This window comes from Oncorhynchus tshawytscha, linkage group LG25, assembly GCF_018296145.1.
Source record: "Oncorhynchus tshawytscha isolate Ot180627B linkage group LG25, Otsh_v2.0, whole genome shotgun sequence".
In the NCBI taxonomy this organism is placed as follows: domain Eukaryota; kingdom Metazoa; phylum Chordata; class Actinopteri; order Salmoniformes; family Salmonidae; genus Oncorhynchus; species Oncorhynchus tshawytscha.
The window spans coordinates 6677209-6784753 of record NC_056453.1 but is presented as its reverse complement, the minus strand read 5'-3'; the positions used below and the strand labels follow the sequence as shown (position 1 = coordinate 6784753).

At 41.3% G+C, this 107545-nt stretch overlaps 4 protein-coding genes across 8 annotated transcripts in view; all 4 read left to right on the top strand.

Annotated features, from left to right (window-relative positions):
- Nucleotides 1–3130, top strand: part of LOC112224119 (histone H3.3A) — a 5142-nt gene extending 2012 nt beyond the window's left edge. The window contains exon 4 of the mRNA XM_024387434.2: nt 2038–3130. Coding sequence (XP_024243202.1) covers nt 2038–2166 — 129 coding nt within the window. The 3' untranslated portion in view covers nt 2167–3130. The remainder of the gene's footprint in view (nt 1–2037) is intronic.
- Nucleotides 3131–15536: 12406 nt separating this feature from the next.
- Nucleotides 15537–25245, top strand: LOC112224117 (3-phosphoinositide-dependent protein kinase 1). Its single transcript, XM_024387433.2, has 14 exons — nt 15537–15748; nt 17910–18188; nt 19892–19934; nt 20081–20218; nt 20368–20512; nt 20709–20806; nt 20960–21035; nt 21164–21232; nt 21405–21501; nt 21665–21838; nt 22021–22244; nt 22416–22473; nt 22718–22870; nt 23025–25245. The coding sequence occupies exons 1-14, from the start codon at nt 15725–15727 to the stop codon at nt 23136–23138; spliced, it is 1692 nt and encodes a 563-aa protein (XP_024243201.1). The 5' UTR covers nt 15537–15724; the 3' UTR covers nt 23139–25245.
- A 400-nt stretch (nt 25246–25645) lies between these two features.
- LOC112224116 (BTB/POZ domain-containing protein KCTD5) lies at nt 25646–72020 on the top strand. The gene is made up of 6 exons (XM_024387432.2): nt 25646–25915; nt 58164–58272; nt 58424–58515; nt 61348–61443; nt 64115–64240; nt 69753–72020. The coding sequence occupies exons 1-6, from the start codon at nt 25694–25696 to the stop codon at nt 69780–69782; spliced, it is 675 nt and encodes a 224-aa protein (XP_024243200.1). The 5' UTR covers nt 25646–25693; the 3' UTR covers nt 69783–72020.
- Nucleotides 72021–72715: 695 nt separating this feature from the next.
- On the top strand, nt 72716–95385 carry LOC112219536 (SUMO-conjugating enzyme UBC9-B). 5 transcript variants are annotated; one of them, XM_024380863.2, is made up of 8 exons: nt 72723–72865; nt 77019–77077; nt 90148–90226; nt 93374–93457; nt 93769–93841; nt 93988–94097; nt 94190–94269; nt 94564–95385. In XM_024380863.2, exons 3-8 carry the CDS (start codon nt 90161–90163, stop codon nt 94625–94627), a joined length of 477 nt encoding a protein of 158 aa, XP_024236631.1. In that variant the 5' UTR covers nt 72723–72865; nt 77019–77077; nt 90148–90160; the 3' UTR covers nt 94628–95385. The 5 variants fall into 5 exon arrangements, with proteins under 5 accessions (XP_024236630.1, XP_024236631.1, XP_042161831.1 ...); XM_042305897.1 differs by having other exon boundaries at nt 72724–72865; nt 76898–77077; XM_042305898.1 differs by having other exon boundaries at nt 72727–72865; nt 76844–77077.
- The last annotated feature ends 12160 nt before the right edge of the window (nt 95386–107545 follow it).

Genomic DNA, 107545 nt, shown 5'->3' with positions numbered 1-107545 from the left:
GTTTCATTTTCTTTCTCAATCAGTCATGCTTCAAGCATTGCTTAGAGCTGTTGGTAAACGCAGGAAAGTGCTGTTTGAATGCTTACGATTCCGTCTGCTGCCTACCACCGCTCAGTCAGACTGCTCTATCAAATCATAGCCTTAATTATAATATGATATACACAAATACGAGCCTTAGGTCATTTAATATGGTCAAATCCGGAAACTATCATTTCAAAAACAAAAAGTTTATTCTTTCAGTGAAATATGGAACCGTTCTGTATTTTATCGAACGGGTGGCATCCTTAAGTCTAAATATTGCTGTTACATTGCACAACCTTCAATGTTATGTCATAATTATGTAAAATTGTGGCACATTAATTACTGCGTTAGGAAGAAATGGTTTTCACACAGTTCGCAACGAGCCAGGTGGCCCAAACTGCTGCATATACCCTGACTCTGCTTGCACAGAACGCAAGAGAAGTGACACAATTTCCCTAGTTAATATTGCCTGCTGACATGCATTTCTTAACTAAATATGCAGGTTTAAAACAATATGTACTTGTGTATTAATTATAAGATGGGCATTGATGTTTATGGTTAGGTACATTTGTGCAACTGCAATGCTTTTTTCATGACTGCGCTAGTTAAATCATCACCCCTTTGGCGAAGTACGCTGTGATTCGATGATAAATTAACAGGCATTGCATTGATTATTTGCAACACAGGACAATCTAGTTCAACTAGTAATCTCATCAAATAATTGATCCGTTGGCAGCTAAATAAATGAGTGCACGGAACTCGTAGCCTCTAACTTCTATTGCGCTTTCATGCTGAGGACTGATTATTGATGGCGGTTGTTGGAAATATTTTCCTGTGAGGAACAAGTTTTAATAAAATATAGTTCTCAGTGGATGTTCCTCTTTCCTACATTTCCACACAGCAGGCTAGGCACTTCTATGCATGCTCAGGCACACACGCTCCCTCAACATTATCAGGACTGAGAAACCAGACATGCTCATTGCTCACATGGAGCACTCCAAACAAAAGACAATGAGAAATTGACAAATCTCATAAATGGTTATGAAATAAACCAAAACTCACAAGTGTAGAAGGTTGTAAACCATGCAAACCGTCTCTACTCAATGAGAACAGTAAAATGACTAATGCATACATTAACAGAAATTGTAACCAAATGACAGCTTAACGGTACATTTACTAAAATCAAAGGGCAAACAATTTACACTGAATTGGTGGGAGGCAGCTGAGCAATTCTGTAGACTCGACCATCTTCGCCACACACCCCTCCCCTTGTCCCAACATTTAAAAATTCTACTCCAGACAGCTTCACACATTTAACACAGCCGTAACTCAATCAGCTAGGTCTTATTGCCCTGCGTTTACCAAATTGCAGATGTTCCAAATAGGCATCGGCCTATGTGCTTGTGATTTTGAAACGATCCACAGCAACAACAAAACATTTAAGATGCCAATGATCCTCAGTTCCTCTGGCCAAGTCATGCTTCCTGGTGACGTGTCGAATGGTCTTAGTCCTCTAAGTACTTTTGACATTTATTACCATTCCCTATTGGGCCCACCCCTATGCCAATAATCCGTTCTATTGGTTTTCATATTTACTTCCATTGTCCAGAAGCAAAAGGTACAATCCTAGTCATATTAGCAACCCATCCAAGTTGAATCTTTAGATTCCCCTGCTTTCTAACTTGACAATGCAGTATTATTGGTTGCTGTGATAAATTAGTTGGTTTTCTGGTAAGATGCATTGCTATATTCTGAGCACTGTGGGTGGATGCCCTAATGGGTTATGAATGTGTCCGGTAAATTTCTCTTTCTCGAACACGTTGTCGGGAAACTTAGTTCAGTCCCATTGGCTGTTGATCTAACATGGGTAGACAACCCAGGCAGTGGTGTGCCAGAGTAGCCTTAGTCCTAATTATGCAACAGGTAAATGATGACTTGGTTAGCTGCTGCTGCACTTAAGTAAATATGTACTGATGCCAATAGATTCTGATTATGGGCTTTTCTCTCCCCATACAGGAAGCCAGTGAGGCATACCTTGTTGGCCTGTTTGAGGACACCAACCTATGTGCCATCCATGCCAAGAGGGTCACCATCATGCCCAAAGACATCCAGCTGGCCAGGCGAATCCGAGGCGAGCGTGCATAATATGAACACTTTGAACTCTTGAAGGGAAGGTGGGTGGGATTGGCTGGGGTGTTCAACCATAAATTACTATGCTGGACAAAAATGTATAAATGCAACAATTTCATTGCTTTTACGAGTTCATAAGGCAATCAGTCAATTTAAATAAATTCATTAGGCCCTAATCTATAGATTTCACATGACTGGGTACAGGTATGCATCTGTTGGTCACAAATACCTTAATGGGACTCAGGATCTCATCAGTTGAGCATTCAAATTGCCATCAATAAAATGCAATTGTTTCTATTGTCTGTAGCTTATGCCTGCCCATACATAACCCCACCATGGCGCACTCTGTTCACAACATGGACATCAGCAATGGTTGAAGCCGGTTGGATGTGCTGCCAAATTCTCTTAAATAATGTTGGATGAGGCTTATCGTAGAGAAATCTACATTCAATTCTCTGGCAATAGCTCTGGTCGACATTCCTGCAGTCAGAATGCCATTTTCATGCTCGCCCAACCTGCAACATCTGGCATTGACCACTGCGTATTTTATATTGGCCTTTGTCCCCAGCACAAGGTGCCCCTGTGTAATGATCATGCTGTTTAATCGGCTTCTTGAGATGCCACACCTGTCAGGTGCATGGATTACATTGGAAGATGAGAAATGCTCACTAATGGGGATGTAAAACAATTTGTGCACAGTTTAAGATTTTTGTGTAAAATATCTGGGTTATTTTATTTCAGCTCAAACTTGGGACCAAATTGTTATTTTTGTTCAGTGTATGTAGTTTTTGTATGGTTTCATTAGTAGAATAAAAGCTTGGTTTATAGTATGAGTAGCAAGTTTCATGCAAAAACATTTCTAATCTTTTCTCTCAGGTTTTGAAACTTTTTTTAATTGTTAGTTTATACTTTTAGGTCATAATGTAGTATGCATATCACATTATGGACATTTGTTGTAAATAAACTTTCCACTACCTCACTTGGAATACCTTGTTTTTGGTTTATAACCCTCATTTATGCTAATTCTGGGCTGAGCTATACTTTCTTAGCCATGGCTGAGGCAAAATTGACTATGCCCAGGATTGGCATTTGTTGATTAGTGAGACAATATGTTAAGTACAAGGCTCTGCATTAACATTTTTAAAACTAAGTCTACAAGGCATTGCTTCAAATACACATCCAAAGACTACATCTTCTGCAAAATTACATCTATAATTCATATTGTACACATTGGTTTCCATCCTCTAGGTACATTGACTTTAATAGGAAACCTAGTAGGCTCATGGTTCTCACCCCTTCCCAAACTTACAAAGTAATTATGATGGGTTGGAGGACATCTTCCAACCTAACAGAGCAGATTGTCTACCCAATCAAAGGATCAGAGAATGAATCTAGTACTGAAAGCTTAAGCTACAGCTAGCTAGCACTGCAGTACATAAAATGTGAGTAGTTGACTCGGAGGGACAATAGTTGAACAGTTTTGAAAAAATGTATTTCTTCAAAAATGAATGATGAGAGACTGTTGGCTAGCTACATTTCTTGGTATAGTGCCTTTGGAAAGTATTTAGACGTTGACTTTTTCCACATTTTGTTACGTTACAGCCTTATTTGAATATGTATTAATTTTTTACAAATGTATTGTAAATAAGGTAAGTATTACGACCTCTTGCAACTCGAACTTGAGCTCCGATGCATCCTGATTTCATTGATCATCCTTCAATGTTTTGACAACTTGGAATCCACCTCTGGTAAATTCAATTGATTGAACATGATTTGGAAAGGTCTAAGGTCCCACAGTTGACAGTGCATGTCAGAGCAAAAACCAAGCCATGAAGACGAAGGAATTGTCTGTAGAGCTCTGAGACAGGACTGTGTCGAGGCGCAGATCTGGGGAAGGCTACCAAAACATCGGCAACATTGAAGAACACAGTGGCCTCATTCTTAAATGGAAGAAGTTTGGAACAACCAAGACTCTTCCTAATGCTGTCCGTCTGGCCAAACTAAGCAATTGGGGGAGAAGGGCCTTGGTCAGGGAGGTGACCAAGAACCCGATGGTCACTCTGACAGAGCTCAAGTTCCTCTGGAGATGGCTGTCCTTCTGGAAGGTTCTCCCATCTCTGCAGCACTCCTCCATTCAGGCCTTTATGGTAGAGCGGCCAGACAGTAGCCGCCACTCAGAAAAAGGCACATGACAGCCCGCTTGGAGTTTGCCAAAAGGCACCTAAAGACACTCAGACCATGAGAAACAAGAATCTGGTTTGATGAAACCAAGATTGAACTCTTTGGCCTGAATGCTAAGCGTCACATCCGGAGGAAAACTGTCACCATCCCTATAGTGAAGCACGATGGTGGCAGCATCATGCTGTGGGGATGTTTTTCAGTGGCAGGGACTGGGAAACTAGTCAGGATCGAGGTAAAGATGAACGGTACAAACCTGCTCCAGAGTGCTCAGGACCCCCGACTGGAGTGAAGGTTTACCTTCCCACAGGACAAGGACCCTAAGCAAGCAGCCAAGTCAACGCAGGTGTGGCTTCGGGACAAGTCTCAATGTCCTTGAGTCGCCCGGACTTGAACCCGATCGAACTCTGGAGAGACCTGAAAATATCTGTGCAGCAACGCTCCCCATCCAACCTGACAGAGCTGGAGAGGATCTGCAAAGAAGAATGGGAGGAACTCTGTGCCAAGCTGTAATCGCTGCCAAAATGCTTCAACAAAGTACTGCGTAAAGGGTCTGAATACTTATGTAAATGTGATCAGTTTTCTATTTAATACGTTCGCAAAAATATCTAAACCTGTTTTTGCTTTGCCATTATGGGGTATTGTCTATTGGTGAGATTTAATAATACATTTAAAAAAAAAAATACATATTAGAATAAGGCTGTAATGTAAAAAATTTGAAAAAAGTCGAGGGGTCTGAATACTTTATGAATGCACTGTATATAATTGTTTCCACCGACACTTCAATAATTAATTTTACCGACAAGATCCCACCTTGTCTAGCATATTGTGTTTTCAACATTTCGAAGGTTGAACAAAAAATGTTTCCATCAGTCCTGTCATGACATTTTTATCTGACATGTACTTTAGGGACATATCAACATTTACTGGGTGGGAGGGGCTGGTCCAACTCAAGGTGGCATAAAAAATGCACTGCCCTTCCAAAGTAAAACGTTTTGACATGACACTCCCCTTATACTGTAAAAGAATTTGAACAAATTGCAATTTTTTTTCATAACCATTGTTGTAGGCCAATTTTGAACGAAGAGCCATTTGGGAGCCAAATATCCACAGTCTATTCCAGTGTTTCTCAATTCTGCTCCTGGGGATCCAAAGTGCGCATTTTTGTTCTTTGCCCAAGCAATCACACATTCCACTCAACTAATCAACTCCTATTTTACATACTTTGGGAAAGGTGTGGAGAATTTGGACCAGTGGAGTCTGCTGAGGGGAGGACTGCTCATAAATGGCTGGAACGGAGCAAATGGAATCAAACAGATGGAAACCATGTATTTGATACCATTCCATTTATTCTGCTCCAGCCATTACGACAAGCCTGTCTTTGTCAATTTAGGTGCCACCAACCACCTGTGATCTGGACATATCCTACAATTGCAACTCTGTAGTTAAGTAGCTCTGCTTATGGCATTACAAAATATACACCTACATTTTACAATATCACTGATTTCCAGTGGAAGAACTCAAGAGATGGGACTCACTCCAAACTCAATATACAAGATATACAAATAATACATAATCTGAAGAAAAGACTAAGAGACAAAAATGGTTCCTGGACAAGCTGCAGTTTTTATACCCCCACACAACACACAGCATCAAGGTACAGTAATTGGCTACAGTTTACACATATATTAGCTAAAAATGCCGACATCGGTATCGGTCCGATGTCTAGTTTAACGGCGATGTGCAAAACCAATGTGCATACTTATATAAGGTAATGAGGCCAAGTGTAACACAGCATTCCTAACCTAGCCGACAATGTCTGCTGTGTGGATTGAGCAGTCAACAAGTCAAGCAGTCATTTGAAAGAGTAAGAGATTTTCAGCGAGACAACTAAAAGGCGTAATCCATTAATGCCAAAATAATGGAATTCACTGCCCTTGACAATCAATCGTTCTCTGTCGTAGGTGATGTTGGCTGTCGCCGACTGACCGAGCACCAGTACCCACTACAAAGTGCGCTAGTTTTCAAACGTTGCCCTACCGGAGTTACACAATAATTACAGTCACTGCTATTAGCTTCACCACTGACATTTGGACCAGTGATATCAGCCCCATGAGCAGCTGAGTCTGACAGCACAGTGGGTCGTCGAGGATTTCGTACTGAGCAAAGTCGTATTGCATGCTAATGAATATGATGGTTGTCATACCGCTGCTGCCATTTCAATGGCATTTGAGAACATGTCTGAAGCTTGAACATACTAGCAAGCTCCATTCGAACAACTGACTCGAGACATAAGCTCATCAGCTGTGCCTGCAGCAGACGTGATACCCTTTGTCATGGCATTGAAACGCCTGCTCAACAAAACTGCCGACACAGGCTGTGAACAAGTGATTCGGTGGCATTCTCTCTTTACTGTGTTGCCACCATGCTCGATGCTAGGTACAAGGACCGCTACTACATTTTTCAACCAGGCAGGTGCGCCACGAAAGTCAGAAATAAAGATATAATAAAAGCCTTACCTTTGAAGATCTTCTTCTGTTGGCACTCCAAAAGGTCCCAGCTACATCACAAATGGTCTTTTTGTTTGATAAAGTCCTTCTTTATAACCCCAAAAACTCAGTTTAGCTGGCACGCTTCATTCAATAATCCACCGGTTTCCCTCCTTCAAAATGAATACAAAATGAATCCCAAACGTTACCAATAAACTTCTGCAAACAAGTCAAACAACGTTTATAATCAAACCTCAGGTACCCTAATATGTAAATGATAAAATTTAAGACAGAGAATCATTTTTGTCTTTACCGGAGATAAACAACAAAGAACGCGCTCTCATCCATTATATTCATGAAATCACAAGTGCAATATAGGAAAACACATCTTAGCCTTTTGTTAATCCACCTGTCGTGTCAGATTTTGAAATTATGCTTTACAGCGAAAGCAATCCAAGCATTTGTATAAGTTTATCGATCGCACGATAAAACGTTAAGTACACTTAGCATCAGGTAGCTTGGTCACGAAAATCAGAAAAGCAATCAAATTAATCGTTTACCTTTGATGATCTTCAGATGTTTTCACTCACGAGATTCCCAGTTACACAACAAATGTTCCGTTTGTTCCATAAAGATGATTTTTATATCCAAAATACCTGTTTGTTTGTCGCGTTATGTTCAGAAATCCACAGGAAAGACAATGCAGACGAAAATTCCAAATAGTTCCCATTATGTCCGCAGAAACATGTCAAACGTTTTTATAATCAATCCTCAGGTTGTTTTTAAAATATATAATCGATAATATATCAACCGCAAATGTCTTTCACAGTAGGAGAGGGGAAAACAATGGCTGTCCAAATTCTGTTGCGCAAGCAAAACTCATGTGACCACTTGACGCGATGTTATCGTTCTGGCTCATTTTTCTAAATAAAAACCTGAAACTATGTCTGAAGACTGTTGACACCTTGAGGAAGCGATAGGAAAAGGAATCTGGTTCATATCCCTTTAAATGGAGCAAAGGGAGGCTATGGAACATGGAGTTTTCAAAATAGAAGCCACTTCCTGCTTTGATTTTCTTCAGGGTTTCGCCTGCAATATCAGTTCTGTTATACTCACAGACAATATTTTGACAGTTTTGGAAACTTTAGAGTGTTTTCTATCCAATACTAATAATAATATGCATATATTAGCAACTGAGACTGAGGAGCTGGCCGTTTACAATGGGCACCTTTTCATCCAAGCTACTCAATACTGCCCCTGCAGCCATATAAAGTTAATGAACTTATCCTCTGCAGCAGAGGTAACTCTGGGTCTTCCATTCCTGTGGTGGTCCTCATGAGAGCCAGTTTCATCATAGCGCATGATGGCTTTTGCGATTGCACTTGAAGAAACTTTAAAAGTTCCGTATTGACTGACATGTCTTAAAGTAATGATGGACTGTCATGTTTCTTTGCCTATTTTTTTAACCTTTATTTAACTAGGCAAGTCAGTTAAGAACAAATTCTTATTTTCAATGACGGCCTAGGAACAGTGGGTTAACTGCCTAGTTAAAAAGGATAAATAAAAAACACACTCACTTAATAAGGCTAACAGACCTCTGACCTCTGTTCTGACTTCCTGGTGAGGCCTGATCACCCTTACTAATTAAGAAGTTTATACTTGTGTGATTCGGACCATGAGAAGGACAGAAAGAGAGAGCTGTCTCTAGTCTATTTTTCCATTACCTGACAGGATACAATTATTTCCTTATGGGGTTATCAATAGATAATTCGATTTGATTTATTCTAATTTGTTTCTTTTTTTTATTTAACAGGCAGTGTTGTTGTTTTTTAGGATGCATGAATCAAGATGTGAGTCATGTGTCCAAAGGGGAATTACTGTTCCCCTGGGGCCCTTTGGTAAATATGCAACTCCCTGACCTGTAACGCCACAGTGAGATCGCCAAGATGATAGGAGAGTATAAGCTAATTGGGGTGGGGGAAATGGTTTCAAATGTGTGTTGTTATTCTAAACTAAACTTTTGTTCTGGTCAGTGCTCTCTCGAGGTTATGGCGAAGGTGACCACAGATGGCATCTAGATGCATGTAAGATAATTTGGCCGATGAACAGTGTGAACCTCAACACCCCCTTTAACCGTCTGAAAATGACATTCAGTATGGTCCTTTACCACTTCTACCATGAGACCTGAGTCCAAGCCAGTAATCTGTACACTGCATCCAGAAGCTATCAACTTCCTTTTCTCTCATGCTTTTTCTCTCAGGAGTGCGACATGGGTGCATGTGGAGTGAGCACAGTCCAAACTTCTCTCATACTGCTGGTGTACTGGTGGGAAAATGGACAAAGACATAATGGACTGAGACATTATCAAGGGCCATACACTTTGAACATGTGCCATTAAAAGGACGAACTGAAACACCATCTGAAGAAGAACACGAAGAAACGCCAGGAAAGGAAGAATGAGTGCCACGAACGGGGGGTGGTCAACCATGCCCGTAATTGATTTAGGCTTGTCCAAAATTGTTTATTTTGGGGGTATCAAGCTGATTGTGGAGGTCTGCACTGCAAAGTGTATATTAATTTAGATTGAGAATGCATTGAGATAACAATCTGTCATTACCATAAGTGATGAGAAAAGGGAGGGTCTTAAATTGATAGAACCAACGTGAAGCACTAAGGAATGTCATTCTAAATTTGGGATGGATAATATACAGTTGAAGTCAGAAGTTTACATACACTTAGGTTGGAGTCATTAAAACTTGTTTTTCAACCACTCCACAAATTTCTTGTTAACAAACTATAAGTCAGTTAGGAGATCAACTTTGTGCATGACACAAGTAATTTTTCCAATTTTCCAACAATTATTTTACTTATAATTCACTGTATCGCAATTCCAGTGGGTAAGAAGTTTACATACACTAAGTTGACTGTGCCTTTAAACAGCTTGGAAAATTCCAGAAAATTATGTCATGGCTTAAGAATCTTCTGATAGGCTAATTGACATCATTTGAGTCAATTGGAGGTGTACCTGTGGATGTATTTCAAGGCCTACCTTCAAACTCAGTGCCTCTTTGCTTGACATCATGGGAAAATCAAAAGAAATCAGCCAAGACCTCAGAAAACTATTGTAGACCTCCAGAAGTCTGGTTCATCCTTGGGAGCAATTTCCAAACGCCTGAAGGTACCACGTTCATCTGTACAAACAATAGTACGCGAGTATAAACACCATGGGACCACACAGCCGTCATACCGCTCAGGAAGGAGATGCGTAATTTGGTGCGAAAAGTGCAAATCAATCCCAGAACAACAGCAAAGGACCTTGTGAAGATGCTGGAGGAAACAGGTACAAAGTATCTATATCCACAGTAAAACGAGTCCTATATCGACATAACCTGAAAGGCCGCTCAGCAAGGAAGAAGCCACTGCTCCAAAACCACCATAAAAAAGCCTGACTACGGTTTGCAACTGCACATTGGGACAAAGATTGTACTTTTTGGAGAAATGTCCTCTGGTCTGATGAAACAAAAATAGAACTGTTTGGCCATAATGACCATTGTTATGTTTGGAGATAAAAGGGGGAGGCTTGCAAGCCGAAGAACACCATCCCAACCAGACTTAGTAGCCACGGTTTTTCGGATGACTGCCTTGCCTGGTTCACCAATTACTTTGCAGACAGAGTTCAGTGTGTCAAATCGGAGGGCATGCTGTCCGGTCCTCTGGCAGTCTCTATGGGGGTGCCACAGGGTTCAATCCTCGGGCCGACTCTTTTCTCTGTATATATCAATGATGTTGCTCTTGCTGCGGGCGATTCCCTGATCCACCTCTACGCAGACGACACCATTCTATATACTTCCGGCCCGTCCTTGGACACTGTGCTATCTAACCTCCAAATGAGCTTCAATGCCATACAACACTCCTTCCGTGGCCTCCAACTGCTCTTAAACGCTAGTAAAACCAAATGCATGCTTTTCAACCGTTCGCTGCCTGCACCCGCACGCCTGACCAGCATCACCACCCTGGATGGTTCCGACCTTGAATATGTGGACATCTATAAGTACCTAGGTGTCTGGCTAGACTGTAAACTCTCCTTCCAGACTCATATCAAACATCTCCAATCGAAAATCAAATCAAGAGTTGGCTTTCTATTCCGCAACAAAGCCTCCTTCACTCACGCTGCCAAACTTACCCTAGTAAAACTGACTATCCTACCGATCCTCGACTTCGGCGATGTCATCTACAAAATTGCTTCCAACACTCTACTCAGCAAACTGGAAGCAGTTTATCACAGTGCCATCCGTTTTGTCACTAAAGCACCTTATACCACCCACCACTGCGACTTGTATGCTCTAGTCGGCTGGCCCTCGCTACATATTCGTCGCCAGACCCACTGGCTCCAGGTCATCTACAAGTCCATGCTAGGTAAAGCTCCGCCTTATCTCAGTTCACTGGTCACGATGGCAACACCCATCCGTAGCACGCGCTCCAGCAGGTGTATCTCACTGATTATCCCTAAAGCCAACACCTCATTTGGCCGCCTTTCGTTCCAGTTCTCTGGTGTCTGTGACTGGAACGAATTGCAAAAATCGCTGAAGTTGGAGACTTTTATCTCCCTCACCAACTTCAAACATCTGCTATCTGAGCAGCTAACCGATCGCTGCAGCTGTACATAGTCTATCGGTAAATAGCCCACCCATTTTTACCTACCTCATCCCCATACTGTTTTTATTTATTTACTTTTCTGCTCTTTTGCACACCAATATCTCTACCTGTACATGACCATCTGATCATGTATCACTCCAGTGTTAATCTGCAAAATTGTAATTATTCGCCTACCTCCTCATGCCTTTTGCACACAATGTATATAGACTCCCCTTTTTTTTCTCTACTGTGTTATTGACTTGTTAATTGTTTACTCCATGTGTAACTCTGTGTTGTCTGTTCACACTGCTATGCTTTATCTTGGCCAGGTCACAGTTGCAAATGAGAACTTGTTCTCAACTAGCCTACCTGGTTAAATAAAGGTGAAATAAAAAAATAAAAAAGCGCTGGGGTGGCAGCATCATTTGTGGGGGTGCTTTGCGGCAGGAGGGACTGGTGCAGTTCACAAAATAGATGGCATCATGAGTTAGGAAAATTATGTGGATATATTGAAGCAACATCTCAAGACATCAGTCAGGAACTTAAAGCTTGGTTGCAAATGGGTCTTCCAAATGGACAATAACCCCAAGCATACTTCCAAAGTTGTGGCAAAATGGCTTAAGGACAACAAAGTCAAGGTATTGGAGTGGCCATCACAAAGCCATGACCTCAATCCCATAGTAAATTTGTGGGCAGAACTGAAAAAGTGTGTGAGAGTAATGAGGCCTACAAACCTGACTCAGTTACACCAGCTCTGTCAGGAGGAATGGGCCAAAATTCACCCAATTTACCGTGGGAAGCTTGTGGAAGGCTACCCAAAACCTTTGACCCAAATTAAACAATTTAAAGGCAATGCTACCAAACACTAATTGAGTGTATATAAACTTCTGACCCACTGGGAATGTGATGAAAGAAATAAAAGCTGAAATAAATAATTCTCTCAACTATTATTCCGACATTTCACATTCATAAAATAAAGTGGTGATCCTAACTGACCTAAGACTGGGAATTTTTACTCAAATTAAATGTCAGTAATTGTGAGAAACTGAGTTTAAATGTATTTGGCTAACAAGGAACCCAAACTGGCTGTGCGCGTGAGCCATCGTGCATACATTTATTTTGCCCCCCCCCCACACCAAACGTGATCACGACACGCAGGTTAAAATATCAAAACAAACTCTGAACCAATTACATTAATTTGGGGATAGGTCAAAAATAATTAAATGTTTATGGCAGTTTAGCAAGCTAGCTTGCACTTGCTAGCTAATTTGTCCTATTTAGCTAGCTTGCTGTTGCTAGCTAATTTGTCGTGAGATATAAACATTGAGTTGTTATTTTATCTTAAATTCACAAGTTCCTCTACTCCGACAATTAATCCACACATAAAACGGTCAACCGAATCGTTTCAAGCTACTCCTGTAGACTTCCAGTCATAACGCTAGTTAGCAATGGCTCCAGAAGCTCCCTTCAAACTGCACACAGAAATGGTATACATGAGTTCATCTGACTCCGAGTAAGTTGCAAAAAATACTTCATTGCTAAAATGTCATCCCTTTTAAGGTAAACATTTGAAAGAGAAGATCCTGACATGGAGTATGTACAGTGTGAATAGTATACAGTATTGGCCTATTATTCTTGAAACAAAGTTTTTTTGTATCCTGCTGATACTCAATGATAATGAATGTACACTGAGTGTAGAAAACACTAAGGACACCTGCTCTTTCCATGACGGACTGACCACATGAATCCAGGTGAAAGCTATGATCCCTTATTGATGTTACTTGTTAAATCCACTTAAACCAGTGCAGATGAAAGGAAGGAGACCGCCTTGAGACCATTGCGTCATGGATTGTGTATGTGTGTGTGGCATTCTGAGAGTGATGGGCAAGAAAAAAGATTGAAGTGCCTTTGAACAGGGTATCACAGTAGGTGTCAGAAGCACCGGTTTGTCAAGAACTGCAACACTGCTGGGTTTTTCTACCCTCAACAGTTTCCTGTGTGTATCAAGACTGTATCAAAATAAAAGTTATGCAATGCAAAGGCACTTTGAAACAGGGTTTGTACGACATTGATGACCTTTCCTAAAACAACCGGCACGGTCTACATTTTTATAAACTTCTGTTGAGACGCAAAGAAGGGTGGATACACGAAGTAGACCCTCTCCTTCTTCTGAGGTTTAACAGCAGTTGGCATCCAATTTGCTGCATTACCGCCAACTACTAGACTGGAGTACAACTCCCTCACACTTTGCTTGAAAAATAAAAATGTACTAAATAAATACCCTACTACCCATCTAATTAAATATTTATTCCTACCTCATGCCATCATCCTGAAAGGATGGGACATCACCACTTGACACACCCTGTAACTCTTCTGATGTCTAGTCTCGCACACCCAAATACCTCCCTGCAGCTACCACCACAATCTCAATTTTCTGCGACTTCCGTTCCATCCCTGCAGTGCAGCTGATAACCGTTGCTATAAATGCAAAAAATCCAATCTTACTGAAACTTACATCACTTTTTGGCCTATCCCTCTATACTGGTATAGCGCAACTACTCTCACCACTCATCCCCCTTAACCCATCTTCCTCTACTTTCTTCACTGCCTCAGCATATGACAACTTCTGCACTACTCTAACCCTGGAAACCTCAACCTGCCTCTCTCGCACAGGACATTTCTGATCCCCAGCCCCATGGGCACCCCTACAATTAACACATTCCGCTACTTTCCCCAATACTACACATTTCTTTGTCTCATGCCCTTCTGCACACTTCTCACACCTTGGACCCTCCCTCCTACACACTGCTGCCACATGCCCATGAGCTTGACACCTGTAAAATCATAATGTATTCGGCACATATGCTCTTACAGGATAACTTATATATCCTAACTTCACTTTGTCAGGCAAAGACTCAACTTCAAAACTCAAAAGAACAGACAATGACTCTTCTGTTTCTCCACTCTCGTCACCCTGTCTGCGTGATGCGACGAGCATCACATACACCGGGAATCTTTCCCCTCAGCTGGTCAACTTTTATATTTGCTGCTACCCCAGTTTTCACTTCTTTCATTGGTGCCTTTTTCTTGAGAGTGAAACAATACACTTTTCTTACCCCATTTGTTTTACTCCAAGTGCATTCTTCCTCTGACCAACAGAAACACAAACAATTATCACTGGACCCCTTCTGGTTACCTTCACTGAATCCACATTACCCAACTCTATTTCCACCCACCTTGAAACCACAAATGGATCAGACAAAGGCAAGAGTCCACTTTTTCTATTAACTTCACTCATACTGTCACACACTCATCTTTATCCTGACCCTCTGTGCATTCCTCGATCTCCATACTTTCCCCTCAGTCACTTCCATTTCTCCTCCTGTCTTCATCTCCCTCTGCTTACACTTTCTACCATTCTTCTTTAACAAACCATCTCTTTTCCCCCACTATTTTTATCAGACTCAAACTCACCCTCGTCTTCCCTTTCTCTCTTAGACCTCCTCCTCCCTCTCTTTTCCCTCCATATCACATGTTCTTATGATAATACTGTACTACTCCTGACAACCATCTTGTTCTTGCTTTCTCTAGAGACTCCATTTCCGCTGAGTTGTCCTCGCTCTCCGTCCAACCCAATTTCTACCTCTGTCCCGTTAGCGGTTTTGAGGACAACCGACCTCTCCGATCCTCTCCCTTCTTTGCGGGATTAGTTATAAACATCTTGAGGAACTTCACATACTTTTCAAACTCAGGCGAAACATCGCGATATTTACAGTAACGCGTCCGAAAGCAGACTCAACAGACCAGACTCGGGTTTTGCAATGCAAAGGGAGAAGTGAAAAGTCGTTCTCAAATTCTAAAGGCAAAACCTAGATTAGAGAAAATATCTTAAACAGTTGAACCGGTCATCACTACAACCTCGTGAAAGTAACAAACTGACACGTTTGAATTATTCACGAAAAATACACTTTATATCCAAGGAGCACCTTTCGGACGGCCTGCAGATGCGCAGTTAGGCGCGACACGACCGTTAGCCCCGGTGACGTTTTATTGCGCATGAGCTATGCTAGCTAACGTCGCAATGACATCGCCTACACGTTTGATGAGGGATTTCTATTGGAGAAGCAGTTTCTGCATATCTTCATACTGGATTGTCTTTGGTAACATTGTTGTGGAACGACGTCACAGTTGGAAAATGAAGGCGCAGAGGCAGCCATTATTGGAGGTTCAGTAATTATTTTATTCCAAATAAATAATCGAGGGAAACTTCCATGGCAAGGGCCACAAGTCAAATTGTGAGTATTGCAACGTTCATCTAAATGTCAATGTGAAGCCGTTGCCCAATATGTATTGTATGGCGGCAGTTAGACAACATTTTAGATGTGTTACTGTTGGGCCCTCATTTCCAAACAGCGGTAAGAGGACCTCTGACTAACGCATTAGCTGCCTAGCTTAACGTTAGCAACGCACAAAGTCTGTCGATTAAGTTATCTAGCAACCAGGTAGCATGTTAGCTCGCTAACGTGAGTTGAAATTCCTGGTAATTAATTAACGTTAACTAGCTAATGTAACGTCAACTGGCTAGCCAGCAAGCCAACTTGGCGGTTACTCCTAACGTAGTTAAAGTTTCTAGCTAGCGTCGACGTTACGTTAACTAGCTAATAATATTCGTCGCTACCCTGTGATAATGGATTGCGAACAAATTAATGTATTCATTAACGTTATTTACATTATACACTATCTAGGTATTTGGCTAGTAACTTCATATCTAGGTAGGTACTGTTAGTACTTGTCTATTGTACTAAATTACTACTATTATGACTTGTAAGTTAGCTGTGTCAACTTACAATCATCATTAGCTACTTTTAGCAAGCTAACTTGTTTAATAATACAGTACCTGACGCTTCAGCTATAGAATTAGCCGAGGATGCTAACAAGACAACGTTAGTTGCTAGCAGACTGCTGATACTTTCCCGTGAAGTTGCATCCCCAGCTAGCTACATGTCCTAATCAACATGATGTCACTTAAGCAAGCTAACGTTAGCTAGTTTACCGATAACAATTACTCGTGGATGACTACCTTTGGCTAACTCGAGATTTCACCTGACCTTGTTTGACAAACAATCCCGTTTCCCAAAACTGTCTAGATACAGACCTACGCTAGGTAGCTACCTAGCTTCTAATTTCCCAGGCCTATGACGTTAGCCAGCTAACGTTAGTTAACTAATTCAGTTTAATATTTTGGCAGTGGATTCAGAATCGAAAGCTTTTCCTTTGGCCGGTGGTTGGTGTTTTAAATCGTACTTGTATGTTTTAATGTAATTTTTAAGAGGGACTGGCTTGCTAACAATTCGTGACGCTTGCTGCCCACTAAAAGAAACCACCTATTTTTGCGTTGGCGTCCTTACTCACATTCACAAGTTTTTAGCATTAGTTAGTTAACGATGTCGTTACTTGCTAGCGAAAATGCACCACATATTTTATTTTTTGTTTACCAGTCAATCAACTTTGTTAATATTGTCTAATTTATTTTTCAAAAATGCATCGTCAAAACTTGAGTATTTGGTGTCTGATTGGAGGACTTAAATTGGATTTTTCATCCAGGGAAATGTTTGGGTTCTGCATTTAAAAAAAAAATCTACTATACGTTTTTTTTGTCCACAAGAGTCATCTCCACACTGAGTTGTTAAATTGCTCAATAATGAACATTTGCCTCATCCTCAAATAATAATATATTGTCTGGAGGTTGTACATAGAATATAATATAATATTCAGTCAGCTTAAAGATCTGCCCAAGCCCCCCACAACTATTCTTTCACCTCAACTTCCCATCTGAATTCTCCAAACATGTGCTGCTCTTACTTGGGCTGGGAGCCCTGCCAGTTATTGGCAAGAGAGAGGCAGTGATTTGTTTTCAAACACCTACCAGACATAAAATTGGAAACGACATGAAGGATGACTCAAAGGTGCTATGGGAATTGTATCCCCTGGCAGTGGGGATTAAAGTAGTTTAGACTATGCGAGAGAACATGTCTTTATTATATTCCCTCATGCACATGTTGACGGTTTGGTAGGGGGGAAAGGGGATACCTAGTCAGTTACACAACTGAATGCATTCAAACAAAATGTGTTCTGCATTTCCTGCACATGTGTAGCTTGACTTAGCCTGCCTCCTCATGGGGCCCTCAGTCCCTCCAGAGAGCAGAGCTTGAACTTTTTGTTCACACCTACATTCTTAAAGGACTGTCTGTGACTGAACATGGCATAAGCCTAGATGTTTCCTCAATGTTTTTTCAAAGTACCCAGAGTTTAGGGACAGGATAATGCCAGAATGACAACCTAACGTTAAATGAAGACAAGACAAGTCTAGACAAATGTGCCCAGTACGTTCCTCAACATGTTCACCCTCATCTTTTAGTAGTAATGTCACCTAATGCCCCCACCTCTCCCATACAGTATGATGTTGTGCCCATTCAATCCAGCGTGGTCATCTGTTCCTGTCCACATCCATCAATGGTAAGAAATCAGCCTGACTCCTGCTCGCCACTTGCCATCCCAGGCGCAAGTAGCAGCCACTGTACCAGCATGGAGGGCCCCACCTCAGAGTCCCGGGCCCCGGGAAAACCTGCCAGCCTGGGCGCCGAGCTCCGGGCACAGCAGGCCCCTCAGCCGCGCAAGAAGAGGCCAGAGGACTTCAAATTCGGGAAGATACTGGGAGAGGGCTCCTTCTCAACCGTAAGCAGACCAGCATTCCATTTCAGTTATGAATTAGCCCTAGATAGGTGTTGTTACATGTAAGCATTCTTGTGGTCATATACTCCAGTGACTCATCTTCAATTCTTGCTAGTTGATCAGGAATGACTGAGTAGTTTCAATGGAATTTAAGTTAACCTGGCACATAATTTACTCTGGGGATGAAGTGGTCTACTGAGTGAGTTGTAGAAATATATTTTCTAATAACAATGTACAGTGCATTCGAAAGTATTCAGACCCCTTGACTTTTTCCACATTTTGTTACAGCCTAATTCTATAATAATTGACTTAAAATATCATCAATCTACACACAATAGAAATTTTGTAATTTTTGCAAATGTATAATTTAATACAAATGCTTTATTTACATACCTATTCGCACCCTTTGCTATGAGACATGAAATTGAGCTCAGGTGCATCCTGTTTCAATTGATCATCCTTGATGTTTCTTCAACTTGATTGGAGTCCACCTGTGGTAAATTCAATTGATTGTATATGATTTGGAAAGGCACACACCTTTCTATATAAGGTCCCACAGTTGAACGTGCATGTCAGAGCAAAAGCCAAGCCGTGAGGTCGAAGGAATAGATCTGGGGAAGGGTACCAAAACATTTATGCAACATTGAAGGTCCCCAAGAACACAGTGGCCTCCATAATTCTTAAGTTGAAGAAGTTCGGAACCACCAAGACTCTTCCTGGAGCTGGCCGCCCGGCTAAACTGAGCAATCGGAGGAGAAGGGCCTTGGTCAGGGAGGGGACCAAGAACCCAATGGTCAATCTGACAAAGCTCTAGAGTTCCTCTGAGGAGATGGTTGTCCTTCTGGAAGGTACTCATCTCTGCAGCACTCCACCTTTCAGGCCTTTATGTTAGTGGCCAGACGGAAGCCACTCCTCAGTAAAAGGCGCATGACAGCCTGCTTGGAGTTTGCCAAAAGGACTCTGACCATGAGAAAGATTCTCTGGCCCAATGAAACCAAGCATCACATCTGGAAGAAACCTGCCACAATCCCCACAGTGAAGCACGGTGGTGGCAGCATCATGCTGTGGGGATGTTTTTCAGTGGAAGGACTGGGAGACTAGCCAGGATCAAGGGAAAGATAAACTGCGCAAAGTACAGAGATCCTTGTTGAAAACCTGCTCCGGACCTCAGACTGGGGTGAAGGTTGATCTTCCAACAGGACAATATCCCTAAGCAAACAGCCAAGACAATGCAGCAGTGGCTTTGGGAAAAGTCTCAATGTCCTTGACTGGCCAGCCAGAGCCCGGACTTGAACCCGATCGAACATCTCTGGAGAGACCTGAAAATAGCTGTGCAGCGACGCTCCCCATCCAACCTGACAGCGCTTGAGAAGAATGGAAGAAACTCCCCAAATACAGTTGTGCCAAGCTTGTAGCGTCATACCTAAGAAGACTTGGCTGTAATCGCTGCCTAAGGTGATTCAACAAAGTACTGAGTAAACGGTCTGAATACTTATGTAAGTGTCATATTTCTGTTTGTTTTTTTTGTTATACATTTGCAAAGACTTCTAAACTTGTTGCTTTGTCTTTATGGGTTATTATGTATAGATTGGGGCGGGGAACATTTGAATCAATTTTACAGTACGGCTGTAACATAACAAAATGTGGGAAAATTCAAGGTCTGGATACTTTCTGAATGAAGTCTATTAAAAAAATATGTTTTATAGGTTGTCCTTGCAAGAGAACGTGCAACGGCAAAAGAATATGCAAGTAAGTTGTAATTTCGCTATTAAAAGAACTTGGCTTCCATGTGTCACTTGTTTTTACGGATTGTCATAAGTGTGAAGTTGCTGTTGATCCCTTTGTGTTTTGTGCGGTATTTACCCTCAACTTTACTTGTAATTTTTCTCTTCCAGTAAAAATTTTGGAGAAGCGGTATATTATGAAGGAGAACAAGGCGCAGTACGTGAAAAGAGAACGGGATGTGATGTCGAACCTAGATCATCCGTTCTTCGTCAAACTGTACTTTACATTTCAAGATGATGAAAAGTTGTGTATCCTTTAAAAGCAGACCATGATGACTTGGAGCCTGACTGCATCACCAACTTGTTTAGCAACGTATCTTGTCTTAGTTTTATGGTGAACATGTTTTCTTGTTTATTAATTCCTTTGAGATGAGTAGTTTTCCTTAACTTACTATTAGATTTTGGCCTTAGCTATGCTAAGAATGGAGAGCTTTTGAAATATATTCGCAAAATCGGTTCTTTTGATGAGACTTGCACTAGATTCTACTCGGCTGAAATTGTTTGTGCACTAGAATATTTGCACGAGAAAGGAATAATTCACAGGTAAGTAATGTCAGAACTGGTGTATCTGTAATGATATATGTTACAAGTTATCATAGTTGAATTTATATCCTGATTATCAATTTTTTTATAAATTTACATTTGTATAATTAAAGTGACTTAAACTTGCTGACACTTTTTACACAAATTATCCCTTTTTGAAAATGTAGGTTGACTACGTTCCTTTTTTGTCTTTCAGAGACCTTAAACCTGAGAATATTTTACTGAGCGAAGACATGCACATCCAAATAACAGACTTTGGAACAGCAAAGCAGTTATCTTCAGATGGCAAACAAGGTACATGTATAGACTTATCAACATGAAGCATTCATTGCGATTTATTTCTACCTGAACATTCCACAATTCTATGATGTTCTTACCTTTAATACACACATTTGATCAGTCTCAAGTTGAGTGTGTTGTCATGTTAATACCCTTGTTGTTTTGCAGCAAGAGCAAACTCCTTTGTAGGAACTGCGCAGTACGTGTCTCCAGAGCTGCTGACAGAGAAATCGGCCTGCAAGAGGTAACTGGGACTCTACAATTGAGAACCTTTGAGTGTTGTGCCAATGCATTATTTGCCCATGCACTAAGTGAATGTCTATCGTTCTCAGATAGGATATTATATTGATATCAACTGGTTGTGTGTTTCAGCTCTGACCTCTGGGCATTGGGATGCATAATTTATCAGCTAGTGGCTGGGCTACCACCCTTCAGAGCTGGGTAAGTAGAGCACGATGGCCGCTCTTGGTCTCTTTCACCTTTTTGTTTTAGCTTCTGTGATAGGCTTATCTGGATATTATGTTTTATGGGGTAGCTCTTACCTCTACTTCACTCACTGTCCTTTCTCTGGATTCCTTCCCCCCTCATGACTTCTGTGCTTACTTTGGACCAGAAACGAGTACCTAATATTCCAGAAGATAATCAAGCTGGAGTATGAATTCCCTGAGAAGTTCTTTCCCAAAGCTAAGGATCTCGTTGAACAGCTTTTGGTAAGTCATGTTTTCATCAATAAACTCAGTGTAATTCTGTAATATCAGCACTGCAGACGAGGATACATATTATGGTGTATCTCTCAATCATCCACACACTGGTTTAGTTAGTTGTAGTAAGAGTTGAGGGCTTTGGGTCAGTGAACGTGATTCTGTTTCTCAGTCGCTGGACCCCTCCAAGAGAATTGGTTGCGAGGATATGGGAGGGTACGAACCCCTGAGGGGACACCCGTTCTTCGAGACCATCTCTTGGGGAGACCTCCATGTGCAGACGCCCCCCAAGCTCACTCCATACCTGCCAGCCATGTCCGAGGATGACGAGGACTGCTATGGAAACGTGAGACACTTCCACACATACATTGAACATGGCAAAATGAAACAGGCCTCCATGTCATTGTGGTTTGTGATGATTTTTCAAGAATGCTGTTCATCAAGGGATCCATATCTTTGTGCCATGCAAAAGCCCATGCTTTGAACCAACTTTACTACCTTCTGCCCACATCTCCTGTATTTTCCCAGTACGATGACCTCCTGAGCCAGTTTAGCAGCATGCAGGTGGCCCAGTCCAGCTCGTCCCACTCGCTCTCCACGCCCGAGACCATTCCCCCAGCGCCACAGAGGTCCAGCAGCAACATCGAGCAGTACATCCATGACCTGGACAACAACTCGTTTGAGCTGGACCTGCTGTTCTCTGAGGAGGAGAAGCAGCTGCTGCTGGAAAAACAGACCAGTAGGAACCCCTGGTAAGCCCCACTCTGAAACACTCTCTCCTATTCACATTTGTTTAATTTGCATTGACAATGAGAATTTGATGTTGAATTGGTATTTTGAGCATTTTGTAAAGACTGTTTACATCACTTTGCTTTTATTTGCTTGGAAGTACTTGCTCGTAACCCTTACACTGACTTACACAGGCACCAGTTTGTTGAGAATAATTTGATCCTGAAAATGGGCCCAGTGGATAAACGGAAGGTGAGTGGAAGCCAAACCAGTGGTATTGAATATTTTACACCACATTTTAGTTTTTAACTCAAAGTAAACAAGTTCATAAAAGTAGTCTCTTTCGGAGCAATGTTTGTATATAGTTTCACTTGTTAGAGTTGAAGAAAGCTGATCCTAGGTCAGCAGCTAATTCCACCTCTGGTGTGGAACATTACGCCTGGCACTAGCTCCCTCTGGTGCTCATCTCATGCCACGTCTCATGACTCCATTGCAGGGTCTGTTTGCTCGGCGGAGGCAGCTGCTCCTTACTGAAGGGCCACACCTGTACTACGTGGACCCTGTCAACAAGGTCCTGAAGGGGGAGATCCCCTGGTCCCCCGAGCTGCGCCCAGAGGCCAAGAACTTCAAGACCTTCTTTGTCCACACGGTAATTGTGAACTGCAATTAACGCTTTTTGATGACACTAATGGCTGAATCATATTTCAAACTTAACATTATTACACAGGTTTCTTGTCAAACAATATTGACTTTGTCTCAGCTTTGGATGTTTTTATTTCATCTTTGTTGTGATTTGTTTACAGCCCAATCGAACATACTATCTGATGGATCCCAGTGGAAACGCTGACAAGTGGTGTAAGAAAATCCAGGAAGTGTGGAGAAAGATCTACCACAAGCACCAGAATCCTGGCCTATAGGAGAGCAGTTACTCCTGTGGCCACTCCTTCCTCCAAGCTCTGAGGCCAATCGCAGAGTAACATCCTCTTTAGGGCCCTTCATCACCGCAATGTAAACAAACTCTTTTAGAGACGCTGGCATCTAGACCTTGTTTATTTTCCTTTTCTGAAATGAGCAGAACCAATAGGAAAAAAAGACCATGGGATTCAGGGTTGCTTTGCTTGTTCTTTGTGCTCTGTGTGGCTTTTAATTATTATTATTTTTTTCATGTGGATGATTACTGCTTCCATGCACATCGGCATTTTATACATTCTGCAGGGGTAAGAGAGAGGATAGGCTTTGTAGAATTTCACTGGTGTAGGTACCATTAAGACCATCTCAGTGCAAGGGCTGGTTTCCTTCAACCATAACAAAACACAATCCAGCATTGCTCGTACACTAGAGTTTATCCCAATACAGTATGATACTCAATCCAGATCCTAATCCAACATTGTATCCCTCTGTAATTTTACCTGAACTCGACACGTACTATAGACTAGTGCCTGGTTCAGTATCACACTGCAACTAGGCGCTTACCCAATAAAGTATATTTTTGTCAGACCCCCATTGTCCACATAGTGTGTGTATATATGAATTGGTTCTCAACGCTCTTGGTACTTACTGTTTGCAGTCCGGTTTGGGTCTGTATGTTAATGTTTCAGGGCAGAGCGCTGGTCCCCAAAGTGAAGCATAGATATGAACAGCACTCAATTGCTTCAGCGTTGTCCTCCATACACTGAGACTGAGGACAGTCCCTAATAGTAAACCATTACATTGCAAATAGGGGGGGGGGGGTGAACATGCCACTAGCGTGTACTCTTATCATAAGACTCGCTTAGCTTTCCTGCACGGACATTTTTTAGCATAGCATTGTCTGCTTCTCTCCCAGGGCACTGGAGATATAGTTTTATTAAAGCTAAGGTGGGTATTTTGATTGCATTGGCAACCATAGATAATAATATTTAATTATTTGGCTGTTCTTTACCATTCACTGGCTATTTCTTTGTGGTTTGAATACTTTTTGTTTTATTTGGTTGGATTGATGGTTAATCTTCAGTGTGTCCTGTTTAAAACAACAGAATGCTGACCACCCCATTATGAACATCTTTGGCGATAATGAAAGCTTCAAGAGTTACATCCACAATACTATCATTTCTTGGAAGCAATCATAGTACAGCTGTAGTCCCAGGGAAAGTTGTCAGCTTTGCCTTGTTGGGTTATCAAGGTTCATTAGGAATGTCCGTGTCATTTTTTACAACATGACACCTGGCCCAATATGTATCGATCGATTTGACTTATGCTCTTTTTTTCTTTTCTTTTTTAGAGAGATGTATAATAGTAATACTTTAAATTCTGACATTACCTTAAGGTCCTCTCGAGAGATAGTCCTCCAGCTCTTAGTCTGTGTGTGCGACTGGAGCAGGTGAATAATAGCCTCTGGCTTGGCTGAACTTGCTTGAACATCAACTAAAGGGTATCTGATCCAAATAAGATGAAATTGCTGTATCTGTCTCTAAAGTAAGGAAACACTATAGAAAGTGTTTGCTTCTCTTGTTAGAATTTTTTTTAAATCAAGTTGGGCGGCAAGTCGGTTACATTGTGTATGTAATACTCTACCTGGTTTGTAACCGACTAGAACTGTGATGTACAGACGATGTATTATTGAAATCTGAAGCAAGTAATGCAATGATATTAGGATACAGTTTTTGTATTTTTATTCTTGTATAAGGTTATTTGATGGCTATTGTTTAGCCTCTAGTTCATTCTGTGTTATTTAAATTCTAATATATGAATCATATTTGGATTGAAGTCATGTTCAGGGGCCATGTTGTGTATGTATTGAGATGTAAAGCCTTTGAATGTGAATAATTATTGTAAACTATAATATTTTACAGCTTTTTTCTTACTATATCATATACATTTTCTATTTGCTCAGTGATTTAATCATATTTCTGATAATTTAATGATTCTGTTCATTCTCTCTGATTGTTTGTGCGCTAGGTCAGTAGTTGTTGAATGATGAATTTTCCACGTAATGCTTGGTAGTCCAGTAATTAAAGCATGTAGGGATTTAGGCATACAATAATACCATGCCTCATGTCTTCTGTTACAACCTGACATAATACATGACTGCTGAAACATTACAAATGTATATTTCCATCAGTTTTCTGCATAGTGTTACATTTATACAATATAAAAGGCTTGTAAGATAGCGTATATTACCATTCCAACAGGGCTAGCTGGTCAATCATAGTTTATACTGTATCCACCTGATTTTAATGTGTAAACTTTTTTTTTTAACAATATAAATATGATAGGGATTTTATGCGTTACGTCATTTTATATTTCTGAAATAATTCTGCTTTTGGCCCAATGCATATTCTGTTATTGTTGATAAAGTGGAGTGGTAGACAGCTAGTAGGTGGAGGGAAAGGAGTGGTATCGCCTGTGGATGGAGTGGAGACAGCCTACTTAACTGGAGAGGAGAGGCTTCCTGTCAACAGCCTCAGTCATACCGGAGGGCAGAGAAGAGGGGATGGCAGAAAACAGCGCCGATACTTGTGCTTCCGTTTATCGGAGCTGTTTGACTCATTCTCCCTGGGAAAAACCCCAGTCACCCAGTAACGGGGCTTCCAAATGGGTTCGCTTGAACGTGGGGGGAACCTATTTCTTAACAACACGACAGACGCTGTGCCGAGATCCGAAATCATTTCTGTACCGACTGAGCCAGGCTGACCCCGAACTCGACTCTGATAAGGTAGCTAAGTTAATGTTAGCCGTGCTAGCCTTCTCCCGTTCTCGTGTGTGAATATGTCATTGTGGGTTCGCATAGGGTGTCTTCAAAGCAAATGTAAGTAGCTATATAATGCGATAAAAAGTTAAATTTTAAGACCAACTATAAAACTGCTAGTTAGTTTACTAATCACCGATGCCGACACGACAGATGTCAAACGACGTACTGCTAGCTAGTTACTGTAGTAGCCTGTTAGGTAACCAGCAACAGATCTGGGCCCGTTTACACAAAAGCATTTTTAAAGCTAAGATCTTACCCGTAATATGTTTGTGGGTAACCGGGCCCAGATACCCCGGTCCACTAGTAAGTACGGTTGGCTACGTTAGCTAGCTAGTGCAGATAGCACCACATTGTAAAGAATTGGTTGCTACTAGCGTTATACAACGACGTAGCTCACAGGGAAACGTAAATATCACATTTTCAACTCCAAATAGGTAAATAACGTAAACTTCTTGCACTATGTATTTTCTGTGCCAACATTAAATGTGTCCCTTTTTTCTCTGTGACCATGATCAGTTTGTATTGGGGATTCAGACCAAGTCTGGTAATAGGTGGTGGCCCATAGCAAGCTATCTCTGCTTTAGTTTGAGATCGACCTTTCGAGGAACTGTTTATTTTTTTTACATATTGTGTATATTTATGTCTGCTGAACACATTCTCCGTTTGATGGCAATGTCAATTCCTGCTAATGTTTTCTAAATAATTGTATGTTAGCTAGCTATACCGGCAAACGCTGCCAAGTAATACACTTTTACAGTGGTATGTAAATTCGCTCTGGCTAACTGCTCCGATTTCAGAGCACTCTCGTCTGAGTGTCAGAGCGCAGAATAACTGATTAATTTATGAAGGCTCAACACTCGTTGAATATAGCGGGTGTCAGTAAACGTAGGCAAAAATAGCGTAATATAATTGTTGCCAGCAGCACAGTTAGTCACCAACGCTCTGGATATGAAAACAGCCTAACCAGCTCTGCTATGGGTGTTCTCATTTTGTCTGGAAGTAGCTAGCCGATGTTAGCCAGTTAGCTTGAGTGCTTGACTGCAGTTGTGAGGTCAGAACGCTCGGATAAACCCTACTTCTCGGCTAGAGCGTCCAGTGTGCGTTCTGAGTACCACGGCTTTGTTGAATACTTGTTTCTGATTTGATTGAAGTGCATTATTTCCCTTTATAAACTGGGTGGTTTAAGCCCCGACTGCGGATTGGCTGAAAGCTGTGGTATATCAGACCGTATACTGCACGTATGACAAGTTATTGTTACTGGTCTAATTACATTGGTAATCAGTTTATAATAACAATAAGGCACCTCCGGGTTTGTGGTATATTGCCAATTGACCACTGCTAAAGGCTGTATCCAGGCACTATTTGATGTGTCATATAAGAACAGCCATTAGCTGTGGTATATTGGCCCTATAGGGTGCTCCCGAGTGGCGCAGCGGGCTAAGGCACTGCATCTTGACGACTACAGACTCCCTGGTTCAATTCCAGGCTGTGTCACAACCAGCCGTGATTGGGAGTTCCATAGGGCAGCGCACAATTGGCTCAGCGTCGTCTGGGTTTGGCCGGTGTAGGCAGTCATTGTAAATAAGAATTTCTTCTTAACTGACTTGCCCAGTTAGATTAAAAAAATATATTGCTAAATAACACACAGTATATCATAAGGGTAGAATTCAATGTCTAAAATAGATTTTCTATTGCGCTGCTTTTGAATTGAAAATGTTATTGGCTGTTGATTTCGATTTTCATAATGGCAAGCTTGGACTGATGATTAGCTAAATTAGCAAGTCTGTTTGTTTGGTTACAAAGGCAACTACTTTTATTTATTTTATTTAACTAGGCAAGCCAGTTAAAAACAACTTAACGGCCTACCAAAAGGCCTGTGGGGACGAGGGGCCTGGGACTAAAAATAAATACAAATAAATATAGGACAAAACACATAACACAACGAGAGGCAACACTACATAGAGACCGACGACAACATAGCAACGCATGACAACAAAGCATAACAACATGGTACAAACAACTGCACAAAGGGCAAGAAGGTAGACACAACAATACATCATACAAAGCAGCGTGTCCATGATTGATTCTTTGAATGAAGAGATTGAGATACAATGGTCCGGTTTGTTGCAGTTCATTCCAGTCGCTAGCTGTAGCGACCTGAAAAGATGAGCGACCCAGAGATGTGTGCGCTTTGGGGACCTTTAACAGAATGTGACTGACAGGACGGGTGGAGGATGAGGGCAGCAGTAGATATCTCCGATAGGGGGGAGTGAGGCATGAGGGTTTTATAAATAAGCATCAACCGTGGGTCTACAGAGATGACCAGTTTACAGAGTAGTATAGAGTGCAGTGATGTATCCTATAAGGAGCATTGGTGGCAAATCTGATGGCCGACTGGTAAAGAACATCTAGCTGCTCGAGAGTAATCGAGCATGGGTAGGATGGTCATCTGAATCAGGGTTAGTTTGGCAGCTGGGGTGAAAGAGGAGTGATTACGATAGAGGAAATAAAGGATAGATGTAACTTTAGCCTGCTGCTTTGATATGTGCTGAGAGAAGGATAGTGTACCGTCTAGCCATACTCCCAAGTACTTGTATGAGGTGACTACTTCAAGCTCTAAACCCACCGAGGTAGTAATCACACATGTGGGGAGAGGGGCATTCTTCTTACTAAACCACATGACCTTTGTTTTGGAGGTGTTCAGAACAAGGTTAAGGGTAGCGAAAGCTTGTTGGAGACTAAGAAAGCTTTGTTGTAGCGCATTTAACACAAAATCCAGGGAGGGGCCAGCTGAGTAGAAGACTGTATCATCTGCATATAAATGGATGAGAGGGCTTCCTACTGCCTGAGCTATGTTGTTGATGTAAATCGAGAAGACCGTGGGGGCTAGGATTAAGCCTTGGGGCACTCCCTTCATGACAGGCAGTGGCTGAGACAGCAGATTTCCTTTATACTTTATACACTGCTCTCTTTGAGGGGTAGTTAGCAAACCAGGCCAAAGACACCTCAGAGACACCAATACTCCTTTTCCGGCCCACAAGAATGGAATGGTCTACTGTATCGAAAGCTTTGGCCAAGTCAAAAATGGCAGCACAATATTGCTTAGAATCATGGGCAATGGTGACATCATTTTGGACCTTTAAGGTTGCACTGACACATCCATAACCTGAGCGGAAACCAGATTGCATACCAGAGAATACTATAGACATCAAGAAAGCCAGTCAGTTTATTATTGACAAGTTTTCCAACACTTTTGATAAACGGGGCAAAATTGAAATAGGCCTATAAAAGTTAGGATTAGCTTGATCTCCCCCTTTAAGTAAAGGATGAACGGCGGCTGCCTTCCAAGCAATGGGAACCTCCCCAGAAAGGAGAGACAGGCTTGGTGATGATGGGGCAGCAACGTTAAAGAAGAACGGGTCTAAACCATCTGACCCAGATGTTTTTTTTGGGGGGGTCAAGTTTAAGGAGCTCCTTCAGCATGGATTCAGTGACTGCCTGCAGGGAGAAACTTTGTAGGGGAAAAAGAGGGAGAAACATTGGGGATAGTCGCAATCGAAGGGGTGGGAGATTAGGAAATGTTGGACGGCCAAGGAGGAATGGTTGAGTCAAATAGGAATCCTGACTTCATGAAGTGGTGATTGAACTGCTCAGCCATGTGCTTCTTGACAGTAACAACCACATCAACATTAAGGGACATGGGCAGCTGTGAGGAGGAGGGTTTATTCTCCAGGTCTTTAACTGTTTTCCAGAACTTTTTTGGGTTAGCTGATCAAGCTGATTCTATACCAATTTACAGCGGCCGGGGTCATGAAGGAAGGCTTGCTCATTCAAGTATTTTAGCAAGCGTCTATGACAAATCAGGACGGGTCGTTTCACTGATCAGCCATTTCGAACACAGGCTGTAAAACTGTGATCTCTAAGGTCATTACAGAAAGGTACTAGTCTGGTGTTATCAGCATTATTTGTGAGGCTACTCTCCTTGATATGCTTTTCTGGGTGTTTCGTAGTCATACCTTGTGGGATTGGTGATAATCTGAGAAATATTTAGGAAGTCCCATTGCTTTAGGACTTGGTCAGATGGTTTAAGCATGGCCCAATTTAGGTCACCAAGCAGGACAAATTGACCTTGTGTAAGGGGCTAGGAGAGCGCTTAGGGCAGGTAGGGTACAGGCTCTTGCTGATGGAGGACGGTAGCACCCTGCAACAGTCAATGAAGAGCTATTTGATAGTTTAATGCTTAAAACCAGCAAATCAAATTGTTTGGGGACAGACTTGGTGGAGACAACCGAGCACTGAAGGTGATCCTTGGTAAAGATTGCCACTCCCCCACCTTTGGAAGATCTGTCTTGCTGAAAAAGGTTATAGCCAGAAAGGTTAACATCAGTATTCAAAACAATCTTCCTTAACTTCTTGCGTCGAGCCATCCCGGATCCGAGATCGTGAATACAGCCTCAAGCTCATTACCATAACGCAACATTAACTATTTATGAAAATTGCAAATGAAATGAAATTAATATGCTAGCTCTCAAGCTTAGCCTTTTGTTAACAACACTGTCATCTCAGATTTTCAAAATATGCTTCTCAACCATAGCAAAACAAGCATTTGTGTAACAGCTAGCGCAGCTAGCGTAGCATTTAGCGTTAGCATCAGCAGGCAACATTTTCACAAAAACCAGAAAATCATTCAAATAAAATCATTTACCTTTGAAGAACTTCAGATGTTTTCAATGAGGAGACTCAGTTAGATAGCAAATGCTCAGTTTTTCCTGAAAGATGATTTGTTTAGGAGAAATCGCTCCGTTTGGTGCGTCACGTTTGGCTACCAAAAAAAAAAGAATTCAGTCATCAAAACGAATCCAAATTAACTCCATAATATCGACTGAAACATGGTAAACGTTGTTTAGAATCAATCCTCAAGGTGTTTTTCACATATCTCTTCATGATATATCGTTCGTTGAAAGCCTCCTCTCTCCTCTCAATCACTGGATGACTGCGTGCAGCTCGTAGATTACGCACCAATTTAGACAAAGGACACCGGGCGGACCCCTGGTAAATGTAGTCTCTTATGGCCAATCTTCCAATGATATGCCTACAAATACGTCACAATGCTGCAGACACCTTGGAGAAACGATAGAAAGGGCAGGCTCATTCCCGGTGCATTCACAGCCATATAAGGAGACAATGGAAAACAGAGCCTCAAAAATTCTGCCCATTTCCTGGTTGAAGTTTCATCTTGGTTTCGCCTGTAGCATGAGTTCTGTGGCACTCACAGATAATATCTTTGCAGTTTTGGAAACCTTAGTGTTTTCTTTCCAAAGCTGCCAATTATATGCATAGTCGAGCATCTTTTCGTGACCAAATATTGCGCTTAAAACGGGCACGTTTTTTTTAGCCATAAATTAAGAGCGCCCCCTATATCCAAGAAGTTAACCACATCTCAGTAATGACCAACACATTTGGATTGGCGCTGTGATCCCACACTTTCAATTTATCCATTTTAAGTTGTAAGCTTCTAGTGTTTAACGTGCAGAAAACCCAGCCTTTTACAAGAGCAGAAATCAGAGCACAAGTGGGTCTAGAATTGGGTCTAGCGACAGTAGATGGGCCAGGGTGTACATGCACATTTCCAGATATCATTAACAGTAATACAATCAAGGCACAGCATAGGACAGGGAGAGTTCTGCAGTGCTGATTTGACATTTGAATGTGCATCAGATGGCAACAACATCATATTGTACAGCAATTTCATCAGGTAACATGGACGTCAGCATGTTAAATGTGCAACCAGAGGGAAAAGAACTCCGGACCACCTATACTCCACACAGAGATGCATACAAAGCTCTCCCTTGCCCTCCCTTTGGCAAATCTGACTATAATTCCATCCTCCTGCTTACAAGCGCAAATTAAAGCAGGAAGCACCAGTGACTAGATCAATAAAGTGGTCAGATGAAGCAGATGCTAAGCTACAGGACTGTTTTCCTAGCACCGACTAGAATGTTTCGGATTCCTCCAATGGCACTGAGGAGTAAACCACATCTGTCATTGGCTTCATCAATAAGTGCGTTGACGATGTCGTCCCCACAGTGACTGTACGTACATACCCCAACTAGAAGCCATGGATTACAGGCAACATTCGCACTTAGCTAAAGGGTAGAGCTGCTGCTTTCAAGCAACGGGACTCTAACCCGGAAGCTTGTAAGAAATCCCGCTATGCCCTCCAACAAACCATCAAACAGGCAAAGTGTCAATACAGGACTAAGATCGAGTCATACTACACTGGCTCTGATGTGGCAGGGCCTGGAAACCATTACAGACTACAAAGGGAAGCACAGGCAAGAGCTGCCCAGTGACACGAGCCTACCAGACGAGCTAAACTACTTCTATGCTTGCTTCGAGGCAAATAACACTGAAACATGCATGAGGGTACCAGCTGTACCGGATGATTGCGTGATCACACTCTCCGCAGCCGATGTAAGACCTTTAGACAGGTCGACATTCACAAGGCCGCAGGGCCAGCCGGATTACCAGGACGTGTACTGCGAGCATGCGCTGACCAACTAGCAAGTGTCTTCAGTAACATTTTCAACTTCTCCCTGTCAGTCTGTAATACCAACATGTTTTAAGCAGACCACCATAGTGCCTGTGCCCAAGAACACTAAGGTAACCTGCCTAAATGACTACCGACTTGTAGCACTCACGTCTGTAGCCATGAAGTGCTTTGAAAGGCTGGTCATGGCTCACATCAACACCATCATCCCAGAAACCCTAAACCCGCTCCAATTTGCATTCCGCCCCAACAGATCCACAGATGATGCAGTCTCTCTTGCACGCCACACTGCCCTTTCCCACCTGGACAAAAGGAACACCTATGTGACAATGCTATTTATTGACTTCAGCTCAGCATTCAACACCATAATGCCCTCAAAGCTCATCAATAAGCTAAGGACCCTGGGTCTAAACACCTCCCTCTGCAACTGGATCCTGGACTTCCTGATGGGCCGGCCCCCAGGTGGTAAGGGTAGGTAAGACATCCGCCACGCTGATCCTCAACTCAGGGGTGCTTGCTCAGCCCCCTCCTGTACACCCTGTTCACTCATGACTGCACGACTCCAACACCATCATTAAATTTGCCGATGACACCAACAATGATGAGACGGCCTATAGGGAGGAGGTCAGAGACCTGGCCGTGTGGTGCCAAGTCAACAAACTCTCCCTCAATGTGATCAAGACAAAGGAGATGACTGGACTACAGGAAAGGGAGGACCGAGCACCCCCCCATCGACGGGGCTACTGTGGAGGAGGTTGAGCGCTTCAAGCTCCTTGGTATCCAGATCACCATCAAACTAACATGGTCCAAGCACACCATGACAGTTGTGAAGCGGGCACAACAAAACCTATTCCCCCTCAGGAGACTGAAAAGATTTTGCATGGGTCCTCAGATCCTCAATGTTCTACAGCTGCACCATCGAGAGCATCCTGACTGGCGAGGGGTAGTGCAAACGGCCCAGTACATCACTGGGGCCAAGCTTCCTGCCGTCCAGGACCTCTATATAAGGTGGTGTCAGAGGAAGGCCCTAAAAAGACCCCAGCCACCCTAGTCATAGACTGTTTGCTCTGCTACCGCACGGCAAGCGGTACCAAGTCTAGATCCAAGAGACTTCTAAACCACTTCTAACCCCAAGCCATAAGACTCCTGAACATCTAGTGAAATGGCTATCTAGACTATTTGCATTGCCCCCCTCACCACTGCCACACCATGTCATCTATGCATAGTAGAGGTCGGCCAATTTATGATTTTTCAACGCCGATACTGATTTATTGGAGGACCAAAAAAGCCGATACTGATTAATCGGCCGATTTTTATTTATTTGTAATAATGACAATTACAACAATACTGAATTAACACTTATTTTAACATAATACCTCAATAAAATCAATTTAGCCTAAGTAAATAATGAAACATGTTCAATTTGGTTTAAACAAAAACAAAGTATTGGAAGAAAGTAAAAGTGCAATATGTGCTATGTAAGAAAGCTAACGTTTCAGGTTCCTTGCTCAGAACATGAGAACATATGAAAGCTGGTGGTTCCTTTTAACACGAGTCTTCAATATTCCCTGGTAAGAAGTTTTAGGTTGTAGTTATTTATTATAGGACTATTTCTCTCTATACCATTTGTATTTCATTAACCTTTGACTATTGGATGTTCTTATAGGCACTTTTGTATTGCCAGTGTCACAGTATAGATTCTGTCCCTATCCTCACTCCTCCCTGGGTTCGAACCAGGAACACAACGACAACAGCCACCCTCGAAGCAGCGTTACCCAAGCAGAGCACAATGAAGAGTTGCAGGCAAAATGCAAAGAAAGTGTTGTTTGAATGAATGTTTACGGCCTGCTTCTGCTTACCACCGCTCAGTCAGATTGAGCGAGTGCGGTGGGGTTACCTGTACGAGACAGGCCAGGGCAGATAGTGAACAGATCGCCAGGTGTAATCCAAGCAGCACTGCAGCAGGCAACGGGACTAGGCGTCACACCCACTTGGGAGAAACTTTTATTTCTGGAGACAGATTTCTTGTAGAAAATGCCAGTGAATGGTCTTTGAACAGCAGGAGGGGGCTTCAGAGGATGCTTCAGCCCCCTGCCACTTGTTTGGTCCAAAGGCCTCAACACTGTTTACTTCACACCTTAGTGCTAATCTAATTTGTATTTTGTCTGTCCTTGCAAGCCTGGGAGCCTTAACTCTGCATTCAGTCCACATTTAAAATATATAATTGTAATGTACTTTATTTTTCTTCTAGGCTTTCAAAATAGCATGAGACCAAACACTACTCACTCAGTTGCATGGTGTCCTCAAGTTTGTTTGTTTGCTAGAGCACCCTCCGTATAGCTTGGAAAAAGAAGCATGACCACAATCTCTCTGGTCAATTTTTTTTGTCAAAATTAGGTTGTAGGTTTAGAGTTTTGATCTGGAGCGTTCATACTACTACTACTACTGTAGTGATCTAGTAAACGTGCTAGCTACTTCAGTGGATGTTGAACACATTTCCATTGGTAAATGTGTTCAATTATAGTCATGGCATGAAAGGGATAATCAACTCTGGGCTCTGCGTTCTCTGAAAAATAATGCAACTCAGTGGAAGGTTAGTTCCACTCCGCTAGCGGCTCGTGGAATGCACCTTCCATGTCGTTCATCAGCAACCACAGCTAATGAAGTCACTGAAACCCTTAAAGAGTTGTAATAAAAAAAAAAAAATGGGTGGCCAGTCATAAACTGGTCCTGAACATCTCTAAAACTAAGAGCATTGTATTTTGGTGCAAATAATTCCGTAAGCGCTTGACCTCAGCTGACTCTGTTAATGAATGGGGTGGCGGTTGAACAAGTTGAGGAGACTAAATTACTTGGCTTTACCTTAGATTGTAAACTGTCACAGTCAAAACATATAGATTCAATGGTTACAAAGATGGGAAGAGGTCTAGCCATAATAGATACTCTGCTTTTTTGACTCCACACTCCAAAAAGCAAGTTCAGCAGGCTCTAGTCCAGTGCTGCAAGGAAAGACCTAGTTAAGCTGCAGAATAGGCCCAGAATAGTGCGGCACATTCTGCTCTTAATTGTAATCAGAGGGCTGATAAATACTATGCATGCCAGTCTCTTGGCTAAGAGTTGAGGAGCGACTGACTGCATCACAACTTTAAAAAAAAAAAGAAACATTGTGTTAAATCCTAAATTGTTTGCATAGTCAGCTTATACACAGCTCTGACACACACACTTATCCCACCAGACATGCCACCAGAGGTCTTTTCACATCCCCAAATCCAGAACAAATTCAAGAAAATGTGCAGAATTATTTAGAGCCCTTATTGCATTGAACTTCCTTCAATCTCATTTTGCTCAAATAAACAGAAACCTGGTGTCAAAAAAACAGATAAAGCAACACCTCGTGGCACAACACCTCTCTCCTATTTGACCTAGATAGTTTGTGTATGCATTGATATGTAGGCTACTTGTGCCTTTTTAAGAAGGTATGTCGTTCTGGCCTTGAGCTGTTCTTGTCTAATGATATTATGTTTTGTGTGGACCCCAGGAACAGTAGCTGCTGCTTTTGCAACAGCTAATGGGGATCCTAATAAAATATCAAGTTGGATGAGTTCCACTGGTGTACAGAAATCCTTAAGTCATACCACAGATTCTCGTGTTGTTTTAGCAGTCCTGCTGGAAGGTGAACCTCTGTCCCATCCTCAAATCTCTGGAAGACTGAAACAGGTTTCCCTCAAGAAATCCCGTTTTTAGCGCCATCCATCATTCCTTCAATTCTGACCAGTTTCCCAGTTCCTCCCGATGGATACACATCCCCACAGCATGATGCTGCACCCACCATGCTTTACTGTGGGGATGGTGTTCGAGGTGATGAGAGCTGTTGGGTTTGCACCAGACGGTGTTTTCTTTGATGGTCAAAAGCTACATTTTAGTCTCATCTGACCAGAGTACCTTCTTCAAAATGTTTGGGGAGTCTCCCACAAGCCTTTTGGCGAACACCAAACATGTTTGCTTATTTTCTTCTGGCCACTCTTCCGTAAATCCCAGCTCTGTGAAGTGTATGGCTTAGTGGTCCCCATGGACAGATACTCCAATCTCCGCTGTGGAGCTTTGCAGCTACTTTAGGGTTATCTTTGGTCTCTTTGTTGCCTCTGATTAATACCCAAGAGCTCCCTGTTCTTCATGGTGTTGCTTGCTTGGTGGTGTTGCAGACTCTGGGGCCTTTCAGAACAGGTGTGTGTATAGTGAGATTATGTGACAGATCATGTGACACTTAGATTGCACACAGGTGTACTTTAACTAATTATGTGACCTCGGAAGGTAATTGGTTGCACCAGATCTTATTTAGGTAGCTAATAGCAAAGGGGTGAATACATATGCACGCACCACTTTTCCTTTTTTAATTTTTTTAAACATTTTTTAATTTTAATTTTATTTCTTGAAACAGGTTTATTTTTTTTCACTTCACCAATTTGGACTATTTTGTTTATGTCTAATCAATGAAATCCAAATAAATTACAGGTTGTAATGCAACAAAATAGGAAAAATGCCAAGGGGGATGAATAATTTTGCAAGGCACTGTAAAAAGCAATGGGTCTCATAACAGATATGAACATTTAGCTTAACATTTTCATATAAGCGCACAAGGCAGTAGGCTATGTGCATATGTTAGTTTCTGAATGCAATTAGTGGGGAAATACCATTGAGATATTTAATTGTGACCGTGATGAAATGTAAAAAGCAGGGTTATCTAAATATGCTACAACGAGCATGGGCTGCTAATATGTGACTCACCACCTGGATTCGGTCTTATGTAGGAAAATTAGAAATTGTGTTTTTTTTTTTATATATACATTGGATAAAAGTAGAGACTTAGAGCTACAAAATTGTATATAATACACTGCATATGAGGAACAATGGGAAAGTAATTCTGCTTTGAAATATCAACTTGTAAACTCACTTTTGAGAAAATTCCCTTTGTGTTTTGGTATCTAGTGAAGAGCTCTTTGTCTACACCCATTCAGCGTCATTCACACCCTCTTAAGCTTTAGCCCAACCCATCTCGTTTCGCTCTCGGAATGCACACTTGACGCTCTGACTGATGATTTGTTTACCTCTGGATAACATGGAAACAATTTCATTACGCTTTTTTACAGATGTTTACTGACACCGGCCATATTCAACGGGTGTTACTCACGTAACATTAGCTAACCAGCCTGTCAACATTAGCCAGTTAAACAACAATGAACAAAGTGCCAACACTGCCTAACATTAGGCTCTAACTAGAAAAGCAAACAGCTCTGGGAAACAAATAATAATGTCCGCTAGGGAGCCAGCAAGCTAACACTAGCTAGCTAACAGTAAACCCAGCTAGCTATATGTCTTAAGCTAAAGTGAACACTGTTAAGACCACACACATAACGTTAGCTAACGAGCCAGCCAGCTAACGTTAGCTAGTTAATCAACAATGAACAAAGTGGCAACAATACCACAGTGCTGGGAGCTAACCAACCAGGTTCCGATGTTAGCTCGCAAACATTACTCTAACTAGAAAAGCAAACGGCTCTGGGAAACTAATGCCAGCCAGCTAACACTAGCTAGCTAACAGTACACTTTAGCTTGAAATTAAACCACTCTCTGTTAAAATTAGAAAAATGTGATATATGATAGTCTAGCGATAGCTAGCTCACATTACATTATCTTACCTGCATATGTCGTCATGGACGCGTCTCCGTCAGGAATGCCATACCACTGTTGTCCTTAGTTTGAAGATGTAATCCAGAGATTAGAGATCGACCGATTTTAAAAAAAAAAGTTTTTTTTTTTTTTTTTTTAATGATTTTTCAATGACGATCCCGTTGTTTAAAAAAATAAAAATAATAATTATTGGAGGACTATATAAAACCAATAGCGATTTTTAAAAAATAAAGAAATTGTGTATGGGTAATAATAATTACAACAATACTGAATGAACACTTATTTTAACTTTATACATAACATCAATTTAGTCTCAAATAAATAATGAAACATGTTCAATTTGGTTTAAATAATGCAAAAAGTGTTGGAGAAAGTAAGTGCAATATGTGCCATGTAAAAAATAATAATAGTAAAAGCACATTTTTAAATTTCTTGCTCAGAACATGAACATGTGAAAACTGGTGGTTCCTTTTTAATATGAGTCTTCAATATTCCCAGTTATTGTAGTTATTATAGGAATTATGACGCGTCAACTATTTCTCTACCATTTGACAGAAAAGTGCTGTTTGTTTGAATGCTTACGAGCCTGCTGCTGCCGCCTATCACCGCTCAGTCAGACTGCTCTATAAAATATCAAATCATACACTTAATATAATAAACACACAGAAATACGAGCCTTAGGTCATTAATATGGTCAAATCCAGAAACTATCATTTCGAAAACAAAACGTTTTCTTTTCGTGAAATATGGAACCGTTCCGTATTTTATTGAAAGGGTGGTAACCCGAAGTCGAAATACTGCTGTTACATTGCACAACCTTCAATGTTATGTCATAATTATGATTCTGGAAAATTAATTACGCCTTTTGTTAGGAAGAAATGGTCTTAACACAGTTCGCAACGAGCCAGGTGGCCCAAACTGCTGCATATACCCTGACTCTTCTTGCACTGAACGCAAGAGAAGTGACACAATTTCCCTAGTTAATATTGCCTGCTAACATGAATATCTTAACTAAATATGCAGGTTTAAAAATATATACTTCTGTGTATTGATTTTAAGACATACATTGATGTTTATGGTTATGTACATTTGTGCAACGATTATGCTTTTTTCGCAAATGCGCTTTTAAGTCATCACTTGTTTGGTGAAGTTGAAGTAAGCTGTGAATCGATGATAAATGAACAGGCACCTCATTGATTATGTGCAACGCAGGACAAGCTAGGTAACCTCACATGGTTCATGCTATTTCTAGCTTAACTAGTGATTATGTGAAGATTGATTTAAAAAAATATATATATATTAAGTTGCTAGCTAGCATTAAAACTTAAGGTCCTTTTTGATGCTGCACTCGTGTATAGGTGGTCAGCCTGCCACGCAGTCTCCTCGTGGATTGCAATATAATTGCCGTCCAAAAAGGCTGATTACTTATTGTAAAATCGGCCATGCCAAGATTTTGGCAATGTCAACTTTATATAAGGTTAGTAGGAAAGTTAATCATGTAAGCCACCTAAATATACTCATTCCTTGAACATTTTTTAAATTGAAACTCAAACACACATTTTTCACAGTTGAAACCCTCAAAAGCTTATACCCCCAATATTTTGCATGCATTTCATTGAACTCAAAAGCTCCCATTATTTCTTTGGTTTGTCAAATTGAGAGACCTACTCGGTGACCTACCTCTGAACAGGTTCCTAGAGTGGACCACACAAGAACTCAATTACTATAGGTAAGAACTCAGTTTATCGTCCTAACAAGCGGCCGCTTGTGTTTTGTGCTGTCCGTCCAGGAAGCACATTCACAGCTCTAGATTTTCACCGTCTTTGGTCCCTTTTCGCCACTCCTGGCAAGCTCGCCATTTATGTCGTGGAAATATTTGGCCAATCATATTTCACAAATACCGGTGCATGTTACTTCAAATATACTTTTTATTACTTCATAATAAAAGCAGAGCTGGATCATGAATACAACTGCCTTCCAGTCTTGGCACAGACTTCTTATACATTTGTCCTCACGTCATACTCATAGTAACTCCTCTTAATGGCTCATCACCTCTGGCATTTAGCCACCGTTATCATATTGCCTTCATATGGAACCTGTAGAGTCACAGAAATAGTTTCATGCATGTAGGACCCTAGCAACAGACCATGGCACTCTACAGGAATAACCAATACATGTCCTCCTGCTAACTCCTCTGAAAGGGACAGCCCTGTTCTGGAAAAGACCCAAGAGGTGTAACCATATCAACAGAAAATAGTTGGCCTGAACATTTACAAGAATAACCAGCCATGCATGTCTAATGGTGTCAAACAAAGCACATAACTAGTTTTGCTGGCTCATTCTGTAATAAATAATTGCCACTTACAGTTGAAGTTTACATACACTTCGGTTGGAGTCATTAAAACTTGTTTTTCAACCACTCCACAAATTTCTTGTTAAGAAACTATCATTTTGACAAGTCGGATAGGACATCTACTTTGTGCATGACACAAGTAATTTTTCCAACAATTGTTTAGACAGATTATTTCACTTAATTCACAATCTCAATTCCAGTGGGTCAGACGTTTACATACACTAAGTTGACTGTGCCTTTAAACAGCTTGTAAAATTCCAGAAAATGATGTCAATTAGCCTCAGAAGCCATAACATCATTTGAGTCAATTTGAGGTGTACCTGTGGCTGTCTTTCAAGGCCTACCTTCAAACTCAGTGCCTCTTTGCTTGACATCATGGGAAAATCAAAAGAAATCAGCCAAGACCTCCAGAAAAACAACTGTAGACCTCCACAAATCTGGTTCATCCCTGAGAGCGATTTCCAAACGTCTGAAGGTACCACATTCATCTGTACAAACAATAGTACGCAAGTATAAACACCATGGGACCACGCAGCTGTCATACCGCTCAGGAAGGAGACATGTACTGTCTCCTAGAGATGAACATACCTTGGTGCAAATCCCAGAACAACAGCAAAGGACCTTGTGAAGATTCTGGAGGAAACGGGTACAAAAGCATCTGTCCTACATTGACGTAACCTGAAAGGCCGCTCAGCAAGGAAGAAACCACTGCTCCAAAACTGCTATTAAAAAGCCAGACTACGGTTTGCAACTGCACATGGGGACAAAGATCATACCTTTTGGAGAAATGTCCTCTGGTCTGATGAAACAAAAATAGAACTGTTCAGCCATAATGTCCATTGTTATGTTTGGAGGAAAAAGGGGGAGGCTTGCAAGAACACCATCCCAACCGTGAATCACGGGGGTGGCAGCATCATTTTGTGGGGATGCTTTGCTGCAGGAGGGACTGGTGCACTTCACAAAATAGATGGCTTCATGAGGAAGGAAATGTATGTGGATATATGGAAGCAGCATCTCAAGACCTCAGTCAGGAAGTTAAAGCTTGGTCACAAATCGGTCTTCCAAATGTACAATGACCACAAGCATACTTCTGAAGTTGTGGCAAAATGGCTTAAGGACAACATAGTCAATCCCATAGAAAATTTGTAGGCAGAACTGAAAAAGCATGTGCGAGCAAGGAGGCCTACAAACATGACTCGGTTACACCAGCTCTGTCAGGAGGAATGGGCCAAACTTATTGTGGGAAGCTTGTGGAAGGCTACCCGAACGTTTGACCCAAGTTTAAAAAAATGCTACCAAATACTAATTGAGTGTATTTAAACTTCTGACCCACTGGGAATGTGATGAGCAAAATAAAAGCTGAAATAAATCATTCTCTTAAAATAAAGTGGTGATCCTAACTGACCCAAGACGGAATTTTTACTTGGATTAAATGTCAGGAATTGTGAGAAACTGATTTTAAATGTATTTGGCTAAGGTGTATGTAAACTTCCGTCTTCAACTGTATTTACTGAAAAATCCACTATAGGATATATCAACGTCATTCTTTTTTTGTTTCTGCTTAAACCTGCCACCTGTATGTTGAGGAATGAACCATTAGTGCCCGATGATGCGCTGCCTGACTGTTTTATAAGATGGGTTGGTTGTTTAGCCCTGTAGCAACTATGGGGCAAAACAGATGGTTGTCTTTGATTCTTAACAACATGATTGTAAACAATATTTTGTCTCAATGTTTTATTGAAAACGAATACATTTATACAATGAGCACTTGTCTCAAGTCCATTGTTAGCTAGCGACTTTGACGTATAAGTGTAGAGATGACGAGTCAAAACAAGACGTGTTATCAATAACAAAACAACGAGATGAAACTAGCCACCTACATTTCCCCACATGGCAGCTTCTTGTCATTGTTAGCTATAGATGCGATTTAAAGAGGTCAATGGAATGCAAACTGCGGGGGATAGAAGGACACCAGATTGGCGCACATTCTACTAATCTGATCTAACAAAGTGGATATTTGTTAAATCCATCAAGATTTATGTATTTTACAGGGATGCAAACTAGTCAACTTTCGGGGGAAATTTGTCATTTTGTATCCAAAATAGGTGACCAATGTGATTTGTGTAGATCCGCTGAGGAAAGTTTGGGAGGGGGCTTTGGATCACTACTAGCTGTAGTAAGTGAACGAGTGATGCTCGTTTGAAGCAATACTGGCTATATCCAAGGTTCAACCAATCGTTCATAACAGAATGCAGCACCGCACGCGACTGAAGAGAGAAGAGACAACAAACTTGCTAATTACAACATCAGCGTGCGTTCTGGAAAGACAGCGGAGAGTAGAAAGGCAGCTTGCCAGTTACAGCAGCGAGTCCCCTGAACGATAATGAGGCAGTAATTTTAGGTGAGAAGCCTGACCACTGAGACGGGGGTGAGAAAGTGATGAAGCCTACTTCATGAGCTGTAACCGAAAAACAACTGGCATTTGTAAAGTTTGAGGTGAGGGAGAAAGTGTGGTGGACCAAGTATTGTTAGCATTGTTAAATATCTTGCTAGCTGGTTTGAATTATCTGTTAGCTAGCCAGAGAAATGTTGAGCAACATTAGCCAACTAATCTAATCAAATTATTCAGTTAATGATAAAGTCACACAGCTAAAGTTAGCTAACATTAAAACATCAGAGGAGCTAGCATTAGTAACCTAACCAATTCGCTATAGTATTAACTGGTATACGACTCCTTGCTGTTCCTCAAGTTATAACGTGTTAGTTGCTTACTGGACCCTGGCAGTCTGTGTGAAATGTTAACTGTTTGCCCTCTACAGTATGTGGTTAACTTTCAGAATGAGAGAATTAGGTGAAAATGAGGCGTTGCTTGTTAATTAAACAAGTGGATTCAGGGATCAAGTGTACTGGAGCTGAAGCTGGGTCTGGCTTAAGCTGGATGCCACTATAGAGGTGAAAGAAACACCACACACTTTCCCTCTTTCTCAATACAGTGCATTAAAAGGAGTATGCTAGGTGTACTCTGCCTGAAAAAGATCAATTATGCCAACAAATGGTATCCTGCTCTGCTGGCACATTGTAGAGCAGATGTCCACAGGCAGAAAGTGTACAATGTAATAATGTGCAGTGTAGCCCAAAGATACTGCTTTTGTTGTGTTGAATTTGACAGTAACACGTGTGTGTGATTGAGGGGGATTATAAAATTTAAAATTTAACTCGGTGAACTTGATCGTCAACTATAGTGGCCACAATTAATAGAATGCCTGTTAGTTTAATTCTATTTCTACTTTTAATGTTTTTTTCCCCCCCAAGTGCAATATTTAGGTGTGTGTGTGTCTGTGGTCACACGCGCTCTATTATAAAGGCTCTCATGGCTAACTGCAATATTAGTCTATTGTTTTTTCCTCAAGACTTTGAGTCTCATTTGCAGTAAAGTCTCGGCAACAAATAACATTGGATTGCTTTCTTTACATTTTTTTTTAGCTGTAAGTTAGGTTCACATTAACCACTTTATTTTACACAGAGACTGATCATGTAGATCATTCTTTGTTTAATTAATTAACCTGCATTTCCCCCTAGCAGGGATTTTTTTGTTGCATGTTTCAGTACAAAAAAGTTTCCCCTTTTTGTGCCCTCACCAGTTGCAACACCTTTTTTTGGGGGGTATATTTGGCTGTTTTTGGTGAAGTGACCGCTTAACTCCCATCCGTATACAGTGCATTCAGAAACTATTCAGACCCTTTACTTTTTTAACTTACAGCCTTATCCCCCCCACTCAATCTACACTAAAGCCTACAACGACAAAGCGAACACAGGTTTTTAGATGTTTTTGCAAATTTCTGAAATAAAGTTACCTTATTTACATAAATATACAGACTCTTTGCTATGAGACTTGAAGTTTAGCTCAGGTGTGTTCTGTTTCCATTGATCATCCTTGAGATGTTTCTACAACTTGATTGGAGTCCACCTGTGGTAAATTTAATTTGATTGGACATGATTTGGAAAAGTACACACCTGTCTATATAAGGTCTCACAGTTGACCGTGCATGTCAGCTAAAACCAAGTCCTGAAGTCGAAGGAGTTGTCCGTAGAGCTCCGAGACAGGATTCTGTCGAGGCACAGATCTGGTGAAGAGTACCAAAACATTTAAGGTGCCCAAGAACACAGTGGGTGCCATCATTCTTAAATGGAAGAAGTTTTGAACCACCAAGACTCTTCCTAGAGCTGGCTGCCCGGCCAAAGTGAGCAATCGGGAGAGAAGGGCCTTGGTCAGGGAGGTGACCAAGAACCAGAGTTCCTCTGGAGATGGGGGAAACTTCCAGAAGGACAACCACCTCTGCAGAACACTATCAATCAGGCCTTTATGGTAGAGTGGCCAGACGGAAACCACTCCTCAGTAAAAGGCACATGACAGCCCGCTTGGTTTTCCGAAAGGCACCTAATGGACTCTGACCATTAGAAACAAGATTGTCTCATCTGAAACCAAGATTGAACTCTTTGGCCTGAATGCTAAGCGTCACATCTGGAGGAAAAGCTGGCACCATCCCTACAGTGAAGCGTGGTGGTGGCAGCATCATGCTGTGGGGATATTTTTCAGCGGCAGGGCCTGGGAGACTAGTCAAGGGAAAGATGAACTGAGTGTACATGCCCTCTGACTATGGCGAAGGTTCACCTTACAACAGGACAATGACCAAGCAAACCGCCAAGACAACGCAGGAGTGGCTTTGGGACCATGAATGTCCTTGAGTGGCCCAGCCTGGAGAGACCTGAAAATAGCTGTGTAGCGACGATCCCCATCCAACCTAACAGTGCTTGAGAAGAATGGGAGAAACTCTCCAAATACAGGTGTGCCAAGCTTGTAGCGTCATACCCAAGAAGACCTGAGGCTGTATTCACTGCCAAAGGTATTTCATCAAAGTACTGAGTAAAGGGGCTGAAATACTTATGTAAATGTGATATTTAAGTGTTTTGTGTAGATTGATGAGGGGGGGGGGGACAATTTTAATCAATTTTAGAATAAGGCTGTAATGTAAACAAATGTGGAAAAAGTCTAGGTCTGAATACTTTCTGAATGCACTGTAAGCTGGTAGCATAGCTAGCGTACAGAAATCTGTGGTAGTAGTCAGTCGTTTTAACTGCTGTTGATTGGTGACGATGGCATGAACATGTATTGGGGGTTGACATCCATACAAGCGTTACTCTCATTTTTGTCTCAACATAAAAACAGCCTAAATATAGCCTAATTTTGCTGGGCCACAGCATCTTGTTTCAGTTGTTGGTTGAGTTCCATGTACTTTTTTATTGCCTCTGACGGTTCAGAACCATAACGCTATAAGGCCATCTGCCTCATCGAGTGTGCATCATTTTCGTGACCTTGTCAGCCAACCTGTTGATAGACTTTAGTTTTTGAGAGCTTACATTAATGAAAATTCTGGGCAAGTGTGGTGAGTTTCCTATTAATCCGTTGGGCAATTGTGTACATGGGCAGCACCAGTTAGTGTGATGCTATTTATGATGATGATGATTAACTGTTTTTCGAGGTTAACTTGAGTTAAATGTCCAATGCTGCTATTTTTATCTCAATAAAATAATTTCCTGGTAACAATTGGTACCCTGCTGTGATAGTTTTCAATTACAGTGGTCAAAAAGAAACAGCTTATTACCTGTTGGTCTGTCTGAGTGGGGAGGGGAAAACTAGCTGTTCTCTAAATTCTTTTTCTTATTTGTCTATTAATGTCACCAGTCAGGTCAGAACTCCATCTCACCAAAACAGGCTGAAATTTCAGTCTTTTCAAACAGCCGGTACACTAAAAGGGCTTTAATCTTCACAGTAGTGGGGGAGGGAAATCACAGGAAAATCATGTTTTTGCCTGCACTGGGCCACCATATCTATGTGACTGTCTTTTATCCTTTCTCCCACGTTAGCTCTCGTACGCACACAAACGTATACAATTACCACCATCCTCAGTCCCTTTTACCCTCTGGCTGTGTGTCTGGTCTGTAAGGAGCAGCCTGTAAAAACTGGCTTAGTCCTGCTGGCTTAGTGTTCCAGCCTTTTACCATGTGTGTTTCACTTCTCCCGGCACTGCTTCGTCTGTTTTTAAAAGCATCCTTGTGTTTCTCTTCCTGCTCCATCACAGTCCACTGCTCTCATCTAGCCTACTAGCACTGTTCATCTCTATCATTACCCTACATTCGCTGTTGTCTCAGTTCCTTTCATATTTATATGTATTCATCCAAATCTCCTAATCTCAATAGCCTAAATCGGTGTGGTTTACCCAAACGTGAACAGCTGATCATAAAGGGAGCTTCCCAGCCCAATCCCCTGCCTAAATGCAGATTGGGCTCTTACGCTAATGCTCTAGATATCTGTCTGGCGGCAGGTTTGACTAATTGTCGCCTTCGATATAAAAATATATATTCCGGACAACCATAGTCAGCCTATAGCCAACACCTTTTAAAAAATGTTAATATATGAATTAGTGTGAGGCATGTGTTTCTGTCACGTTACACAACCCAACCCTGAATAGGAAGTGCCAAAGATTGATGGCTAATTCAAGTGCTCTGTTTTTTGGCCGACGCAGTAGTGTTTCCCACCTCAGGAAATGAGTTGCTTGGTCTTCAGTCACGCAGGCTCACTTGCTTCAGGATGAGATCTGCATTATTCATGTTGTTGGCGAGACTGTTTTGCACATTGGGGTAAACCAGGGACAGATTGCTTGGAGGGGCGAGTTGTACACTCATGCAGTCAGGACAACTGACAGATACTCCAAGATTCTTGTTTCCAGAGGGATTGAGCTAGCAAAGTGTGTGTTACAGTACCAGTCAAAAGTTTGGACAGTTTGACTCATTCAAGGGTTTTTCTTTATTTTTTCTATTTTCTACATTGTAGAATAATAGTGACGACATCACAACTATGAAATGACACACATGGAATCATGTAGAAACCCAAAAAGTTTTAAACAAATCAATATATTTTACCTTCTTCAAATAGCCACCTCTGCCTTGATTACAGCTTTGCACACTCTTGGCAGACCATGTCAAATTCCCAGATGGCCTGGTCAACGTCCAGAAATAATCCCAATCAAGATGTTGTGACAGGACTTGAAATGAGCAGTTCATGCTTAAAACCCCACAAATTTCGCTCCGTTAAAATAGTTCTGCATGCATTAGTGAGCCAAAATTCCTCCACCGCGACGTGAGAGACTACAGGAAGCATTTGGTGGCAGTATTTATTTATTTAACCTTTTATTTAACTAGGTATGTTAGTTAACAAATTCTTATTACAATGACTGTCTACCAAAAGGCCTCCTGCGAGGGCCGGGAATTAAAAAATAAATGCAATATAAATATAGGACAAAACACACATCACAACGAGCGACCCAACACTACATAAAGAGAGACCTAAGACGAGAACAGCAAAACATGACAACACAGCATGGTAGCAACACGTCAACATAAACAGCAAAGGTCGAGAAGGTAGAGACGACAATACATCATACAAAGCAGCCACAGCTGACAGTAAGTGTCCATGATTGAGTCATTGAATGAAGAGAGTGAGATAAAAACGGTCCGGTTTGAGTGTTTTTGTTGCAGCTCGTTCCAGTCGCTAGCTGCAGCGAACTGAAAAGAGGAGCGACCCAGGGATGTGCGCGCTTTGGGGACCTTTAACAGAATGTGACTGGCAGGACGGGTGGAGGATGAGGGCAGCAGTAGATATCTCCGATAGGGGGGAGTGAGGCATAAGAGGGTTTTATAAATAAGCATCAACCAGTGGGTCTTGCGACGGGTGTACAGAGATGACCAGTTTACAGAGTAGTATAGAGTGCAGTGATGTATCCTATAAGGAGCATTGATGGCAAATCTGATGGCCGACTGGTAAAGAACATCTAGCTGCTCGAGAGTAATCAAGCATGGGTAGGATGGTCATCTGAATCAGGGTTAGTTTGGCAGCTGGGGTGAAAGAAGAGCGACTATGATAAATCTAGCCTTGGTTTCCTCTAACTTTAGCATGCTGCTTTGATATGTGCTGAGAGAAGGACAGTGTACCGTCTACCATACCCCCAAGTACTTGTATGAGGTGACTACCTCAAGCTCTAAACCCGCCGAGGTAGTAATCGCACCTGTGGGGAGAGGGGCATTCTTCTTACCAAACCACATGACCTTTTGTTTTGGAGGTGTTCAGAACAAGGTTAAGGGTAGAGAAAGCTTGTTGGACACTAAGAAAGCTTTGTTGTAGAGCATTTAACACAAAATCCAGGGAGGGGCCAGCTGAGTAGAAGACTGTATCATCTGCATATAAATGGATGAGAGGGCTTCCTACTGCCTGAGCTATGTTGATGTAAATCAAGAAGAGTGTGGGAGCTAGGATTAAGCCTTGGGGTACTCCCTTTGTGACAGGCAGTGGCTGAGACAGCAGATTTCCTGACTTTATACACTGCACTCTTTGAGGGGTAGTTAGCAAACCAGGCTAAAGACCCCTCAGACACCAATACACGTTAGCTGGCCTACAAGAATGGAATGGTCTACTTTCCAGCTCATTGCAGCTAAACGTGACACAACCAATTATTCAGTGTAAGGGGGCAATTACTTTTTCACACAGGGGGTGTTGCATAACTTTGTTAATTAAATAAGCATCCTTTTTAATTTGAAAACTCTGTTTCCTTTATCTAATATTTAGGTTTTGGTTGAAGAGCTGATAACATTCAGTATAAAAAAAAACATGCAGAAAGGGGCCAAATATTTGCGTGTGTAATATGCTATTTTTTATTTGTGTGACATTTATTCCTGTTTATTTCTCTGAAAGTAATGTTATTACACCTACATACATCTCTTGAGATTTGTGCACCCGATCTGTGGATGGTCTGCTGTCTAATGACTTTAGGACCATAACAAGCTTACAGGACCTTATCACTTCTGCCTTTTATTAATGTAAGAACAGGCTACTCCTTTGATCGCAACATCAATATTTAAAGAATTACATGGCATAAAATTATTGTTCTTTTCACATCTAATTATTTTCATATTCCTCTCCATTTGCTGGCTGAGAAGGCCCTCGTCACAGTGTGTGAGAAGCATGGTGCGCATTTAGTGCTGGGTTCATGCTTTTTCCACACCTGAGCACACTGCGTGAGGGAAGCAGGGTAAATATTTAACATTATCTCCCTATTCCTCCACTTCTGCCTTCAAACTGCCACCGCTCAACACAATGCCACAGTGCTGCTGTCACTGACAGAACGAGTTAAAAGTCAGCACCACTTCTGTGGTGATGGCACACTACACACTGGCAACTTACAAAAAAAGAATAATTATGGATGACTGAACATGCCATGTTGGCCCGGTGATGTAACGCTCCGAAAGTTATCCAGCTCAGTTGGTCACGTGATAGAGAAGCAGTGTCAGCTGTTACCGTCTCCCTGTCGACTGATGGTAAATATTTTACATTGTGCTGCTTTCTCTTCCTCGATACAGTACTCTTCCCCACCTAGAGTGCTCTGGACAGCAGTGATTTCCCCTTTGCCAGCCCAGCAGTGATGAAACTCTAACGGCCTCTTATGATGGGAAAGCTTTCAGGGGTTTCTAAAAGGAGCTGTTAATTTGAAACATTTATCTGTCATAAATTGTTCAGCTAAATGCACCGGCTGTGAACCTGGTGAATGATCTGTACCTTGAAAATGGTCAAGGAAAGCAGAGGGGGAAAAAACCCAGAGGAAAGGTCAGACCCAAAAAAAAAAAAAAAACAGTTTAATGTTTTTGAAAATTGAGATGGTTCCACATAGTTTTAATGTCACTTGCACAAGTACAGTGATTTCTTTCTTGCAAGCTCTAAACCTAATGTTGCTTTGATCAATATCAATGTAGTAAAACAAAAATAAGATGGGTGTGGATTATTTAGCAGTTATATTTGACAGTGTGTTCTTAGGTGTACAACTAAGGGGCATCTGCTCCAACCCTACAATGATCAGACTTCCACTAAGTGCTAGTTTCAGTCTTGTGACTTCTGGAAGGTCTATTCCTCTGTTCAATTCTGTTATCTGTAGCTGCTTACTCTGATTCAAGTTCCCTAGCTACCCTTTATTTTTTTATTATTTTTTTTTTTTTTACAACTGATGCTTAAAATGTTGGAGTGAAATTTGAACCTCTACTTTGAGCTTTCAAGTGCTAGGCATTTTCAAGCTCCAGCAAACGTTTGACTTTCATGTCGTTGAAGGGTGGGCCACCGTGGTATTTCCTGCAGGAGGATTTGTATTGTGTATGGGAGAACGATTAGGGAACGCTTTAAGGCTTTCCCCTCTCAGATGTGTATTCCCCCTTCTAATTACACCCTGTTTACCCTCATGTCTTTGGGTTTTTGTTAAGCACTTTGGTCTACTACACAGAACAAAAATATAAATGCAACAGTTTTAAAACATTTTGCTGCGTTACAGTTCATATAAGGAAATGCATTAATTAGGCACTAATCTATGGATTTCACATGACTGGGAATATAGATATGCACCTGTTGGTCACAGAACCTTTTTTTTAAAAGTAGAGGCATGGATCAGAACCAGTCTGACCACTATTTGCCTCATGCAGTGCTATACATCTTCGCATAGAGTTGATCATGCTGTTGATTGTGGAATGTTGTCCCACTGGCTGTGCGAAGTTGCTAGATACTGGAGGGAACTGGAACACTATCTCTCGTACACGTTGATCCAGAGCATCCCTAACATGCTCAATGGATGACAGGTATGTTGAGTATGCAGGCCATGGAAGAACTGGGACATTTTTAGCTTCCAGGAATTGTCTACAGAACCTTAATGCACAGCCCTATGTCATATCACACTGAAACAGGAGGTGATGGAGGTGGATGAATAGTGCAATAATGTGCTTCCAGGATCTCGTCATGGTATCTCTGTGCATTCAAATTGCCATTGATGAAATGTGATTGTGTTAGTTTTCTGTAGCTTATGTTGACATCAGCAAACCGCTCACCCACACGACTCCATACACTGTCAGTCACCTGCCCGGTTAATTTTTTAAAACCGGGATTCATCCGTGACAAGCACACTTCTCCAGTGTGCCAGTGGCCATTTGAAGGTGGGCATTTTCCCACTGAAGTCGGTTATGACTGCAAACTGCAGTCAGGCCAAGAGCCTGGTGAGGACGACAAGCACCCAGATGAGCTTCCCCGAGACTTTCTGACAGTTTGTGTGAAAATTCTTTGGGTGTGCAAACCCAGTTTCAGCAGATGTGCAAGGGGTGGCTGGTCTCAGATGATTATGCAGGTGAAGAAGCTGGATGTGGAGGTCCTGGGCTGGTGTGGTTACATGTGGTCTTCAGTTGAGGCCGGTTGAGCTTACTGACAAATTCTCTAGAACAACGTTGGATGTGGCTTACGGTAGAACTGAACATTCAATCCTCTGGCAACAGCTCTGGTGGACATTCATGCAGTCGGCATGCCAAATGCATGCTCCCTCAATTTAAGACATCTGTGGCATTGTGTTGTGACAAAACTGCACATTGTAGTAGTCTTTTTGTGTGTCCCCAGCACAAGGTGCCCCTGTGTAATGATCCTGCTGTTTAATCAGCTTCTTGATTATTATACACCTGTCAGGTGGATGGATTATCTGGGAAAGGAGAAATGCTCACTATCAGGGATGTAAACAAGTTTGTGCACAACATTTTAGAGAAATAAGCTTAATGTGCTTATGGAACATTTCTGGGATCTTTTTATTTTAGCTCATGAAACATGGGACCAACACTTTTACATGTTGCGTTTTTATATTTTTGTTCAATACAGTTCATCCACTCTATGATGCAATGGAAGTTGGTCCAACAGTTGTTGAAGAGACTTTCAGTGCTTGGCCGTATAGTTCTATGGGTAGGCCTGTTGCGGTGACTATATTACCGCCACACCGGCAGTCGTGAGTCATGACCGCAGTAAAATTCCACTTGACTGAGCCACTAATCTGCTTTTTTGGACTCTGGACTAGAGGTCGACCGATTTATGATTTATCAACACCGATACCCATTATTGGAGGACCAAAAAAAAGCAATACCGATTAATCAAGACTATTTGTGTGTGTGTGTGTGTGTGTGTGTGTGTATATTAATGACAATTACAACAATACTGAATGAACACTTATTTTAACTTAATATAATACACCAATAAAATTAATTTAGTCTCAAATAAAAAATTAAACATGTTCAATTTGGTTTAAATAATGCAAAAAATGTTAAATAAAAGTACAATTTTTGCCATGTTTAAGTTCCTTTCTCAGAACATGAGAACATATGAAAGTTGGTGGTTCCTTTTAACATGAGTCTTCAATATTCCAAGGTAAGAAGTTGTAGGTTGTAGTTATTCTAGAACTATTTCTCTCTATACCATTTGTATTTCGTATACCTTTTGACTATTGGCTGTTCTTATAGGCACTATAGTATTACCAGCCTAATCTCGGGAGTTGATAGGCTTGATGTCATGGACAGCGCTGTGCTTGAAGCATTGTGAAGAGCTGCTGGCAAACGCAGGAAAGTGCTGTTTGAATGCTTACGAGCCTGCTGCTGCCTACCACCTCTGTCAGACTGCTCTATCAAATCATAGACTTAATTATAATATAATAAAACACAGAAAAAAGAGCCTTGGGTCATTAATAGTTTCCAGATTTGACCATATCATTTCGAAAACAAAACATTTATTATTTCAGTGAAATATGGAACCGTTCTGTATTTTATCTAACGGGTGGCATCCATAAGTCTAAATATTGTTACATTGCACAACCTTCAATGTAATGTCATAATTATGTAAAATTCTGGCAAATTAGTTCTCAACGAGCCAGGCAGCCCAAAATGTTGCATATACCCTGACTCTGCGTGCAATGAACGCAAGAGAAGTGACACAATTTCCCTAGTTTAATATTGCCTGCTAACATGAATTTCTTAACTAAATATGCAGGTTAAAAAAAGACCTCTGTATTGATTTTAAGAAAGACATTGATGTTTATGGTTACGTACACATTGGTGCAACGACGGTGCTTTTTTCGCGAATGCGCTTTTTAAATCACCCGTTTGGCAAAGTAGGCTGTGATTCAATGATAATTTTATTATAAATTATGTATTTTGGTACATAATTGAACAAGCCTTTACTCCAACATTAATTTAAATTTGCGCAATCGCCTTTGAGCGTGGACTTTTATTATGCATACTGGATGGACTGGTTACCTTATGCTACGCTCCAAAATGTATATCCATGAGTCTGGGAGAGAACGTATAGCCTGGGCAATGATGTTGGTTGTTTTGCAGGGAGGCTTACAATTAGCCTACATTTAGTGATTTATTTTATTTTATTTTGAATAGCATAATAATAAGAGGATTTATATTTTTATTAATTGGGTGATACATTACCTTCAGTTATACAAAATATTTCCACACCTTGCGTTTCCATCTCTCTTTTAGAACTTTCTCGAGCACGCAGAAAGGCTGTCAACAGTTTAGTGAAATATGTTTAGTTGCGAATACATGTTACTATCGATGTTCCCGAACAGATTTCACTTGGTTCCCAAATTTAAGCACGGGGTAGCTGCAGGAACAAGGTTGGAAAGCCCATGGCGTTCAGAGTTTGGGCGGAGTATCACATGTCTGGCAGCAAGAGCATGCATCTCAAACAGTGGTTGATATGTGGAGAGAAATAAGTGTCATATTTATTTATCAGCTGCTCATTAAGCACATGCTCTGCTATAAACCCGAAGTAGCCTAAAAAACGGGCCGGCTGGGAACGCATGGCCTCCAGATGTCATGTATATCCCCCCCCCCCGCCTCTGTTCCTGCCCATTTGATAATAGTCCATTCTAAATCTTAACAAATAGTACATATTCAGGAAAGAGAATAGTATGATGGGTGAAAATATGATCACTGATGAGTGCAGCCTGAGGCAAGGAACAGAGCCCATGCTTTTTTCTCTCTACTTTCTCTAATCAATAGCCTGTAGTCGCACCATGCTGCTCATGTTTGGATATTTGTTAAGACGAGATTTGTATCGTCACATCTAAAGTTGCCAAATAACTCCTAAAACTAGCATATAGGACCAGTTTTTATCGATTTTATTATTGTTTTAATGTTCACATAAGCTCAAAATAGCCACTTAATATGCTCACTTGCACAGTAGGCCTAATGGGGAAAAATATCCTTTTATTCAACCTGACAAGTTCAATTCTACCTACTACTAAATGTCAAGGGACAAATGGCTTATCTTGTCAGCTAAATTAACAAGCCTATAACATAGGCCAGCTCATTCTGTTCTTCTGAAATGTTCTTCATTTCAATGTTTCTTTAGATATGACTAATGGATATACTGTGATAGTGTACAATATATTAAATCAAATGTATTCATAAAAAAAAAAATGTAGATGTTTCAAAGGCATGCATCAGAGGCTTGTAGGTGTGGAGGCCTGAAGATTCTAAATGTGTTTGTTAATTAACGGGCACTTACTGTGAGACTGACAGTCTTTTTCATGACAATAACCGGCTGACAAATTTCATGACTGCCACAGCCCCAGCTAATGTATCTGGCAACAGACCGTATATCTTGCTGCCAATATCTTGCTCATGAACTAAGAGCAATTTTTCCATCTTCGGTGTAGGGTTTGGCATTTTCCATCCACTGTCGATTTTATATTCACCACTGTCATGTGTGCTCCCTCTCCGGCCTCTAGGTCACCAGGCTGCTCGTTATGGCGCACACCTGTCACCATCGTTACGCGCAGCTGCGCGTCATCAGACTCACCTGGACTCCATCACCTCCTTGATTACCTTCCCTAAATATGTCACTCCCTTTGGTTTCTTCCCCAGGCATTATTGTTTCAGTTTCCTGTCTGTGCGTCCGTGTTTCTTGCTTTGGATTTGTTTATTTTATTAAAACACTCACTCCTTGAACTTGCTTCCCGACTCTCAGCGCATATCGTTACAACCACAGTATGTTCACTTTGCTGATCTAGCTGCTGTAGGCTTTACCTAGCTATCCCTGTGGTTCTAGCTTTATATCTGGCCTTAGATGACAGTGCAGCCATTGGGGACCTCAAATGGACTGGGTATAAATTAATGATGTTTTCTGTCCTTCAAGAAGGTTTGATGGGAGTTTTAAGTTACTCCCACAATGGCATGTTGCATTATTCATTGGACTTGTCAGTCTTTCTTTGAATATCCTTGTGTGTCTTCCACTTGAGCTCATTCAAATGTCATAAGTGACTTTTATGGTATCACTCCCGATCATTCTTGGATGCTCCCCATCAGCATCTTAGTCTTACAACAACCTCCACTTGAGATCACTTAATTTAGCTGATTCAATTTTTCCCCTTTCTTACTCCTATCCCATTCTATATCACTACTTGTCTACGCTGTTACTGCTTCTCTCGATTTCCCTATGGTTTTCTCCCTTGTCCTTTCGTCCACTTCCCTGTGTTTTGTTGACCGGTGCTCCCCCAGAGGGAGGCTCTTATTTTTCATTTAAAACACTGTGCCCTTTGTGTGTTGGTCCACATCAATCACGAGCCACTGCTCCTCTCATCACCACTCTCCCAAAAACAGGGTTACTTCAAGTGGGGACTCAACCACAGGGCCATGAGCACCCAGAGATCCCAGCCCAAATGAATCAACTCAAGGGGGTCCCGGCAAAGGATTAGACAGAAAGAGGACTGTGGAGCTCACCTCATTTGCAGATGTGCAGCTTAGAGCTGACACACCGACAAGAGACAATGTACAGATATGGCATCATTGAGGCATGCTTCTACATCTAGGTGGCATGTCTGTACTGAAACTTTATATGGCCCCTCATTGTTGAACATTGACAAAGTACAAACATGGCAATAGATGTATTCACTATGGACCTGGCTCAGCACTTTAGTCAGTAAGTGTTGTGGAGGTGCCGCTACGCCAGAAGATGGAAGTCTTAACTGACCTATTTCTGTTCTCCTGTACTCTCCACATATACGCTACCATTAATAAGTTTGGTCATTTAGAAAAGTCCCCATTTTTAACTTAAAGAAAACAACACTACAATTCTTGTCCATTTAAAATAACATCAAATTGATCAGAAATTTGATCAGAAATGCAGTGTAGACATTGTTAATGTTGTAAATACTATTGTAGCTGGAAATGGCTGATTTATGGAATATCTACATAGGTGTACAGAGGCCCATTATCAGCAGCCATCTCTCCTGTGTTCCAATGGCACGTTGTGTTAGCTAATCCAAGTTTATCATTAGAAACCCCTTTTGCAATTATGTTAGCACATCTGAACACTGTTGTGCTGATTTAAAGAAGCAATAAAACGCCTTTAGACTAGTTGAGTGTCTGGAGCATCAGCAGGTTCGATTACAGGCTCAAAATGGCCAGAAATTAAGCACTTTCTTCTGAAACTCGGCAGTCTATTCTTCTGAGAAGTGAAGGCTAGTCTTAAGAAGGCCAGTTTTATTGCTTTAAAAAAATGAGGCCATTTCTAAGTGACACCTAGCTTTTGAACGGTAGTGTACCTGTGGTTAAACTTTAGTGTCTGCAGAAGAGTAAGAAACTGACTCTGAGCATTTAGGCTAGTTCATAACCCATGGGCTCCATTGGGGTATTTTTGCCATGGAAAGGAGGCCAGTCAGCCAAAAAGGTTCCGGTTCAGCACCATAGAGAATGCTTTGAGACAGTTTCTCATTATAGGAAAGACTAATTGGGTTTCACAATATTTGGTGACCGTCTATCTGGTGAAGGTAGCTGTGAATAGATGTATGTGTGTCCGTTGGAGTTTGCCTAGGTTTGTTAGGCTGTGACCAAGGCCTGGAAAGTATGAAAATGAAGCGTGTGTTCTAGTGCCTCAGACAATTTGTCTAGATCACTCCTGAAGTCAAATACTCAACTTCATGCAAACTCACACATCCTGTTGTATTAAGTGGATTTGCACAACATTTGTTTTGTGTTTCACCCCACCCCCCACCCACACGTTTTGTTTTTTTGTAAATGACATCCACACACCATTTCCATTTAATCCTTACTTGAATGATCTTTTTATTCTCTTCTCAGGGGACAGGTGTTACTTGCAGGTTGCTGACAAACTGTCTCAATGACTTCTGTGTTTTAATGGATGAAGAGGGTGGTTGTGTAATTTGTTACGTCTTGTAGGCCTACAGTATGTAAGATTGTGTTGCATTCTGCAGTCGTAATTGTTTTGCATTGAAGAGGGTGCAGTCGTGTTTTCCTCTTGGTCCCCTCTGGATTCGGCCTCCTGTTCCAAATCTCATTCTGTTCTGCTCTAATTGTTTTAACCTCCTATTCCCCAAGGAGATAATGCTGTTCTAATCACAGTACTTACAGGAATATGGGATTGCTTGCTGTGGGAGTCCTTATGGGAATATAGGCTAGAATCGACTGTGGAAGGCCACAGCGTTTGTGACAAGTTCAACCCATGCAGGGATTATGATCCCAGGCGCTTTCTTCATTTATATGGGCTGATGTTAGGGCTTCTGTTTCCTGATATACTTGATGTGGTTTTATGTATTCTATTAACAGCTGGCCAGTGGATTTCCTTTCTTTACTCAACTTGGTCTTCATCATCCAACAACGGTGAATTGTAAGTCTTTTTCTTTCTGTTCCATTTTCAGGATGACACTGGTGCATATCTTATAGACCGAGACCCCACATACTTTGGGCCGGTGCTGAACTACCTGAGGCATGGCAAGCTGGTGCTCAACAGGGACCTGGCTGAGGAAGGTAAGACTGGGCATGTGATATGCATATTACTGCCAAGGTGCACAGTGAAGCAGTTGGTTTCCAATATCAGCTTTCAAGTATTCTCTGTAGCAGTCCATTCAGTATGTTGATCATTCTTGCCAGGATAGATTCTAAATGTGTGTTTTTGAAGGTGTCTTGGAGGAAGCCGAATTCTACAATATCACATCATTAATAAAGCTCCTCAAGGACAAGATCAGGGAACGTGACTGCAAAACATTACAGGTAGGTGAACTTCTCAATTGACACATTGTGCTCTATTGATTTTATTTTCATTTATTTTAAACCTGTATCAATTTTATTTGTCACATACACATGTTTTGCGGGTGTAGTGAAATGCTTGTGCACAAAAAAACTAAATCTTGCAAAGTTGCTTAGGGCAGTTCTGCTTCTAGCTCCTATCTTTCGGTGCCATCTTGTGATTTTTATCACTTTGGGGGTTCCTGGCCTTGGCTGAGTCCACTGTTAGAGTAAATGCACCTGCTCTATCCCATGCTTCAGTATCTCTCTGTCTCTGTGCCTCTGTCTCTGTGCCTCTGTCTCTGTGCACATGTCTGTCTGTTGACTTTCCGTTGACTTTCAATTGCTAGCAACAAAAAAAAGCCGATAAATAAAACTGTTGGCCAAAAGGGCCGGGAGAAAATAAATCCCATTGCTAAATAATGCTTTTTATTAATTGATGGCAATACCAGTCGATGGAAATACATTTGACCATCATGCTTATTGGTTTATAGGTTAATTTGCATCATTAGTTGAATTAATTTGGCCTGTGTATTTTCATGTGTACCTTATTTATCCAACACAACTGTCACACCCACACAGCATACCAAGCCTATTTTGAGCAGGATTTCTCCTGCAGTGCCTCAGCTGGTTGCTGGAGTAAAACGTGTGCTTTTATAAGTACATTCATTGCGCAACAATTTAATGAAATCGTGTTAAACGTTTTGGTGCGTGATTAAGAAGAGCTACTGTTTTTAATTCTCAACTGGTAATTGAAGCGCGCCTCCCATTCAATTGCAGGAAGCAGCCTACCAGCGTGTCACCCACCACTTTACAATGTGAGTTGGAGGCAGTGTGCGTTTTGAAAAATACTTAGACCTGAATGTTTTATTTCATATTATGAGTAGCCTATAGGCAAAAACTTCATAGGCGGCTCATGAGTCTCAAGTTTGGGGAAGCTTACAATTTATCCTACCGTTATGTGTGCCAGTTATGATTTTCATGTTTTTGGGGAACAGTTTCATTTCAATAACGTTTTCATTTCGCAAATTCATTGTCATGTAGTTTATCATAGAAATCAGAATTCAAATACCAAAAAGCTCAGTTAACATTGATACACTAATCCATTGGTGGCTAAAGAAATGAGCGCATGGAACTCAGACTGTAGGCCAATGCAGTAGTAGGCCTATAACTATCATTGCTCTTTCACACTGAGGACTGGTGATTATCAAGGGGGAGATTGTTGGACAGATTTTTCAAACTAAAATAAAGACATATACAGTTGAAGTCAGAAGTTTACATACAACTTAGCCAAATACATTTAAACGTATTTTTCACAATTCCTGACATTTAATCCTAGTGAAAATTCCTTGTCTTAGGTCAGTTAGGATCACCGCTTTATTTTAAGAATGTGAAATGTCAGGATAATAGTAGAGATTTGATTTATTTCAGCTTTTATTTCTTTCACCACATTCCCAGTGGGTCAGAAGTTTACATATGCTCAATTAGTATTTGATAGCATTGCCTTTAAATTGTTTAATTTGGGTCAAAGGTTTCGGGTAGCCTTCTACAAGCTTCCCACAATAAGTTGGGTGAATTTTGGCCCATTCCTCCTGACAGAGCTGGTGTAACTGAGTCAGGTTTGTAGGCCTCCTTGCTCGCACACGCTGTTTCAGTTCTGCCCACAAATTTTCTATGGGATTTAGGTCGGGGCTTTGTGATGGCCACTCCAATACCTTGACTTTGTTGTTCTTAAGCCAGTTTGCCACAACTTTGGAAGTATGCTTGTGGTCATTGTCCATTTGGAAGACCCATTTGCGACCAAGCTTTCACTTCCTGACTGATGTCTTGATGTTGCTTCAATATATTCACATCATTTTCCTACCGCATTGTCAGGACATAGAAAGCAGACATGCTCATTGCTCACAAACAAAAGACAAATCTGGTAAATGGTTATGAACTAAACCAAAACTTGTTTCTCTCACAAGTGTAGCAGGTTGTGAACTCTGCAAATAATTTTTTCACTCCAAAAATGGTAAATCATCCAAGAGTATACGAGTCGCCCAATGAATGTGCAAGAATTGGTGGGAGACAGCTGACCCATTCTGGAGAGCGACTCGTCTATATCTTCAACACACCCCTCCCCTTTTTCTCTCAACACTTTAAATTAGAATCAAGACGCATCTTAGATGCTTTTCACTGACAGCTGCAACTGAATAATCAGCTAGGTCTATTGTGATTTGAAACAATCCACAGCTGTTTTTTTGTGGCAGTCATGCTTTCTGTTAAGTATTTTGAATGATTCTATTTCTGTGTAGACAATGTACCTTTACTTCCCTATTGGACTCACCGCTATGCCATTTATATCCTGTTCTATTGGTTTTCATATCAACTTTATTTCATTGTCTAGAAGCCAAAGGCACAATCCTAGTCATATTAGCAACCCATCCTAGTTGTTGCATATGGAACCGATATCCAGTTGCCTGTTTAGAATGGTGTTTTCAAATCAAAATCAAATGTTATTTGTCACATGCACCGAATAAAAAGAAAAACAAAAGAGTAAGTGATAAGAGTAACAAATAATTAAAGAGCAGCAGTAAATAACAATAGCAGGGGGTACCCGGTCAGAGTCAATGTGCGGGGGCACCAGTGTCGAGGTGCATGTTGGCAAATTTTTGAATATAACTTTTTATTGGCTGCTTCGTTACTTAATGCATCGAAACAGAACATGCAACTTATCTAAATGTTTCTTTTGTCATTTTGAGCAACGTGAGTGGACGTCCTAATGGGTTATACACCCAATGCATATGGGTCAGGTAAAGCTCTCTCTCTCCCCAGGCTCCAGTGAAGCATGTGTACCGGGTGCTGCAGTGCCAAGAGGAGGAGCTCACCCAGATGGTGTCCACAATGTCAGACGGCTGGAAGTTTGAGCAGGTAACGCTGACTCCCACCACAAGGAGAAAAATGTTCTTTTATTTGTACTTTCCTCACCCAAACCAATATAATCCATTAATTTGAAATATTCTTTTTTTTCTTCAGTGTCTATGTAATCTGGGCATCCCTCTGCTCTGATTGGTTGTTGCAGCTTGTCAGTATAGGTTATGGGTGGGCCCAGAAGTCAGTTTCTGCTGAATTGTGAAAGGGGAGGTGTCTACTTTCCTAAACCACAGTGGAAAGGTGTCCCATAATGTTCTGTCCTTGGGCTGGTGACTCCATGTCTCCTATGTACCCATTCATAACCCTTTTGGCCTCTGTATCCCAGCTTTATGCACACAAGGTGGCCATTTTGAGTTGATTTTAAGATGTGTACTGTTTGTCCAACAAAGACCCAAATGAACACTGCACCCTTTGTGTCTGTTTGACTATGTTGTCAGTTTTCTGGTAATACTCGTTATTTACATGTTTTTCTTGACGATGTATTGTCTTAAGAGGACATTTTTGGGACCACCATCTTTAACATACAATGCATTCAAAGTATTCAGACCCCCTTGATTTGTCTACATTTTGTTACGTTACAGCCGTATTCTAAAATGGATTAAGTAAAAATAAATTAATAATAAATCCTCAATCTACACACACTACCCCATAATGACAAAGCAAAATGTTTTTTTCATTCATAAAAAATGGACATACCTTATTTACCTTAGTATTCAAACACTTTGCTATGAGACTTGAAATTGAGCTCAGGCTAATCCTATTTCCATTGATCATCCTTGATGTTTCTACAACTTGGAGTCCACCTGTGGTAAATTCATCAAAACATTTCTGCTGCATTGTAGATCCCAAGAGTATTGAGTCTCCCCTGGCCCCACTGTCCCTGTGTTGAGAGGATCACTGGATCTCCCAGACAGCTGGAATGTCACTAATAGTCTTACAAGGGTCAGACGGGAAACACCTTAAAACACATACTTGACCTAAGCTTAAGGCTCAGCAGCAGTGAGCCTAGTCGTCTGGGGATATGTAACCAATTACTCCTCATTCAGAGCCACTCAGTCCTGGGATGTTCATTAGGACACGTTTTCCAACAGAAAATGTAGACGTTTGTTTTTATTGGAAAAGTTGAGTACCACCCAGTTTCACACCTTTTTCTGATCTTTTTCTTCAATTTGTGCTACTGAACCCGATCCTGGGCTGCCTTCAAGTTTCTAAATACTCTTGCTATGTCCACGGATCATCCATGCTAGATTGGTTGAGAAAGGTTCTTGAATCACGTTTTTTAAACGTACTTTATTTAAACTAGGCAAGTCAGTTAAGTACAAATGATTATTTACAATGACGGCCTACCCCGAGCAAACCCAAACGACGCTGGGCCAATTGTGTGCCGCCCTATGAGACTCCCAATCACGGCCAGTTGCAATTCCGCCTTTATTCGAACCAGGATCTGTAATGACGCCTCTAGTACTGAGATGCAGTGCCTTAGGCTGCCGAGTGGTGCAGCGGGGTGTGGTGTATGAATGCTTATTCAGAGTTACCTCAGAAAACAAGTGAACTGCAAGTTGACTGCACTTTAAGACGCATTTGGTTTCAGTTGAGGTTTTGACCATATCGTTGGACTTGAATGGGTATCGATGGGTGAGAACTGACACTGGTTGTACAGTAGCTGGTAGCTATAACATTTAGCATCTTTATAGAGTAGCGTCTCACACAGGAGGCAAGAGTATTACATCTCTTGGGAACAACACGGCTCCTGCAGAAGTGGCTAATGAGGCCGGGCATGTCGAGACATGAACACCCACAGAGTACACTGTACTGTACACATGACTGGCTGAACACAAATTAAACGCATTTGACTAAGAGGAGGAACAGGTGTTTGTCTGACATTGTCACATGTATTTTGTAGGCCGAAGTACTCAGTGTTGATTTGCATGACATCACCTCACCGTCCGCATGTTTGTTTAACAATCTGTTATCCCTGTCTAAGTTTTGTCCTTAAAAAGTTAACCCTTTAAAGACCCACTCCAGCTATTTGTGAACATTTCCTGTTAAACTGATATTCCAGGTATAAATACAGTACTCACTTAATAGTAAATAAATTTAGGTGACGTTGGTCTGATGGGTGCACTCTGACATTTTAGTTGTGCATTCCATACTGTAACTAGATCACCTGGCTGAACAGCAGTGAGTGACTCACAAGGCTCTGGTCTCGTCGTGGTGTGCTTGTAAACAAACTCCATGTGATTGGGGACTACCAGTAAGCTTCATAATGAAAAGTTGTGAATGGGGAAATGAGGAACGCAATCTTTATCTCCTTACGTATCGCACAAGTTGACTGCAGGTATTTACTTGAATGTAGCTATAAATATGAACTTTTATTATTATAAATAAACGTAATAGTTTTGACGGTATTGGAAAACCATTTAAGTGCCTAATTTCATATACCCCGGTGTACGGTATATTACCGACGCCTATAGCCAATTCACATTGTGTTCTGAACTGTTTCAAGCTCTCATGTTTTCTACCTATTATCTAATGCTTTTTATTACTGTTCAAAGTCATCACATTTCTGTTATCTAAGTACACTGTAACCTACTTTCTGTCCTCATTTTGTCTCTGAAGCTAATTATTTCTGTGCTCGCTCTCTCTCTCTCTCCTCTCACCCCCCCAGCTGGTCAGCATTGGCTCCTCTTATAACTACGGAAATGAAGACCAATCTGAGTTCCTTTGTGTGGTCTCCAAGGAGCTGCACAACCAATCATACGGCACAAACAGTGAGCCCAGTGAGAAAGCCAAGGTGAGTGTGAACACCGGCAGTCAGGCAAGTGAGAATTCCATGACAAGCTTGTCTGAATAGTGGCTTGTTCTGGATGTCTAAATGTACCACATTTACTAACCTTGCTTTTATGGGACAGTGATAAATGGCCCTGGTTTGCTGATGTAAATGCTCAGGAGTCCATTTTAAAGAAGATGGGTTTGGACTGCTGCACAGAGTAATTAATAAATGCGAATTTTGTATTTTCTGAAAAGTATAAAACATTGGTCAATTAGTTAAGTTAGCGATTGAATCAAGCCAAGTCCTTTTTCATAGCAGTTAACATTTACTTTCAACAATTGTGTCTAAATCAAAATGACAGTTATGTTAGTGTAAAGCTATCAGTCAGACTACACTCAGGCCTACGTGCATTTTTACAAGATTGATGAAATGTTAGATTTGACCTTAGACCGAACCACCTCCCCCAAAATCAAATATCCATTGTTACGAATCCCTTTTGGCCCGACAGTCTAGGGGGGATGGTAATGAGACCCGTAACATAACTCATGCAAATTATTATTGTGACAAAGTAAAAGTGTGAACGAAATAACCACGACAACAGAAATCTACCGTCAAACTCCAGGTTTATTTATAAACACACGGTAATGGGGGGGAAGCAGGAAAATGGGCTGAGCTGGACCCAAGGAAAGAAATAATAAATATACAAAAACACCCCTAAGCTAGACTAGCCTACTTTAACAACAGCTAACTAACCAAAAATACAGTGGGTGGTCCGCCCAGTTCTAACTAGTGTATTTAACCAAGTTCACCTACGGGTAGTGTATGCCCATGGGCGACTTGTCTTGGTTTCCCCCTTTTCCCACCAGCAACAAACAAACACCATAACCAAAAACAATACTCACAGGTGATGACAAAGTGCTATGGAGGTGCTCAAACAAAAGAGAGGTTAAGACACAAAGCAAGAGTGAAACACAGAGACCTACAGACATGGCATTTACAGAGAGATTGCGCTCTAGAGCAAACAAATGATGGGGTTTTTAAACCATGGGGAAGGAACTGTGATAGGGTAGGAAATAGGAGGAGGTGTGTCTTCTGATTGATGATTGATTGTTGACTGATTGGGGAGTGATGATTTTCACCTGTGAGGGGAGAAGGAGAGAAAAGAAACACACACACAGGATACACACACACACACACACAGGATAACTGTATCCGTAACATCCATGTTCGTAGGACCTTGAACATGGGCTTGAGGATTACTGGGACTATTAGTGGGGAAGTTCATTCTCTGAGGGCTTTTGGATCAAATTAGCAGGCCTAGCTGTGGGAATTTCTAGTCTCATCTGCAGGTGCCCAGTCCTCCAGGGCATGCTTCACTCACTTATTTTCATCAGGCTCCTTCTAGTCCCAGATTTGGTAATTCTATTGAATTGTTGCAAATAGGCTGCGATTTAAGGGTGTTTTCACACACAGTTTTGAGCTATAGTTTGAATCAGTTGGATTATTTGTTGTGTTGTATTTTTTTCATTTTGGTTAATTTGGTTTCATATTGCCAAATGTCAAACAAACTAAAATGCCCCACCAAAAAACACGTGTTCATGCAAGTAATTTGTTTTTTGGAGAAAAATTCTAACGTTAAATCCATCTGACTATCAAGAAGCATAACTTGTGTGTCCCAAACTTCATATGTCTTTCGCTTTGGTCTTCCAACAACATGTGGGAGATAATGGCACAATAGCCTCAGAGGTAAATGGGAGGTGGGCAGGCAGGCAATGAGAGAAGGCATATCAGCTTGATTGGAGCTATAGCCTTCAAGTAAGATTCACTTGCAGTCTTCCCTAATCTGCATCAGATGCGTCCATAAATGCAGTGCTACTTACAATGTTTCAGAAATATTAAGTTATGATAGGCTTCTGCTTGCATTTCATCAAAAGCTTACAGTCAAACAACCAATAATCGGCCTACTGCACGCCTCTGGTTATTTTCCTCTGTTTGGTCCGGACTGCATTCACACCTGCAGCTAACCGTACCATGGTGCAAATGGAATCTGACCAAGACCGCCATTTTTGTATGAACCACGGTGCATTGTTTAGTGCGCTCCGGATAGTGTTCACACCAGTCCAAACGAACCAAACTAAGGGGGAAATTGCTCCAAAACAATTTGGTGTGAAAGCCCCCAAGAAGTCTTAGATTAAATCAGATTTAAATGTCACTTTGGGACAGAGCAAAGCAATCACAGAGACCGCTTAAGAGAGGGCATATCAGCTCGATTGCAAGTGAATCTTACTAGATGTGAAAGTAGCCTTCCCTCCGACCCGTCAATGTCCAAATGTTGCGATTAAAAAATATTTTTAAATGTAAAAAAAAAAATATATATATATATTTATTTTTTTTAAATATATTTGCTAAGTTTTTATTTCACCTTTTATTTAACCATGTAGGCTAGTTGAGAACAAGTTCTTATTTGCAACTGCGACCTGGCCAAGATGAAGCATAGCAATTCGACACACACCAACACAGAGTTACACATGGAATAAACAAAACATACAGTCAATAATACAGTAGAAAAAAAAAAAAAGTCTATATACAGTGTGTGCAAATGAGGTAAGATAAGGGAGTTAAGGCAATAAATAGGCCATGGCGAAGTAATTACAATATAGCAATAAAACACTGGAATGGTAGATGTGCAGAAGATTAATGTGCAAGTAGAGATACTGGGGTGCAAAGGAGCAAGATAGATAAATAAATACAGTATGGGGATGAGGTAGATAGATGGGCTGTTTACAGATGGGCTATGTGCAGTGATCTGTGAGATGCTCTGACAGCTGGTGCTTAAAGCTGGTGAGGGAGACATGAGTCTCCAGCTTCAGTGATTTTTGCAGTTCGTTCCAGTCATTGGCAGCAGAGAACTGGAAGAAAAGGCAACCAAAGGGGGAATTGGCTTTGGGGGTGCCCAGGTGAGATACACCTGCTGGAGCGCATGCTACGAGTGGGTGCTGCTATGGTGACCAGTGAGCTGAGATAAGGCGGGGCTTTACCTAGCAGAGACTTGTAGATAACCTGAAGCCAGTGGGTTTAGCGACGAGTATGAAGCAAGGGCCAACCAACGAGAGCGTACAGGTCGCAGTGGTGGGTAGTGTATGGGGCTTTGGTGACAAAACAGATGGCACTGTGATAGACTGCATCCAATTTGTTGAGTAGAGTGATGGAGGCTAGAACTTTTGAGAATCAAGTCCAAGAGGTGTAATAGTAGTCAGCTAGGTTTCTATCCAATTGGTGACAGATTTTAGTGCAAGTTTTTTTAAATTTGCATTAAAAAAATTGGTGTATGCGCTCTTGACAACAGTTCAACTGAAAAAGTGGACAGGATAGGTTATATAATGAGGGATGGATAAGAGCAGTATCATTTGTAATTGGCAGCCAAACAGATCATGTCACCAGCATTCAAATAATACCCTCCAATATTTATTAGAAAATTTGCATCAAGCTCATCACTGTCCATCATTTAACCACCATGAAGTTCATCAAACCTTATTTAATCTGCATATGAACTCTTAATGCTTTTCCATGTGGTATTGGTAGTACAACCTAACATATCATTGCGTGACTCCAAGTTTGTCACAAAAAAATTCACCAACCAAAAAATGATCCCACTTTGTCTAGAATGTTTTGTCGGCAATGGGACATTTTTACACACATCTGCTGTTTCCCTCAGTCCTGTTGTGAGTTTTTATGCATCAGGTAATTCATTTGCATGGAATGGTTTGATGGAAACCTGGTTAGTGATGCATCCCCAGTCAGAGAGTCTTCATTGGACTGATGTTAGTTAGAAGGTGAATGTTTTTTGTAACATTTACACAATCCCATATGTTGTCCCCCCTCCCCACCCCACTTTACCCTTGACATTTTCTCCCCATTCATTTTCAATCTTGTAAAGACTTGTCTTCTTCCTGTGCCATTTGCATGCTGCATGTTGCTCAGAGTGAAGATGAAGAGACGGATTATGAAATGAATGACTCTGATTAGGGTTGAGCACTTATGACTCAACGGTGAGAGCTCAGCTCTGCTGCCCTCCTAACTCCTGCCCCTCCTTTCTTTCGACTCTCGTATTCTTACGTTTTTCTTTCCATAACTCCACCATGTGTCTTCGCCCTGGTGCTTGTAACCCTGGTCCATGAGAGGATTGTGTCTGGGATTTTGGTCCTGTCAGGCTTTCAGTCACTTCGTCTTTCAAATCAAATGTTATTTGTCACCTGCTCCGAATACAACAACCTTACAGTGAAATGTTTACTTACAAGCCCTTAACCAACAATGCAGTTAAGAAAATACCAACAAAAAAGTAAGAAGAATTGCAAATCATTAAAGAGCAGTAGTAAATAACAATAGCGGGGCTATATACAGGGAGTACAAAGTCGATGTGTGGGGCACTGGTGTCGAGGTAATATGTACATGTAGGTAGAGCTATTAAAGTGACTATGCATAGATAATAACAGAGTAGAAGGGGGGGGGGCAATGCAAATAGTCTGGTTAGCCATTTCATTAACTGTTCAGGAGTCTTATAGCTTGGGGGTAGAAGCTGTTTAGAAGCCTCTTGGACCTCGACTTGGCACTCCGGTACCGCTTGCCGTGCGGTAGCAGAGAGAACAGTCTATGACTAGGGTGGCTGTAGTCTGACAATTTTTAGGGCCTTCCTCTGACATCATCTGGTTCAACACACTCTTTAGGACCAAGGTTGACTACACCTGTCAAGCTTTTCATTTAGCATGTGCAAATACACTGATCATACCGAACGCTAGGACCACCTTCCTAATATTGAGTTGCAGCCCTTTTTGCCCTCAGAACGGCCTCAATTCGTCGGGGCATTGACTCTACAAGGTGTCTAAAGTGTTCCACAGGGATGCTGGCCCGTGTTGACTCCAATGCTTCCCACAGTTGGCTGGATGTCCTTTGGGTGGTGGACTATTCTTGAGACACACGGGAAACTGTTGAGTGTGAAATCCAGCAGCGTTGCCGTTCTTGACACAAACCGGTGCACCTGGCACATACTACCATACCCAGTTCAAAGGCACTTAAATCTTTTGTCACCCTCTGTATGGCACACAATCCATGTCTCCAGTCTTTAAAATCCTTCTTTAACTTGTCTTTTACTCCCCTTCAACTACTTTGATTTGAAGTGGATTTAACAAGTGACATAAATAAGGGATCATAGCTTTCACCTGGTCAGTCATGGAAAGAGCAGGTATCCTTAATGTTTTGTACACTCAGTGTATTTGCTTTATATTGCTGGCCTGGATGGTGTGGTTATCTTAGAAAACCCCTAAACATATCCTTTCCCTCTACTCCTGTGTGTGACCCATTCGCAGATACCAGACTTAATGATCAAACTCATTACTTCTAACATACTGTATGCCCGTCATATTTAGATATGAGCCTGCTGTAGGATAGTTTCTAATTTACAGTTAGGTAATTGCAGGAATATGTTTTTACATTTCATTTTAACATTAACTGATTTGAATGCCTTTTGCCTTTGCAGATTCTTCAGGAGAGGGGATCCCGAATGTGACGGATCAGTATTACGAGCTCCAGGTATAAAGATGCAAACATATCATTGACGAGGAAGAACCTTTCACTCAACAGAGAAGACATTAGTCGAGAGGGACTTACATTTGTTTGTTTTTACTCCATTTTATATTTTATTATGTAAATAAGTCTGTTTACAGACTTTTTGTGCCTGTACAGTTAAACTGGATTTTTTTTAAATTAGTGACAAGTTTTCCAACAAATGATGAATTATAATCATTTAAATATTTTATGCTATAAAACATGGTCATACACGGCCAATGATTCACTCAGGGGCTACTTTTGAGTTTCTTACACATTCTAACTCAAGGGAATCTTGTAAGGGATCATGATGGTCTATCTATATTATCAAGCTTAAACCTGTACTGTCAGTAGATTAAAATATTTTTTAGAGAAATTCATTTAGGTTTCAAACACTTAATACTTCCTTAACTGGTTTATCCTTTGTATTTTTAGAGGGTACATTTTGAAAGGTTGGGGTGTGCTAATATTTTTTGGGGACTAACGGTGAAGGAATATCTTTTAATATCCTTAGGTTTTTTGATGTACATAATCTAAAAATTCCAATATTCATATTTAACTCGAACTGCACGTTTTGTACATTGTATAGTTAAACACAACTACAAATGTACGTTGTTGTACTGGATCTTACAGGCTAGAAAGTCTTGACAATTAAATTATGTTGACTCGAGTTTTGCGGCGTTTGTACAGAGGTCTCTGCATATTAAGATTTGTAAATCAGGATTTCAATTATTGATGCTCAATATCTGCTTTAGTTAGAACAGACCTGGAACGTCTTTTGATATCCAATAAGAGGAGATATACCTTGGCTCAGACGTTGACTGTTAAGTTGTACAAAGATGTATTTGTCTTGGAAATCTACACCTTCTTTGAGGCATTTTGTATTGTGGAGACTTCATACACAGCATTTCAAGCTCTACAATAGGAGGAACACTGTGCACAATGCTTTCCTTATACTGCAACACTGTTAAGGGGAAATACTGCAGGACTTTTTAATTTTTAAAATATATATATATATACACACACACACTGAGTTGTTTCTGGCCTGAGATGTGGCATTGTGCTGTTCGATATTTCATTAACGTCTAACTTTTGATAGTGTTGCCTTTTCCCATGCAGTGATGACCAAATACAATGTCTTATGTGCAGCTTACACATTAACTTTTAGTGTCGAGATGATAAGAAAACAACATTTCTGGCTGCAGGCACACTGTGCAGCAGGACACAGACACAACTCCTTTCTCACACACACCCACACTCTCTTTTCATGTAATAATTCTATATAATTAAAGGTTATTGGATGGATGCATGTTTTTTTTTTTTTTATACACACAAGGGCTTATAAAGTGAACTTCTTTGCAGATTTCATAATTTCTAATCAAATAAGAGCGGGTGTTTTGCCGGCGCTTGGCTATGTTTACATTTGCTATAGTATTCTGAAGCCTTCCAGAGATCTTGCACACCCTCACATACCTTAACAGATCCTGACTTGTTTTGACTGGCACAAAGAAAACAAGCACTCCCCACTCCAGATTAATTTTAAACACATGTTGATAGTTACTGTTAATTTATGTTTACATATCATATACATTTCAAAGTGCAAGTAATCTCTTGAGGACAGACTATGTAAAATTTAAATGGTACTGCCCAAATTCTGTGAGATTTTAAATTTGAAACTTTTTTTTGTGATCGTGATTATAAGTGGAATGGTGACACGTTCAGGCAGCTCGATGAGACTAGTTTTGGTCTAATGAGTTTTGTTGCAGTGAGATTCTTTTTTGGTTTAGTTTACTTGGTTCCATCTTAACCTTAGCAGTCTGTACTTTGGTCTGGCTTGTATAAGCTGGCTGCCCTACTTCCTCAGCAGCATCCTTCTCCTCACTGCTAGACTACATGCCTTGGAGAAATAACAATTATATTTTGTGCACCAAAGTATCCAGTCAAGTTCCCAGTATATTATGAGTCAGCTGGTTACTTCATCACAGAATACTGCGATGCATGATTGAAGATGGTCACATTTAGGCCTATTATTCCTTAATCAGAATGATGATGCTGTTGATATCAAAGATTATCATGTCATCACTACATCAGTCACTTCTGACTAGTACCATGTTTTATGCAATGTTTAAAATAACTAATGTTACAGGGATAGATTTATGGTCTTGCATAGGGTAAGTCCAATAAAATGGTTTGTCTTTCACATTTGGTATGTGTGTGTGTATTTTAATGCAGTTTGTAGCAGTGCACTCAGATTTTTTTGTTTGATTGTCTGAATTACACATCAGCAGACATCAATTCTTCAATAAAATGATCAATTGTAACTTAAAGCTACACAGTTGAATATGAGATGAGGTATAAAAAGACAAGTCCAAAAACTTGTTTGAGGCATTTTGACACTCACTCGTGACAAAAGACTGTCTTAAATGGAGAAGGAAACAAGGTAACCTACAAACTTCATAGCACCCTGTGTGGTAGACTAAACATAAGCAATGGATTCGAAATAACATTTTGTTTTCTCAAGCGTCAATTTATGGAACTGATAAACGTAAACAATAGCGCCCTCTAGTGTTATTTATTAAAAAAATGCTCGTACTGCACCTTTAAATCTTTAGTGGTCTACGAAATTGCCGGTTTGAGCTTATTTGTTATTGCATTTTTGGGACTAAATCTAAAATTATCTAATTGATATGCACATATTGCATAACATAGTAATAAGGCCATCTTCATCAGCTGTCACTTACGAATGCAAATTGTGCCCAAATCAATGCAGACCACATTATGAACGTTGTACCACTTAATTGTTAGTTATTTCAATTAACACAAACTAGTAACGTACCATAATCACATCGATCCCTGCAGAACACCCACTTCATTTAGAATTATTTTCAGGCGGTTGGGAGATTGCCTATGTTACTGGTCCTGTTATTTGGCTTGGGCAGGAACGGGTGTTTTTTCAGGAGGGAAACTTCACCGGGCTTTATCCCGATTTAAACACGACTAATTCATCCAGTTAAAAAATACGAGTCATTATAGCCATATTGAAAGGTAAGAGAATGTCGCCCGTGTCCTTACAATTATGTATTTATGTAATACGAGGTTATATAATCTGCCTGAGTTTGCGCCATTTTCGTTAGTTGGTTGATGCGTAAATGTGCGCCAGTTTGGGAAGCCCTCGGTCCTTTGTCCTGCTCAGTCATGGGTGATATTATTGCACATTTGTGAGTTTCTGTTGTAAACTAAAGAAAGCGGACAAACATAGCATCACCTATTTATGTGATTCAGATGATAAGAACGAGTCTCGTTGCCACAACAATATGCGAAAAAACAACGACAAGTGCTCAAGCAGACTCCGTTCGCCAACCGCGCTCCACATATGGCCAGGGTAGTCGAACATGTTGTTGACCAGTTTCTGACCTGGAATTTGCACCATGAGTCATTTCTTTCGTACGTAATTTGTATTGTCGCTGGCATAGCTACCACCAGCTAACGAGCAGACAGTAGACCAGAATTTTGCGCAAAAATGTTGGGAGTTTCTGGCGCAGATTAACAGCCCAATGTTATGATGCGAGCTAGCTATGATGATTGCTGTGTGCTCAGTCTATGACAATATCATAGTGGCAAACCCAAAAGTGGCAAATTATCAGGAAAATCGCGTCAATTTGGCTGGATTCTGTGCAATAATTAAGTCTGCTGGCTACCTGACTGGCTCATTTTCCTGTTGAACTCATCTTCTCGAATAAAGCAATATAGAGGTTAGAGGGATATCGAGTTTGCGATATTTTAATATACGATTTTAATATTAATTCAAAATCCCTGTTCTTTTTGTAAGCTTTCTCAAAAAATCTCATGTCAACGGAGAAATTAGTCAATACCAAGCTTTTGATTTTCAAAGCCTTTACATTTGAATTCAGCTCGTGTCATGATCATTTAGCTTTTTGCGATCCGCGAAAACCACTTTTGAAGACAATGACCACAAAATGTAAAATTATCAAAAGTTATGAGAAACCTGCACCGATACGTCAACAGAGTTAGGTGCTTATTATGGATGTATTAGGTTACGAAATAACACTTTTTGGATATAATCTTGATATGTTAGAGACCACTGAACGTTTCAGAACATGAAAAATCATATTTGTCTTGGTAAAATGTATTTTTTTTATAACATAAGGAAGTTTATATTTCATCACCATAGCGCGTTTTTACCCACTCTAGGCAGAGTTGGTGGACACCCTAAATTTTGGATACATAACCTACAGTACACACCAGGACATTTCTAGGGAAGTCAACATGGTAGATATCATTAATAGAAGTTGCTATCTATGAATGTAAAACTCTAGTCTTTGAGGGCCACTGTTTATACATGGTTTTTGTCTTTTGACTAATATAGGCAAGACTTTGTAAACCAGGTATTTACCCCGGTGTACAGGATCAAATAAAATGCTATTTGTCACATGCGTGTAATACAACAAGTGTAGACGTTACTGTGAAATGCTTTCTTACAGCCCTTAACCAACAATGCAGTTAAAGAAAAAGAGTTATGAAAATATTTACTGCTATGTACAGCGGGTACCGAGTCAATATGCGGCGGTACAGGTTAGTCAAGATGATTGTACATGAATGTAGTAAAGTGACTATGCATAGATAATAAACAGCCAGTAGCAGCAGTGTAAAAACAAAGGGGGGTGAATGCAAATAGTCCAGTGACCATTTGATTAATTGTTCAGTGGTCTTGTGGCTTGGTGGGTAGAACCTGTTAAGGAGCCTTTTGGACCTGGACTTGGCGCTCTGGTACTGCTTGCCTTGCGGTAGCAGGAAAAACAGTCAGACTTGGGTGACTTGAGTCTTTGACAATTTTTTGGGGCCTTCCCCTGACACCGCCTAGTATATAGGTCCTGAATGGCAGGAAGCTTGGCCCTAATGATGCACTGGGATGCCGAGCAGTTGCCATACCAGGCGGTGACGCAACTGATCAGGATGCTCTCGATGGTGCAGCTGTAGAACTTTGAGGATCTGGGCACCCATGCCAAATCTTTTTCAGTCTCCTAAGGGAGGAAGGGTGTTGTCGTGCCTTCTTCACGACTGTCTTGGTGTGTTTGGCCCATGATAGTTCATTGGTGATGTGAACACCAAGGAACCTGAAACTCTCAACCCGCCCCACTACAGCCTTGTGAATGGGGCCGTATTCGGCCCTTCTTTTCCTGTAGTCCACTATCAGCTCTGTTGTCTTGCTCACGTTAGAGGAGAGTTTGTTGTCCTGGCACCACACTGCCAGGTCTCTAACCTCCCTATAGGCTGTCTTGTCAGTGATCAGGCATCCACTATTGTGTCGTCAGCAAACTTAATGTAGTTGGAGTCGTGCTTGTCCATGCAGTTGTGGCTGAACAGGGAGTACAGGAGGGTACTAAGCACGCACCCCTGAGGGCCCCCCGTGTTCAGGATCAACATGGAAGATGCGTTGTTGCCTACCCTTAGCACCTAGAGGAAGCCTGTCAGGAAGTCCAGGATCCAGTTGCAGAGGGAGGTGTTTAGTCCCAGGGTCCTTAGCTTAGTGACGAGCTTTGTGGGCACTATGGTGTTGAACACTGCTGTAGGCAATGAACAGCATTCTCACATAGGTGACAAATTCGCGTCATCGGTGGATCTGTTGGGATACCATGCAAATTGGAGTGGGTCTAGGGTTTCCGGGATGATGGTGTTGATGTGAGCCATGACCAGCCTTTCAAAGCACTTCATGGTTACTGACGTGAGTGCTACGGGGCAGTAGTCATTTAGGCAGGTTACCTTTTTGCTTTCTCGGGCACAGGTACTATGGTGGTCTGCTTGAAACATGTAGGTATTACAGACTCGGTCAGGGAGAGGTTGCAATGTCAGGGAATACACTTGCCAGTTGGTCCGCGCATGCTCTGAGTACATGTCCTGGTAATCCGTCTGGCCCAGCGGTCTTGCAAATGTTTTACTCACATTGGATATGGAGAGCGTGATCACACAGTCGTCCCGAACAGCTGGTGCTCTCATGCATGCGTCAGTGCTGTTTGCCTCGGAAGCGAGCATGAAGGGCATTTAGCTCGTCTGGTAGATACACATCAGTGTCAGAGCTGGTGTAGTAGGATTCAATCTTAGTCCTGTATTGATGCTTTGCTTGTTTGATAGTTCATCTGAGGGCATGGCTGGATTTCTTATAAGCGTCTGGATTAGTGTCCCACTCCTTGAAAGCTGCAGATCTAGCATTTAGCTCGGTGTGGATGTTGCTTATAATCCATGGCTTCTGGTTGGGATATGTATGTACGGTCACTGTGGGGATGACGTCGTCGATGCACTTATTGATGAAGCCAATGACTTAGGTGGTATACCCCTCAATGACATTGCATGAATCCCGGTACATATTCCAGTCTGTGCTAGCAAAACAGTCCTGTAGCATCCACGTCATCTAACCACTTCCCTATTGAGTGCGTCACTGGTACTTCTTGCTTTAGTTTTTGCTTGTTAGCAGGAATCAGGAGGATATAATTATTTGTATGTGTCTCTGTGTGTGGAGTAAAGGTGGTCTAGAGTTTTTTTTTTTTTTTTTTTTTTTTTTTTTTTTTTTTTTCCTCTGATTGCACATGTGACGTTGGTAGAAATTAGGTCAAATGGATTTGCCTGCATTAAAGTCCCCAGGACACTAGCAGTTCTGCTTCTAGATGAGCATGTTCTTGCCTGCTTATGGCCTTATGCTGCTCGTTGAGTGCGGTCGTAGTGCCAGCATCAGTTTTTGGTGGAAAATTGACGGTACGAAAAATATAGATAGTGTGGTCTATAGTTTATCATCAGGTACTCTACCTCAGGTGGGCAATATTAGACATTGCTTACCAGCTGTTATTGACAAATGGACACACCCCCACCCCTCGTCTTACCAGACGTGGTTGTTCTGTCCTGCCGTTGCAAGGAAAACCCAGCCAAATGTATATTGTCTTTGTTGTCGTTCATCCACGACTCGGTGAAACATAAGATATTACAGTTTTTAATGTTCCTTTGGTAGGATAGTCTTGAACGGACATCATCCATTTTTTCCCCCCGTGATTGCACGTTGGCCAATAGAACGGATGGTAAAGGCGGGTTACCCACTCGACGAAGAATTCTAACAAGTCACCCCGATCTCCGCCCCCTGTATTTCCATCTTTTCTTCACGCGAACAACGGGGATTTTGGCCTGGTCTCAGAGAAGCAGTATATCCTTCGTGTCAGACTCATTAAAGAAAAAATCTTCGTCCAGTTCAAGGTGAGTAATCGCTGATCTGATATCCAGAAGCTCTTTTCGGTCATTAGAAACAGTAGCAGCAACATTATGTACAAAATAAGTTAAACAATGCAAAAACGCACAAAATAGCACAGTTGGTTAGGAGCCCGTAAAACGGCAGCTATCCCTTCCGGCGCCATTATGCTCAATTATATAAAGTGCCTTCAAAAAATGTTCAGACCACTTTTTCCACATTTTGTTACATTACAGCCTTTATTGTAAAATGGATTAAAAAAAGAAAATCCTTAGCAATCTACACACAATACCCCATAATGTCAAAGCGAAAACAGGTTTTTAGACATTTATTAACAATTAAAAAAGATGCCTTATTTACATAAGTATTCAGACACTTTGATATGAGACTCAAAATTGAGCTTGGGTGCATCCTGTTTCCATGAATCACCATTGAGATGTTTCTACAACTTCATTGGAGTCCAGCTGTGGTAAATTCAATTGATTGGACATGATTTGGAAAGGCACACAACTGTCTATATAAGGTCCCACAGTTGACAGTGCATGTCAGAGCAAAAACCAAGCTGTGAGGTCGAAGGAATTGTCCTTGGAGCTCCGAGACAGGATTGTGTCAGAGGCACCGATCTGGGGAAAGGTCCAGAATTCAACTGTGGAGATGGGAGAACCTTCCAGAAGGACAACCACCTCTGCAGCACTCCATCAATCTGGCCTTTATGGTAGAGTGGCCAGACGGAAACCACTCCTCAGTACAAGGAACATGACGGCACACTTGGAGTTTGTCAAGACGCTTACAGACTCTCAGACCATGAGAAACAAGATTGTCTGATGAAACCAAGATTGAACTCTTTGGCCTGAATGCCAAGGGTCATGTCTGGAGGAAACCTGGCATCATCCCTACAGTGAAGCATGGTGGTAGCATCATGCTGTGGGGATGTTTTTCAGCGGCAGGGACTGGGAGACTTGTCAGAATCGAGGCAAAGATGGAAGGAGCGAAGTACACAGAGTTCTTTGATGAAAACCTGCTCCAGACTAGGGTGAAGGTTCACCTTCCAACAGGACAATGACCTTAATCGAACAGCCAAGACAACGCAGGAGTGGCTTCGGGTCAAGTCTCTGAATGTCCTTGAGTGGCCAAGCCAGAGCCCGGACTTGAACCCGATCGAACATCTCTGGAGAGACCTGAAAATAGCTGTGAAGCAACGCTCCCCTTCCAACCTGACAGAGCTTGAGAGGATCTGCAGAGAAGAATGGGAGGAACTCTGCCAAGCTGTAATCGCTGCTTAAGGTGCTTCATCAAAGTACTGAGTAAATGGTCTGAATACTTATGTAAAGGTAATATATATATATATATATATATATATATATATATATATATTTTTTTTTTTTCAGAAGTTCTGAACCAGTTTGTGCTTTGTCATTATGGGGTATTGTGTGTAGATTGGGGGCAGCAATTAAATAAACTTTAGAAAAAGGCTGTAATGTATCAATGTGGAAAGTTAAGGGGTCTGAATACTTTACGATGGCATTGTGTGTGTGTACACTATCGTTCAAAAGTTTGGGGTCACTTAGTGTCCTTGTTTTTGAAAGAAAAGCAAACATTTTTGTCCAATAAAATTAATCAGAAATACATTATAGACATTGTTAATGTTGTAAATGACTATTGTAGCTGGAAATGGCTGATTTATGGAATATCTACATAGGCGTACAGAGGCTCATTATCAGCAACCATCACTCCTGTGTTCCAATGGTACATTGTGTTAGCTAATCCAAGTTTATAATTTTAAAAAGGCTAATTGATCATTAGAAAACCCTTTTTTCAATTATGTTAGCACAGCTAAAAATGGCTGTGCTGATTTTAAAGAAGCAATAAAACTGGCCTTGAGACTAGTTGAGCATCTGGAGCATCAGCAATTGTGGGTTCGATTACAGGCTAAAAATGTCCAGAAACATAGAACTTTCTTCTGAAACTCGTCAGTCTATTCTTGTTCTGAGTACTGAAGGCTATTTCATAAGCGAAAATGCCAAGAAACTAAAGACCTCGTACAACTCCCTTCACAAAACAGCTCAAACTGTCTCTAACCAGAATATAAAAAGTGGGAGGCCCCGGTGCACAACTGAGCAAGAGGTATCTAGTTTGAGAAACAGATGGCTCACAAATCCTCAACTGGCAGCTTCATTAAAGACTACCCGCAAAACACCAGTCTCAACGTCAACAGTGAAGAGGCAAAGTTGCAAAGAAAAAGCCATATCTCAGACTAGCCAATAAAAGGTTAAGATGGTCAAAAGAACACAGACACTAGACTGTGCCTAGAAGGCCAGCATCACGGAGTCGCCTCTTCACTGTTGACGTTGAGACTGGAGTTTTGCGGGAACTCTTTAATTACGCTGCCAGTTGAGGACTTGTGAGGCGTCTGTTTCTCAAACTAGACACGCTAATGTACTTGTCCTCTTGTTCAGTTGTGCACTGGGGCCTCCCACTCCTCTTTCTATTTTGGTTAGAGCCAGTTTGCGCTGTTCTGTGAAGGAAGTAGTACACAGCGTTGAATGAGATCTTCAGTTTCTTGGCAATTTCTCGCATGGAATTGCCTTCATTTCTCAGAACAAGAATAGACCGATGAATTTCAGAGCAAATTTATTTTGTTTCTTGCCATTTTGAGTCTGTAATCGAACCCATAAATGCTCCTGATACTGAACTAGTCTAAAGATGGACAGTTTTATTGCTTCTTTAATCAGGTCAAGTTTTCAGCTGTGCTAACATAATTGCAAAAGGGTTTTTTAATTATCAATTAGCCTTTTTTAAATTATTAACTTGGATTAGCTAACACAACGTGCCATTGGACACAGGAGTGTTGGTTACTGATAATGGGCCTCTGTATGCCTACGTAGGTATTCCATAAATCATCCATTTCCAGCTACAATAGTCATTTACAACATTAACCATGTCTACACTGTATTTCTGATCAATTTAATATTTTAATGGACATTTTTTTTTGCTGCTTTTCTAAAGAAAACAAGTACATTTCTAAGTGACCCCAAACTTTTGACCGGTAGTGTGCGTGCATGCATGCATACGTTTTCTTGCCACTGTAGGGTGAACCCTTTTGAATTACCTGGATTTCTGTATAAATTGGTCATCAAATTTGATCAGATCATCATCTAAGTCACAACAATAGACAAACATAGTGTGCTTAAACTAATATCACACAAATTATTGTATTTTTCCTGGCTGTATTGAATACATAATTTAAACATTCACAGTGTAGGTTAGAAAAAGTATGTCAACCCCTAGGCTAATGGCTTTTCCGAAAGATAATTGCAGTCAGGAGTCAGCCAACATGAAGTCCAATCAATGAGACTAGATTGGAGATGTTGGTTAGTTGCCCTGCCCCATAAACTCACAACATTTGAGTTTGCTATTCACAAGAAACATTACCTGATGTGAACCATGCCTCAAACAAAGGAGATCTCAGAAAACCTAAGATTAAGAATTGTTGACTTGCATAAAGCTGGAAAGGGTTACAAAAGTATCTCTAAAAGCCATCATTAGTAAGGCAAATTGTCTATAAATGGAGAAAGTTCAGCACTGTTGCTACTCTCCCTATGAGTGGCTGTCCTGCAAAGATGACTGCAAGAGCACAGCGCAGAATGCTCAATGAGGTTAAGAAGAATCCTAGTGTCAGCTAAAGACTTACAGAAAGCTCTGGAACATGCTAACATCTCTGTTGACAAGTCTACAATAGGTAAAACACTCAACAAGAACTGTTTTCATGAAGGACACCACGTAAGAAGCCATTGCTGTCCAAAAAAACATTGCTGCACATCTGAAGTTTGCAAAAGTGCATCTGGATGTTCCACAGCGCTACTTGGCAAAATATTCTGTGGACAGATGAAACTAAAGTTGAGTTGTTTGGAAGGAACACACAACACCGTGTGGAGGGAAAAAAGGCGCAGCACACCAACATCAAAACCTCATCCCAACTCTATGGTAGTATGGTGGAGGGAGCATCATAGTTTGGGGCTGCTTTGCTGCCTCAGGCCCAGAACAGCTTGCAATCATCGTTGGAAAAAATGAATTCCCAAGTTTATCAAAACATTTTGCAGGAGAATGTAAGGCTATCTGTCCGCCAAATGAAGCTCAACGGTTGGGTGATGCAGCAGGACAATGACCCAAAAGACAGAAGTAAATCAACAACCGAATAGCTTCAATAGAAAAAAATACGCCTTCTGGAGTGTCCCAGTCAGAGTCCTGCCCTCAACTCAATTTGAGATGCTGTTGCATGACCTCGAGCAGGTCACACCAGACATCCCAAGAATATTGCTGAACTGAAACAGTTTTGTGAAGAGGAATGGTCCAAAATTTCTCCTGACTGTTGTGCAGGTCTGATCCGCAACTAAAGAAAATGTTTGGTTGAGGTTATTGCTGCCAAGGGAGGGTTAACCAGTTATTAAATCCAAGGGAGCACATAAATTCAGCAAAAAAAGAAATGTCCCTTTTTCAGGATCCTGTCTTTCAAAGATCATTTGTAAAAATCCAACTAACTTCACATATCTTCATTGTAAAGGGTTTAAACACTGTTTCCCATGCTTGTTCAATGAACCATAAACAATTTATGAACATGCACCTGTGGAACTGTTGTTAAGACACTAACAGCTTACAGACGGTAGGCAATTATGGGCACAGTTATGAAAACTTAGGACACTAAAGAGGCCTTTCTACTGACTCTGAAAAACACCAAAAGAAAGATGCTCGGGGTCCCTGCTCATCTGCACGAACATGTCTTAGGCATGCTGCAAGGAGGCATGAGGACTGCAGATGTGACCAGGGCAATAAATTGCAATATCCATACTGTGAGACGCCTAAGACAGCGCTACAAGGAGACAGGACGGACAGCTGATCGTCCTCGCAGTGGCAGACCACATGTGACAACACCTGCACAGGATCGGTACATCCGAACATCACACCTGTGGGACAGTTGCAGGATGACAACAACAACTGCCCGAGTTACACCAGGAATGCACAATCCCTCCATCAGTGCTCAGACTGTCCGCAATAGGCTGAACTGAGGGCTTGTAGGCCTGTTGTAAAACAGGTCCTCACCAGACATCACCAGCAACAACGTCGCCTATGGGCACAAATCCACCGTCGCTGGACCAGACAGGACTGGAAAAAAGTGCTCTTCACTGACGAGTCGCGGTTTTGTCTCACCGGGGGTGATGGTCGGATTCTCGTTTATCGTCAAAGGAATGAGCATTTACGCCGAGGCCTGTATTCTGGAGCGGGATCGATTTGGAGGTGGAGGGTCCGTCATGGTCTGGGGCGGTGTGTCACAGCATCATCGGACTGAGCTTGTTGTCAATGCAGGCAATCTCAACACTGTGCTTTACAGGGAAGACATCCTCCTCCCTCATGTGGTACCCTTCCTGCGGGCTCATCCTGACAATACCCTCCAGCATACTGCTCGTTCTGTGCGTGATTTCCTCCAAGACAAGAACGTCAGTGTTCTGTCATGGCCAGCGAAGAGCCCGGATCTCAGTCCCATTGAGCACGTCTGGGACCTGTTGGATCAGAGAGTGAGGGCTCGGGCCATTCCCCCCAGAAATGTCCGGGAACTTGCAGGTGGAAGAGTGGGGTAACATCTCACAGCAAGAACTGGCAAATCTGGTGCAGTCCATGAGGAGGAGATGCACTGCTGTACTTAATGCAGCTGGTGGCCACCAGATACTGACTGCTACTTTTGATTTTAACCCCCCCGTTCAGGGACACATTATTCAATTTCTGTTAGTCACATGTCTGTGGAACTTGTTCAGTTGTTGAATGTTGTTAGGTTCATACAAATATTGACACGTTAAGTTTGTTGAAAATAAATGCAGTTGACAGTGAGGACGTTTCTTTTTTTGCTGAGTTTACATTTCCCACCCTGGACTGTGAATGTTTACACGGTGTGTTCAATAAAGACATGAAAACGTTTATTTGTATGTTATTGGTTTAAGCAGACTGTCTGTTGTGACCTAGATTAAGATCCAATCAAATTTTATGACCAATTTATCAGAAACCCAGGTATTTCCAAAGGGTTCACATACTTTTTCTTGCCCCTGTGTAACACACACACACACACAGTAGGTATTCAACTCTCTTGGGATCTTTTTATTTTGTTGCATTAAAATATATTTAACTGAGTTGTATTTTTATTTATCGTTGATCTAGACAAAACTACTCCATTATGTCAAAGTGAAAAGAGTTCTATAAATGTTGACAAATTCATACAAATAAACTATAATATAGTTTCATAAGAATTCACGTCCATTGTTAAGGCAAGCCTAAATTAGTTTAGGAGTATTTAGTGGAAGTCACTTACGATAGATGGACTCACTCTGAAATTATATGGGTTGACATGATTTTTGAATGACTAACCCTTCATCTGTCCCTGTGGGATTACAATAAATGTAATTGTAATTTCTTGGTCAACAATCTACACAAAATACTTTGGCAAAGTGGAAGTAAAATTTGACTTTATTTTTTAAATAGTTGTATTGACTCAGGGAGCGGAATACTAATGCATGTTAGAAACAGCTTTGGTGTCGATTACAGTCGAGTCTTATGGGTAAGTCTAAGAGCTTTGCACACCTGGATTGTGCAATGTTTGCCTTTTTTTTCTTAATTATTCGAGCTCTGTTGGGGTACATTGCTAGGTACCAATTTTCAAGTCTTGCCATTAGATTTTCAAGCAGATTTAAGTCAACTTTAACTTGGCTACTCAGGAACATTCACTGTCTTCTTGGTACGCAACTCAATGTACATTTTGGCCTTGTGTTGTAGGTTATATTGTTCTGCTGAAATGTGCATTTCCTCTCCCAGTCTCTGATGTAAAGCAGGCTTTCGTCTAGGATTTTGCCTATGCGTAGCTCATCCCATTTTATTTTTATCCTGAAACTCTCCAGTATTTGCCTTTTTGTGAAGCATACCCTGATGCAGTAACCACCATGCTTAAAAAGGAGACAGTTACTCCTGGTTGGGTCAAATCCAACAATACTAAGGCTTTGCATTTAGGCCGAAAGGTGTATTACTTTAACATTTTAGTATTTTATGTAGATTGTTGGGAAAATGGAAATTAAACCCATTTTAATCTAACTTTTGTAACACATTAAAATGTGAATAAATCCGAGAGGTCTGAATACTTTCGTAAGGTCTCTGTCAAGTGTTGAATATTAAGCACAGATTCGATTACAAAGACCAGAGCTTTTCAAAAGCTTTAAAGATGGGCAGTGATTGGTAGATGGGTAACGATAACAAATCAGACAATGAATATCTCTCTCTCAAGTTAATAATTATGTTGTGGATGATGTATTAAACCACCCAGAAACGTAAAACTGGAAGAAAAAAAAACTTTGTCCTAAATGCCTTATGTTTGGGCCAAACACATCCAGGGTTTCTGTTTGGACAATGTGGGGCAGGACATTTGACCGGCAACATTTAATTTACTGGATCCATATGCATTGGGGAATGACTGAGATCGCATTTAGAATATGGTAATTCATATTAACAGAACATGCAAGTTGAGGATGCAACAATGTGCGGTCCTTCTTATTTTGAACTTTTAGAATTACTTTCCATTTACTTTTCCTCAGCCAACAACACGAGTAACAAACAACAAAATCACTAGCCTATCTACTTTAGTAGAATAGTTTAGGCTACCTATTCTATTGATCAGCTTGTCGAAAAGGAAATAGCCTATTCCAAACACTCTGGGACAGTTGTGGGATGATGAGTCCCAAATCAGTAGGCCTAGGCTACATGAAATTAACCTCTCTGGTACAAGTGGGACGCTAGCGTCAAATCTGGCAGGGTGCCAAATTCAAAACAATAAAAATCTCATAATTAAAATTCCTCAAGCATACAAGTATTTTACACCATTTTAAAGATACCCTTCTTGTAAATCCAACCACCGTGTCTGATTTCAAAAAGGCTTTACAGCGAAAGCACCACAAACGATTATATTAGTTCACCACCAAGTCACAGAAAAACACAGCCATTTTTCCAGCAAAAGAGAGGAGTCGCAAAAAGCAGAAATAGATCAAATTAATCACTAACCTTTGATGATCTTCATCAGATGACACTCATAGGACTTCATGTTACACAATACATGTATGTTTTGTTCGATAAAGTGTATATTTATATCCAAAAGTCAAATTTTACATTGCCGTTTTATGTTCAGTAGTTCCAAAACATGCAGTGATTTTGCATCACGCGTCACGAGCTCGTGGCAATCTGCCAGACACCTGGCTCAATCCCCTCTTATTCGGCCCCCCTTCACAGTAGAAGCATCCAACCAGGTTCTAAAGACTGTTGACATCTAGTGGAAGCCTTAGGAACTGCAACATGACCAGTATCTCACTGTATCTTCGATAGGCTATGAGTTGAAAACCTACAAACCTCAGATTTCCCACTTCCTGGTTGGATTTTTCTCAGGGTTTTGCCTGCCATATGAGTTATGTTATACTCACAGACATCATTCAAATAGTTTTAGAAACTGCAGAGTGTTTTTCTATCCAAATCTATCCAACTAATTATATGCATATTCTAGCTTTTATGGCTGAGTAGCAGGCAGTTTACTCTGGGCACCTTATTCATCCAAGCTACTCAATACTGCCCCCCCAGTCACCAAGAAACAAGCTGTCTGTAACCAATTTTAGGAACAATTACTTGTCATGCACAAAGTAGATGTCCTAACGGACTTGCCAAAACTATAGTTTGTTCACAATACATTTTGTGGAGTGGTTGAAATAACGAGTTTTAATGACTCCAACCTAAGTGTATGTAAACTTCCGACTTCAACTGTATATGGGAATTAACGGAAATATATGCATATTAATACCATTTAAATGTAGATGTTTCTTGTATTGGATATATTTACCATATCATATGGAGACAAACATAAACCAAAAATTTTACCTCATAAGTAGACATAATTGCAAATTACTAAATACTTCAATTTAGCTACGAATTGAGTTGACTCTTCACATGGGATGATTTGACTGAACAACAAAAAGGAATGATCCCCAATAATCCATCGCATCTCCGAAAAACATTTTCAACATACATCCGTGAAATGATAGTCTAGAAACTAAAGCTTTGGTTGTCTTCCTCTCAGGCTTCCATGTCTTTTCCCTGGACCTCCTCAATGTCCACCTCTTGAACATCAGACTGAGGCCTCATCTTCACGGTCACTTTTCAAACTTGTTGAGGATTGATTGCTCATTGTCAGGCTCAAAAAGCCTCAAATTTGCCTGGATGGCCACCAATTTTTCAACCCTTGTATTGGTCAGCCTGGTGTGTTGTCAAACAAGGATCAGTTGCACTCTGAGGGGGCTGATGTTGGTGGGATTTGGAGGATGATGGAGGCAACAGCGGAATGAGCCTCAGATCCACCAAGTCCCTTCCACCAGGTGGCTGATGAGCTATGTTGGCACGACTGCCATATTGCATCTCCATCCCAAAGCCCTTGCTTGAAAGTGTACTTTGCCAGACTGCCAAGAACCTTGCCCTCATCCAGGCCAAGGTGGCGAGACACAATAGTGATGACACCATAGGCCCTGTTGATCTCTGTATGGGCTTCAGGCAGATGTCGTCACGCGTTTTGAGGTATTTCAGAACTGCAGTTCTCTCAGTTTGGCGCCACAGTGAAGTGGACAGGGCAGTATGGATTTCTCCTCTTGTATCTGCAAGCAGTTTGAACATCAGACAGGATGGCATTGTCTCCCTCAATCCATGCAATGGCTACTGTTATAGGTTTCTGGCTGCTACCACCCTCCCAAAATACATCATCCAGGAGGATCCTCTTGATGGGGCTGTCCATATCGGCAGACTGTGATATGGCCATTTCTTGGAGAGACTCCTTCCCCTCCAGGAGACTGTCAAACATGACAACAACACAGTTGCTGGGCAGCTTCAATGTGGTGCTCTTCTCACTTTGCTTGGTGAGGTAGATTGCTGCTATAACTTGATGACCCTTCACATACCTAACCATTTCCTTGGCTCTCTTGTAGAGTGTATCCATTGTTTTCAGTGCCACGATGTCCTTGGAGCAGATTTAATGCAAGAGCAGCACAGCCAATGGGTGTGATGTGAGGGTTAGATTCCTCCACTTTTGTCCAAGCAGCCATCATGTTTTCAGCATTGTCTGTCACCAGTACAAATACCTTCTGTGGTCCATGGTCATTGACTGCCTTCAGCTCATCTGCAATACAGAGATGGGTGTGTCTGATGTCCCTTGTGTCTGTGCTCTTGTAGAATACTGGTTATGGGGTGGAGATGATGTAGTTAATTATTCCTTGCCCAGGAACATTTGACCACCCATCAGAGATGATTGCAATACAGTCTGCTTTCTCAATGATTTGCTTGACCTTCACTTGAACTCTGCATCCAGCAAATGAGTAGATATCTGGTTGGAGGGGTGTATGCTGGGCGAAGAATATTCAGAAATCTCTTCCAGTACACATTGCCTGTGAGCATCACAGTTACACCAGTTGCATACACAGCTTGAGCAAGACATTCATCAGCATTTCTCTGACTACGTTCCTCCATTGAGTCAAAAAAAAAATGTCTGATTCCAGGAGGACCATGAGCTGTTGCTATCGATAAGGTGTCTGATTCCAGGAGGACCATGAGCTGTTGCTATCGATAAGGTGTCTGATTCCAGGAGGACCATGAGCTGTTGCTATCGATAAGGTGTCTGATTCCAGGAGGTCCGTGAGCTGTTGCTATCGATAAGGTGTCTGATTCCAGGAGGTCCGTGAGCTGTTGCTATCGATAAGGTGTCTGATTCCAGGAGGTCCGTGAGCTGTTGCTATCGATAAGGTGTCTGATTCCAGGAGGTCCGTGAGCTGTTGCTATCGATAAGGTGTCTGATTCCAGGAGGTCCGTGAGCTGTCGCTATCGATAAGGTGTCTGATTCCAGGAGGACCGTGAGCTGTCGCTATCGATAAGGTGTCTGATTCCAGGAGGACCGTGAGCTGTCGCTATCGATAAGGTGTCTGATTCCAGGAGGACCGTGAGCTGTCGCTATCGATAAGGTGTCTGATTCCAGGAGGACCGTGAGCTGTCGCTATCGATAAGGTGTCTGATTCCAGGAGGACCGTGAGCTGTCGCTATCGATAAGGTGTCTGATTCCAGGAGGACCGTGAGCTGTTGCTATCGATAAGGTGTCTGATTCCAGGAGGACCGTGAGCTGTTGCTATCGATAAGGTGTCTGATTCCAGGAGGACCGTGAGCTGTTGCTATCGATAAGGTGTCTGATACATTTGTTTCACCTTGAATAGAAGTAGAGGAACTTTTGTCAGAGGTTGCTTGTTGAGAGGGCTGAGGGAACTTTATGCACTTGGCCAGATTCTGCATCTTTGTTGCTTTCTTCACATATGATTTGGCACAGTATTTGCAAATGTACACAGCTTTTCCTTCTACATTAGCTGCAGTGAAATGTCTCCACACATCAGATAGTGGCTGTGGCATTTTCCTGTAAAGATGAGAAAAATTTGTTTAAAAAAATAAAATACAATTTCATGTACCGATAAATAGTTAAGCAATTAGATTAGATGCATGTTTTAAAATGAAACATGTATGGAAACAGGTGAATTTACACACCCTCAGTTGGGAGGCTGAAGCAAGCTAAAAACCCACATGGTAGAAAAAGCTAACTAGCAGAAATTGTTAACAAATTAGAAATGATTTAAACACACTTTGCTGTAGGCTACTATTTACTAGTTAACCAAAAATGATGTTTGTCCTATAAAATATATTCACCCCACCCAGTATTGGCTCAGACAGTGTAGTAGTGTGGCCTCAATAGCATCTCATTAGTGTGCAAGATCTTGAGAATCTGCTGCACATGTGATGGAAGAATACACTGTGCATGCAGGTTGCAATTCCATTGAATTGGGGATAGTTTAACCAAAATATGCCACAACGTAGAATTGCCTTGTGTATCCCACAAAAAAGGTTCACTGTTATAAGCTAACTTATTTTTAAATTAATTTAAGGAAAATTCCTCAATTCCCGGCCTTAACATCCCATGGAAAATTTCAGAAAAAAATCTGGAAAGTTTCCGACCTTTTGCAACTCTATTGGCCATATATCACAAACCTCCGAGGTACCTTATTGTTATTATAATCGTAATTAGTGCAGTCAATTCATGTTGTCATACCTGTGGTATATACGGTCTGAAATACCATGGCTGTCAGCCAATCTTCATTCAGGGCTCGAACCACCCAGTTTATAATTACAAACAATTTGTAGACTGCAAATTGATTGCAAAACACCAAGCAGATATTTTTGACTAAAACATAATCATTTCAAACCTTGCTTACATTTGTATGCGATCATATCTCTCTCTGTGGGAATGGTTGGGAATAAAAGCTAACATTACCAAGAACACAGTGAATGTTCCTGAAAAGTGCTTGAACAATTTTAAAAAGAATGATGTGCAAATATTGCACAATCCAGGTGTGCAAAGCTCTTAAGTTGTTTGCATGCTTCCCAGCTGAAACAGTTCGGGAGAGTTTGTGCATATATTATGTCTACATTTTGATGTTTTTGTTCCAACATATTAGTTAATGTCAAATTAGGCGACTAAGATCTCGGCAAAAACGTCAACGACAGATTTGCTGAGTTATCTTAGTATTTTTTTATTAAAAAATGTTGTTAGCATATACTGGCGTCTCAAAGTGGACAAACCGTACAGTTGGCGCTTTTTTCCCCGAAGGTCTTAAGGGAGTATAAAAGCACATTTGTTCGGTTCTCGGCTAGGCTCCGTCCGAACTGAAGCATGCTGCCGCCTTTAGACTTACCCATGAACTGACAGCTGTAATCGCTGCCAAAGGTGTTTCTAACATGTATTGATTCAAGGTGAATACGTATCTTATCAAGGACTTTTATTTTTTATCTTTAAAACATTTAACGTTTTCTTCCACTTTGGCATTGGAGTATTTTGTGTAGATTGACAAAATGACACGTTTAACCTCATTTCTTAGATTTTGTATTTACATGTCTTTGAAAGCACACTTGTTTGTTACTTCTGCTGTTTCAGGAGCCCACCAGTCATGTCTGGCATTGCATTGAGCCGGCTTGCTCAGGAGCGCAAAGCGTGGCGGAAAGACCACCCTTTCGTGAGTATTTATGCCAGTCAAGCGTTACATTTTCAGTGTGTAGTTCTGGACCAGGGGTGTCGAACATACAGCCCACATCCAGCACCAAGGGGGTCCAATCCGGTCCATGGGTGGTTTGAGTAAAAAATATATATACAGTGAGTGTATAAAACATTAAGACCACCTTCCTAATATTGAGTTTCACCCCCTTTGCCCTCAGTACAGCTTGAATTTGTCAGGACTGGAATCCGCAAGGTGTCAACCATTCCACAGGGATGCTGCCCATGTTGACTCCAATGCTTTCCACAGTTGTCAAGTTAGCTGGATGTCCTTTGGGTGGTGGATCATTTTTGATGCACACGGGAAACTGTTGAGCATGGAAAAACCCAGCCCATTGCAGTTCTTGACACAAACCGGTGCGCCTGGCACCTACTACCATACCTTGTTCAAAGGCACATAAATCTTTTGTCTTGCCCATTCACCCTCTGAATGGCACAGACACAACCCATGTGTCAAGGTTTAAAAACCCTTTAACCTGTCTCTGCCCCTTCATCTAAACTGTTTGAAATGGATTTAGCAAGATCCTTCAATTAGGGATCATAGCTTTCACCTGGTCAGTATGTCATGGAAAAAGCAGGTGTTCCTAATGTTTTTTTTACACTCTGTGTGCGTGCATACATACATACATACATACATACATACATACATACATACATACATACATACATACATACATACATACATACATACATACATACATACATACATACATACAGAAACAGTGCATTCGGAAGTATTCAGACACCGTGACTTTTTCCACATTGTCACATTACAGCCTTATTCTAAAATTGGTTAAATACATTTTTAAAATCCTCAATCTACACACAATACCCCACAATGACAAAGTGAAAAAAAAACTTTTTTAACATTTGTGCAAATGTATTACAAATTAAAAACTGAAAATCATTATTTACATAAGTATTCAGACCCTTTGCTATGAAACTCTAACTTGAGCTCAGGTCCATCCTGTTTCCATTGATCATCCTCAATGTTTCTACAACTTGATTGTCCACCTGTGGGAAATGACGTTGATTGGACATGATTTGGAAAGGCACACATCTTTCTAGTTAACGTCCCACAGTTGACAGTGCATGTCAGCAAAAACCAAGCCATGAGGTTGAATTAATTATCCATAGAGCTCCGAGACAGGATTGTGTTGAGGCACAGATCTGGGGAAGAGTACCAAAACAATTCTACAGCATTGAAGGTCCCCAAGAACACAGTGGCCTCCATCATTCTTAAATTAAACAAGTTTGGAACCACCAAGACTCTTCCTAGAGCTGGCCGCCCTGGCCAAACTGAGCAATCGGGGGAGAAGGGCCTTGGTCAAGGATGTGACCAAGAACCCAATGGTCACTCTGAAATGGCTCTAGAGTTCCTCTCTGGAAATGGGAGAACCTTCCAGAAAGACAACCACCTCTCAGCACTCTACCAATCAGGCCTTTATGGTAGAGTGGCCAGACGGAAGCCACTCCTCACATGACAGCACGCTTGGAGTTTGCCAAAAGACTCTCAGACCAGTTGAATGTCCTTGAGTGGCCCAACCAGAGCCTGAACTTGAACCCGATCAAACATCTCTGGAGAGACCTGAAAATAGCTGTGCAGCGACATCCAACCTGACAGAGCTTGAGAGGATCTGCAGAAAAGAATGGGAGAAACTCCCCAAATAGAGGGGTGCCAAGCTTGTAGTGTCATACCCAAGAAGACTTGAGGCTGTTATTGCTGCCAAAGGTGCTTCAACAACTTACTGAGTAAGTTGTCTGAATACTTATGTAAATGTGATATTTCAGTTCTATTAATATTTTGCTAAAAAAAAAAAAACATGTTTTGTCATGGGGTATTTTGTGTGTAGATTTGAGGGGGGCTATTTAATACATTTTAGAAGAAGGATGTAACTAGGGATTCACAATATATCGGTGATCATATCGTAAATGGCCGATATTAGCTAAAAAAATGCCAACATCAGCATCGGCCCAATGTCTAGTTTAACACCGATGTGCAAAACCGATGTCAAAGCTGACGTGCATACCAATATAACGTTTGCAGATGATGCCATGAAAAATACAGCACTACACAGAACAAAAGCAGAAGAACACTAAGCACACTTCCAACTAAACAAGTTCAAGTCGAGCAGTCATTTGAAAGAGTAAGACATTTTCAGCAAGACAACTCAAAGGCGAAATCCATTAATGCCAAGGTATTGGAATTCATTGCCTTTGACAATCAATCGTTCTCTGTCGTGGATGATGTTGGCTTTCGCCGACTGGTCAAGCACTAGTACACACTACCAAGTAGGCTCTATTTTTCAGATGTTGCCCTACTGGAGTTACACAGTATTGTTGAAATGCACATCCATGAGCTTCTTGCTATGGGCGTCACTGCTATTAGCTTCACGACTGACATTTGGACCAGCGACGTCAGCCCCATGAGCATGCTGAGTCTGACAGTACAGTGGGTCGATGAGGATTTCGTACTGCGGAATGCAGTGCCTTAGACTGCTGTGCCACTCGGGAGGCCCTATTTTTAGATTAAGTTATTATTTTTTTATAATAAAATCAATTTTAAGGCTGCATGATGCGACTAATGATTTGAAAAAGTTGCATGAAACGCATGAGCTCTGCTTTGTTTCTTGTGCAGGCTGCACACACTTCATCAGTCTCTCATTCACATTTTGACAAGCACTTGATAATATTCTCACCAGGCCTCTAATATCTGGCGACATCCCCCTTGTGTGGCCGTAATGCCCCCTAAAAAAAAACCATGCCTTTTGTGGCCAAAGGGTTACCATGACTAAATGTTCACGTGGAATTTGACTGCGGTCATGACTCCTGACCGCCGGTGTGGCGGGTAAAACAGCCCTATGTCCAACCGGCGTCGTGTGGGTGAGCAGTTTGCTGACGTCAATGTTGTAAACAGAGTGCTCCGTGGTGGAGTTATGGTATGGGCAGGCATAAGCTACAGACAACGAACACAATTGCATCTTATTGATGAACTTTTGAATGCACAGAGATACTGTGATGTGATCCTGAGGCCCCTTGTTGTGGCATTTATCCACTGCCGTCACCTCCATGTTTCAGCATTTTACTGATTGATGCACCTCTTTCTCAGGGCTTTGTGGCTGTGCCGACGAAAAACCCAGATGGAACGATGAACTTGATGAACTGGGAATGTGCTATTCCTGGGAAGAAGGGGGTAGGTACAGCCAATTCTCTACACATGCAGTTAAAAATAGTCATTGTTTATAGCACTCCATATGTGCATAGTTGGTAGTAGATCATTGAGAGGAAATGTTTTGCACCTGCATATGTAGTAGTTTCATACACCAACACTGAAAAGTGGATATCTTGTATGAAACCAAAGATTGCTAGGCAGGGTCATGGCTCATCCTTGACCCTCACATAGTTCGCAAGCGTTTGTGATCCATTATTAAATAAGAATTTATTCTTAACTGACTTGCCTAGTTAAATAAATAAACATTTTAAATGCTTATGACTCATCCCCAGACCCCATGGGAAGGAGGCTTGTTCAAACTGCGGATGCTGTTCAAGGATGACTATCCTTCCTCGCCCCCAAAGTGTACGTTCGTTTTCTTTTTCTCCCCCTCAGAATTTCAGGTGAAATTGGTGATCAAAGGTAGGAAGGATGTGTTGGAACAGGACTTAGAACTTATCTCATCACCTATTTTCCCCATAATGATTCCCTCTTGTTTTTCTATTTTTTAGGTAAATTTGAGCCTCCACTCTTCCATCCTAACGTATATCCGTCAGGCACAGTATGCCTATCTATTCTAGAGGAAGACAAGGACTGGCGACCAGCCATCACCATCAAGCAGGTTAGGATATCCTGGTGATTGACTTAGCCATTTGGTGCCCATAGTTTGTAAGTCCAACTAACGTGATCCTTATGTATTGTCATATCTTACAGATCCTATTAGGAATACAGGAACTCTTAAATGAGCCCAATATCCAGGATCCAGCCCAAGCAGAGGCATACACAATTTACTGGTGAGTCCTGCTAGTATCAAATCTAATTTTATTTGTCACATGTGCCGAATACAACAGGTAGACCTTAGAGTGAAATGCTTATTTACAAGCCCTAACCAACAATGTAGTTTTTCTTTTTTTTTAAATACCCCAACAAAATAAGAAGAAATAAAAGTAACAATTAATTATAGCACAGCATTAAAATCGAGGGAATTTCTTCCAGTTTGAAGTCTTGTTTTTGGATAGGGATATGGTGGATGTAACACTATATTTCGATCATTCAGTTGTTTTACTAAACCCCTCTTTTTTCCCCAGCCAAAACAGAGTAGAATATGAAAAAAGAGTTCGAGCACAGGCCAAAAAATTCTCCCCTTCATAAGGGTGAAGATAGTTCGGCTTCGGCAGAAGGAATGGATCAAACGTGGATCACCGCCCTTATTTCTCTATGACTGTGCCCCTCTCACATCGGGACTCGCTTATAAGGACTTCTATTTAAAACTCTTGACAGGCATTCTGTGCCATCTTCTACTCTGACCAACCCCCCTCCCCCCTTTTTGTTAAACTGCTGGGCTGGTGTGTGGCGGGTGCAAGGAGGAAATGGGTGCCCGTAGCACCCCGGCCGCTTCCTTTTAGCTGTATTACTTGTCTTATGGTGCGAGGGACACAGCAAAGTACCGGTTTCACCATCGACTCAAAAATAATCCGATCTTCATCCTCTTTAGAGGAAGAGAACGTCTTAGTTGTCTAGGTTTTTTTTGGTTGTTTTTGCTCTCAAAGATGGTCTATTCCTTAAACCCCTCCCCTCTCATATTTCCATGATTTTAATTATGTAAAATGTGCTAATTAGTTAATTGTCAGTATTTCAACTGCTGTATAATGAATGGCACTTTTATACTGTCATCTCACATTTGTCTCTAGTTTGCTCTGTCTGATTCTCTTATGCAGGTTTTCTATTCAGCATGCTGTAATATAAGAAAGTCTGCTGTCTTTTTGTTATTTGGAGTGTTTGCTATGAAAAAAGAAACTGGCCACATTGACTCGCAAGGCAGGTAGGCTTACGTCTGTATCAGTCTTTATGTTAATATGGTGCTTTGTTCATGTATGTGTGAGAGTAAATAAACTGTTTCTATAAAGCCATTGTTACTGTCTCGAGCAGTAAAACTAGTGGTTGACAAATGTTGGCATAGAAATGTTATAATAGCTATAGCTGACACCGCTGCGCCCCATGAAACTCTATTTAAGACACTTTCTATATACCATATTTTGTACAAATAGTATATTAAAACATGTTTGTTTTGCACATCATGATACAGAGTAAGACCGCTCGCTTTATCAACTGGCAAGACATTTGAGTTCCTCTTTTGAGAGTGAAGAAGAAAAACAATGGTTATAATAAAGGATATTTGCCACTTATTTACAAAAAAAAAAAAAAATTAAAACAATTTAAGGATATTATTCCATATGAGTAAGAATGAATAACTTTTTCTGTAGATGAAGCGCAAATGCGGATTATTTACAATACGTTTTCCAGCCTCATATGTTAGAATGGAAGTCGGGCACAATATGCCTATCCATTCTAGGGGACAAAAATTCTAAATCAGTTTTCACTTTGTCATTTTGGGGTGTTATGTGTCGATTGAGGAAATTGTTTTATTTAATACTTTTTAGAATACGGCTGTAACGTAACAAGTGTGGAAAAAGTCAAGGTCTGAATACTTGCCGACTGCACTGTACACATGATCCAGGATGGCCCCAAAGACGACCTGTCTAACCCAGCATCTGATGCACTTGTCCTGGGAATTTCTTATGCCTCGTTTCTGGGGCACTGCTCCTGGCTCACAGATGGCCCACCGGAGAGTGTGTCTGACTGAGGCAGTGTCTAGACTTGACAGTTCATGCAGCTTTTGTATTCTGATCATGAAATTGCGGACACGTCATGAAAATAAACCTACATTTTAAATGTCTACCATGTCACGTGCGACTTCTGCTATCAAACTGTGAAGATCGCATTGAAACGACCGGTCTAGACACACAAGTTGCATTGTGGTTGGATTGTGTTCAGATCTGGCTGACAACTTCAGGAGGTGGTCAGGGACTCATTGTGTGCAGATTGTTCCTTAAGACAATTAAGGCAAGGGCTGTTTGTCAACTTGTTCTCAACACCAATTTGCTGGTTAACTTTGCTATTATGCACATAGCAATATTGGCTAGGAAAAGGTGCCAGTTCAACAGCGCACTGGTGTGTTTCAGAACCGCCGAAAGCGACCACTACAAAACGCGGGAGAATGCGTGTTTGTTATATAGGTCGGGACGCAGTCAGGCAACTGAAAATCCATACAATGGGCGAAGTCACCAGCACTTGGCCCACACGTTTCCAGAACACGTGTTTTGGGAGTGAGAGGCACCTTTTTTTTCAGTATAAGTTTGAGGAAATGTCTTCCTAGTGTGTGAGGAATGTGTTTGTTGGCTTCATAAATCATAGCCAGTCATAGCTTATTAGGAAATTTTAAAAAGGACAATTTTTAGGATTATTTTGTTATGCTTAACTGTTTATTTCCTTTTAGATTTGCTTCCTTGCTAGTTAGAGGTTAGAGGTTAACTACAGTAGTCCACCATTTGCAGAATGCATACCAGTATTTCAATTTAACGCTGCAGAAGGGAATCCGGACAAGGGCTGACACCATTTAGTCGACTGGTCAATTGTTTGGTCGATAGGCTGTTGGTCAAGCTACTTCTTGATTTCATTAGTCAAGCAGTAGCAACAAAAAATAAATGGCGTACAAGACACCTGTCTGATTCGTTCCTGTCCGAGTCGACTGATCCATTGCGTGAAATTGTATACGGTTATATTACTTAAGAACAATGGTGCAACACAAATAATATTTGATAACAAACACGCATTCTCCCGCGTTGGGTAGTGGTTGCTGTCGGCGGTTCTGAAACACATCAGTGCGCTGTTGAATTGGCACCTTCTCCTAGACCATGTTGCTATGTACCTAATAGCAAAGTTAACCAGCAAATTGGTGTTGAGAATAAGATGATAAATTGTCTTAAGAAAAGTGAGGAGAGGGGAAACCAACTTTATTAGGTCTATAATCAATAACTATTAACTGTGCCTGGCTTTATAAATTATCTCTGTATGTACAGTTGAAGTCGGAAGTTTACATAAACTGAGTTAAAATGTATTTAGCTAAGGTGTTTCACAATTCCTGACATTTAATCATAGTAAAAATTCCCTGTTTTAGGTCAGTTAGGATCACTTTATTTTAAGAATAAAATGTCAGAATAATAGTTGAGAGAATTATTGATTTTTCAGCTTTTATTTCTTACACCACATTCCCAGTTGGTCAGAAGTTTACCTTTAAATTGTTTAACTTGGGTCAAACATTTTGGGTAGCCTTCCACAAGCTTCCCACAATAAGTTGGGTGAATTGTGGCCCATTCCTCCTGACAGAGCTGGTGTAACTGAGTCAGGTTTGCAGGCCTCCTTGCTCACACATGCTTTTTCAGTTTTGCCTACAAATGTTCTATGGGATTGAGGTCAGGGCATTGTGATGGCCACTCCAATAGCTTGACTTTATTGGCCGTAAGCCATTTTGCAACTTTGGAAGTATGCTTGGGTCATTGTCCATTTGGAAAACCCATTTGCGACCAAGCCTTAGCTTCCTGACTGATGTCTTGATGTTGCTTCAATATATCCATAGAATTTAACCGCCTCATGATGCCATCTATTTTGTGAAGTGCACCAGTCCCTCCTTCAGCAAAGCACCCCCACAACATGATGCTGCCACCCCCGTGCTTCACGGTTGGAATGGTGTTCTTCGGCTTGGAAGCCTCCCCCTTTTTCCTCCAAACATAACGATGGTCATTGTGGCCAAACAGTTCTATTTTTGTTTCATCAGACCAGAGGACATTTCTCCAAAAAGTACTATTTGTCCCCATGTGCAGTTGCAAACTGTAGTCTGGCTTTTTTATGGAGGTTTTGGAGCAATGGCTTCTTCCTTGCTGAGTGGCCTTTCGGGTTATGTCGATATAGGACTCGTTTTACTGTGGATAGAGATACTTTTGTACCTGTTTCCACCAGCATCTTCACAAGGTCCTTTGCTGTTGTTCTGGGATTGAATTGCACTATTCACACCAGAGTATGTTCATCACTAGGGGACAGAACACGTCTACTTCCTGAGCGGTATGACGGCTGCGTGGACCCATGGTGTTTATACTTGCGTTCTATTGTTTGTACAGATGAACATGGTACCTTCAGGCGTTTGGAAATTGCTCCCAACCTGAATTGTGGAAGTCTACAAAAGAAATTCTGAGTTCTTGCCTAATTTCTTTTGATTTTCCCATGATGTCAAGCAAAGAGTCACTGAGTTTGAAGGTAGGCCTTGAAATACATCCACAAGTACACCTCCAATTGACTCAAATGATGTCAATTAGCCTCTCTGAACCTTTTAAAATTGAATTTTCCACACTGTTTAAAGGCACAGTCAACTTAGTGTATGTACACTTCTGACCCACTGGAATTGTGATACAGTGAATGAAGTGAAATAATCCTTCTGTAAACAATTGTTAGAAAAATTACTTCTGTTATGCACAAAGTAGATGTCCTAACCGACTTGCCAAAACTATAGTTTGTTAGCAAGAAATTTGTGGAGTAGTTGAAAAACGAGTTTTAATGACTCCAACCTAAGTGTATGTAAACTTCCGACTTCAACTGTATATACAGTCATTGGTCTAGACTTGGCTTCGGATAGTATACAAGTGCTACGGGAGTTGTCTATTTCCCCAAAGTGAGAGACCGAACAGGTAATTGAAATAGAACTTAAAGCTACCTAATGTAGCCCCTGTTCTATGACCTTACGAGTCAGATCTCACCGTGTTACCCTTCAAGGTGTGTGTAAGGAAGACGTACTTAGAAGTGAAGATGGGAGCGGACAACTTCCCCTTATATGGGAAGGGGATAGGTCCACTATTGGCCGTTGCTCCTGTCTGTCTACGACAGACGTTGTGTGATTGGATCTTCCTAGACTCTGCCCCTAACGGGACGTTACTCAAAAGTGAGAGACCTTTCATGTTATCAAAGAACTGTGATTATATTAGGTAACCTTAATTTTCCTCAGTCCAAGAATTACATGATCTCTTCTACCTAACACAGTAGATGTTGTCATTAAAGATAAGGTCATCCAAACTAAGCTTACAATTGGAATGTAAGCACAGAATTAGCAGCACTGGAACTGGCACAAAATGTTGTGTTCATTGGAAATTCTGCAACTGAGGGGACAAGGAACATTGGGCTCAAATGTATTGACCAAACCATACCTTGTTGTATGGCTTCAGTCCTCCCATGAACCTCTGCCCATTCACTCCACTGGCCTTGAAAGGGATGTTTGTTGGGGATGGACCTCACTTTTACTGTGTCTTGCTCAAAATGTTCATTGTTCACTGAGATGTTGAGTGGCGAGCCTCTGCAAACTGGAGGAAAAATATTTGAGGAAATAGATTTATTCACTGGCTTTATTTTTAAAACATTTTTAGCAGGATTTGAGTGTCTTACCTTGCCTTGGTGGCCACTTATGTAGTACAAGTTGGTACTTCAGGTTGTCAATCAGAAGATTGTAAGATAAATATTTGTCGTATTGACTTGACATCCTGGTGACAGTGAGATTGAATGGTTTATTGGGTTTGACTGGGGAGAGAAAGACACTTTGGTGTCAAAGATCCGGCATGGAACTGATGTCCTCAAAAATAAAAGCTTCCTGTTACACTTTACTTTACAGTGCCCTTGTTACTTTGTAATGATTGCTGTAATTACTGTGTACAAAGTATTGTAATTACACATTATTTTTGCTGTAATTACAATAGAGAGAATAAAGTAGATGGCGCGGGTCAAACGTCTGATTTATGACCCTATGTCCGGATGACACGTTCATGCCCAAATATGGGCACCCGGCCAGGATATCCTGTTCCTGTTGTCACGTGTTAGAGGGTGTGTTATTTTATATCTATAGTGCATCTATTCCTTTGAAGTTGTCATGATGATTGATGTGTAGGGACCTGGTTGAACGGGGGTGTGTTTGAACATTTCCAAGAGGATGACCCCACACCCACCCTATTTTATTTTATTGCCCTTAGGGTTGTTGTCTATGAAGCAGGAATGTCCAGGGGGGATTGTGTTGGCGGCAGACGCATTATAAATAAAGCCCAGAACAACACATGCGGCCCCAGAACACTAAACAAGATTTTAAAAATAAAACCCAGAACGTTAAACAGAAAAGGATGTCTCCTAGGCCAATTCTCGGTGTGCTATGCGTCTCTTGTCACGAACCCAATGATAAAAGCATCGAGGACGTTTTGGGTGAGGCCCCTGAATGTTTTAAAGGAGTTTTGGATACGAGTGAAGGACATATGTCTGACATATTCCAACCTGAGGATTCTACTGTTAAGATATTTACAGACAGCGGACCCAAACCCCTTTATCATGCAAAACCCGGGAATTTTTCTCCTGCGCTGCGTATGAGAGAATGGCTTAAGATAAGGCTAGCGCTCTGTCAAATTGAACAGGCCCTGAGTGGTACAACCCTGCCAGGATATGTAATGGAAGAACTTGTGTGCGGCGCAGTGATTTGAAGGCCCTAAAGAATCGCTTCAATGGCGTATAGCCCCGACTCCAAAGTGACAATTTTAGCATGTGAACAATTTGATAGTACAAATGCGACGAAGTCTGTCAGTTCATATGTATTTTCCAAAGCCTGCAAGGATGTAAACTTTTTTTATGCCAGTGTTCAGTTTTAAATGGATTGATTACCCTATATTCATAACCCTGATGAATAAGCTGGACAGTCTTTTCCAAAATCATGAACAATTACTGCGCTGGCCGCGTCTATCCTTAAGACATACCCAGGATCGACATGTCAGACGTTTGATCTATCCCTGGAGTGAAAACTTATGGAGCCTTGACGGAGCGTGTGTGGGATATCCTGCGAGCAAGAGAACCTGTCTTGACGCGGGTGAATTGGAGACGGATGGGGGTCAGGGCTAACCAGGCCCTTTATCTGTAATAAATGAATAATAAAATGTTTTAATTAATTATAACATGTTTAAACTGTATGTACTAAAGATTTAGATTTAAAGGGGATTAATGCTATATCTCAACCCTTAACCCTTAACGAACGGGGAAGCTGTCTTTTCTCTCTCGCCCCGGTCTGTCGCTGAGAAATGCAATGTCTTATTTTATACGAATACAGTCTTTCCTACAAAGTTATGTTATAAACATTAAAGGTTAATAAAAGTTTAGTGCTGTCTGGTAATGATGTGTAACTGTTGTACAACCACTGTTTATAGATAAAACAAATGTGCATGTTTTTATATTGGGCAGTAAAATTGTTTTAAAAAGGTCTGTACTAAATATGATGAATTAACTAAATGTTATCTCACCGTTTAACGAAAGGAATATCACGCGCCCTCCCTCCCAATCTGTCCCTGAGAAAAAAGGCTTTCCGGAAAGTCGTGTGCGTGCGAGTGTAGGTGTGTGTGTTTCGAAAACAAAGGGGAGGGGTGTGTGTTCAACAATGCCATGGAATTTGCACTCAAGGCTCTCTCTCTCTTTCTGTCAAGATATCTGGCTACCCCCAATCAAAAAAGTGTGTGGGGTTGTATGTTGGCTGTGTTTGTGTGACTCTTCAAATGGGCACATTCGATTCATTTACCACACAACGTTTCAAATACGTATTTATCTCACCCCCCAAGGACGTGGGGGGTAAAAAGTCAAACAACCCCGGCAGAATATATCTTGTCTAGACAACCTCCTACGGTTTAAAACATATGTTATTTGTAATCAGTGTATATACAAACGGCTCCCCCCCACCCAGGTCTATAAATTTATATCGGACACCCCCCACGCTGCTACCCATGATGTTGTAGGAAATAAAAAGGAAATACTGGCAGACATAATATGTCGAGACAACCACCTGTGGTTTTGGGTTCTCTGAACATTGAGGTCCTGCCGCCCGAAAAAACACCACCCCGCGCTGTAAAATCATTACAGAACATCTCTTCTTTGAGCAAAGACTGCGGAGCGAGGGCTAGTGAAACAGATACTATCCCCTCTGTACGAACGACCAAAAGCGCCAGACACCTGGCCAACAGCCCAGAACAGCTCAAAGATAATCAGCGAATCCGTCCTAATGGAGCTTTCTGAAGGTGAGTTAGTGAAATTAATATATTAGATTTGGAGGCGGGGAATGGTATGGATATTATTGATATTATTGTAATATTAAACCGGCGTGATATGGTTTTTTAAACGGGGGGCAATGATTGTTTAGGTAATATGTCAAATGCACGTATTCTTATAATTTAAAAGGTATATATATATATCGGATAAATATATGTTAATATTATCTAACGTTTGTAGGGTATCCATCCTTTACGCAGTTGCTCAGGGGAATAAATGATCTGGAACAGCCTTCGTTAGAAGGGGGTTCAGAGGAGCAACACGCATGCAGCCAGTCCCCATCACATTATTGTAGACGTAAGTCCAAGAATAAAATACATAAGAATATTTATACATTCAAAACAAAAAGTGTACACCCTATATTAAAAGCTATTTTTGTGCTTACAAGTTGACATACCACCAAGAAGGATAACGGCCTCCTTATGGACCCTGAACGACTTCCGAGGGGAATTATATATATATATTAGTTATACATATTTTATTATTTAGACATTTTTTGATGATTGAATGGCTGAGCCAACATACATAATTGAGACAGTTGAAACCCTGTTATCCCAAGCTATAATTAACCAGATGGATGAGGCTTGGGTAACAGACATAATACCGATAGATGAAAACATTAACCCCAATACCCCCGATAGAAATAATTAATCGTGTGAATGAGTCAGGGACAACCGATGAAAAACTGTTATCCCAGATTCCTGAAGCCCTCATATCGTCAATTAACCAGATGAATGAGAGCCTAAGATCTTCAACACCGGACACCCCACCAACCCCTCCATTAACGCCCATGTCCGAAGAGTCTGAAACGCAAATACAATGTTTTTGAGGAATTGGAAAATTGTCTAATAAATCAGGAGGGAGATGGTATTGATAGAAGTGTCCGGGTTGTGTACCGAAATAAATTCAGCAATACAGAGATTCGACAATTTTTCAATTTCACATGGGTGAATCAGAATCTTGACTATGCAGTGTTTTATGTGATGATACTGGATACTCTGAACGAACTGTTAGACAGGGCAAGAGATTATGGCGAACCTCGTGATGTCTTACAGTTGGAAATTTGTGGAGATAGCCTGCACAACACGGTATCTCTTATTTTACCCAATGGCGAAGCAGACCGTGAACAATTTATAGCCCTGCTGGAACGACTTGTTCAGTCAAATGTATCCGTCATAGCCGATAGGACCCTCGAGCTTGTAGTGCAAATAATACGTCAACCCCTGGGTGGTCAGAGAAGGAAGCTTGATAGCCTAATGCAATCAGAAATCATAAGCAATAAAATGGCATATCTCATAAACGTTCACAATCCTGGTAAAAAGCTATGCTTTGCCATAGGCCTAGCACATTTACTCAACCCTGGGTGTACAGATCTAGCGGCGTTACACAAGGCCAGAGAGCTCCAAACGGCCGTGGGTCTAGGTACACAGGATGCGGTGGCTTTCTTGGACATAGTCAAGTTTGAAAACCTTCTGAACATCAAGATTGTGGTTTTGTACCACAGTAGAGCTAATGCAGCTCTCTTGAAATTCCAAAACAACCCTCATCCTCAGATTCTGTACCTTTATGTGCAAAACGTCCACTATTATGCTATTACCAACATCACCGTGTTTTTAGGCGCACCATATGTCTGTACATCGTGCCATACCGAAAGGGGGGGCACTCGTGCCGTTATAACTGTTCAGTACGTCTGGATTCAAATTGTCCGATGCAGCCCTTAAACCTGACACCCTGTGAGGATTGTCGCCACAAATGTCGTTTGGCCTACTGTTACGAAAAACACAAAATTGAAACATGGCACCCCAAGGCCTGTAAATCTGTAAGCAGTTGTGACATTAACTTCTTATGGCTGCAGGGGCAGTATTGAGTAGCTTGGATGAAAGGTGCCCAGAGTAAACTGCCTGCTCCTCAGTCCCAGTTGCTAATATATGCATACATATTATTATTAGTATTGGATAGAAAACACTGAAGTTTCTAAAACTATTTGAATGATGTCTGTGAGTATCACAAAACTCATATGGCAGGCAAAAACCTAAGAAATCCAAACAGGAAGTGGGAAATCTGAGGTTGGTCGATTTTCAACCCAGCCCCTATTGAATACACAGTGGGATATTGGTTATGTTGCACTTCCTAAGGCTTCCACTAGATGTCAACCGTCTTTAGAAACTTGTTTGAGGATGCTACTGTGACGTGGGACCGAATAAGAGAGGAATGAGTCAGGTCTGCCAGCAGTCACGCGCTGGTCACTTGCATTTCACATTTTAGCTGCTTTGTTGTCTGAAAGCTGTACTCAAATTATTGCATGGTTTGCTTTTTCCGGGAAAGCATTTTTGAAATCTGACACAGAGGTTAAATTAAGGAGAAGTGTATCTATATTTCCACGTCTAACAATTGTATTTTCATCTACATTTATAATGAGTATTTATGTAAAATGATGTGGCTCTCTGCAATATCATCAGATGTTTTTGGAACTAGTGAACATAACGCGCCAATGTATACTGAGATTTTTTTAAATATGCACTTTATCGAACAACACATACAGTGGGGCAAAAAAGTTTTTAGTCAGCCACCAATTGTCCAAGTTCTCCCACTTAAAAAAGATGAGAGAGGCCTGTAATTTTCATCATAGGTACACTTCAACTATGACAGACAAAATGAGAAAAAAAATCCAGAAAATCACATTGTAGGATTTTTTATGAATTTATTTGCAAATTATGGTGGAAAATAAGTATTTGGTCACCTACAAACAAGCAAGATTTCTGGCTCTCACAGACCTGTAACTTCTTATTTAAGAGGCTCCTCTGTCCTCCACTCGTTACCTATATTAATGGCACCTGTTTGAACTTGTTATCAGTATAAAAGACACCTGTCCACAACCTCAAACAGTCACACTCCAAACTCCACTATGGCCAAGACCAAAGAGCTGTCAAAGGACACCAGAAACAAAATTGTAGACCTGCACCAGGCTGGGAAGACTGAATCTGCAATAGGTAAGCAGCTTGGTTTGAAGAAATCAACTGTGGGAGCAATTATTAGGAAATTGAAGACATACAAGACCACTGATAATCTCCCTCGATCTGGGACTCCACGCAAGATCTCACCCCGTGGGGTCAAAATGATCACAAGAACGGTGAGCAAAAATCCCAGAACCACACGGGGGGACCTAGTGAATGACCTGCAGAGAGCTGGGACCAAAGTAACAAAGCCTACCATCAGTAACACACTACGCCGCCAGGGACTCAAATCCTGCAGTGCCAGACGTGTCCCCCTGCTTAAGCCAGTACATGTCCAGGCCCGTCTGAAGTTTGCTAGAGAGCATTTGGATGATCCAGAAGAAGATTCGGGGGAATGTCAGATGAAACCAAAATATAACTTTTAATATAACTCGTCGTCTTTGGATACAAAGAATGCTGAGTTGCATCCAAAGAACACCATACCTACTGTGAAGCATGGGGGTGGAAACATCATGCTTTGGGGCTGTTTTTCTGCAAAGGGACCAGGACGACTGATCCGTGTAAAGGAAAGAATGAATGGGGCCATGTATCGTGAGATTTTGAGTGAAAACCTCCTTCCATCAGCAAGAGCATTGAAGATGAAACGTGGCTGGGTCTATCAGCATGACTATGATCCCAAACACACCGCCCGGGCAACGAAGGAGTGGCTTCGTAAAAAGCATTTCAAGGTCCTGGAGTGGCCTAGCCAGTCTCCAAATCTCAACCCCATAGAAAATCTTTGGAGGGAGTTGAAAGTCCCTGTTGCCCAGCAACAGCCCCAAAACATCACTGCTCTAGAGGAGATCTGCATGGAGGAATGGGCCAAAATACCAGCAACAGTGTGTGAAAACCTTGTGAAGACTTACAGAAATGTTTGACCTCTGTCATTGCCAACAAAGGGTATATATCAAAGTATTGAGATAAACTTTTGTTTTTGACCAAATACTTATTTTCCACCATAATTTGCAAATAAACTCATAAAAATCCTACAATGTGATTTTCTGGATTTTTTTCTCCTAATTTTGTCTGTCATAGTTGAAGTGTACCTATGATGAAAATCACAGGCCTCTCTCATCTTTTTAAGTGGGAGAACTTGCACAATTGGTGGCTGACTAAATACTTTTTTGCCTCACTGTACATACTCTGCATTGAAGTGTTGAAAATTAAATGGGTTTTTATGTAAGCTGCCCGTATTAGAGGCGTGATCAACCAAACCTATAACAATGTATCGGGGTAAAGGGCCTAGAAAAAGGTTCTCTTGACTGCAGATTCTACTGCCCACAGGTATGCTAAAGGTTTTCATGGTAATTCTTTGGAGAGGGTAAAGGGCATGTCCTTTCATCAAAGCCTGTGAGTGACCCAGATGAACTGCCGAAGATAGACACTTTTTTAATAAAAAGCATTGCCCCCAACACTTTTAAACTAAAGTCCCCGTCCTGGGCAGACATCAGGCAAAACTCATCCTTGGCCCTGGTTAATTTTAGTCTTAAATCAACCCGAATTTAAGAGTAAACGTTCTTGAAAGAAAATGTGTATAGGCCCTAGCAGATGAAACTCTCGAGATTCGGCACAGTAGCGAGCGCGTGCCTCCAGTCCTTTGTTTGCACCGGTGGAAGGGTCTGTCGATTCCATAGAGACTCCTGCAGTATCCTTGCTAAACAGCCCGGCGCTGAATTGTGCCTTGAGAGTGTCTTCGGAGTAGTTGAGTAAACACTCCATGATGGCCCTATATGGGTATGTGGCACTGACTGATTAGGCATTCACCCAAAGTCACATCCACTTGGGAGAAGATGGTGGCCACTGGGTAATTAATGAGACTCACTTTGGCATCGTTTGCAATATCAGTACCATCTCTTTTGGTCACTTTTAGACGCAAATGCACCAAGGTGTTATTGAGGTCCAGATAGTTGTCACCGTGGGCCGGTATGAAGAATTCTATGGGACCGTTGTCTGTAATGGCAGAGAGTGGGGCTATCTCCACATAACTGGACCTCTCTACTGAATGTTGGGTTAAGGGGGCCGTGAAAATATAGAGCTCTGTCTTTATAGCTTCAGAGGACATGCGGTGTAAAAG

Bases quoted from the DNA above. Each gene is read 5' to 3' on its own strand.
- LOC112224117 (XM_024387433.2), top strand. From the start codon at position 15,725: ATGGCAAGGGCCACAAGTCAAATT. The intron at 21,233-21,404 runs GTAAGTAGAGCA...ACTTTGGACCAG, and splicing joins CTACCACCCTTCAGAGCTGG to AAACGAGTACCTAATATTCC. The intron at 21,502-21,664 runs GTAAGTCATGTT...TCTGTTTCTCAG, and splicing joins ATCTCGTTGAACAGCTTTTG to TCGCTGGACCCCTCCAAGAG.
- LOC112224116 (XM_024387432.2), top strand. From the start codon at position 25,694: ATGGCAGAAAACAGCGCCGATACTTGTGCTTCCGTTTATCGGAGCTGT. The intron at 58,516-61,347 runs GTAGGTGAACTT...CTCTCTCCCCAG, and splicing joins GTGACTGCAAAACATTACAG to GCTCCAGTGAAGCATGTGTA. The intron at 61,444-64,114 runs GTAACGCTGACT...TCACCCCCCCAG, and splicing joins ACGGCTGGAAGTTTGAGCAG to CTGGTCAGCATTGGCTCCTC.
- LOC112219536 (XM_024380862.2), top strand. From the start codon at position 90,161: ATGTCTGGCATTGCATTGAGCCGGCTTGCTCAGGAGCGCAAAGCGTGG. The intron at 93,458-93,768 runs GTAGGTACAGCC...ACTCATCCCCAG, and splicing joins CTATTCCTGGGAAGAAGGGG to ACCCCATGGGAAGGAGGCTT. The intron at 94,270-94,563 runs GTGAGTCCTGCT...TTTTTTCCCCAG, and splicing joins GAGGCATACACAATTTACTG to CCAAAACAGAGTAGAATATG.